Below are 121,896 nucleotides of genomic sequence, written 5' to 3' on the forward strand. Positions count from 1 at the left end.
GGCCAGGTGGCTTCAGCACGAGGTCATCCCTGGAGGCGTGCTTTCCACGTGGCAACCACAGTACACCCATGGGAAGCACAGGCACACGTCCTGTCCCTACTCCAGCATTCATCCATCGCAGCCTTCCCTGTATACACCCACTGCAGTCAGAGCAGAGACCTGGCAACTTGCTCTGCCTGGTGCGGGGGATCAGGAGAGAGGCCGTGGTGCCACCAGCGTGCGTGCCGTGGCCCTTGCACATGCAGGTGATGCAGGCGGCACATCTGGTTTCCACACAAGCAGGATCTGCTGGATCCACGCAGAGGACACAGATGCTGGTGTGCAGCTGGGCCAGGGCCAGCAGATAGCCTGGGTGCGCAGGAGGTGTTCTGGGAGAGGAAGGGATTCCCGGGAGAGGTGAGCAGGAGATGCCACAGCACTTGGGAGAGGGTATCCAACCACCCACCATCACCATGCCCTTACACAGCACTGCGTTCCTTTGCAAGGTGTTAATACTATTTCTGGCAAGTTGCACCAATACAGGTAACATCCAAAGGCTATTTCTTATGTATACAGTGCTGATCACTCCAGAGTATGTCACACATAACGGTGCCCAGTGTGCCAAACTCAGCATCGTTTCCATGACTGCAAACTCCTTACCTCCACGTGGAGAAGGCAACGGAGAGCCCAGCCCTTCAAACGGTATAAAAGCTGCACGGAAAGTTATGGTTTTTGATCACTGCTTTTTTTAACCATGGGGACTACTAAGAAAAAGAGGGTGTGTGTTAATGTTACTACTGCTTTCCGGAAAGTGGCAGGCAGAGGTATGTTATCTACCCACTAAACTCAGGATTGCTGCTGCGACCCAGCAGCAGGGATAACACCAATAAGCTTTGTGCCACCAAACAACGCGAAATCAGGGAGACAGTCCCATAGGGCAGGGAATGGACTAGATGGAGTGACAGACCTGTCACTGCTTGGTACCTTGCATACAGCTCCTGGCCCTTCAAGTGATAGTTTTCAACTCTGGCTTCCAAAATGTTGGCAGAGAATCTGGGTTTCCTAACAGCATTCTTAATTTTGGTCTTAGTTGTCCTCCGTGGACATGCTAGACACACACAACCCCCCCAGTGCCACCAGACCACGGGCTGAGAACTACAGCTCAGAGGCACCAGCGGGAGGATTTCACCAGCAACAAGCACTCAGGTGAGCAGGGAGGAGCAAGGTTGTTCCTCACTAAGACTTCCTTTCCCTTCCTCACCCTCTCAGCAGGATTAACCACACGTTAAGACTTTAATTTTTAGAGCCAGCTTCACAGTCCTGGGTATTGAGCTCTGGGGAACAAGGAGCAATCACACAGAGAAATTATCGGGAGAAAGGTCATCTTTTTTTTCTCAGACGACACTCGGAATTTGCCCTCACTCCCTGCTTATAAGCACTGACGTGGGTCACAGGACAGACCACTTTAGTGAGAGGTACCCTCTTATAGGTACCTTATAGGTGCTGCTGTTAAATTCCTACTCACAGCTGCCATAAGCAAGCAAAACTGACAGCAACTGAAGGTCTTCCAGTGCAGAGCTTCTACAAAGGCCAAAGGCTTTTGGTTAAGATGATCACATCATTTATTCTGAGAGCTCAGTTTTTAACATCAGTGCATTTATTATAATCCACCATATGGATTTGCCCTGGATTTAATACTTAGGGAAAAGTTTTTTAAGTTTGGAAAGAGAGCTTAGGAAATCCAGGACTTCGGCAACCAGACACGAGATGAGATGATTTGCAATCTGTGCAGGATGTATCTATTGCTCTCGGCCTGGCTTTCATTTCTGAAATGGGTATTAGCATGTGGAAAGGGCTCTGTATCACCTCCTTTCCTTTAAAGAGGAAACATTTCCGTTCCTGCTTTAAATTGTTCCTGCACATTCTTGGCTGTCACGTCAGCCCTGCCGTTGTCAAACTGGATTCAGGTGCGCAGCTGGAGTGACCCTGCAGGAGCCGGTGGCTTTGCCCCAGCTTTCCAGGAGTGTTAATGAAATCCAAAGCTGGGCCTTGGAGATTTTCCTTGCTCCAAGTAAGGGTAGAGGCAGCTAAGATGAAGTTATATCAGAGGGGGAGGATGCAATTTCCGAGGCAGAAGTTAATTCTAATAAGTAATTGTTATTTCCACCTCTCAATGATGCTTTGATCTTTCTGACTGTGCTCAGCACGGAGGAATAAGGCTTGGCATGGCTCCAGGCTCAGCAGGCGCCTGGAGGTTTTGCCTGGCGTAGCTCCTCACAGGAGAGCAGCTCTGACCTTGGGGAGAGCAGCAGGGGGTTTCTCCTGCCTCTCGCAGAGTCGGGAGTTCCCAGGGCATCAGGACCCCCACCGGAGCTGGGGTGGAAGAAGAGGAGCTTCTCTCCATGAGTGACAGGCTCTCCCAGCTCCAGGGGGGACCCAAAGGCAGGGTCCCACCAGAGGCAAGGTATCAAGGGCATCTTGCCCAGGGAGAGGCAATAACTCCTAAACCAGTCTGCTCCAGAGTGCCTGAGGATACCGAGAAGAGACACACACTCTCACTGAAACCTTCATCCCAAATGCAACCCGAATGACCCGACAATGTATTCGTTTTCTAGTTTTAAGATAAAGCAGCATCACACTCTGCTGCATGCAGCCCTCCCTGGAGCACTCAACCCCATTCCAGTGAATGCTGCCCCCGTTCGTACGGACGCCAGCCTCTCACAGAAGCCAGCTTGCAGAAGTTGCATTTTGCGAGGGATGTCGCAATGAAGCAAAACATGCCTCAAAGGAACTGACCCTCACTGTCTCAGACCTCTGGTCTGCAAACTGACCACAGATGGTTGCTTAACCCCTAGGACAAGAAGAAAAACTCCATTACGTGGATGCCATTTTCTGGAGGCAATTTGCGTTTTTAGGACACGCTCATGATGTTTGCTTAGCTTTGGACTTGCTGAGAATTTGTAATGGGATGCCAAAATACCCTGTTCGTATGCTGGCTGTTCATGCCACGAAACTCAGGATCACCAACGAAAAGCAGCAAAGCAGCAACCAAAACAAAATAATTGGTGTTTGGCCCACCATCTCCAAGCCTTTGTGCAACCCACTGCTCTTCATGAACATCCTCAAAACAAGGAGAGGATCCATCCATATCTCTGATGTTAGTGTGAAATGACATTCCATGAGTTACACAAAAATAGCCTAGTCCTACAGAGCTCAAATCAAAGTGAGATGCACTTTTCATCTATAATTAGTATTTTCATTAGTTTGCCAGCAAGACCCCGGCAACACTGGTTCCCATTGGAAAACTCCATATAAAATGCTAACAAACAGCCCACTAAAATTGTTATGTTTGCTGTTTTTCATCTCCAGCCTGGACACATCAGTGGTTGTATCAGCCTGCACTGAGGCAGCATGCTGTTGCAACATGAAAAGCATAAAAACAGCACCAAATGTTTCATTCAAAAGCAGTCATTTATACTATTCTCCTGGAGACAGGCGGCTATTTACTCATTATTTAAATAGGACCCAAACCCCGTAAGAGAAGCTGCAAGTAACAGTCTCCTTATGTCTCTACAAAGGAGGCTTCCCTCATTGCTGGCATTAAACCAGCTCTTCCTTGACAGCCACGCTATAATTACATCTAGGTCAGGAGGCATAAACTGACAAATTTTATTTGGAAACAATAATTGGGGAAAAAAGCAATATCCAGGCAGAGCTAATAATTTGGAATCCCTTTCTTGCCCTCCTGACAAGGCTTTTCATGGGTTCTTACTAGCAACTAGAACAGGAATTAACATAAAGTGCACACCCTGAAGAGTATGCGAGAGAAATCGTACTAAAAAATTAGGTATAACTAGAAAAATATGTAGTTCCCTTTTGCAGATCTCTGGGAGACGAGACACCAACGTGGTCATCCATTTTTGGCTGCACTTGGTGCTAACTTCTGAACTCTTACTACTTACATTGACTAAATTATTAAACTTTTAAAGCAGCCTGTTGGGAATTGCAGCGAGTACTGGTCACCATACCCTAGAACCACGAGTTACTTGCAGAAGGCAATTTTACTTCCATATTTTTGGAACTTCTGGTAGTTCAAGCAGACGCCTGACTGAATGAGGTCATCGGTGACTGAGCTGCAGCAGTGACATACATTTATAAAAGCAGTGCCAAGAGGCCAGCGAGGATCAAGAAAGATGATTATAATGGTATTACCGACCGTTTGGCTTGACTTTCTGTGTGAGGGCTGCCAGCCGGGCTTTCAGTGTACGGGCAATTTCTGATACTTATGCTTATGATACTTATACAAGACATAAATTTGGCCTAATGGGCACCAACAGACATGGAAACGAGACCTTCCAGGGAAGAGCTTCAGACCGCCAAGCTTCTCACTCAGCACCTACGCCGGCCATCTGAGCTCTGCACGTACCTGCTGCGGATCGAACGCTCCTCCGGGGTTTTCAGCGTGGGTACCTCTCCTTCAGCTGCGGAGACACAACGTGGGGAGAGTGGGTGGTGAAACCAGACGTGTAAAGCTGAGCAGTGTGACACCTCCTGTGTGACCCCATGGAAAAAAATGTATGCCCCAAATAAGCAGATGAGAAGATGGCGCCATCCTGAGTGTGCCACGGAAACCAAGCGCTTCACTTTGCTGCGGATGTCAAGCAACACGGTATAGGTACTCCCTGTGAGATGCAGAGATGGGTAGCAGCTGCTTGTCCATGCTGGCTCTTGGCCTGGAAACAGGTGAAGCACCATCACAACAGTGGGTCAGTCGGGATCAGACAATGAGGAGCAGAGGAGACTCTTCCTGCTTTCACAATCCCAAGGATCAGCCTCAGTTTGGGGAGAGGTTGTCACAGAATCACAGAATGGTAGGGGTTGGAAGAGACCTTCCAACCCCCCTGCCAAAGCAGGGTCACCTAGAGCAGGCTGGACAGGAACGCGTCCATGCAGGTTTTGAATATCTCCAGAGAAGGAGACTCCACCACCTCTCTGGGCAGCCTGTGCCAGTGCTCTGGGGATGGAATAACAGCAGAGAGGAGATGGGGCAGAGAGGAGAGGAGGTGAACTTGTCTAGGGACAGGGGAGAAGCCCTCAATGTATAAAATGTGGGAGGTCATGGAAAAGAAAGGAGAAAGTAGGAAAAGCCTGCACATGGGTGGTCCTGGGGAAGTCAGTCAGGGAGAAGGAGGGCTTAAGAGCACAAAACAAGTTTTATTCCTAGTAGAGTCGGACAGGGACAGGTACGTTCTTCTTTAATAGGTTTTAGGTTAAAAAAGGTATATCTAAGACACACTGAGCACATTGTCTCAGTTGACCAAACTGGCCTAATACTCCACCAAGAGTTTAACGTAATTCTAGCATTTGGTTTTGTCACCTACTTCTCCCCATGACAAATTCCTTGGTCTACTCAGCTCTCCTCCTCTGCGCGGGACAGGCAGAGCCCGTGGCACAGGCAGACACACGAGACCATGGCCACGAAGGGACACTGGAGTCTTTCCAAGGGGCTGTGCTGCATTTTCAGCTGCTGATGCTCTCTGGAAGAAATTGTCTATGAAATGGGATAAAGGTGTATATGTACATACCCTACTGCCCACATCGTCGGTATGTGGTGTCCTACAAAACCCTTCCCAGGGGAGAAGGACAGCACTTCAAACCATTCATGATCATTAAAAGAAAAGGTTCATTAATCACCTCTATGGTTGGGATTATGAAGCAATTAACCAGATAAAGTTATTTAAAACTGGTAAGCTGAACTTGGCATCCTTCTCCCATTTTTTATAGGGTTTCACATAGCTCTGTGTTTACAGCAAAGCTCTGATGGAGGCAAAACACCTAGATGCTCTTGAAGAAAGAAGGAAACTTCTCATGGTCACCAGTGTGAGGTCAGATCCTGGTACATTGCAGTCTCTTTCACACTTACCAATGTTCCTTTCAAAATACTGATACCACTGTGTTCCTAGAAAATATCAAAAGATCAACACAGAGATGCTGCAACAAACAGCACTTCTTGTTCCCACACAGTTCCTCCCCCCAGGGCTACAGATCATTTAATGGGAGAATTGGTTATTTCAAAATAAACTGTTCATTATGGTATTTTCATTGACAGTTCAGTGAAACCGTCAGCTCTTCTCTCTAATTGCTTTTGATCCACAAAAGAAGAACATGCACCCTTAAAAGAAAATTATTTTGACACAGCTGGAATGGCTTCCTCTTTAAAGAGACTGACATGTAAAAGAGCAAGCAACAAACAATGACGAGAAGAGAAAGAAAGGTGGGGGAAAAAATCTAACACATTTTCCCAAACAATCACTTGTTACTTCAGTATTTCTGCAGACAAATGCAATCACTGCAGAGGAAAACTTTCAGTGTCCTTCAGCGACCTCTGCCAGAAGAAGAACTTATTTGGATCGTCTCCTGCTGGCACTCAAGACAAAGCCAATTCTCAAGTATTTATAGGGGAGCAAGTTGTCAGCTTGTCTTGCATGAGTCAGGTTTCTCACTGGTGCCATTCAATCGAGCTACACAGATTAACTTGGATATACAATCCAGTGAAACCTGCCATGGAATACCCATAATTGAATTTAGGCTACAACCCTAGTCATAGCATAAGTAGCAGCCGTGTAATCCTAAACTCGAGAGGAAAGTGTGATCTGTCAGCACTCGGGTTTTAACAGGTTTCTGTAAAACACCTTGCATAAAAAGACCTTGGTCCCTAGTTGATAATTCGTTAAGCATTAGTACATTGCATGGAAAATCGGCTAATAACATGCTCCTTTAAAAATTAAATAGAAATTCGCGTCCATTTTCAGCCCAATTCTTTTTCCCACATCCTGAAATATGGAAGAAAGGAAAAAAAATCTTGAATTTCAGTTAGATTGTGGGATCAGAATAAAAGGAAGGCCTTGCACATGCAGAAATAGCACAGGAAAGCTCCCAAACACTGGAGAGCCACCAGCTCGCACCTCCATCGGACCCTGGGGTCGTTGGGGCTCTGTTCCCCTGCAGGCTCCCCCCTGCATGAGGTGGGATGGGGATGCGAGGCTGGATCTCCCCGCTCCTGCTCGGCTGCGGCATTCGCCTCCTGAACCTCATCACCCCTTCCCTTCTTCCGCCCCAGCATGGCAGACCCCACCGCTCCCGGCAGAGCTCTGCGGGACTCCTGTCTCAGCCACCAGCCCCCTCTTCCCTCCAGCTCAAGTCACCTTCAGGAAAAGCCCCTGCTGGAGAGCTGGAGGGAAATTTCTAAAAGGGTGTTGCTGGTGAGAGCCACCATTCGGTTCCTAGCCAGAAAAGTTAGATTTGATGTATGAGCTCAGGCAAAATAAAGCGGGAAGACCAATTGCCGCACACATCTGGTTCAGGTGACAGCATGCTCTCTGGGAAGGATGTGGCCGCGCACCGGGCGGGCTGCTCATCATTACGCTTCTTTCTTCTGACAGGGGCCTTGATTTCTGAACATTTAAGATTAGAATTGGTTTGGTCTGTTGTAAAAAAAAAAAAACTTTGTATAGAGCGTACATTATCGGCCACCCTTGGGATTTCAGCCGAATATGTGAACACTCAGCTTTTCCGGGAACCAAATAGCTCAGATTTACATACCTAATTATAGATTTAAAAGCTTAACTTCTAACATGCCAGTTTCAGAAATGCGGCCACCTCCTTCCTGGTTATACATAACAGCTGTGAAAAGATAAAAATGTCAGAGAATGTCCCTTTGCCTGAAGGAGCTTGTTTTGGCAGCCAAAACAACGTTTCCCGGGAGCGTATGGAGGATACCCGTCTTCAGCTGCGAGAGATGAACTGACCAGACGTGAGATGGGGAGGATGGGAAGGTACCTTGATTTGCCATGTCAAATCCAAGCATCAGGTGACATTCCAGTCCCATTTTAACCTGCTATTTCACATAGCTGATGCTCAGGCACACCAAAGCCTTTGAACTGCAGACTCCAAAATAGCAGAAGGAAAGCCGGAGCAGCCAACACCTCCCTGATGGCCTCCATCAGCTCCATCCAGTCATTTTCCCAATACATGTCCTCCTTCTGGAGAAATAGTGTGATTTGAAAATCACACTGGGCTTCATGCGACCACATTTTCCTCGTGGCCTTGAAGAAGACAAGATGAAGATCCAGGGGTTACGCCGTACCTTTGCAGCACTGCCTTTGCCCTGCAAATGATCAAGTGTAGGACCTGCAGGAGCCTGCAAAGCCCACATGCCGTAACTAATCCTACAGCAATAACAAACTTTTTTGCTTTCTGATGGTTTAATTTTTTCCCTCCCTGCTCTCTAACTCCCCTAGAAACCTCTCAGTCAGATTTCTTCTAATTTTGCCTTTTTTTCCTGTCTATCAGACATCAGTTATTTTTACTCCTGAGTTCCTAATGTAGCTTGAAATTCATGCAGCCTTTTCATTTATGTATCAGCCTCCTCAATGATGTATGCACAGTTTGAGGAGAGAAATAATTACAGGCTGCTGCGGAAGAGCACAACAGGCTGGTGTCATTATGTCCCAGGCAAATCCAGCTTTGTTTGGAATTCGCGGCATATGGGATTTTTTTTTTTAAAGATGTTTGATCTGAATGTCGTTTCTCTAGACAACATAATAATTTAAATCAGATCAGGATGCAGGCAGTTTTGTACTGTTCCTAAGTGATCCATGCAGCTTCAGAGACCACAGAAAAGAAGGGCTGAGAGGACACGTCCCTGTTGCCCACTGGACAGGGCAGTCCCTCTGCCAGGGATTTCTGAGCCCGAAGAAGGAATAGGAGTGCTTTGACTAATATTTTAATTAAAGTCTTATGGTTGAACATATTTAAAACAAAGAAATGAAGACACAAAGTTGAGGAGAAAAAAACCTATGTCCCCTTTGCAGTGACACCACTCTTGGACCTGTGATGTGTTATCAAACTGTGGATAACTCGCTTCTTGCCAAAAAAAGTTCTGTGGGAGAAGAGGTTCAGCTGTGACCCGGTGGGCCCAGCCATGGCTTCAGATTTCGTATGCTAAGGATTGCAAATTAGGAGAAAACTAAGGCAGGTCTGACCTGTGGCAGCTGCTAAACCACAATAAAAAGAGAAAAAAAGAGGGAAAAAAAAAGGATTAAAACTTTCCAGTGTCTTTCCAATGGCTTTTTGTGGGGTATCTTGCTGTGGTCCCTGAATATTTGGATAGAAAAAGAAGTGCTAATAAAACACTAATAAAACAAATAAGCTTTTTATTTTTTAAAGCTCACGTCACCTCATCAATTCCTCTGAAGGTGCTGTGGTTGAGATTAACTCTGGCTAGGAAATAGCTTTCCCACCCTATGAAACTTCAGAGTTGCTATAATCTCTGGGTATTTCCACCAAAAAAGAGAAGGTGGGTGGAAGCCCAGAGCAGGTACCAGCTGACAAGGCAGAAGAGCAAAAAAAGCCCCAAACTTCCAAAACACATAAAGTCTACTTTCCGTAGAGCCCCATCCAGAGATGCTGTGTATTGCTGCTTATTGCCTATGACTGCAAAGTTCAAAATGACTTCTTCTGGCAGTATCAAGAAGAATTAGCCACTGCTTATCAGCCACAGGAACACAGGCACCGTACCCCTACCCCACGGCATTGCCCGGGCAGATCAGTGGGGTGCCCCACGGCCCCTGGCACAAAGACCCTTTGTTTCTTGAGAAGTGAGTGTTGGATTTCATCCACATCTCAACATAGAATCTCTCTGCCGTGTTTTATTTCTTTCCACTTATAAGGCAGGACAAAAAAAGCCGCAGCGCGCTCACCCCAAGCTAGCTATCAAACAAATGCACAATTACGTATTCGAAGAGGAGATGTTGAACATTAAGATTATTCTGAGTTTAAAACCACCCTACTCTTTACTGAAACCAGTGTTCATAACAAAAAAAGCTGTATTTCAATGTGATATTTTCTAAAATGGTAATACTGTGATGGCCATATGATTACTGCAAAGGTTGTATAATTGGATGATTTAGGATATGCAGAGCTTTTGAAATACACTGGGTTTGTTCCTTTCAGTAAGATTACTAACACTTTCTTTTAAGTTGCTCATTTTACATTAATGCATTCATTTTACAAAATCCCCTCTTATGCTCGTACTAGAGGGAAATTCAGTTGGGTCAATTTGCTTTCTCTGTACTGTTTGTTATTGTTCATCCTTCCACCATGTCTCTGCATTCATCTCCTCTCTAAATGAAAAAAAATCTATTTTTTTTTTTTCTGTTATATTTCCGGGAGATCTTTTCCTGCTCTCATTAATTTTTATTGCCCAGTTCAGAGCACTCTCTGCTCTGCCAAACAACAGGCAAACAGAACAGGGAGCTGCTTTTCCGGTGAGGTGGGCAGCAAATTCCTCGAAAGGAAAAATAATAATCCCATGTGATTTTTTTTCCACTCTGTCCCTTACTCAATCTGGCACTTGGGTGGTTGTTTTTAAATCACTAAGTACATCGGCCAGAGGTTTTCTGCGATCTGTCAACAGTCGCATCTAGCTTTTTCCCTCCATCCCGCCTGCAAATTAATCCAGCGTCCCCTGGGGTAGATCCGTCGCTCAAATCACTCCTGTCAGCGGCTCATGAAGGTCTTGGCCAGCTCACCAGCACAAGCGCTGATCCCAGACCTCGTCACCTCGGCAGGGACACAGCTGCTCAGTGCCACGCTGGGCTGGGTCCTGTCCCCTGGTGAGGGCCAGGCCACCCCGAGGCACAAAGTGGCCGTGAATTTTGTCCAGCAGCAGGAGGCACGCTCGGGGCTTGCTTTTGCTCTCATTCATCGTTCAGGAGGGGCAGAAGTCGTTTTTGCCTCCACTGTGTGCTCTAACCCAAATGACTTGTGCTCCCCCTCACACACACCAAAATGTGAGACCGTTAGTTAAGTGTCTTCCCAATTTGCCTGCTCTAAGGAGAAATAGCAACTGCCAATGAATAATGAATTGTACATTTGCGTATTTTCTTTTTTTCTTTCCTAACTTAAATATTTGATGTCATTTGCAAACTATGGATTTAATTTTTTCTTCCATCCCTTTTCTAGGTAATTAATACGTAGAGCAAATAACTTTGTGGCTCACCTGCAGAAGGTGGAAGTGCTGGTCCGCTGAACAGTGCCAGTTTCAAAACCAATTATCTTCTTTCCCTCTTGATTAGGAGAAAAAGGTCACAAGAAAGTCTGTTTGCTTTGCTACTATCTACCTCCTTTATTTGAGCCAAGGTCTGTCCACAAGACATTCAAGGTGTCAGAGCTACTCTATCCGATGGAGACCGTTCCCTCCAGGCTCGTGGAAAGGCCACAGCCGTGTCCTGAGGAGCCCTTTCCCTTGGGAGAGCTGGGACGTGGTAACTGCAGAGGGATAGAGATTGGACTCGCTTCAAGCCTTGAAGCATCGACTTTGGGCAACACAGCCTCAGTGAGGCAAAGGAGCATCCTCATGGGGAAACAAATCCTCCCTGACTGCAAAACCTGATGGAAACAACACCCGGATCAATGTGGTTCCTACCAGAATAGCATTGAGGCAAAGCTCAACTAAACAACATACAGGCTGGGCCTCGAGTAACTACAGGAGAATAAGAAAAACTGTCTTCACTGGGATTTTTAGGTTACAGGAGCTATTTCAGTGCTTTTACAAAAGTGTAAGATACTCACACCCCACAAGACATAATTACCCTTCCTTGCAGGGCTTACAACTTGTTTTCTTCTCTCTTAAAAAGCTTCTTAAAGGATAATATCTGAGAGCAATTCATTTTCTACTTTATCTGCAGATAGCTTGAGTAAAGATAATTGTGTCTTACGGTGCTTGAGAGAATCCAGAAAGCAGTTCAATGTCAACTTTTCTGCTGAGGGGATCCAACCTTGCAGATTAAATACCTACAAGCATACTGGAGATGCATAATTCTTGGTAAACACCAAAGCTCGTCATATTGTAAGTGTAATTTTGATGATGACTACTTTGCCATTAATTCAAAACAACACCTGCCATTGTGTTTGAAGTAGGCAAAGTGCTGAACCGACAGCGCTGGAAGCTGAATTTCTTTATTCAGGGACACCTTACGGAGACACAAGTGCAGCATCAGCTCCTGCACACTCTCTCATCTCCGCATGTTCTTTGTCTATCTGGAAAGGCTGTGGCTTTCAGACCATGAAAAAATGCCTCCTTTGCTCTTTCCTGGTCTCACTGCCAAAATAAGGAGCAGCAGAGCATTCCTGCAATACCAGCTTTTGCAAGGGGTTCCCTTGGCTGGTGCTTGAATAATACGCAGAATAACGTCCCGCGTTAGCACCCCGCGTCCCATGATTGTAACAGCTATGGGTGAAACCTTACTCCTAACCCATCCATGGGAAAGTCCATTCATTGTCCTCTCATGCTCTGCCTCTCCCAGATCCTGCTGCTGGACATCCCCGAATCACCTGATATCCTCCTTACTGATATAATCCACTTCTTTATTTCTGTTTATAATGTATCAGACACCATATGCCCTTCATATTCTTGCCATAATACACCAATGAGTAGAAAACCTAGAAGTTAACTGTTAACTTGCCTGAAGAATAAAGACATGTCAAAAGACATGTTCCAAGAACCAGTAGGACAGAGCACCGGCTTCCACCGCATTTCCATCCACACCAAGTCAGCCCCGGATTTGCCAGGCTCCTGACTGCCGCTAATTTACTGCTTAATTACATCTCAGTGAGAACCAGTCTTTCCACAGAAAATGTTACTGATATCAGAGGGGGCCAGGGCTGGTGGGGGCACAGGGAGGGCAGCAGAAATCTGCGCTTTGAGTAAGACATTATTGGAGCAGATTTCTTTCCCCTCTTCTATTTTAAGTAATCAATCGTTATTTAATTAGAATTTAGCAATCACAATACATGTTTAGATACAACAATGGTAGATTAATAAAAGCCACTTGATTAAAAACACTTGAAGGCTGACAGCTTTGCAACTTATTTTTGGTTCATAATTCCTGTTCTCCAATATTGTTTGCAAAAATCAATTGGCACTTAATTAACCTTTTACCATTGTCCCATTCAATCAAAACCAAAAGAACTTTGGACATTCAATCCCATTTATTAACAACCCTGTTAAACAAAATAGCCAAAGCCCCAACTATATTTTCATAACGAAATTTCTAGATGACAGGTTCTGTCCCCAACTTCTTGTAAGATGAGAATGAGTCTGAAGAAGTCAGATTTATCCCAAGGGACAAAGGAGGGCAATGCTGTCTCAAGAAACTGCTCCAGGACAGCGTGAAGAGTGAAGCTGGTGATCTGTGCTGGCCTTCATGCGGCCACAATCTCACCAAAGGTGAACAATGCTCCCCCAGCTGCCACTGCAGAAAATTCGTTCCTGATGGGCTATCTTACTCTGTGCACCGAGGAGCAAAACCAAACTCCAGCTACCAGATTCCATCTTGAAAACTGAAAAAGAAACAGAAAGAAATCTGAAGTCCCACAGGAGAGCAGGAATAAGAAATCACAACCATGGCAAGGGTATGGCAGCTAAGACTGTCTTATTTCTTTAAGTTGCTTATTTAATAGCAAATTAAAACCATCACTGCAACACAAGCAGGCAAACGTGATGCCAGCTAAGGACAATGAAAGATGTGGCACCTCAAGCATAATCCCAGCACACAAGATCTGGCAGCCATCTGACCTCAGACTTACATTTGTCTGCTAAAGCAGCTGATGGACAATTTGAGGTGGTTGGAGAGGGGTCATGACTTGGCTGCCTGTCTGGAAACCACCTGCATGGCACAACTCACGCCTTTCCCTTTCATGAAGGCCGGGGCTGCAGTCCCACCAGGCATATCTGAAGATGAGGATGCACAGACCCTCTGTCTCCCCAGTCAGAAACTGCCCCTCAGCCACGCATGAAGGACACCAGGAGTACTGAGGACCACGTACCAAGAAATAAACCTAATAACAGATGTAGGTGGGACAACATCTTTTAAAAGCACGACAGGATTGAAAATCTTTCCCCACAAAATGCCAGCTGTCAGCTTCAGCCCGTTAGCAGCGCAACTGAAACCTGATTATAAATACATCATATTTTTGTAGCTTACAGAAAACTTGGAAGTGTTAGAGAATCCTCAGGCCACTTTCCCTAAAATGCAGCCTGCAAAGAATGTTCTTATTTTCCTTAACACACTGGAGACAGAGATAAAAGCTGTACTGGTACTCAGGCATCAGGCGTAAGGTCAAGGGAAAGGCTTGGGCAATGTGTTATTATAGAGCTTACGGGCATTTTTCACAGCAACATTGGCCAGTATCGGACATAAGAGACTTAGGTGTGGACCAGGGGTTACCCTGGAAGGCAGTTCCTATACCCATAAAACATGACGACAACCCATCATCAAGAATCCCTCACAGACGTTTATTAATTATTTTCTGACACATGAAGCCAAGAGGGAACAAAAGGGAAAGCGCTTCCCCAGTGGCAATTTATGGCCCCCTATCACCCCACGTAGGCACCTGCAGGCAGAGAGACAACTGCTTTGTGCTGCTGATAACCAGAACCTCCGAGCAATGAGTCTTCAGGGTTGCCATGAGTTAAAACGTAGCCCAGCTTCCCCAGCTTTCAGAGGTCCTGGAATTTGGGGTGTTCTTTCCTGGTGCCACTTTCTGCCTAGGAGAAAAATCAACACTTTCTTTCAGAGTGGTCCTGGCACCTCAGTCATGCCCAGAAATCCACTACAATCAGGAAGTTCTGGAACCCACTCCCGTCCATGATACTGCAGGATGGCAGCTTACAACAGGTGGGCTTGCATATATTTTCTAACCTTCTTTGGCTTCAGTTAATTAACAGGAAAATGAATCGTGCTAGTGATGCTGAGCATCGCATGGATGGTTTACACTCTTAGAGCCAGTGATATCTGGAGCAACACACGATGTGTATTTGGAGGCGCCGGGGCAAAGAGCTTTAAGCTTGGCATGTCACGCGGCATAAAAGTCCCCTGACACTTTCAGGCACCAGCAGCTTTTGACAGAGACCCAAGTCTTTGAATTTGGGGGTGTTCTGGTCCTGCTGTCTACAAGAAGATAAAATCAAATAGTAAATTGCTTCCTCTCTTGCCAGAACAACGTCCAAAGCATAGACAGGAGTCTATGCCTTGGAGGTGCAAAAGCCTGAGGTACAACCTTGGCTCTGTCTGATGGCCTGTCATAAAACACGCAGAGAGAAGAGCACGGCTAGGACCTCTGCTGAAGTGTACCGAATTAAGGTAATTAGCAGGACTAAAAGAGCAGCTGTAAATATGAAAATGAAAATTACTACTCTGATCTGCCACTTAACTGGCAGCTAATTCCAAGAGGGCGGTTCATCCACAAAGCTACTGAGCCCAAGGCCCTGGACACTACAGGTCAGCCGGTCAAAAAGTCATGCAACCAGCTTCAAGAGAAAAGAATTTTAAAAATGAAAGGTTGATTGGTTTTATTTTCTTTGTGGGTTTAGATAGTGGCATTTACCTTTAAAGGAAGAATTAAAAACTTCTTCTAAACTTTCCCTTTTGCCTATAAATTCAGTCACGGGCTAAGGAAAGGCTTTACAGGCAACTTAAGCCAGTGCAAGATGATGTTGTGGCTGAAAGGCACGAGCCGGTCCCTGGCTATGCGCTGCCACGGTGTCTCTTGGGTCAGGGCTGGAGATGCTGCTGCCACACGGTGTGTCAGATCCGCCCCGGGGTCTGACCAGGCCTTAACCTCGGCTTATTCATTTGCTGTGTTAGGTTTTGGTGAGCTCCTCAAGCTGAACTCAATGTATCGCACAGCGGCACGGTACTGCAGCTACTGACACCAGCACAGGGAGGAGATGGGAGTAGGAGGGTGGAAAGGGCAGAGCCAGCCCTCCCGGGGCAGCGCGCTCTTACACTCGTTTAACCACATTAAGGTAAATTCAGACAATATTGGAGAAGACGGTTATACTGAGACTTGGGATGAAAAGGAAAAGCCATACCACTAAACCAAGCAACCGACTCAATGTGACCCCATCGCTTTTGCAATGAAAACTCAACGTTACATGAGCTTGAAACACAAAAGAAATACCAGAGGAAGGTTCACTAAGGACAAGCACCACACAAGTGCATTTGGCTGAGAGTTAAACGCATTGGCTGCCAGCGACTTAACTGTGTGTCTGTGTATACATATTTTCATGCTTTTGTGTATAAAGCATGTGAGGATACCTGGAGGCAATATTTTAAGTGGAGGGCACAAGGCATGCTCAAAAGGCAGACCTGAAAATAGGATTTAATTTTATTTTTCAACTCATTTGATTATCTCAGCATCAGAGGCTGAGTTTGTGCTAGGTTTGGATTAATGGACGCAAGCCTTTGCTTCAGCGCAGTTCTGTATTTTAAGGACATATTAAAGAAGAACCATCATTAGCAAAGGTTTAGGTAGTATATTTGATCTAATTCTTTATTGAGCCAAAATATGCCTTAAATAACAGTGATTAAGATGTCATTTCCAAGTCTTGTTTTCTCTCACCTACAAAATGAGTATGAACACACATCTGTCTCTCTCTCAGAGAAGATACACCTTAATATTTCTCATGCTATTTTACCTTTTGGACAATGTCTATCTCACTATTTATATTATTATTTCTCATCTGATTAATCCATATTATTTCAGAGTTATCCTACTCTGCCCGGCCGTATGATTGGTGGTCTCCCTTTTCAAGAGTATACAGATGATTACAAGTTTATTTTCACAAAATATATGGAGTGGTTATCCCTGCTAAACACCAAAACAGTATTCAATCAGGAGAATTAAGCTTATGAAAGAGATGTTAAGCCAATGTCAAAGATCTTTTAGGAAGACAGAACTTCTACGCAATAACAACATGGTTGGATTAACTTTACAACAAAAGGAAATTAGACTGGATTTCTACAGAGTCAGTTTTGTTATTCTAGCTAACAATATGATTAACATTGAATGAATGGTAAAGGCCTCATTCATGCTTCACTTAGCCCAAATTAATGTGACTGATTGCCCAACCTTCCTCTGCTGGCAAAAATTCCCATGCCTCCTAGGCTCATTTATCCAGAGAGTCTTACTGTTAAGGAGGTTGACCCCAGGCAGAAGGTAACAGTAGCTGAAGCCTTTGAAGCTTTTACGCTTTATTGCCTTTTCCTCTGGACAATCAGCTCCAACTTCATGTTTAAGGGGGTAAAAGTCTACAGCCCCAGCTACTGTAGAAGATCCAGCTGGGATCCCCCAGGGGCACGCAGGTGTTTGACGTATGATTACAGTAACTTCAGGAATCATTCCTTCCTCAGGGTGGTTCATTTCTTTCTTAAATTATTCCCATGTTCCCCATTGCCAATTATCAGACCATCCTAGATGGAGGCCAGCATGAGGCTTGGGATTAGCTGCTCTCCCTCCTTGAGGAGCATCCTTGACTCCCCAGGGAGCCGTGAATTAAGCTGCTGATGAATAACCCCTTTCTGCCAAGCACCTGAGGAACCTGAGAAGACCATATGGGCTGTGAAAAAGACAATATGCACATCAAGTGCTGTTTGTGTTTGCTGTGAGAAAACAAGTCGGCGCAGACTGGCATCGGTGTCAGCATGATGAAGGCTGCAGAAAAAAATGAAAGCTGAAGATTTATCCTAAGAGGCAGGAAACCAGCCAGGAGCAGGTAACTCCCATCCCTCCTGCTACCCCTGCCCCATCGCACCAATAATGCTCTCTCACTGGAGAAACCCACTGCCAAAACTTAATCAACATGGAGAGCCTTGACTTTTCCTTCTCCTCATCCTCACCTAGGTACAATACAGATAAAAACTAGAGGCAGTGGAAACAGTCCACATGCACATGCAGAAGCAGGCAGACAGCTTTCGTGGTGCTCATGCCTAGGGTAGGCAGCTGTCTTTCCACAGAACCAAGACAAGCATCTTTCCCCCAATTACTGCAGCTGGTTGTGGTGCTACAGAAAAACCCTCTACCGTAGATTCTCCTCACTGGGAGCTCACATACTCCTTACATTACCCCTCAAAATTCTTCTGTGTTCAGCCGGAGCAGCCCTTCTTTCTTAAGTGCACAGGAGGCACCCACAAGGCTGAGTGCCCGTGTGGTTTCAAGATCTGGTAACACTTGGATCCATCTCTCAGCCCCCACCAAAAAAAATCTTCAGTTGCATTGCAGGAACCAGACTTACTGGCAAACCAAGTCCTGGCTTTATCCTTACACATTCATGGCTGACTCGAAGGGAAGCCACTAAGGATCTAGTTATGCTGCGCTGCCAAGGTGCTCGCCAGGGTATTGGCATTGACCAGTGGGGATCTTATCAACCACCCTTCAACTTCTGCCTCTTCATCCACCAGAAAAATGACCATACTTTCTTAAATGGCACTGATTCTCCAGCTGGACCAAGTGCAGATCAGCCTCAGGCTCCACTCCTACACGCACTTTGGGCTTATACGTTTAAAGGGAAGCCAGTGCATAAATACGGGGAAGACCAGCAATGCCATCTCAGGGACAAGGCAAAGCAGGCAGCTGACCCAAGCACAACCTGCAGGGCACGAAATGGGAGCAAACGCACTGAGTCAAACTAGCTGCAGCTTACCTGGCTTCTGCTATTGCCCATCAAGATACTGGGAGGGGAGCATTGTCAATAGCTCTTGGGAGCCAGAGGAAGCCAGGAAGAGGCGGAGGAGAAGGACTGAAGAAGGCTCTGATGGTCTGTGGGTGGGAGAGGAAGAGAGCAGGCTGCTCCAGTATCCAGAGTGAACACCAAACACAGCTAGGAAAATCCCAATATTGTTATGTTACTTCCATTTTTAAAGGCACACAAAGAAGTTGAATGCCCTACTTAGTACAAGGAGGTTTATCCAAGTTAGAGAACAGGATGTGGATTCTATCATTGGGAAAGCGAAGTCAGCACTTCTGCTTTCAGCAGACTTGCCTCAGAAGAGTGGCTGAAGGAAATGGTTCAGATTAGTCATTAGGCAAATTACTTCTAATACAATTCTTAACACTACAAGCTAGGTAAATCTTAACTGCGATGTTACTTTGGATGGACAAAATTCAAACCCAATCTCATAGTGAAGCTCAACATAAAACCAATTACTGCTGACTGTGAAACATATGCACAACTTGGAGGCCTTTGATCTTTCGGAATGGAGCGCAGAAGCTTTTCCTTGCAACATGCTCCATACTGAAACGATCCGGTATGGGGTCATGACTCTGAACCCTGGCACATGCTATAGACAATTTGACCCAGAATAAAGCTTTATTCTTTCACACTAGTCACTGGTTTGAGCACTGGAAACCACCATTTTGGTCTGTTTTCACAAACTCATGTCAGAAGCGTAAAAGGAATTAGCGAATGCCTTCTCAAAATCACATGCAGTCGTCACTACCAGTAGCTCCAGCAGGACAGTGTTTGAGTCTCCCAAAGGTCTTTCTGGCATCTGCAATGCACATGTCTGTGGCAACCAGAACCAAACCAAATCCCCCCTGAGCCCTCTAAGACAAACACGAGAAGAATGGGAAAGCATCCTAATATTCTTCTTGGCAAAACTCTACCGAAGCTTAATTTTTATTACCATGGTGTAGATTATGTCTCCAAAAGAAAGGAAAAGTAAGAGGTTTCTCCAAGGATATGCATGTGATTTTCATAGCAAAATAAGTCCTTGAGCCATGCAAAGGACAAAGCTGTGATAAAGCTAAAGTAGTATCATCACATTTTTCATCCCTACAAGCTCTAAACATTTCTTATCTACCAACGTTTATGTGCATTTTTAAATGTAAAAATAATTAATTCTTACAGAAATAAGCACTCATACATACATATAATATATGTTTGGCTCTTGGCTGGAACAGGAACAGGGGTTTGTACATCAAATTGTAAAGCCCTATAGCACAGAATATGGTTCCAGAATGAAAAAAAAAAAAAATAAATAAAAAAAAGGAAAAAAAATCCAACAAAACAACACGAAAAGAAACCCCCAAAAACCCAGAAGAAAACTCCATTCCAATAGACTGTATTGTCATAGTTTGTCCTTAGCTAAAAGTGAATCCATGATTAATTTTAAAGATTTGCCTCTGGGACAGATTTATGCAGTAGCCTGAGCAAGAGACAGGAAAGGTGATTGGATTTTGTCACTGGTTCTGTTTGGTTTTTTTCATGGTAGTTAATTCACCTATAAACTTAACTACTTGTACAAAAGGTTTTGTAGAGCTTAATGAATTTATGCTTTTGAACACTACCCTTTTGTACACAGAAAGGCATCCTGAAACTGCCAGTACTGCACATCATTGTTTTGATGGTGGTGACGGTGTTGAAAGCCAGTGAGACAGCTCTCCACCTTCGTGGAAAAGTATATAGCTTTTATGAGCATTTCTAGAAACAAAAAAATAACAGTAATACGGCACTCCAGTGCCAAAAGGGTGGATATATAAGACCAATGTATTTTCTTACTGAATAACAGTAAAGGATTTGGGTTTGGGGAGAACAAAGAAAGGACTCAACTCCCGGTAAGATAAACATGATGTCGAAATCCTGCACAGGATACGTAAGGGATTGATTTCACAAAAGGACAAATATCCGCAATCACTGATGTTGATAAAATACTACGCATACAAATACACATAAAACATCTGCACCCTGCATTATATACTATGCTTTTCAAAACCTAGCAGGTTTCCCTGCTCTGCCACACGCATACAATTTTCCAGGCAGGCTGTTAGGAGGACAGAAGCCATTTACCCAAGGTGACCCTGCCAGCAGACCCCTTGGGATGGATGAGAAGCAGGAGCTCTCTGGGGCCTCCTGCCCGGAGCCCTTTGATCTGAGCCGCGCATCCCCACTTGGCAGCGGGCAGGTACGGAGCGATGGCCCTGCGCCAGACACACTGTGCATCCGCGGCTCCTGGCAGGGAAAGCGTGTAATTCCTGCGGAGGAAAACCTCCTCTGGACGCCAGGGGAACAAAACGAAATGACTCCTGGCAGGACGCGGAGCAGGGATTTTCATGCACGGTGGACCTGGGTATGGGTTTGCAGAGTCAGGGACTGAATGGCTGACAAGGCAAACGCAACCGGGAGGAGGAGAAGGGACAGACGCTGAAAGATCTCCCCCCTTGGGAGCCAAACATACTGCTTTTGGCAAAAACATGATTAAGATTTAATTACTAGGTAAGAACAATCTTAGAATTTCCTAAGGAATATCTTGTGTTGTTCACGGCAGGAATAAAACACCAAATTTATTTTTGTCAGCACATATATAATCCAGGCTGAGGCAGAACTAACATTTAATTTAATATTACTTGTTGAGCAAATCTTTGTCTTATCCTGACAGGGATCAAATATCCACGAACACGCTCAGTTGTGGTATCACAAACCAATAGGATTTCTGGTAAAATAAACGTATGAAATAGGTTTTACAGAGCTCGTGTTGTAAACCAGACCAGGCAGCAAACTCGGAAGGGCTGCCAGTGCACCCAACTTTGCAGCTTCACTGTGAGATGGAGAGGGGCACACCGTGAATTCCCAGTGGGAACACTTGGCTGCCACAATCAGCCAGCCCTTCTCCCCACAGCCTCAATTTCTCCTCCAGGAATACCCTGCGTCCTGTGTTTTCCATTTTTTCACAGGGGACAGAACGGCAGACTAAGGCAAGTTTGCCAGCTGAACATCTGCTTGGACAACGTTACCCAACAATCACTGCACACTCAATAATCCCTGGGGTGTGATCACTGAACCTGGGTCAAGAGCTACCACCAGCTGACTTCAAGCTCAGCACTGCTTGAGTCTTCAGTTCCAAGCTGAATGACGAGTCAGACATCTGTTGTAACATCCTTGATTGATTTCCAAGCAGTGTGTAGCTGAACACATCAAACACGGTGGACTAGATGGCAGAAAGATAATCCCATCTTCCTGTAAACTCGTGAGTTTCTTCTCAACCTCCACTTTTCTACCACAAAACTAGAAATTATTGCCAGCTTACAGACAGCCAAAAGACTAGGGGAAACTTTCACTGCAGTCCAGTTAAAATATTATTATGAATATCATCCAGCCTGTTGTCGATGCTAGCATACTTTCTCAATGTATGGGGTGAAGGGTTGGGTTTTGATGCCTCTCTCTCTCTTATCGAGAGAAACTGAAGTCAGTATGAGAGCAGTACGCTCACCGCTTTGCTGAAAGCCAGTGCATGAAGGATCCAAAGAAACTAATACCTGGTTATGGGTGAGGAAATTGATTGCAGAGAATTTTCATTATTGAGTTAGGGAAGAGGGTGCTTGGGAACCCTGGAAGGGCCCCTGTGTCTAGGAAATGAGAGCTAGTCAAACTAACTCCTCTGAAAAATATGTTTTCTTCAGTCACAGCACAACAAGCTTTGGCAGCCTTCACGTTGGCAGCAAATGCCTCATGAAGTCTTACGCCTTTTTATTTTATTCTTCACAAGCAAGCCTCTAGTCCTTCCCTGCAGGCAAATTTTAAGGGCAAGCCAGCTGGTAGAGAGAATCAAGGGAAATAAAGCGTTCGCTGGAAGTTTGGGAATTGGGTGTTTCTTGTTGGTCTTAGGAGAGGACCATGAAGAAAGCTGTAGGCAGCAGCTTGAGATGTTCAGGGATCTCAGTTCTTTGTTAATGAGAACTCCCAGGCAGGACCCCACAGCACATCCTTGACAGAATAACAAATAAGTATTAAAAAGAAGGATATAAAAGTCTTCCTCCACCAAGCTGCTGTCCCCAGCTGATTGTAATGGCAGCTGGTTCAACCCAAAAACCTCCAACACTCTTGAAAGGCTGTCAAACTTCCAGCTGCGCTGTGTGTGCCTCCCAAACTCAGGGAAACCAGGACATGTCCAGTGGCTTGATATTTCAGTAGGACCTTTCCGTAGACTCTGTCGACTGTTGGTTGAAAAGAAATTTCCTAGCAAGTCTGTGACAAAATTCATTAAATTATAAAAAAAAAAAAAAAAAAAAAACACCAAAGACTGAGTGTTTTAATTCTCCTAAGACCTTAAAACCAGACTGCAATTATCATGGCAATCACATAAATGCAAAATTTTTACAAGATGCTGCACACAGATTTAAGCAGGAGGGAACCAAGAAACTGGAGAGACCTCATAGAACAAAGCCATAAATATTCCACCAGCTGATGCAAGTGAAGCTGCACAATTTTGGGTTGCTTAAGAGCAAAACCAGCTGCTACTGCTTCAGGCCTGAAAAAAGGCTTGTGGGTCCAAAACCATGTTTGTTAGATCAGTCAATACAGCTGGAAAACAGAGGTGATACCTGCTCCAGCCGCCAAGCCTCACCTTGCTCACGTTCGCAGTGACCATGCTCAACGCAGCTCGGAGAACCAGGCACCATACCCCTGCCGGGACTCCCGGGGGAACCACGGGTCCCAGGTAGTCCACATGCTCCGCAGCCCTGTGTCACAGATAGCCCATTCCAGAGCCAAAATAGCCGTGCCAGCCTGCGGGCAGCTCTAGACCAAAGTGCCGTAGCCATTTCTGAGGATCAGGCTCTCCCGGTGCGTGCTGGCACGCCGTTCCCCAGGCACACATCAAGATGCTCAGCAGCGGCCTGGAGAGCTCAAGCCCGCCATCTGCACCCTGTGCACATAAATGTGCCCTTTGCAGCTGTGCAACCCCTCTGGATGTTTCACTGACCTATATTCCCACGTGTACGCCTCGCAGAGCAGCACCGGTGCTGCGCAAGCGCCATTTCTTCCGCTCATCGCGGCAGCGTTCCACGGTGCCTGCCTATCACGTTGCACACTGCAAAAAAAAGGACCGTTTCCAGCACGTCCTCAAGCCTCAGACGAAAGCACAGATCTTCGGCTGAGTATTTCAGTATCACTCCGGCTCCGACACGCTCACCGAAAGGGTGGGAGCGAAGGAGCGGCGCAGCTTGGATCACCAGATGTACAACTGCGTCTGAACAGCAGCGGGCCAGTATGTCAGACACGGCAGGAGCTCATGAGAACAGGCCCATGTGCCAGAAATCTAGGGCACTCTGCCAATTAAATTATTAACCTCCAGGCATATTTAAACGCATTGAACATATTCAGCTTTTCCAGCTTTACTCCTTTTGCTACACTCAATAATACACACGTGTCACAGCGCGATCCATTTCTAAAGAACAAGGTGCTTTATGCGGCCAGGAAAACACGCCAGGGGAAGCTCTGTGGTATAGGAAACTCTGAAGTACAGCTCCCACTGGTTTTCAGCGGGAATTATGGCCTTCGGTCCCACAAATGCTTTTGAACACTTACTCCATCAACGCACATCTTTCGTTGTAACCTCCACATCGAGCAGTGCTGCCCTTTGGCACTGGGGAACGTCTGACTGCTCTTGCAGTGTAATGCAAACAGCTAAGTGAAGGAGAGAGAAAAAAACTTACTTCAAATCACAGAGCAGGCTCGGCTTATTAATCTGTTCCATATAAGAATATCAAAGAGAGGTTTACATAAGTTAATATATTTGATAGGGCATTTTGAGAGGATCAGGGAAGTAGAAACTACTTTTACACAGCCAGAACAAAGTTAAAAAGCAAAAAAAAAGCAAAACCAGGTGTTAAAAAGTCTCTAACTCTTAGGAGTTTCCCTTACTATGGTTTCTTGTGACCATCCTATTTTAATTTAATAGATGAACATCGTTTCACTAGTATGCTCTAGCACCATCTAGCTTGCACCTAAGGTAACTAAACTCCATTACTTTCTCCTCAAGCAGGCAAACTGTGATAGGAACCACCATTACCCTGCGGCAGATGTCAGAAGACATCTCCTGAGGAGTCAAGAGGGCTGTTCCTCTTTCCCCGACACTTGACACAAAAGCCAAGTGAGCTTTGGCAAGCTGTGAGGGCTCTCAAGTCACGCCTCTGCAGGACTCGTCAGCCATACTTGAGGAGACCTCGCTTACATTTTGGGGTGGGCTTCTAGCTGCCTTGCCCACTTCTCCCTGAAAAGCACCACGCAGATGAACCCCCACTCATACGGCTCTGACTTCCACTGCAGCACCCAGCAGCCAAGGAAGCCAAGCTTATGAGCCAAATTCTCTTTCTCCAGGTCAATAATGGAGACAGCCAAATGACAGCACCTTGGTCTCGGGGTGGCCACTGCCAAGCTCCAGGAACTAACTGCATCACCCACTTGCGATGGCTACTGTGCGTTTCTCGCACATGGAACAACGCCAGGCATCCTGTTTGAGGGGCTTAATTAGGTCCAGTGAAACAATTAAAGAAGAAAGAAAAAAAAAAAGCAAGGCCTCCAGGATGAAGCACAGCGCATGGTTCATTTGCAGCACATTGCACCAGCTCTGTTACACAAATGGCCACCTCCCTGCGCAGACAGGCAGCACGCTCCCTGCAAATGCAAGCATGGAAAGAGGAAAATGTTTGCTCCAGAGACATAAAAAAGGAGATGTCTGACCCCCATCTGGAGCCTGATCTGGACCAGAGCAGCTCAGCATGATGCAGCATTCAGTAGAGGCAAATTCACACTGTTCTTGCTCCGTACTGGCTATTTTCTTGCATTTGTTGCCAAAAACAGGGGCTTATCTATCGAAGAGAAAGGGGTAATATTCCAGGATATGTTGATTAAGGCATTTTAAAAACAAAATCTGACACGGCTACACTGAAGCAGAGCAAAGCACTGACCCTGTGTCCTGGGATTCTCCAGCGCCCGGGGAGGGAGCCCTGTTAGCGCTGTTAAAATAAATGCGGGACATGCGCTTTTCAGCACAATTTGGAAAGTAAAACCTTCCCAGAGGGGAGGCAGTAATTGAAGAGAGAACTGCACAGCAGCCTCTGGAGGCATTATCAAAATCCAGCTGGGCGTATATCTGGAGAAGAAAATTGACACACGTCTGAATAAAATCTATAGGAAGAGGAAGCAAAGACACGACACGCAGGTGCCAGGATTTTATAACTCCACAATCACCAGAAATGCTGTAAGTCCAAGATGAATCATAAGGGAAGCAACCTTGGCTCTCCCTTGCCATCCTGTGTAGAGTTTGTGCTCCCAGATACCCCACGCAACAGTGTCCACTTTTCCTCCTGCCCCAGAAGATGAGCCAGCGACTCCACACAGCCAAGGGAGAACTTCACTTCTTCTGAGATAAGCACGTTTTCGTACTAGCCTTTTTGGAGAAACATAAATTTAATCCCACCGTCAGCGAGATTTCACCCAACACGAAAGTGTCTGTCACATCATCGGCGTGATGCCTGCTGTTTTGAGAAACATTATCGGACTACAAACCTCCTCATGAGCCTAGGTGGGCTGGCTCTTTGCCACCTACCGAAAGTCAGGCACGCAGCAGAGTTTATGAAGAGGGCTTCGTAGACATCCATGAAACATCCATGAGACAGTAAAGGTAAGCTGTTGGCTTGGAGGCTGTTTTGCAATTTGGAAGATGCAGTTTCTGCTCCTTGCTCTGCCAGGGCCCTCTCGGGTAGCATCAGGTATAGTAGTCTCAGCCTCTGCTCCCCAGCTCGGCTTGACAATGTATCACCTTGTCCCCACTTCAAGGACACCTGAGCTGCCTGTCAGTCAAGCTGCCATTGATGTATTGCTATTCTAAGGTACACCACCACCAGGACTGGTTTGCTCTAGACATTATTCTCTTCAGGGCTGAGCTACCTTTATATTCTGGGTATTTACCACTTTACAACCGCTGTGAGCGAAAGCTTGCAATTGCCTCAAAAGCGTAAATAAGTACAACCTTTGTTGGCAAGTATAATGTCTTTCTGTTCAGCAAAGATTACGTTGCTTTCCTCTTTGCTGTGATGCATAGGAGAAGGTGCACAACCTGTTCGTTTCAGGTTTATGCTGTTCAGGCAAGAGGCTCAAATACAAAAACTCAATTCTTGATCTAACACTTAAGTTTAAAAGCATCACTTCAAGGTTCCACAAATGTCCTTGGCCTTCACAAGGCAATCAAGCCCAGCACATGACTTCTGGAAATTGCCCACACTGGCAAAACGTACAACCCAGTTTAGACACAGTTGAAATGAGTGGGCTCATAAGCAGCAGTGCCTGAGCAAAGCTCCACTGTTTTCCAAGGATTTTGCTAAAACCCTAAACATTAGATAATTTATTGATGGCAACGGCGCCTCTCACAAGTTGCTTGAACTACATTTGTGTCAAGGTTTAACCCCAGCCGGCAGCTAGGACCACGCAGCCGCTCACACAGTTCTCCTCCTTTCCCCCTGAAGGGGAGGGAGAAGACAGAGAAAAGGAGAGGAAAGGAAGGAGGAAAAAAATCCTCATGGGCTGAGATAAAGACAATTTAATAGAACAATAATAGAAAAGGAAAATAACAATAACAACACTGACACAAGTCACTCTCGCCACCCGGTGAACTGGTGAAGTTGGCACCTTCCTGAGCAGTAATTGAGAATTCCCACCCTCTGGCCAGCCCCCATTTATATATCGAGCGTGATGTCTGTGGTACAGGATATTCCATTGGCCATTCCATAGTCCTGTTTATGCTCCTTCTCAGCTTCTATGGGAAACTGAAAAAAAGTCCTCAAATGGTATAAACATCGTGTAGCAACAACTAAAACAATATGCATTATTGACATTCCTTTCACACCAAATCTGAAACAGAGCAATGTCTAGAAAGAAAATTAACTCTATCCCAGCTGAAACCAGGACTACTTGTAACCCAGGCCATCACCAAAATGCAGCCGGCAGCACCGAGGTAATGACACCACCAGTTCACCAGAGCTTTAGGACACCAGAACCAGGACATTACAGCTTTAGACTTTCTTTGCCTCCTCTGCTAGTGCAGTGGGAGCTCTCTTCCATACGGGAGGCAGAGGATGAGGCTTGCAGACCAACTGTGTGTAATGTCACTGGGGTAGGTCACATTGAGCTAGCACTCATGTTATCTCCCTCCTGAGCGAGAGCAGACAGGCCCTAAGGCCACAGTGTCTGCAACGCTGGCTCTGGCAGCCCTGGGAAACAGCCTCAGCTCTGCTGCCGCAAAAGACTTTGGCAAAAAGAAGCTGGGGCAGGCATTGATTCAGGGATCATTCCCATTTTTGCTATGCCGAAGATTTAGGGAGGAACTTGACTGGTTTGTTTTCCTGTCAGCAGCTTCATCACTAAATTAGCTGGCAAGTTATGATGCCAGAAGCACGATAATGTAGGGAGCCTGGTCAAAAGTAGGCATATCTAGACACCAAGCAAAACCTATCCTTCTGTCTCAGCTGCAGTATAGCTTTCCTTGTTTCTGGGAAAAGCTCTTAAGGCTTTCAGTCAGGAGCTTTCAACTTAATTTTGCAAACACGGTAAATCTCCAAGGCTTGAGTCTTTTCCATACAAGGCGACGGAAAACACAGGAACCAGGGTCAGCAGGGAGAGTGCCCTTCAGAGCCATTTAGAGACCCCCGGCTCAGCGCTACGCCAGGACAAACCATTTCTGAAACCGCATTTTTCCTGCCTGCAGGTTACGATACGCTCACAGAGGCAGTAATCTCAAGCCCGTCCTTCTTGATTCACTGTCCACACGACATGCCCACACCGGCGTTTTCCTGCACGGGGGGCCGGGTCCCTCCGAACGCTCCCAGCCCTGGGCATGGAGCTGCCGGTGCTGCACGGCCACAGCACGTGCACAGCGACAGACAGCCCGTCTACCGACGGCGTTTGGCAACGCAGAGTGGTTTCACAGAGGACGCTCCATCTGTCACTATGTTCTGCGGCAGAGTCTGACCTCGCTAGCACTAAGGAAGCCCCAGCAGATTAACATTTAATGATGCTTTCAGTTTCAGCCCTTGTAATTTTTCATCTTTCGGAGGGCAGACACAGAAGAGGAAGAGAGTCATATATTATGTACAGCATATGGGTCTTCTTCCTGCAAACATCTCCTTTAATATGCTTGACTTTGACAGGTTTGGATTTTTTTCTTCTTTCTGCATTGAAAAAATATATATATTTTACTCCAGAAACAGAACATCAGCTTCTTCTTGTATCCACAGACCGTTTCTGTTTTGATTTGTGTAACCATGATACCTAATTTAGTTTAAATAAGTAAACACGGGTATATGGTTCTTGGCAGCTGTCTGAACAGAAGCAAGGAAACTAAACCTCACCAAGACAGATGAATTGAATGAGATCCTTCAGGTCACTCTTTGTTGTCTTGAAAACTACATTTAACCACATAACTTAATGAAAAAAGAAATCCTTAAGGGACACTAAAGTGACCCAGAAACACAGAGTTTGCATTCTTTTTGTCAAGCAGTTCTGTTCATTTTTGTATTTTCTGCTTGTGAAGCATTCCACTTGTGCCCCGTGCTGAGGAGCGCATGTGGACAAAGCACCCAGAGGTCTGCTGTCCCCAAGGCCTCCTTCCTTGGTCCACGAGGAACCACCACCAGTGCTACGTGGAGCACCAGCTGAAGTCAGTAAAATCATCCACAAACACAAGAAGCCCATTGAAGAAACAACACTGCAGTATGAAACCTCTTGAAATACATATTTGGCAGCGTGGCTGAGCCTCTGATCATTTAGGTTAGTATTTGTAGGAAATAGTGAACTGGAAGAAGGATTTGCACGAGAAAGCACAGGGACAAAAGCGATGGCCCAAAAGGAGGGAGAAACACAAAAGCCAGCAGAGACATCCCAAGCTGCTGAATATTTCTGGAAGATAAGGGCACAAATTTTGAAGCTGGCATGACATTTACCAAGAGGCGAGTCAAAAGACTGAACCTTAGAGCAAGAAGATCACAAAGGAAAGTGATAAGACAAATGTCAAGAGGGTAATTTGAGCTGCTTTGGCCATGATGCTGTAGGGGGGAGCAAGGTGGGAACACCGGGGAAGAGCATCAACTGAATGCTGCTACCAGTCAGTTCTGCAGCTGGAGCCCAGCCACCATGTGCCCGAAACTAAAGAAAATGCCTGAGATGGCAAAAGTGCAGACGAAGTAAGAACTGTGCAGTCATGAGGAGAAAAACAAGGCAATTAACTTGTCCCAGCCAGTAGCCTTTTGGGGTTGTTTTGAGTAGTGCCCATGAACCTTCAGTAGCCAGCCAAGCAATACTGACCACCACCCTACCAGCAATGAGGTTACCACAGCAAGCTGCCGGTGCCAGTTTCTATATCTAAAGAAATCAGAGCTTCAAAAGCTATTATCAATGCCTGGAAATATGACAAAAGTAAATCGGGAAGAGGGGAAGTCAGAACTGACATTTTTGCAACCAAGACCCTCCAAAATGAGAAAAAGGAATTGCTTTTCGAAGATTAAAAATGCAAAATCATAAGGTTGAAGCAGACTGCAAACCAGCCTAGAAACTGAGAAACATGCCCTCAAGGAAGGGACACCCTACGAAGGCTTAAGACACCCGCAAGAAGATGGAGAAAGAACAGCTCCATTCACAAAAGACTAATTCCCAAATTGTCAGAGCTTGTGTTCAACGGTGCAAGTCAGAGCAGAGTTGGCTCATAGGAAGCTTCCAGCAAGAACCCTGGTGTCATGGGAAGCCGTGGTTTTAACGCTCCAAGTACTTCACATCTTTATGGCCTATCTCTGTCCTACTCTGCTGTAGGCTGGCTACCCCTGCAGTGGTGAGAGACACTCTGAGGTAAGGCACACCATTCCTTAGAGCGAGAGAAAAGCTTCTGGAAAACTTTGGGGCCCTGACTCTTCAACCTGCAAGTCTTAAAGCCCCTTGCTAGAGCTCAAACCAGATAGCAATGGCGTAGAATTTGAAAGGCAATTCATTTTGAATAGTAAAAATGGGTGTTTGTGGTTAAGCGCAACTATGGAAACACAAGAGTAAAGCCTAAGACCAAACTTCACTCCCTGTAGCAAAATTCTGCGGCATTAGCATGTATTATTTATTTATCATTTTGTGCTCTCTCTGCCCCAAATGTACACACTGACACAGTCCCCAACAGCAACATACAGGAGGAAAGGGAAGAGTGCAGCAAGGACCTGTAGGCAGATGTCTCTACCTGTGTACCTTTTTCACTGGGTACCATCCTTGAGAGTAAGATCTTGGCCAAAGTATAGGCAGTATAATTACAGAATATAACCACGTTAACCATCCCTAGATCCAAAGATACCCAAACCCCTCAGCAAGAATATCTGCAGTCTTAATTAACCTTGTGAGAAATCAGGAAAAGATAGATTATGCTTAGTTACTGCCTCATTTTGTTAATGAGAGATAATTGAAAAAACACATGCTAAAGTGATTGCCTAATCATCACATCAAATTAGTTTAAAAAAAAATCAAAGCATCGTGATCAAATAGTTATTTACAAAAAAAGCAACAACACGCAGAGCACATTACTTGTTTGGGGTGAATCTCATCCAGTCTGGACAAATGGCCCTTGTGCAAGGAGCTTTGCAGCACAAGGAAGATCAAGAATGTGCCCGAGTAGCCTTTGGATGGATTTGGGAAATGAGAGCATCTTTCCCACTGTTCCATCACCTTCCATTTGAGAACGCTTCCCATCCCTTCGCTGTGCATCCCGAGGAACCTCTGACTCCTGGATCAGTGCTCCCCCCTTGCAGCAACACCCTGACCCCATCCATTCTCCCTCACGGTAAAGGCAATGAGGTTCCACATGAAGAGCTTCCACGACTCTACACCTCCAAAAGGCAGGATTAGGCCTATTGACAACAAGAATCCTCTGTCACCCTCTATCCCCTAATAACATTCTCTTAATCTAGGTTTTCAGTGAGGAAATGTGTCAGTCAAACGCATAATGAATTATTTGTAAGTAATTTAATCCAAAGAGCTTTGTTCAAAACTCATGTAAGGCTCTGTGGATATAACAAAGCATTCAGGACACAATTTATTTTAGGAATCAGCAATATGCTTTAGGCAGAAATCTTGATTTGTAAATACTGCATTCTGGCCCAGCAGATTTCCTTCCTGATAGACCATGACCATTTCGTAATTCTAGGGCAGAACCATGAAGATTAATAAAAAGCAGAAAGAGGATTTTAATCAACACAGCCAGCTGGTCTGTGGTTTAGATTATGTTGTTGAAGGGAAAGTGTAACGTTAAGACTGAATGAAAAATGCAAAGCACTGATTACCCCGCAGAGTATCTCTAGCAGTTAAATTAACATTAAACTCAAATTTGCAAATCCTGTGCTTATATTACTGTGTGTAGGCAATTGCGATATATTTAACATCAACTAGAAATTAAAACATCCGCCTTTAAAATAATGAGTTTTGTTTTAAATCCTGTTCATAAAAGTCCCTTTCCTTTCTACCCATTAGTAAGAAGATGACCCATTTTAAATCTCATCCTTTAAAAGTATTGCAATGAGTTCCTTTTTTGGAGGGAGTACAGCAGGACACAGGGCGGCTGGAAAGCAACCGGTGAGGGAAGAGGAGAGGGAGCCTGCTCAAAGCCTGGGAGCAGGATGATGGAGGCTTTCCCAAGACAGGGGCATGGAGCCAAAGGATGGGAGCTGTGCTCTGCAGGGAAACAGCTCTGGGTGCCTGGGAGAAGGTGGCTCCTCCGGGAGACCGACCCGGAGAGGCAGGAGAGGCTGCAGTGTGGCTGCTGCTCCTGGCCGGCAGATGTAGGCTGCTGCCAGCTGCTGCGGGGTGGAGGGAGAAGGAGGCGGGGGACGAGGTGGCTGGACCCAGGCCAAGAAGCAACAAAAGGCTTGTGTGCCACGGCCACATCGCCCTGCCCCGCCGACCGCCCGGCCTGCAGAGCGCCATAGCAACCAGGGTTAAAATTGGGTCAGGATTGACAGTGTGAAACCTGTTATTTTGAATACAGGGCTTGGGCTCGGGCTGAAAATGTTCGTTCATGTGCTATTTTGACAGAAGACATGCTATTTGGGGAGCTGGAGGGGGGAGAGGTGACTGTATTTATGAGGATGTCAAGCTGCCCAAAGTGCTATGAGTGCATTAATTTTTCTTTTTTTAACCTGGACAAGACACACTAGGACCAACTAAAGGTCTTTAACGGGTCCAGACCTTGCTGCCACTCTGGTTGTGCTCGACAACCCCCATGTCCTGAGTCTCGCTGGGGAGAGCCGAGGCTGGGCCAGGCGGGTACCCAAGATCCCCAAAGCTCAGATGATAGCAGGAGGGGCAGCAAGTCGGTGGACAAAATATATGTAATCTAGGATGAGGACATGTTTATGCCTTGGCCTTTCCTTAGAAAATCCTATAATGACTTTCCATCAGTTGTGTTCAATGTTTTTAAGTGCACTACAATGTCATATATAAAAGCCATGTCTTCATATAAAGCAACATATAATACAAAAGTCTTAAAGCACTGCAACTAGTTTATAAATTACGATTAATTTTCCGGGTGTCTTGAAACTAGTTTCCAGACCTACAATGAACTGCTTTATTTTAAACATACTCTAGCATTCAGATCAAGAGAGAGTAAACCTGGTGTAAATCACATTTTCATTTCGCAGCTGGATTGTAATTTAAGAAGTGAATGACTCCTGAGTGAGCAACTTCTCACACCGTGGGCAGAATTTAACCCGCTAACAATTCTTAATGCAAGTATTTTTCTGATTCTAGAAAGCAAGGTATGATCCTAGAAAAACGTAGATAAGCAGGACTTGATCAAAAGCTCGCCTCCAGGTCTCCCTCCAGACCTGTGCTGTGCAGGGCTCCCAACTCAGCTTTGGGATTACTAGCTTCTCGCGGCTTTCAAGGGGACTCAGGTCCTCACTTCAAAAGCCGCTGTCACCACTAGATCAAACTTACTGAAAGCAAGGGTACGTAATTTGTGTTACAGTCAAGTAAAAATATGAATCACCATATAACGTTCTTGGTATGAACAGCATGGTTTGAAACCCAGATCAGATGGTACCACATCGCCCTGTTCTAGCTCTACCTTCCAGCTCTATCCTGCCATTTACAGCTGTGTGGATCACCCAGACTGGAAGTTTGCTTTGCCTCAGCTCCTGCTCAAGTTAGAGGGAAATACTCCAGTCATGGATGTCCGGAGGCCTCTACAATTCATCCACGTTGTGTTAAAAATGGGTAAGGGAATTTCCTGTTCCAGGTAGAATGTACTTAAAACATCAACAATTGGTTATTCAGTACCACAAAAATTGTTTCAAATTACATGGTAATGACCACTATTAAAAATTGTTGCAACTTTATCACCGATCACACAGAAATGGCAAAAAACCAACTGGGACACTCGAACTTTTTAGAACCATGTTTTTCATTTGAAAAACTCAGTTCATACTTCCTTTAGTTGTTCAGGATGGAAAATGCTGCCGGACATGCTTTCCCCATGGTATTCTTCTATGACAGTCCCAGTTCAATGTTGTACAAGGGAGAAGGACTGCACAAGGTAGAGAATGTCACCAGTCTAGTGGTGTAGAGATGAGTTTCACCTCCCCAAACACAGGAAAGTGAAGGCTCAGCAGATACGGGAGTGAGAATGATTCCTAGAGCTTCCATATTTCCATACCAAAATGGACCGAGATCTGGGCATGTACATCACCCACTATGCATCTAGTGGGGCTGTGTCATGGTTTAACCCCGGTAGGCAGCTAAATACCACACAGCCACTCACGCTCCCCCCAGTGGGATGGGGGAGAGAATCACAAGTGAGAAAACTCGTGGGTTGAGGTAAAGACAGTTTAACAGGTAAAGCAAAAACTGTGCATGCAAGCAAAACAAAACAAGGAATTCATTCACTGCTTCCCACCAGCTGGCAGGTATTCAGCCACCTCCAGGAAAGCAGGGCTCCCATCACACGTAACGGTTACTTGGGAAGACAAACACCGTAACTCCAAATGTGCCCCCCTTCCTCCCTCTTCCCCCAGCTTTTATTGGTGAGCACAACATCATATGGCCTGAGATATCCCTTTGGCCAGTTGGGGTCAGCTGTCCTGGCTGTGTCCCCTCCCAACTCCTTGCCCACCCCCAGCCTACTTGCTGGCAGAGCAATGTGAGGAGCAGAAAAGGCCTTGACCCTCTGTAAGCACCCTCAGCAGTAACCGAACCATCATTTTCAATCCAATCAATTCAATCAATTCAATCAACCGAACATTCTCAACACTGTTTTCAGCACAAACCCAAAACATATCCCCATACAAGCTACAATGAAGAAAATTAGCTCTCTCCCAGACAAAACCAGTACAGGCTGACACTCCTTGGGCTTGCCGTACATGCACTGTACAGCCAGCCAGCACATGCCTGGCAATTCAATGTATTCTGAAGACATTATCCAGGGCAAAGGAGAATTAATACATTTTCTGGGATTTACAAGTGACCAAGGACTTGGCTGACTCTCAGACAAAAGAGCCATAATGCACGTAACAGGCTGAATCATGCACTGGGTATTTGCTCTTGCACTTTTGGACCTGGTGTATGTGAAATTCCAGGCAAATAGCAAAGTTTTTCTTTTTTAACTAGACTAAACTTCTACATGTAAAAACAGGGCCTGCTCAGGATGTTCAGGGTTCTGTTACACTACTAGTATTTTCTCCTGGCCCCCTGATCCACTAGCTCATTCAGTGGTAATCCCAATATAAAATAATTAGTGTCACAAAGGGACAGAAGACATCCAATCCCCATTTAAAATCAAAACAGATCAAAACACTACTGTTAATATGTCATCTCATTTTAAAAATTCTTTCAGCTCACTGTCATTCACAGATTTTCTCAGGAACCTGAAGACCATTTATCACAGTTTTTTCAATGCCAAGTATTTAATTCTGCCGGTTCCTCCCTAGCTTTTGCCAAGGAGGATTTTTGTTACCTTGGACATGTTAGAACACAGCCTTCGTACAGCAACTTGTCACCTTAAATCTGAATAAAATCTTCAAGAGTACCTTACTAAAAATGTATGACAGGAGTAAAAAACTAGTTGAAAATTCTTGAATGGGCAAAGTAACGTGTAATAAGATCACCACAAGCTTTTTCACAAAGAAAAGAGTTGCTATCCCACAGGCATCTCACCCCAGACTTTAATCACAGGAAGTTTTTTGACGACAGGAAACACTGGGAGCTTATACTCTCCCACTGCAGTGCTCTGTCCTCAAACCAGGACAACTGGGAAGGGTATTTCAACCCAGATCACTGTGATGAAAACCAGGTCGGTCTAGAAACGTACAACTTCTGTTCAAAATGTACATGCATTATAATCTGTGACCGGGTGACACTTCTTAGGAATTACCCTCAAGTATGGACCATAAAAAAACTAAAGGCACAAACTTCTGGTGCTTTTGGATCCAGAGTTCTAAGTCCAGTTAGTCTCTGCGATATTACAGAACATGTGGTTTACACCATAAATACTTCCCAGAAAAAAAAAAAAAAGAAAAAAAAAAAGAAAAAACCAAAACCAAACCCTTATATGTTTACGGTCAAAGCAGTGAGTCATTTAAGGCAAAAAAACCCCATGGACATTGCAGTTAACCCCAAATGAAGCACATAAATCTAAAAAAACCCGTGAGAAGGTCATCCTTAAAGGAAATCCCGAAATAGTGACAAAAGAAATGCCAAATGAAGGCATAGAAACAAATTAAACTCTCGCATTGCATCGTCAGACAATAAATATACAATTAAGACACACTGGTGTTTACAAAGACTGTGGTCAGCTCTTTTTCAGAGATTAATTTTTCTTCCTAATGTTTCCCTTTCACTGCTAAATAAAGAATTTCATTCAGAGTAAGGTTTTCAAATGTAACTTTTACATTATAAATCTTTAAAAGCCTACAGTCTCTCCATTATATTTACTTTCTCTTCTCTACACAAAAGGAATGATTGTTCCAAACATACCCCACAACACTATTTATACTGTACTTGGTTATTACATCTGTTTTACTTCTGCCTGAGTAACTAATATGAAATTCCATTCAAATAGCTTTGCCTTAAAAATGTACTTTCTAAATCTAAACAGAAAGATTTCTTCCATGCAAGTGTGTATCCATACGCGTCTTAGAAAGCCGTACAGGTAAGTCATTATTCTTCTCAAATATTTCTATTCTTTCATCACATTAGCACAAATCACAAACACCAAGGAAAAAAATTACCTGAATTTAGGAGTAAATAGTTCATTCCTGCCATACAGTTAAAAAAAAAAGGTAGCTGAAACATATCTCATTCAAACAGCAGCAATGTCGTTAAATCACATAATTGTAACGGTAATGATGGTATTGCTTTCTGAAATGGAAATACTTACACAAACCACTGAATTGACCCGTTGTTCCCTAACTTAATAGCGCTTATTTTAGAGGGCATTTGCACAGTGCCACATTTCTCTCTCAAAGTTTTGTTTGGTTTTGGTTTTGTTAGCAAAAAAAATAGTTTTATATATAAATAAAGGGCAGCAGATCCTAAAAGAAGGTATATGCCTGTAGGACAGAAGCACGTCTCCTGACTGCAAATAACATTTTATCATCTTACCATCTTTTGAGGACTGGAGCGTATCCCAGCTCAGCAGAGCTCCTACCCACTTGTTCTTGTCTGCTATATGTACAATATCATATAACTTCACTATGATCAATGGGATTATTTATTTACACATCATATACTCCATTGCCTCATGTCCTTTTAGAAACAGTTCCTGGAAAGGCAGTTGTTGTCAAACACTTTATTTTTCTCCTTTTTTTTTTTAATTTAAAGCGAAACAAACAAGAAAGTGTCATACAACTCAGCAAGAGGTTTAAAAAAATACGCAGAGCCATTCACAAGTCTCTTTTTCATATCAAGAGCTTCATTGTCTTTTCCCCAAAGAACAGAATGATCAGCAACATTTTAGTTACACTGCCGATAAAAATAGAAGTAGTAATCAGTAAAAAAAATTCCAGCAAAATAAGGATCTGTTGAGCAGCCTGCAAAACCCTGCAGAAGAAAAATAAAGGAGATTCATATAGGAACTTCTCTCAGTTCGAATGCTATTTGTCTTTTGCTGTGCTGCCATTTGAAAAGGCTTACCGGTACAGCTACACGGAAATGGTATGCGCTGTCATACAATTTAGCTACAGGGAGAGGCCAAATATGCTGACGTCCCTAGACGATAAATGAGAGAGAGAGATCAGATAACCTTATTTCACATGAAATTGGAAAGAAGAATAGGCTCTGGAAACATTTCATTGACAAATGCAGTGCAAAGTGATTATGATAACAAGACTGTAGTCTTGTTATCATAATCAACAATAACAAGACTGATAGCTGTAGTCAGAGCATTTAAAGACAAAGTGCTGACTTTAAACCCTGCAAATGTGGGTTTGCTCTGAGCAGCTCTGCCCAGGAGCTGACAGACATCTGGCTCCCAGCGACACTCATCTGGCTCTGAATAACTGAACTCCCTCTCTAGTTTTCCAAGCAAAACCCACAATAAATAGGGATCGTTCCTGATGTGCCAGGTGGCCCGAGAGCTCCAACGTGTAATAGTAGCATGTGGCAATTCTTCTGATTTTGAAACAGCAACTTTAGTAGTCCTCAGAAGGCAGTGAAAGTTCATATCTAAAGATATGAGTAGCATCTTCACTCAGTATTTCAAAAACAGATACAGGCAAGATTTCATGCTATTTTTGATTGCAGTGTTGTGCCATGTAGAAATGAAACAATATATTTTGTGTCTGAAATGTGTATGCTACAGTAAACAAAATAAAAGTCAATCCTCACCTCTTTTTAACCTAATGATCCATGGTAACTTTTATTTCATCAGTTTCTAGTGTCTCAACTCCTTCATCTTTCCCTCCTCCCTTCACTTTCTGATACATTCCCTTTGTTGGAGATGATGTGTTCACATGATACAAGTTATGTGAGACTGCTGAGTCCAAATGATTGCTGTCCTGCCCTTTGGCAGGGAATAAGCCTCCCAGTACCTAGGAAAATTCTCTTGAAAAAAAACTCTTCAACTAGGCAGCATTTCTATTCTGAGTCACATCAAACCTGAATGCTCGCTGCTGCTGGAGGCTAGTTAGCTTTAGTCTTTTGATGTGGATTTCAGGTTGACACAGGAAATCTCTTTGACCAGTTTTGGCAGTAAGCTTCAAGGATATTTCTGCCTTGCGAAACTCTCTGGGTCTGACATTTCAATTCTGTTGGAATTACAGCAGACAGGTCAAAACTTGGACAATTTTGGCTTTCTAATGTCTTTGCAGCAGTTGCAGATAAGCCTGTAACTTTTTGCAATGACATTTGAAAAGTTGATCAGAAAGTCGGCTTACGGGTGGGGGTATCCCAAGTGCTCTAATTTGACAAACCACGAAAAAAGTAATTTAAAATCAATTAAGCACATATCATGTATGGCACCATAGATCAGAAATCTAAAGACAACTCTGAAATTAATTCCAACTTCAGGGAGGTTTCTCCTGCAATGTGTTCAGAAATTATGCTGTCCTTGATCTGTCTTTCCTACTGTTTTAACTGGAATAAACATTTCCAAGCAATGTGGAAAAATGAGGCCTTGAGAGAGTCTTACTTTTCCAGCTAATTTGGAGGGAGTTTAAGGCCTTCATCAATTTACTGGAGATGATCAAAAGTTTGCATGATCCGGTCTCTAAATATTTTTTTACTGGGAAAAGCAAATATGTTGTAACAGCTTTTATTCCCCTTGAGGCAATCCAGAGAATGATATGTAAACAACTCTTGCTTCTACAACAAAGAACTTTCCCTAGAGATTTACTGGGAAACTCCTGTTCAGCCAGAAATACAAGGGAATACTACCATTGTTTCCAGTGAATTCAAGACTTAAAAACTGGAATTCATTACCCGCAAGACAATAATGGAAACGGTAGGGTAGATGAGAGTTTTGAGGACTGTCTCCTAAGGCCCTGGGTGAGAAGTACTCCTACTTCTCAAGTATCTCTGGAGATTATATGTGTGTGTGTATATATATATATATATGTGGTGGTGAGTTAGGCTGAAATATATATGTCAGGTTCTAATGGACTATTTATTTTTTCCAAATACACTATTAACAAGGCCAAGGTGACTATCTGGCATGAGCTACCCTCCTTTTCACACTCTGGAGCTAAAGATCTTCATGGTCTCTCTTATCTCTTCATTCATTCCTTACAAACAGTGGTGTATAAGGCTATTCAGCAGAACTAGGTATTATAACAAGTTTTATCCACCTTCCGTATCTCCCTGTACTCTAGAATGCATCCACACAATGTTGCTTGAATCAAGAGCATCATTCAAGGGATCGTGACATCTTACTTCTGAGACTGATGCTTTTATGAAAAGCAGACAGAGCTAGTAGAAGCGAACACCATTCTGGAGAGCAAGGGGAGGTTAAAGCTAATCACAAATTATTTCAGCACTGTGTGGCTTCAACCGCCAAAACTATCAGAAAAATGAACACATTTTTTCCTACATAAAGCTCAATTTTATTTTCAGTTTTGCACAGAACCTTTAATGTGAGAGATGAAAATGGAGCCATGTGCTGGGCAGTATATAAAAATGATCCCCACAAGACAGAGTACTGCTGCATAAAACTTACCTGTGTGGTTTCTAGGAAATCCTTCCTACTGTTTTGGCTTGAAGAATAATAGGAGCAATAATTTCCAAATGTGACTTTGCAGAGAAATAAAATCAACGGTTCTGTGGTACTTCAAGAAACAGAGAAAAATAAGGATCTATCAGACTGCTTTTAAATACAAGAATCATATATATAAATACAAAATTCATACAAGGCAAAAAGATCCAAAGAATTGAATTGTGAAGAAATAAAGCAGAGGAGCTTACTTCACTGGTTGATATAAAGGAGATATACCTAAGCCACCAACCTCTAATCTTCTCCCATTCCCTCACATGGATGGAGGGTGTTTTGCATTTAGAAATCTGGGTGATCTTTGCAGTTGTTAAGATAAATCTAGAAATGTACACTAAACTTCCTCAAACCTCAAGCGTGCTCATACTAGAAGCTACTGTATATAACTTTTTATATAAATGAATGGTCATGACATGCTGGCCATGACATGATGGCTTACATCATGCATAGGTATAACATACCTGTGCCAGAGGATATGGAAGAAATCCATAATAAGACTTAAAACAGGGACCTAGATAAATAACTCCCTTTTGCTATTGTACACATGCAAATATATCATTAAAAAGAAGTAAAAATATCCCAGACTTTGTCTGGAAAAGCAGTGCTAAACAGAATTTCATTCATAATTGTTTAACAGCAAATACCCCATGGTCAGTTCTTCTCAAAACTATCCCTAGAGTTTCCAAGCATTTCCTAGCGTACCAGATAGCTTTTCTGAGAAGAGTATAAACAAACAAAAAGTCTTGGAGATCCAAAGGAACTCAGATATGGCAATGTCTAGCAGAAAAATGAAAGCAGAAGGTGGGAAAAACGTGACATCAATATTTACAGTTTATGCTGCGGGGAACAATGAAGCAACCCCAGCAAAATGTGCTTTCAAACCTTAAGATATTTAAGAAACATCAATTTTAAAGCATATAATTCATATATGGCAGTTTCTCTGTCCTACACAGCTGTCAGTAGTGTGTGTTGATTTTATTTGATTGTATTCAGCAGGCATAAAAGTTTTCCAAATTTTTGAAGTAGTTACAATGTCTTACAATATCTGGACACAGCAATAATCCAAATATGTTTGGGTTTTCTTAAGCGTTTTGGGTTTTGTTAAGTTTGCAGCTTTGTTTAGTAAAGTTTATAGCAAAGTCCTATCCTAAAATCCCCCTCCTGCCAAACCAAAAACCAATATCCAAAATAAACTCAGCAACGGTAAAACTCTGAATATGATGTATCAATCCCTACACAGGAGGGTTGCATTATTAGTTTATAATGACATTCACTTAAGACAAGTTTTCAGTGGCTGTAGAAAACAAGCAGGCATTTCAGGAGTACTATTATATTTCCTCTTATCTGAAAAAGGCGGATGTTTACAAGGATAATATTCAAGATCAAAAGATTGGACCTAAAGACCATAACTTCACAGAGCCCCTTCTTGGACAGACAGGGGTCATGAAGTGTCATCAAGCAGAGTGTTTGGCAGCTGTTCTGGCTATCGTTGGCCTTTCTCAGAGAAGAGCCCCAAAAGAAAGGACTTGTTATTTCTGGGAGAACGCAATTGAGCTAGACTTTTATTTGAGGAGAAAATACTTGCTGAGAGGAATAAGTTTGCTGTTTATTCCCACTCTGAGTCACAATTTTATGCATTACAAGATGTTCCTGCACAAAAATCCCCTTTCACAGTGCTTGGCACAACATGCCAAAAAAGATGTTCTGTGGAGTTATAGATATATGTACCTAATAATATTTCTCTATATCAAAAAAGCTCAAATCCCTAGTATACAGGCCACAACCCTGCTAATACATGCATACATGTCTGCTGAAAAGATTGTTAAAATGAACCTTAAGACTACTGGGTTTTAATATCTGCATTAATGGGCGAAATTGTTATTGGGCTGAGAACAGTATTGGGCCTATGCTACAGCAAAAGATCTACCCAAAGGTCGACATTAATAACTTAGTCGTGCATAGATTTGTCCCACTCCTCTGAATAGGGACAAATTAGTGTCACAATAGAAATCAGAACAGAAATAGAAATGAACCACTGTCTTCTTATGTATGTATTATCTCTAATTGTACTTACTTTATTTCCAGTGAGATTTCTACATCCATGGGTGTATATTTGTTAACAGGAATAACATAGCTGTAATTTCCAGACCTGAAAAAGATGGCATTAATGCACATAAGATTTTGAGATAGGTAGTATCTTCGTAAAAACATGGAAATTGCATTTAAATTTAAAAAGAAAAAATATGACAAGGTAGAAAAAACTCCTGCACGCTAGAAGAAACAACCATGAGAATGAACCAGCCAAGTAGCAATGTCACATTAACGGTATTCTATTCCACCACAATAAAGCATAATAAAACAATTTACCTACCTGCACTGTAGATTTTTACTACAATAGCGATTGTCAATCCTTTGCTGAGTTTCCAAAATCTGTATGGAACTGATTGTTGTATCAATCCCTAAAAACATTAAGAATAATGTTTTCTTCTTGATTATTTCAGAAATCTTAGATAAAAGCATAATAAAATTGTAGTTAATATAGTGGCATCTACTCCCTTGCTTGCCACTACAGGAGCTGCTACAGGTCTCAATTACCACTCAGTAAAAAGCCTTTGGCTGATTGCCTTCATTCTGCTGTTACAGGGGAGACAAGATTTTATTTTGGGCAGACATTGAAGGCTATTTTGATGGTAGTCCAAGTAGGATACAACATTTCAATGTTCATTTTGATGTACTAGAAAGCATGCTCATGCAAGTAACCATTAATTTGAAAAACATTATCTTTGCTGAGAGAGATAATTTGAAATGCAACAAAACTTGTATCTAATCCTACGTGCAGCAAAACTACCTAACTCTAATGAGTATAATTTCTTCATAAAATGTGGCCTTGAACTCGCAAGAACTTAGAGTTTTGCAATATTCTACATATACGAATACCAGGAAATATGAATGAAATATGCTCAGCTAACCAAAAATATATATGCATTTTGATCCTAAGTAAACCGTGGCAATAGGAACAACTAAAACCAGTGGTAGCAGGATACTATATCGCTATATTCTGAACACTTATATCTTGAACTTGGAGGAAGTTTAGAGCCTGAGGAATGGGAATATGGAATAAAAACTCACAAAAATTTGTATTTTAGAATTAGCATCTCTGTGCTATGCAGGTGTTCTCAAAGGTGGCCAGTTATAGTGAGATGAAGGGTATAGCCATGATGGCATGGCTCTTCCCCGAGGCAGATTAACCCTGCAGAGAGCTAGGCAGCAAGAACCAGTGTGCTAACACAGCAGCACAGCTTCTACTTTCACAGCTGGCCTAGCAATCACTGCACTGAACTGCATCCTGAAAAGTGTATTATTTCTTCTGAATACATTTACAGCATTGGAACAGTGCAGGTTCATAGTCAGGACCCTCTCAGACCCCTAAACCAGCCCATTTCAGTCTGAAACGTGGAAGGGCCTCAAACTGAAGGGGTTGAACAGGTTTAATCCCCCCAGGTGGACCTAGGCTCACACTGCCAAGGTTTGGGACAGGGCCAGGTGGGGAGGGAGTGTCTCAGCCATCAGCAGATAGCCAGACTACAGCTGTTACCTACAGCATCAAGCTGCTGATTTTCAGTCTTGCAATGTGGTGCAGAAAGCATAAGGACAGCCCGGTTCAGCAGGCCCAAGCCTGCTCTTCACATCGTACTGCGAACACTGGTTTTGTGTTTCTGTTCCTCTGTTCCACAGCAACAGCTCCCAGCATTGCAAAGAAACTTGATGAATATAGGCTGACCCGTGCTCTGATTATAAAATAGTTGTGTGGTAGTATATACCTAACTCTCAGCATGTAAATATCCACACGTGTGCTTAAGTGACATGCTTAATTGAGCATGTTCATCCCAAAGAACTAGCACAGAAGAACATTTCCCTCTGACAGAGCATCTCATTACAACACGTATCATAGTAATGCCACAGAGGCCCTTTTCTGAGGTGTGTAGCCATGCAAAAAAATCAGAAGGGGAATGATTTTTCCCAGATCATCCCACTGGAGCATACCCAGACAACAAGTAGAACCTGTGTTCTACTCCTCTCATTGCCCTGGGTAGCAACCTGCTTTAAGTGCATGCCGGTGTATAGATGCTTTATCATCCACATGTTGCCTGAGATTTAATTGAACATTTATAAAAAAAAACTAAACCTTAAAACAGAGCATCCACATAAACAGAAAAGACAAGGCGTAACCCTGGTCGTACTGAATGAATGCCAGAGCATACCATTACAGCATATGTAATGTTATACTCATCTTCACAGTAAAGAATCAATATTTTCAGCCCAGACTGGCTCTGACAGCAGTGCACAGTCACTAAAAGGGTGAGCCTGAAATCAAGCCAAATGTCCTACGTCAACGAACTTCATTTCATCTCCACTGATGGAGGCAGTGTCAGGATCCTAAGGCAGACATGGTCTCTCTCAGCAGCTGATGTTTTTAATCCACTAGGTCAAATGGGCCAAAGCCCAAACACTTCCTTTACACCGTACCATGCATTTCCTGCACACAAATACCACACTCACACACTTAAGCATTTTGCTGTATACGGGTTAGCACTGTTGAGTACCATACAAGATTTCAGCCCCTGTCAAGAGAAAAGTCAGTTATCATTTTATTGCACCTGAAGCCAAGTCAAAGAGCTCCCTAGAGAGGGCAGCCAGAACGTCTACATCTAATGAGGATGTAAGAATACATTGAAATGACCAGAAAACTATAGTGAATCACAGGTATTTAATAGATTCCTAAGTGCTAATTCTCTATAATGACCAGTTATAAATGAAATTTCTCTAAATCACAGCAGCAGAATTCCAAGCCTAAAGGTAGCTTTTCAAAGTTATACAATTATACATTTCAACAGTTTTTAAAAAAATATGAGACTTACAGTCATTTCCAAGATCAGGTCTTCTGTTAGGTTTTTTGATCAGATTTCTTTTGGGTAGCATGTCACTTCTGTTTCCTGTGGAAGGATCTATGTACAAATGTCCCCAGGTTAGCCTTGTACAGTTGTAACAGCAAAATATAAATACAACATCAGGAAATGTTTTGTTAATTATCTCTTTGATAAAGGCATACATAACCATGACAGAAACCTTTAAAATAAAGAATACCTCTATTCAGAAGATATACACAGTCAAAAGAAGTTCGTAGATAACAAGAAACAAGTTTCTGAAATTCTACAGAATATCTGAAACCCTTCAAAAAATAGTCTAATAGAAAAGACTTCATACCACACACAGAATATCACCAGTTGTTATAATAGAGAGCCAAAGTGAAAGTCAACATCCAGTCAGGCACTTCAGCACAAATCTGATGATAAAGCCACATCTTTCTTATTAGTGAGAAAATTAATAAATAGGCATCTGCCATGCAAACATAGGCCAGGGGAATAACTTAGCTTTTTGAATAGGAGATGTAAGACAGTGAGGACTGACCGAACTGAGACACAGTACTTCACAAAGAGAAGGCTGAGTCATAATTAAAGAAACTAATACACAGCTCTAACAACATGATCACCACGTTCACTGATGTCACCTCTGTAATTTCAAATATTGAAGTAGGTTGGGAAATATAAGCTTTAACTCTATTAATTTTCCCAGCATTTCTCTAGAAAAGTGAGCTTTAAAAGATCTTTTGAATAATGACCACATTGTACAACCTGGGGAAGGCAAAAGACCCTTCAAGCCCATGGGAAATGGTTTAAAGCTATTCCTGTGCTTTTACACTAATTGCCAGCCAAGAATCTGTCCAGAGACATGTTACCAATAAACTGGCACCGCAAAATATTGATCTTACCTAAACTAACATTGTTCATCAAATACCATTTCATCTGGGAAAAAAAGGAATCATGTATTTCTAGAATACCAAAATGCTCCATTCTCACATTTTTCAAAGGAAACATTCTGATTTCAAAATGACTGTTTAAAACAGAAGTCACTGCTTCACTGTATAAAAATTTATTTTACAAAAAGAAGGATCAAAATGCATAATTTCACTGAGACTGAAACAAGTAAGTTGGATTGACCTTACTGTTTTATTATTCACTCCAGATTTTTGTTTTCATTTCAGTATTGGGAGATATGAAAATTCAGACTTTCCTCATGCTAGTGGGTGACTGAGAGCATGGAACAACATTAACAACTGGAATCTGAGGACCCAGAATACAAAATCATCTCTGGGATTTCCATCATTTTTGTGTTTTGATATGAATCTGTGATACTGCTCCTAGTTATTCCTTGAATCCATTTTCTATTTACTTGTTCATCACTCAGATTTGCCAGTTCTGCCAACTTAGATGGTAACTGTTGCATTTAGTAGCCATCTGCTGTCACGTTTCATTACACTGTGATCTGCTGCCATGCACCTAGACAAATGGCTACTGAATACATACAATCAGTTATACATGTACAGTAGGTCTTGGGGCAGATGTAAAAAAGAGCTGTTCATTCTCTCATTCTTCCTTTTAATTTACAAAATAGTTGTCACATCTTCCTTTCACTTTTTTCTGTTTTCTCTTAATAGTCTAGATATGTTAGCAATGCATTGAAACTGCTGAAGGGTATTCACGCTCCTCAGTTCTGCGGAAATCAATAGGAGTTCGAAAGTCTAAATCCTTCAGTTCTTAAGCCAAATAAAGTGTGAGGAAAAAAGGCCACATTCAACTAGACTACATAAAGATGTGCTGAATTTTCATTTAATAAATTTTGTCTTGCTTATGAATGCTTTTATTCCTACCTGAACACTCCTAACAGCCTTCTCCTCAACAAATCTGAGATGCAAGGGATTAGGAGCTACAGTGGATGCACTAAGTAATAGCCTGCACCCATAGAATTCAGGTAGAGTACGGTGGAACAGTAAAAGGTCTGCCAAACATGAATTCCTAAATTAGCATTTAATTCAACTGCAATTTTAAATAGTTTTATCTTTTCACGAATCGGACTAATCAGCTGATTTTAAAATATCCACTGTTTATCTTGATTATTCCCCATATTTAACTCTTAGCTTTTTGTTCTGAAAAAATTTTCCTTTTCATTTATCTTGGCTACAGCTACATTAAGCAGCTTGTTGGTTTTCCTTCTGTTTGGATTTCATATTGACATTGTTACCTTCCATCTGGGGATACATTCAGCTTCATTAAACTTGTGCAGATCTGAAATCTTTCAGTAGCTTATGTACTGTGCTGATTTTTCACTCTTGGATCCACACTTAATGCTATTTGGAGCATAAGACCTTGAGAAGGTAATGCTTTGTGTTTATTCTTATCTTCTCTTTCCACCTAATATCAAAAGCAGTCAGCTGGGGATGGAAGGTTTTCATATTTCATTTTCATCTGTCTATAGCTCCCTCATTTGTAAATGAGATTAATGTCTTTTTAATTAATTAACACTCTTTCAGGCAGCAGAGCAATACAAATCACTTAGGTATGACCTCTTGAAAGCACTGTATTGAGCTGTATGTGCCACAGGGCTTACTGCACGCTAATCACAAGAATCACAAGGACCACTTCCATGCAGCTTGTCTGCAGACAACAGCACTTTGCAGTATAAAGAATGGCCAGTGGGTGAATCCCACTGAAACAGTTCATGTGATAAGAGTGTCACAGCAGTTGGCAATGCCTGCCCTGGTAGACATTTGTACTTCAGAGGCTGAACTGCATCCATCCCCAATTTCACCTCAACTTGTCAACTGTGTTGGTGCAAGAATTGTTCCCAAGGCCAAGAAAAGAAGAGTACGAAAGCTGGCCTTAGTAATACTAATACTTGCTTCTAGACACTGACAAAGTTAAGGTCTGGGAAAGAGGAAAACAAATTCCAACAACTTGTACATACCTTTATGTATAAAATCTTTCTTATAAATATTATAAAAGCTGTAAACAATACACCTATTCATATATTACACGCATAACATCTGGCAGACAATATCTGAAAGAGAATTCATTCCAGTAAAAGTAATTTATTTCATAGAACTCTGCCTTCAACTAACATTTCTCTACTCAAAAACCCAGCCTGAATGAGTGGAGTTTTAATTCTAAGCTTTCTGGCAATTAAACTTCTCTCTCTGCCCACAGAGAATATGTAATATCACCACACTGTGACACCATTGTGTGTTTTGGGTTTTTTTACATCTGTTAATTCACCCTCCACTACCCCCAGTCAACTCCTGGCCAACTGTAGCCAAAGGTTAATTAAAAGGATTAGTGACTTTCTGGTTCACGTGAAATCATTTACCATGAATGGCCAGGAAGAACAGCGACACCTGACAAAACATCTTAGGACCCAGAACTCATAAAAGTAAACAGGACAGATTTTTCAAAAACATAGTGATGGCAGTGACGATTAGTTATATCGGGGTTTTTTTAAATCCTCTGGACTGGGCTGTTTTGGTGGAAGGTAACTATCTTTAAAGATTCTTGCCTCTTTCCCTGCACTCTTCATATAGTGTTTGTTCAAATGGTAAATAATAGAAATTAATGCTTCAACTTACGTGTCTCCTTTGTATTGGTTTTCTCGTAACTTAGAGATTGGACTTTTTGTTGGTGAATTGGACAACAATAGACCCTGTCACAAGGCAAAATGCCACAGAAATTCACTTCAGGGATCCTACTGATGGGTTGCGTGCTCTGAGAAATTGTGCTTTCCCCCTGCAATGCTAAAGGAAAAAAAAAAAGACATAATTTTCACTAGTGCTCTGTGTCTATTGGCATTTTATAATAGCATAGAAATTGAAAGCCTGTTACGTGTATGCAGACCAGCAGAGATACAGTACCTGCTGTAGTGGTAGAGGGAGAGAGTATAACAGAACTTGAGGTACTGCTGATGAAGAAAAAGAAAAACAATTCATTAAGAAAAGGACATCAGAGCTGTGGACCAAAACAGACTGGTCCACAATCTATTACTAATTCCCATTCATTAACACTAATTCAACTACTTGCCTGTATATCGGATGTTTTTCAAAACGTCTGTCATGAACACTAAGTAAATAGAGGGTTGATATTGTCAAAGCACTGTAGAAAGAGAATTATTCTGTAGATTTACATCCAACTCTTATGTAACATAACGTGAATAATACCTTGACAGCACCTTGTCCAAATGTAGTAATGTTAAGAGTTAACTATCTAATCACTTCCCCTTTAGTGGAAAAAAAATTGACTAAATTTAATCCGTTTTAGGTCAGATACTCGTATACAGCTACATTCAACATAAAATATGGTCAGTTTTCCATTGTAAATAGAATCACAACACCAGTTCAAAGTACTCAATTCACAGAGACATTGTAAGGCACAGGATTTTGGACTGGAAATAGAAAATGGCAGTCTCAAAAGTCCAGAGCATACTTTCCTTTCCGCAAGTCCAATGTCACAAGTTAAACTTTCAGAGTCACAGGACTGCCTGCTACATTGGGAACAAGTCCAGCTTCATTTCACACAATAGAATCACTCTGTACATCAGAAATCATACTTAGGCACAGAATGATTGCATAAAACATGCAAAGTCTCATGAGTCCAGCTTTGGACCTGTAGCACAAGCCACCAAGATGCATTTAAGGTGCACCATACATTGTGACATGGACAGAGGTTAGTTGCATGTGCACCACAAAAGTATCTCACTTTTCTAAAACAATTTCAACTTTACAATATTACCAGGCACATTCACTGTAAATTTTAATACACTGTGTTCTTTTGAGTAAGAATGGTAAGAAGAAGAAAAAAAATTGCAATCTTCTTTCTGATGAGATAAGTAGAAAGGGGAAGGGAGAAACAAGTCAATTGGTTGATAATTAATTGTTACCATAGTGCCATAATAGCAACCAAAGCTATTATAGTCACCCGGAAAATCTTCACGGAGAAAGACTCTTTCCTCTTTGATAAACAAACCTAGAAAAAAAAAAATGTCTGGTTAATTTAAGTGGCACAAAACTAAGCTACTAGTAGTAGATTAAGAAATACTACACTAGTCTGACTTTAAATTAACCTTGTTTCTTTCAGAGGAACCATAAAAGTTATCCTTATACAGGGGTCAACATCTAAAGAGAAAAACTTAAGTAATGAACGGCTCCCTCAAACTGCAAGCGCACCACACACTGTTGATAGTCTGGGGACACAAACGCTACACAGGAAGAAAGCGTGGGTAAAAATAACAGCTCCTTCTCCTTTCTTCCTGCCATTTTTCGTACTCTTGAAGTATTTCAAAATCAAATTAAGAACTCAGTAAGCAGTTGCCAGAACTAAAAGATGAGCAGCTTTCACTATATGCTCAGACCATGTTAAACCAGAGCTGGTGTAAATACTGAAGGCAGGCGCTTTCCAAACAATCCCTGTGAAAAGGGGTCTCCTCTTTCTATTTCTATTCAGCAATAGCAATGACATCCTATCCAGGTCTTAACCACCTGAAAGACAGCATTATCCAGTACGAAACAGGAGATGCTAATTGCAAACCACAGTGAAAGACTCGTCCAAGGAGAAAGCTGAGGAAGAATTATCACTGTGCAGACTTCTAAGCCAAAATGAGCATTTCTGTGTAAGGCTGCACTGCACCATGTGAGCACAGCTACAGGCTCAACAGTCCTCTCCTGTTGAGGTCTCTTCCTTCATACCATCACACACTATGGATCTGTTCTCACACACAATATATAGGCAAGAAGTGCAAGTGGCTCATATATATTTTCTATCTCAGTACAGTCAGTTTTTAAGATTCTAGCATGACACTAAATAATTCCGGCTAAGGAATTTGATTTTATATTTAGAAACATGAAAGCTGTCACCAATGTTTCAACACTTACACAAATTCTCATAGTCATATTTCATATATTTAATTTCACTCACCTTGCTGGATGTTAGTGGGACTGATTTATTTGATGGCAAAAGACTAGTAGCTCGACTATACCTGCTGTAAGAGACAAAATCTCTTTAATACTCAAATGCTTCAGCAACTAATAAATGAAAAAGGGTCATCTTCAATAGAGTGTTAATGTCACTTGCCTTTGCAACTTTAATGTTTAAAAAGAGAAAGGCAAAAGTCTCATCAGATTCATTTTCAAGAACAAAGGCCTCCAGTTAACTCATTCAGGTGAATGCTATTAAATGCTACATTTGATTTCAAAGAAAACTTGGGGAAATGTTTTAGAAATGGGAAATGGTTTAGAAATAGGAAATGCCCATCACTTCCACCAAATCAATAATGAAGATTCTTTCTTGCAGAAGCAGCTCTGCAGATTTCTCTTAGCAGCAATTTACAAGCTCCAGGGCTGTAACTGGACGTAATCTACCCTTGCTTTATCCAGCTGAAGCAATTACAAAAATGACTGGCATTTAACAGCCATTTCAAACATTAATTTTGTCAGTGAGTTAAAAAATATGAGAAATTTGCATTTTTTGCACAACCTAAACGCTGGAAATGAGCTGAACTCCACTCTCAAGTAAAACTGGTTTTCACTTCTACCACAGAGACCCCTTTACCAATTTCTGTGACAACTATCAGAGAACATTCCAGACAGAGGTACCTGACTTTGCTCTCTTCACTGACTGTTGACTTTAAACTGCTCATCCGTTTCAGCCTGGCCAGTTTCCTATTCCACTGCTCCAATTCTTCTATTCTGACTTCAAGATTGTTGGTTAGTTTACAAAGTTGCTTTACAGCACCAACATTTTCCATGAAGATCTGATCCTAAGAAGTAAAACAATGACAGAAGTAGATACAGTATATTCATCACTCAGATGTAACAAGCCATAATGAGTACAGAATTCACCTATGTAAGGATACACTGACTATTTAAAATGCCAACACAAGTTATGTCACTGTAAATGAGATACACTTATGACTATGTAACCCTTTTGCTAGATTGTAAAAATTGTTTATGTTCAATTTGCAGTAAACTGAAAATGGGGACTTGCAGAGAAATTTGAAGAAGCCAAAGGGCTTTGTAGACCAAGAATTTAAACTACAGCTTACCTTCATACTGTGCTGAATTTTAAACCTTAACACCATCACAACAGGCATCTACTATTTGATTTGTAGTGCTGCATCCCTTAACAAAATGTACATCCAATCATCTACCTACAGGATTGACTAGCCTAGCTCAGACAAGCCAGAGGGGCTATTCGTCTTGTACATATAACATGAACCACACAGGAATCAGTGAGACAAGGAAAGATCCAAACCAGAAGTCAGGCTGTGATCGCATGATATTTTGTTCTCCCCTTCAACCTCTCCAGCCTCTTACAGGAGTCCTATAAGTTCCAACACCGTGATCAGCTCTGCAACTAACACAGTTCAGACATCCTCCATTTACTCCATCTGAATACTTTACCCAGGAAAAGCCCTCTATTCTTCTACCCCTGCTTATCATCTAGGTATCGATCTGCTGATGAAGACACCCTCAGTACAACCACCAGGTAGTATTTTATCCATTTCTGAGACAAAAATGGTTACTGATCCACTGCAGGAGCATGGTAACAGCATGCTTTCTTTGCTGTGTTTGAAAGAATGGCTTTCTCATACTAATGTACAACCAGAATGACTCCATTAAACCTTGGATGAAGCTTTTACTGCAGTTAGTGTTGCTAAGTGTTCCAGTCTAGTCAAGTCACGCAGAAGGGAGGCAAAAGCAGAGTTTTGCCTTTCACGTTGCAAATGCCACGCACACCTTTCTTTCAAAGGTGACTGCATTCCACAAAAACAGACAGTATTTTGTATAAACAGAACCAGAGCACAGTATTAGTGGTAAGCTGCAAACTTCTCCACTGCCAGAAGACCAACAGCTTGCTTAATTAAAAAGTGACTTTAAAATAACCTCCTGTGCCTAGAACTGTGAAATCATTTATACAACCACTTGTCCCCATACCAATGATATGTAGCAGCTGCCCTTTCCATTCTCTTCAAATCATGCATGGATCTCTTCTAGGTAACTTCAACTCACTGAAAAAATGGCGCATCTGGCAAAATGTAGGAATACTTTCTTTGAGAAAAAAGGACTGATTTTTACTGCCTCACTGATGACAAAGTACTGAGTACAGTGTGATTGAGAAGAGAGATTCTTGTCCCAAAATAGCAAATTTCCACACAATTGAGACATTTCTCGAAAAAGTAGCAGAGCCTAGTTCAAATGTGTAATGCAATCAATTAATTTTACAGAGCTTGACAGCTCCAAACAGGTAACTGACAAAGAGACACAACCAAATCAGCCAATATTCTGCTTATCTGTACCTAAACTTGGAATGTGAGATAACAAAGTTCAAGGCCTCATCACCTGCCTAACTGAAAGCAAAGATATGAAGCGCTGTCCATTTACTACTCTAGGTGCCAAGCTACTCTGGAGTTGGGAGCTCCAGAGATTTAGAGCAGATATTTCACCTGGGACATCAGATGTCCCAAGGATCTGAATTCAATATACATCTTAATCAGTTAGACATAGATGTATCCTGCCCCTGTCTCCCCAACGGTCACAGAATATCACTTCCCAACTGCCACAGGTGTTTGGAGGAAGAGGAGAAAGCACAAATTGCACTGCAGTAATTTACCTAACCATATTAAAACAACGTCAAAGTGTTTGTGAAGTGATCTCAGACCTAGCAAATTAGTCAAGAAAAAGCTAAGCAGTAAATACGCCATTGCTGTAACAAGTCATTCCTGCTTGGGCCACATCCACATCACCCTGCAGGTTGCAGCAGGCTTTCTCCATTTGTGAGGTCACATCCCTGGAGCACATCCTGGCACGCACTGACCAGAGACTGAAGCTACAGAGGAGAAAGGGAACATGATGGGTTCAAACAGCAGTGCTGAGACACTGTTACAGGCAGCATTTTGTGTGATATTTCAGCAAAGAGAGATACTTCCATCACATACATTTTGTAGCATTTTTTTTCACTAAATCAAACACTCAATTGTCCAACCTAAAAGTTTTGTCATGAAAAAACTGACTACCCCAGGGAAGTTTTGCAGGGGCTCAAAAATGCAAATGCAGCTGCCACACAATGTAACAGGAAGGGCCAAAGGGCAAAATGAACCCAACGTCACTATCTAACACCACTGCTCTTCTATGAGCATCTAGAAATCAGCTACAGGCTGGAACCTTGACCAAATACAGCAAATTTTCTACAAATCTCGTTTCCAATAGTATCTCTAGAAAGTGCTCTTTCCACAGCTTTATTCAATGTGTCTAATTCATGCTTCCTTTACATGGAATACAGCCTAGGAGATTTAACCTACAAATTTAACTTATTTGTAGCCTATCAAAATACAAGTGAAATGCAATATTTTTTACAGATCTTTTCTCCAACTTTGATGGTGTAAACTTGTGTTTTCTATAGAATAATGAAAGAATGCATGATTATAATGAACACAGGATCGTGTTCACGACATCATCCAGACAAGACAACGTTACCAATCTGCAAAACCTCCCTCTTCCAATTATCAGCTGTAAGCGGGAAAAAGCTGGGAAGTGGTCCTTGACCTGCAGTGAACCAGTGCACAACAGAAGGGCCGCTCTGCCCCTCTGCAGCTGGGGCCGAACACTGTCTGCAGTCACATGTGACTGGACTCTGTGACTGACAGTCCCTTGCAGTCCTATTTCTACAGGAAATGTAGGGGAAGAGAGCACAGGACAATAGACTAAGGCATTGTTTCCAACCTAGGAGCATAGTAATTACTTTGTATGCCATAAACATTTTATAGTATATGATTTTGAAGCTATAGTAAGGATTTCAGATGGCCAGAAAAACCTTCCCACAGAGCACAGAGAATTAGCATTTGTATTTGGTATGAAGTAGTTATTCCAGGATTAAAGTAAGGACGTTTTTATTTAACAAATAGAATGCCATCACTGTTTAATTAACTTCTGGAACACTTAATTAACTTAAACACTTAAATACAAAAGAATGTTTTGGAGTCCCACTTGTTGGACCAATGCTATGAAATCGCTATCCACCTTTATCCAGTAAAGTTAGGTTTTTTCCTTTTCTCTTTTATTGTATGTTTATTTATTATTATAACAAGATTTTAATGTAAATAGTTTTTGTCATTAAAAGATTCAGCCATTTACTAACACCTGGTGGTTCAGTTTTTCTCAATGATTTGCCAAACACTATTTCTGTAAATACATGTGGAGGCCTACAGCTTTGTATAAAGCCTAGTGTGTGTTTATAGCTCCATAGACGAAAGGAACAGTCTAAATACACACCTCCACTTTCTCTCCCAAGACCATACCTTGTCAACCATGAGGAAGTTTTCTATTTTTTCTCCATCATCACAAGAAACATCACCAACTTCTCTAACAGCTTGAGGTAAAAGCTCCTTCACTTCCTGGGCTATTATGCCTGTTCACAAGATAACATAAACTAAAGTCAGGAAACACAGTGTCATACTGTTGACCATGGTTGTGCGCTTTCAGTTGGCCATTCTTAAAGCTACAGGTAGGACCAAATATGATCTAGAATTTCTCTGTGGTTGGAAAATTCAGGATTTCTTTTTTTTTCCATTCCACAGAAAACAAACAGCAACCTCTAGAATTCCCATTTCTCTGCAATAAGAACTAAATTTTCTCTGATCACTTACTTCATTTTCATTAAACCTCTGGAAAAGTAACCTTCTATCTTTAAAAATTGAAACAGAAGTTGGAAAATTACCAGAAATACTTAATTTTGGCATTTTTATACCACAAGAGAAACACAAAAAAGTGTGCAATTGTAGTATCCTAAGAAATGAGGATGAAATAGCAGGGTGTTAAAAAGGCACTATGATACAAGGAACAATAGCAGAAGTTAATGAAAAATGGGAACAGAGCTGACTGAATACCTGTTTCATGGGTATTTTTTATTCCCATAACAGATGCAAATTCAGGCTTGTAGTCATACTCCACCAGCCTCATTTGGGTTATCCTTCTCAACTGCTCATTCGTATCGACCTAGTTGGACAAATACCAAGATTCATATGTTGAAACACTAAGAATGATCATGGCATCTAGGACTTCAGTGAGATAGCAAGAAGCCTGACATGGCCACTTGGCCGATCCTTGCATCAAAAAATATGGACAATCTTCCCATTCCCCATTAGCAAAGTGTTATTTGTATTTGTATTGCCAGCTCCCCTTCAGTCTGACAACTCCCATTTACACAGATATCCCCAGCTTCTATGGTCAGCCTCTTCCAAAGTCCATAGGCAGTGGCTCTTCGGAGCACAGCAGTACACGCGATTTCTTTAGGCAGCAGTTCAGCACACCCTAGATAAAGAAGCTGCTTCACATGCCAGAACAATGATCCACACATGTGCTGTGGTGCAAACATAAATGCCCTAAATACTCCACAGCCCTCACCTCCCGGATATTCTGTTTTGCTCGGCTGTCAGATGGGTGCATGACTCTGCCCATAACTTTTGCATTTCCGCAGACAACCAGTGCTTCGTCTGGTGCATCTGTGTTAATTCCTACTCGACCATGACAGACTATCGTCTCTGGAACATGTCCTCGCTGCCACAGTGCATCACTGTCATTCTCAAACTGCCCTGGGTTGGATGCCTGGAAGAAAAAAAATTATATTTAAAGATATAGTATAACATAGATGTACTATTGTTTATTCCATCAGGAATTCAGGGAAAACGAAATGTCAAATCTTTAATATTTAAATTGTATTCAAGAGCTTTTCTAACACACCAACAGAAAAAAAGAGCGGAGTCACTTCTAAGTAAGTGTGTCTACCCATACACATGGCTTTTTCCCTTCAATTCTACTTTATCATCACCTTAAGCTAAATTATCAATGTCCAAAGCTTTCCAAATTTTAACTTTGACATTATGCCATATAACCATTTATTTACCAGCAAATTTTAGCTGAGGCTGGAAATCACAAAAGAGCAAACAACGCAGAGATTAAACACATGTGTTCATAAAATCCTCCGTAATGTTTAAAATCAACTCATATTAGAAATTTCATGTCAAGGAAACAGGGTCTTTCAAAGAACACCAACAAAACAATGGAGTGTGTATAATTAGAAAAGGCATTTGAACTCAGTAATTAATATATTTTTTTTAACTTTGAATTCAGGCTTTAAAATTTGAGGCTGAACAAAAAGTATTATCACGATAAAAAGTTCGTACTCAATTAAAGAAGCCAGGCTTTCACAACGCTTTGCCATCTACAAGCCACGGTGCTGTGCACTTATCACTGTTTGCCACAATTAGAGCATGATCTGATATGCCTGATAACCACTACTCAGCTGGTAGTTTTGTTATGTTATGTTTGAGTGTCTAAAGGGCCAGAACATGAGTTGCTCTCTCTCACAGTGCATTTGCACAGCTTTGCCACTTCAAGGTAGCTAATGGCTGGCTGACTGTACCCTGCCACTGAAGCCCTGTCAGACATCTGGAAAATGACTATTTTTTTTCTTTCCAGCTTTCCTGTTGATGTTTTCACCACTTCAAATCACAGCCTCTTGATCCTTCTGCTTTTCTGCCTTCTTTTTTCTTTGTCTGGAATAGTGGCCAGGTTTGCAAAACCTCATTCCCTGGATTCTTATTAAAAACTGTCTTCATTAAAATTTCAAAGGAATCTAACTATAAAAATGGTAGAAAAATGTAAATTTCAGAATCTTACATAAAAATATATATCTTATAAGGTAACAGTAATCCCAAGGATGGGTCAAATGTGAAAATTCAACAGCTTTCCCAAAATAGTAAAGAGATATTTGTAACACTGCTACAGTGTTACAGAAGAGATACAGAAAGAGAAATTCAGACGAAAGCAGTATTGTGGAAAATAATGGGCAAAAAAGGAAAATAACTAAATATACAGGAGTGACACAAACACAAGCTTCAGTGTCCCGAAACAAAAGAACCCACAGCAACAGCCAGGATGATAAAACTTCTCAGCAGGGCAGAAAACTACTGAACTCCAAACATTGCTTTCAAAACCCTTTCGCAGCTCCACCCAGAAAGGAGCTCTTGGCTGTATTGCCCTCCAAAAACCCAACCGTAACTGCAGGAAGAGGGCTTATGGCACAAGAGGACACAAAGTTATGTGCCAGACAAAAAAGGAGCCAGAATTCAAATCATCTGAAAGCCCTCGTCTTCCTTTGGCAGCCCCTGTGCAACACCACACACACACTGGGGATTTGCACTTTTGCTCTCTCCAAACCCTAATCCTAAACCAGGCTGTAATCATAAGCCTAGGTAGATGATGTCCCACCAGAAAGGACCCAAGCAATGGCCTACAAAAATGATGCCAGGACTAAAAGCTTTTGACAGCCCTCACCTTTCTTTGGAAGCCCCTTTCCAGGCCCACTTAATAAGTTTAATACACTCAGGCTCTTGGCCTTATTCAACTCTAAAACAAAATGCTAAGCCTATTCCTAGCCATAAGCCAAGGCCTAGAAAGACTCCCTGCAGACAAGCAGCTCCTTGATTGGCCCACATGAAAAAGTTTGCTGGGCTGCAATCTTCCGGAGGCCCACACCATCCTTTAGGTGACACTCTGAAAACACGCTGGAAAGGAGCAGCTATGGGCCTTAATCTTCCTAGAGCTGCTTGACCTTCTTTCCTTGCAATTTTTTTCATTGTCATCCTCCTCTGAAAATGAAGCATCTAACCAATGAATGCATTTACCAAATTCCTGGCAAGTGTAGGAAATTGTTTCACCGCAAAGAAAAAGCAATCTGGAAAAATCAACCTATTTTGTACTGGAATTCAGGAGTTTTCTTTTTGAACTCTTCTATAGCTCTACTTTTAACATTTTAAAATCCTGATAACTAAAAGATAACAACATACTCATACAATATGCAACTGTAATTTTTTTCCTCAATATTTTTGATTCATTGGTAATTTTTATGCCCAAGAATCACACACCCCCCCCAGTCTCCTCTGTATACCTAAAGAGTTTTGTAAATACTTTTCACATGAAAGCAACATAAATTTCTGCTTACCCTCACAATGATCTTTTCAGAGATATTTGCAGCCAGTAGGTAGAATTGGTCTTGAGAAACAGCATACAGTCCAACTACCAGCATGAAGTATCTAATTTAAAATTGATTTAATCATGATAATAATTAAAGTAAGGTCTTCTCACAGAAAAAAATAAAATGCTTTAAATGCAACCACTATTACAATACATAAAAAGATAGCCAGAACATTTCTTAAAACATATTTATGTTACAATATGAAAGAAAAAATATTTCCTTCACTCTCAGGTAATACGCTCTTTCAAGCCCCACAATCACTAAAAATGAGTAAAGATTACAGTAATTTTGACAAGTTAAGCAATGAAGACTCAAAGATGAAGACCCTTCCTTTCCCAGAAGAAAATGATTATTTGGGTTTTTTGCCTGCCTGATTTCATCAGCCAACATTCTGTCTGTGATTTCCTGAAACAATCTCTAACCTTGAGGATGAGGTATTTTCTTTTATTCTGACATCATTCTGTGACTCTAGAAGAGAGGCCTTCAAGCAGATAACAAGTATCACAGAATTTGAAATTGAAAAAATCACAGGATTTGGTAAATTAAGATTTTTCACAAACATCAGCTCTATTGAAAAGCAGACCTTCTCTTTTCCGCTTCACACACACACAGGCGAACTAGCTACAGCAATACCTCTGGTCAGGATTAGGTTTCCCCTTTTTTCTCATATTATTTGCTGTTGTTTCACTGAAATGCAACCGTCCTAGTGTTACTTTAGTTGTCTGGTCCCCTGGCAGATCAACTCTAAAATACAAAAGGAAACAAGATCAGGGAAACAAGCATTTGGAGATATACCTGGCTCAAGACAGATTTCCTCAAACTCATGAAAACAGTTTTGAGAAAAACTGACAAATGAAAAAACAGAGGAACCCCAGTAAAAATCCAGTAACCCTGGTTTATAAAAACACATTAAAAACACAATGACTGTGTCAAGGAGATAAATAAACAGGATAAAGCACCAGCAGTGGGAAACTGTTCTTAGTAATAGGAGTCTTGTGTTTCTTGTTCTGTTTGTATACAGTCTTGAATGTAATAAAACCGTATGTGTTCCATATGATGGGTATTTGTTGCTTGCCAAGGGTAACTTTGCTTATTATTGGATCTGAATCTCCACATTAAAATAAGTAAATTTTACTGTTTGACCCTTTTTTCACCTGCACCTAATTTTTATCTTTGGAAGAATAAAATATAGACCTATGTCCCAAATACATAGTGGTTCTGCTCCTGTAAGTGATAATACAAATAAAGAGTTTGCATGGAGAAAACAACAACCCACTGACTGTGTTCTCATCTAGTATAAATGAAAACTACACCAACGTCACCCATGAAACAATTTGGTCCCAGAACCTGCAAAATGAAGACAAATGCCATGACAGAGGTAATCAAGTGAAAATCAAGCTCTTCTCCCTAGCTCAAACTTCATTTTCGCACATTATATATTGCAGCCTTTATCCCAGCACTGTCCTGTCAAACTTGACACTGTCTTATCCTTTCCTGTTTTAAGGCTTATTTAATTATTTATAGAGAACAGAACAGCTCCAACAGAAGACACTTATGTCAGAAGAACAAACATTGATTCTGCCAGTGAGTTAAGATGCAGAAGAATGGCAGAGAGTTCCAGGGGGACGCTGCACATGTTTCTAGCAGAGGCACTACCCCCTTAAAAGCACTGCAAATAGATCTCGTGCCCATGTAGAACAGGAACATTACTGACATTTCTTAAGATGGGAAATGCATCTGCCATACACTCTACACCATACAACAGTGACGCTAGCTGAATATAAATATTTTGTATAGGCATACTTAACACATTTGTAAAGCTGCTGAAAATTTTCCTTAATGAAGGGAGACCAGGTATATATTACTACTGTGATTCTATGTGGACACCCAGAATTGAATTTGGATAAAGATCGGGAGACTGGCTTACAGCTACTATAAGTTTCCAAGAAACAGCTACTTTACATTTCCAACCCATCAAGTACTGAAATAAAATTGAATAAATTTATGAAAATTCTTACTTAACAGGATGGAAAGTTTTTTTGCTTCGATCTGACTGAGACTGTTCAATAGCAATTGTTTGATTTGGAGCTTCCACCTACAAAGAAAAAAGAATTATCAAACATAACAAGAATATTACAAACACATAACATTTTCCACAGAAATCAATAGGCAAATTGTGTCCAAAACAGTAAAATTTCTCTCATTTATCATGGATCTGTATAGAAAGTAACATGGGAATTGACTCCTGATTAACAGACGCCTAACAGTGCTGCATTCCAGCTAGTTTGAAGCCCCAAATCGTTCTGTGGATGTAATTTGAAAGGGAAAAAAAAGGAAAAGTTATGCACTAATTTGCAAAAGAAAAATTGCTTTCTGAATCTAGTCTGTTATTGGCTCATTCTATCCCAAAGCATAAATGTAGCTATTTAACATGAGAACTGAACCTATGCAAGGTAGTTCCATAAATTATTGTAATGTACATTTCTGTACCTTTCTGGAATGGTACCAAGCATCACTTTGCTTCAGATGGGAACAGATGACAGTAATATTCACTAATTTCTTCTGCATTAGAATGCATTAAGCAAAACTGGTAGTAACTGCCTTGTAAAACAGCTACATGGATTTTTTTAAATCACTGAATTTTGGTAGCAAGTAAAAAAACCTGGTAATTTTTTTCAGAAAAATTAAAATTTTTTACTACTTCTGCTTATGGAAGCTTGTGGACCCATATTGGCTGGGAAGAATTTCATTCTTAAAATGAAAATGGAAAGCCTGGCAAGAAGAAATGGGGAAATTTCCCCATTCAGTTTACACATGAACTATTTGAGAAAAACACGTTTGATTCTTTTTCTCTGCTTTGTGGATTGTTTTTTTCAAGACCTCTTATTGACCAATGGGTAGACTGGCCACCTACACACCAGAATATGCCCCTGCACTGCCCACAGAGGGAACAAAATTTCAGCCAAAGAGAGGGAAGCTGGTGAAACCATGGCAAACAGGCAAACATGATGTCTTTCAGCATATAACAGCATAAGCATCCAGAAAACGTCACTTTTTTGCAAAAGAGTTCCACACATAAGTCACTAGTAACTTAAAAGAGTTCTCTTTTGTCAGTTCTTGGTCAAAACTGACTAAGAAAAGAGTTCATTTCAATTATTTACCTTATTCTATGGATAATCACATACCAACTAATTAAAAGTAACAATCACAAAGAGGAGAAATACTTGCCTTTATTCCAAAAGCTTTCAAGTAAAACTTTTCTATTGGTTTCCCCCCTAGCTGAGTTTTGACATATTTTGGGTGTCCAGTGATTCCAATATGGACTGTGATTTGGAAATGATTCTTCTTCTGGCACACAAATGCATCATCTGTTGTTGAAAAATTAAATCCTTTGTCTGTGACAATATGATATCCTACAGCAGGTCTACAAAAACAAGAAGAATAGGAACTTTAAGTACAGGCATGTTTGAGTGACATCTTGAGTTCCTATTTTTTATGTGGTCTGAAAATCCATCTGATTTTTACTAACAAAATGGGAACCAAAACACATCTTCACAATCACCAGTTCTAACAGTATTTTCTTCTTAGCCTCTTGGAAGTGTAAAAATTAAAATGCATAAACGTGTACCCCAATTTTAGTCTGACACAAGAATCCTCACTTACAAATCTAGTATAAAGGAACTCTGTTCACCTAAAAGCACAACCAAACCTTTTAGTGTATTCAAGCATTCATTATAACATTGCTACAAACAACAGAGCTGAATGAGTGCTGCAGACAACAATGTGCTAATGAGCCAGCAAGACTCCCCATTTTGTTCACGAATTCCCACACCAAGTGCTTCCACAGAAGCTGCTGGGACTCAAGTAAGGCTTTACTCAGGCTAAAAGAAAAGCTATCAATACTGACCCTCTGGCCAGATGACTATAAAACTCTCCTTTATAATGTCCATCCTACCTCAACCAAGGAAACCCTATTCTATTTATTGAAAGGGCTAATTTCTCACCCAAAGGGAAAGAGTATTCTGTCCTTACGATTCACAGCAAACAAGGAAAGGTATCAAAAGATCCTTCTAAAAGAGCCAGTGAATTCACCATCCCAACAATGTTTCCAGTCCCCTGATTTAAGAGATGGATAATTCTGAAATAATAGGACTACTCCACAAGGTTCTCTTATATGGGCATTGGCTTTTCTTGCTAATGAAAGTTTGATACTGATGATCTCGTCTGATGCTACTAAGAACCTCTCATTAACACAATTACTGAAGAATGGCTTTTCAGAACTCATCCGTTTGCACATTAACAGTTGTAAAAATCAAAATGTACAGACTTTACAAGAAATGTAAAGACTTTACAAGAAACGTACAGACTTTATTATCTTTTCATAAATTATGAACAAAAGGCCCCTTTCAAACAATCACTGATTATCAGGGACAGGGAATAAAGAGAAAACTACTTTGTAACTACTTCAAAACTACTAAGTCATATGTTAATTCATATTTTAAATTACAATGAAGTGTCTACCATCTCTTCAAACCACCATTATTAAAGAAGGAAAACTTTTTCAGTTTCTTTCTGCAACTGCTAACTCCTTCTATTTATGTAGGAAATATGTGTATTTCATAGTAAGGAAAGGAGTCATTTTTCAGACTTAGGTGTGAAGCAAGTTCATTAGCTGACATTCTTAAAGCAATTACAGAGTATTTGCTTACATGCAGGCAAGCAGAGTGAGAAGCAAAGTACAAATTTCCATTTCTCCAAGTTAAGTTGTTTGGAACAATGACTCCCAAAGAGGAATTTCGTGTTTCTCATTTTCTGAGTATGCCATTTACAGTAATTAAGAGCAAATACTATTTTGATCTGATGATAGCACAAGGAATGGTCAGTCTTACCAAGCAGTACAGTAAAACTTGAAACGACTTTTAGGGAGCAAGGGATATCCCTGTCACACAAGTATCTCTACTAGAAATACACTTCGAATTCCTCTGCCTATTCAGAATTTGAGTCTTCAGACAGCACCTCTGGAAGAGAGTCCCACCAATCACAATATTAATGGGGCAAGGGGCTAAGAAAGTGCCAAGCAGACACAATGCAGGCCATAATTAATGGTAGAGTAACCTTTTCTAACGAATCTACCTCAGTTAACAGCATTTTGTTGTGAAAATGAAATAATCAAAAGGTTTAAATAGTGAATCAATAAAATGGAGAATAAAAATTAACCCGAGAAATGCCCTTAAAGTGGGCACAGCAATTTTGAGGTACAGGACCAATCCATCCACACTGAGCAGTGATAAGACTCTTTTGAGGCTAACAATACAGGATCACTACTCAGAAAATCTGTGCACTGTGCCATAATTATAGTGCATCTTGGAACAAAGGCACTGCCATTGACCTCACTTAAAAGTAATACTGACTTCCTCTGCAAATAATATCTCAATCCGCTTCCACAGTAACGGCAGCAGTAACATGTATTTGGATGCTTTAATGCTCAGCATCACATTGTCTTTGTTGACACAAGCCACCAAGAAATGTGAGTCTGAAACTTCAGTTTTAAGTGCATGGGAACCAATAAGTAATTGGGTAGTGGCGGGAGAGCAATCTCCCACCATCAGCTCACAGCTCTCATGTACTCATTGACTGAAAGTGTAACAGGAGTTGGAAGCCACTTCCATATAGAGTGACAATTCATGTGACAAACAGCCGGAGGTTTCTTGGCCCAACCAGCTCCCAAGGAATGGAAAGGTGCGGACACTGAGCTGTCTACTCTCTTATCATGTCAATACCTTAGGAGAAGGGTTGTGTGGGACACAGTAAGATGTGTATTGCCCCTATCAGGCTGTGCACAAACAAGGAATGTCCAGCCACGACACCAATACACTCCAAACTCCCATGAGTGCTTTTAGCAGGTTGGGCTAGAGGAAAATTAAAATTTACTATGCTATTTAAGTTCTGTGGAGACAGTTACAAATTATTTGCACCAATCCTGGGGAATAAAACAGACACTGTAAAAGGGCTTTTGTTAAAAGGGATCATTCACTAAATACTAGAATGGAGAAAACCAGGAATGTAAAATGAACTTGGAATGACCTTTGCCAGACCATGTGGCAAAAAAATTATTTACAGTACTGATTTATACAGGAAAGTCTAAATCTTTGACTACCATATGTATCGTATATGTATTCTATAGTTGTTAACTTAGGTTATATGAGCCCAGAAGTAACACAGGTATCTTCTATTTCCATTCTTCTTCAATGTTATGCTCAGTAATTACTCACCCCAATGGTTCTTGACAAAAGAAACAAAAATTAACAGGTATTTTAAGTTAAACTAATTTTCCTTTTGCCCCTAAATCCCTGAAGGGAAATCAGAAAACCTGGCATGAATTTCAACCAGTGTTTAAAGTTCTGCTTATCTGATACATCTGCAGATTCATATTCCATCACGCCTGCTATACTTCCTTCTCCAGTCTTATTTTCAGTAAGAACAAGTGATGCCAAATGTATAATTTATTCCTACAAAACTACAATACCAGCCAAAGAAAAACCCAAGAAACCACTTTTTTCCAAGTGCAAACATCAGTGCTTACAGTTTTTCATAATTAGAGTTAAATAAGCTGTTCCACTGAGAAGTTTGATACGGTTGCCATGTTAGAGCTTGACAGCATTTTTCCAAAGCTGCATTCTGTCCATCACTGTCATATTCTTGCATTTCAGCTGCATAGTCCTTAACAGTTGCTGCAGAGAGATAGTGACAATTCAGTTATTACTTTTTTGATTAGCCAAAAACCCTGCATAAACATTTTTATAAATATATTTACATATATATACATACATATAAAGCACAAATCTATTGCATATATATTTAAATCCGACTGTCCTTCGCAGTTATTCCAAAAGATGCGTTATATTCCCTTGCCCCAGAAAATAAATTTTTCAGCTTTCCTGATCTGCAAAATATTATACAAGAAGCACTTCCTATTTTTATTCTCTCCAAAAGGATGGATAGTTTCCTTTGGGGGGACGAGGGCCGGGAGGGAAGCCATGCATTTTACTGTAAATCTGCAACACTGCAAGAAGCAATTTAGCAAAATAATTACATATGTTTCCCATTCTCTCTACTACAGATTTAAATTGAATATACTCCAACTCACTGCAACAGGTACTTTGTTCCAGAGCAGGAGGCATGGTTTTCAAATAGTAAGCACATTAATCACTACATCTGTTTGACTGGTTAATACTTTCTGAGATTTTATATATTTTATGAAAATAGAGGAGAATGTGATGAGACACACAGATATATGGACTACAGTAAGGTCAGGAGAAAATATGTCATTGAGCATATAAGCTAAGATCCACCCACGGCCAGAGACAGCACAGTAAGATACGGCCTACAGAATCATTTCAGGCCCAAGGTTCATGTGCAATTCCCCACTTCTGACATACAGCAGAGTGAAAATATAAGAAAAAACACACAGTAAAGAAATTCACACCTCATTTCTAAATGATCCCCATGCTATTTTAACCAATGGCTGCGTTCTTTCTCCAATAGCATGTGTCTGTGTGATTTTATTAACAGTGACTCCCAAGAAAAACATATTTCAAAGCTTTATGTATCAAAAACAGTAATAGCAATTTTAGATACAGAAGCATCTGCTCATCCTCTCTTTCCAGCAGTGGTAGACTTAGAGGACTAGTCACAATCAAGCAACATTGATCAAATAAAAGAAACCAAAGGAAAAGTAACCTACTAAATCCAGTTGCTACTCATTAAAAGTATTCTAAAAGATTGATTTAATGCTGAAAAATAACTTACTCGGAAGAAATAACATGCAGCTCTCAGATTTTCCACAAGCAGACAAGGGTGAAATTCCTCAGATAATGTTTGTTATAAACTGTTCATTCACAGAGAGCCTCACCCTTCATAGAAGCTGATACATTTCTGTACATGCCTGATAATCTTTTTTGTATCAATTGGTATAAACTTAGGATTTTTATCTTGATAAAACAATGAACCGAATTAATTTGGGGAAGGGGCGGGGAAGAACACACAGCTTTTACCAAGCTTGTGCATGCATACACTTTGTAGAAAAAACATGGATTTGAGATGATAAAGGGAAACTGCAATCTGATTGCTCATCTACCACATTAGTTCCCTGTTAAACTGACCCAAGATGGTTTCTTTGCCCAGCCAATTTAGCGCCAAGCAAAGCCAGCAGTGTACGGTATCATCTGTGTACTGCAGGCTCACACACTGAGAAGGGCAGAATATTTCGTCCAGAGAGTCCTCAGGAAACATGAACCTGTAACACTCCTCCTCTCTTCGTCAAATATAAATAGGGCCTGGTTTTCAAAAATGCTGAAAAGGTAAATTCCTCCAAACCTGGTAGTGGAGTACAGACTGTTAATGCCACTACCTTTTCAGAGCCAGCAGGAGCTGTGCTCTTAAAATATTTACTTGTCTATGGCATGAAACATTAAATTTGATCTTCGCACAGTTGCTTACCTTGTCTGGAGTCCTGAGACCGGACTGGAGAATCAGTGGCATCTCCCAGTAATTGTGAGAGCTTCCTTTTTTTGCCTGACACTGCAGAAACACTTCTTTAAAAACACACATTGCATTACTCATTTGTAAGTTTAAATACAGTTGTTACAGAATCACAAGAAGAGAACACCAAGGTATCTAATTCTAACTGTACTGTCATCCAAATTCTGATTTGCCGGGAGAGGAGACTGTTGTTGGCTTTTTAAAACTGAATTATGCAATTTTTCCTCCCAAAACATAAGTTAGTTTATTTTTTTATTTCCTATGAATAGAGAATAGATCTCTTTTCAAAAATTTACACAGTGCATAAGCGTCAGGGTTTTACTGTTTCCTGACATTTGCAGTAAAATCACAGCTTTATCTTGAGTAATTGTACTGCACCGAGCATGAGCTCATTTTCCTTCTTATACAGAAAACACCAGCAGCAGTTAAACTAATGCATTAATGAAGATATCTCAAGGGGAAACTGCTGGGTAACAGTTTTCCCCTTTCCCAGGAAGTGAGATTTCCAAAAATGCTCCTTTGTGTAAAGGGAAAAAAACCTTGTTCCAAAGTTCTGCTATTACAAAATATAAACGAGAATATCCTGACAGATAGTCACTCCTTCTGGATGGGGGAAAAACCAAGACAACTCCAGGTCTCAGTCAGGCCCAGTAGGTACTCAAACTAAGGTTTCTCCACGAGTAGAAGAAAAGCCTTCCCACCACATTAATTGTTATTCTTTTTCTAGGTTTGTTCCGAAGTTCCACATTTGGTAAAGAAGTATTTTGTATCTTAAGTTGCAATAACCAAAGTATTCCCTCAAAAAATAATGATTTTGACTAGCGGGGCACCTTCTACTGGAAAACAAAGAACACAAATAGCTGCAGTGAGAAACCCAGGCCCAGCTTCCTTCCCCCACATCACATGTAACACGTAATTGAGGTCTGTACAGGAGAGAGAGCATCTGCAAGCCCAGGACTAACGCTGATGAATTCACATTTCTCTCTGCATAACCAGGGAGGTACCCCTCTGGCACGCGTCAGTCAGTTATCATGGTATCAGGTATCATGGCTGGATGCTTGCACTAGCCAGTGTATTTTAAATAATTAAGCATCCACAACGTGCTAGTGGGTGAATATGGCAGATGGGATATGAATACCATTTCACTTGTTTACATAGACATGACTTCTTTTTTTCCTCTCATGCCACTTGTCAGAACACTTACAAGATACTTATGGACAAATCCCTACAATAGGTATTGCAAAACGCCTGAATATTTTTATAATCCAGTTATGAAGCACCTGTTGATCCCACCTTAGCCTTGTAATGTTTTAACGACTGAAATCCATTCCTATGTCCAATCTGAACGTCAATCAAGGTATTTAAAGAAACCTCAACCACAAGTGTCTCAAAAACGTCTAAACACTGCCATCCAGTGGAAAACCCTACACCCACGGGGATTTTACACCAGTCTTAAACCGTGTCTTCTACCAGCTCTACTTTTTTTTGTATCTGTCTCATCCTTTGCATAAAAGCTTTATCATTTACCCAGAAATCTGAGACGCATTTGGCTGAAAGTATGAATAATTAAAACCCAAACAGCTGGAGGATGCAGAATGATTCCAAGGAGTCATAGCATTGTCTGTCTTCAGACAGCAGCCTTGGGGGATGCCACAGGGAGGCCCACCAGCAGTGGGGTCAGAGTTAGTCTCCATGAACCTGCAGGGAAGCTTGCTGGGTGCCACAGCAGATGGGCACGGGAGTGGAAGCTGCAGCCCACTGGGCCACGTAGTGTCATACCATGTGGCTGCAAGAAGTAAACAGACAAGAAAGTAAGGAGAAAGAAGAGGCGCAAGAAACCTTCCTATGAGCTTGGGAGAGGCAGGATACATGTGACCTACTCTGGAGCTGTGGCGGAGAACACGGTTCCGATCCAGAGTCTGGTGGGGAGTCTGGCAACTGGCTTTGCCTAGGGATGAAAAAGAGAGATTTTAATTTCTACTGGGAGGAGACATGGAGGATGACCACAAGGCAACGCTGAAAGCAGCTGGAGGGGGACCACCAGGCTACTGACAAGGGCCTCCAGGAAGCATTAATCACCATGGCTGCCGCCCCTTCTCACAGGAGCAATGTCACTTACACTTCATCAGACCATCTCCTGTGGCCCTCTACCTCTCCCCCGCACAGGGAGGCCCCATCCCCACCAGCTCTTGCCCATGTCCTCCTCCATGACCCGCTGAGTTCAAGCCTCATTCCTTCCCATGAGCCATTCTTCAGTTACCTCCGGGCACACCAGCGACTCTGAGCACAGAGATCATGAGGGCTTTAAACCCATTCTCTATAGACTACGGGTTAAAGATCTGTAGCACCTTCATGCGCTGGCTGATTTCTTAAGACCTTAGTTTGGCCAAAGTGCTCTCGGCCCCTGTCAGACGGTAGCAGGCCCCATTTTAGCGCCTCGCTCGGCACCAGGAGGGGCAGCCCAAGCCCAGAGGGGGAGCAGTGGCTGCCGCACAGGGCGGGGGAAGTCCATCTGCCCAGTTTGAAACAAGACCTTTTACAAGCTGATCGAAACAATCCAGAAGCTTAATGTGGGGTTTCCACAGGTGGCAAGCTCCCTTCCCTCTTTCCGGTCCCACACAATCTTCCGGTTCCATTTGTAAGAACATAATGGGGGGACTGATAATTAGTATATTCTATGCCTAAATCATGAAAAAGCTGAAAATAGACAGTACTAACAAGTCCATCCCAAAAGCCTCCTAAAAGCTTCAAAAACAAACAAAACAAACAAAAAAACCTCTCATTCGTCACAGAAAACAAGCCATGCCATTCCATCGCGTTTTAACACAAACACCATTGCTGACTGATTATTTATACTGCTTGAATTTATCACTGCGGGGGGGGGGGGGGGGGGGCGGACCTCGATGCGCTGCTGAAACCTGAGCAAAGAATAACTCGTCACAGCGGGACGGGGAGGATCTGGGCAGCGGCGGCCGCTCGCTGCGCTGTGGGGCGCCGGCCGTTAGCCGCTCCCCGCCGCCATAACCCGCTCCCAGCCGCCCCTCGCCCGCCACAGCCCCAGCCAGCCAATCAGCGGCGGCCGCGGCGGCGCGCGCGGAGCGGCGGCTGGCCGGGCGAGCGGCCGCGGCGCTGAGGAGGCCATGGCCGGGGGGAACCGTGGCTGGGGGGTGCGCTCCGGCCCCAGCGGCCACCCTGGCGTGCGCCACGCCGGAACGGGGACCCCCGAGGGGATTGCGGGCTGGGAGCGACCCACGCCGGAGCCGAGGAAAACGAGTAAGGAGCGAGGAGCGGGAAGGAGAAGCCGTTACGCAGCGCACCGGCGGCAGTGGGAGGCACCGGGGGTGTGTGAGGGAGGGCGGTGACAAGGGGAGCGGGAAGGATGGAGAAGCGCTCGGTTTAAATTGAGCCTCGAAAAGGCAGGGGAAGGAGGGGTGGAGGAAGGGATGTTTCCCTAAGTGTTTGATTATTTATATTCTCTTTTTCTCAATGCACGAACCAGTGATCAAAAGGTTGTGTTAATTGGTAACGAATTAAAGTGAACATTTCTTGAGCCTAGGCTCTCTTGCCCACGGCAAAGGGTGCTCAGAAAGCATAGATCCATGCAGCGCCCCATGTAGTACCGTCGTCCAGCAGCCTCCATGTCACCTGCCATAAAGACACCTGCCGACAAAACACGACACCAGGCCAAGTTCAGGAAGAGCTGGGCTGCTTTCCCCTGCTACACAGAGCTACATAAGCAAGAGGCTCATCTCCCAGTTCACGTCCTATGCAGGGCCACCTCCACAAACGCTCAGGGTTGTTGGTAATCAGCACTGCACAGGGCAACACCCTTGTCACCCTGGTGAGGCAAGGTCCCTGCATGGCACAGCACCTTCAAACCCCAGGTGGGAGCATTACAGGGAGCAAGTGCAGAGGCATAGCGAGGGGAAGGCACTGACAGGCATTATGAGAGCCAGGGACTGGAGGCAGGACAGAGGAATCCTGGCTGGGAACCAAGAAATTCCACGTGATTCACAGCCACCTCTTTGCCAAACCCCGTAGCCAAGCAGGAAAGATTTATGTTTTAACACCCCTGCTTGGAGAGGATGTCGTGGAAAGCCAAACAACTTAAGTGTGGGCTGTGATTTTTAGTGTTCACTGGGTTTTGTCACTGAAACAGGTAAATCTCTGAAAACATGACCTCTCATTATTCCTTTCTAAAGAACTTCAGGCACACTACTGTGTACAAGAACATGTCAGCCCGTATTTTACTGTGCAGCATTCGCATGATTTTCAGGCAGCAAGTGAGTGTTCCCTTGTGTGCAGCTGACACTGAGCTTTGCTCTCAGCTTGACTCCCAACAGCTCACCCTGTTCACATACCTGAGGTTTGAGAGAAGGTTCTTGGTAATTTACTCTTTGGTACCTATGCTTGGTTATATTGTATTACATCTTCCTGTGATGCTTTGTTGTGCTTTTACACTTACAGTGTTTCTCCTGTCAGACAGTCTGTAAAAAATTACTCTCTTAGGGTGAGTTCCCACACTATGTAGCAAAACCACTTCATTCCTTCTGCATTGAAAATAGGAGCATCCTAAGTCAACAGCAGACCACTTCAGACCACATCCACAACCCTACATTTTGCATTAGCTTCAAATACATAGTTATTCTTAAAAAATAAATTTAAAAATTCCAAATTAGAATAATCCTTAGTGTCCTTCAAAACAAATTTTCTGATACTTTTAAATACTGTGTCTACTGCTCTAAACATTGTTTTCAACTTTTAATAGAGAGTTAGTAAACATTTGAATTATTATTTTTTTCTGTGGGTTACTTGATCCATAGCTACTGAATGCCAAATGTGCTGTGTAAAATTTAAAAAGATACATCCTTAGAAGTCCAAAACTTCCCTTCTACATACTTGGTTCATGTTCCTATTTTCAAAGGCTGCCTTGGGTACTCGATTTCTGCTTTAAGTTAGTCTTTCAGTAAAATGCACAGACAGAAGCTTTCTAGGAGAAAGAAAGTATTCGTGAAGTACAGAGATAGTAGGGATATTTCTGCAAGTTAGAACTTTACTGAAACTGGTATTGTGCTTTTTGAGGAAAAAATGTTCCGTAGTTGAAATGATTCTGTATTACAGACCTAGTATATCAATTAAATGCCTACGTGGGAAAGACATGGCGACCCTTGTTCTCCTTTCAGTGCTCAAGAGTAAGCTAGTACTGCAGGAAAAGACAAGGAGATCACATGGTGCTTTACATGTGGTGCAGTAGGACAATAAATGTAACGGCAATGGCCTGTCTGATGCAAGATGGTCTTTGATGGAGACTTCCAGATGCGCCCAAGACCTTGGTGGTAACAGCACCCTTTCCATTGCAGACTGCATTCAGTATTGCGTGTGCCGTTACGTTGATCTGCATTTTTTACATATATATATATATATATATGTATGTAAAGGTATATAGATGGAGGCTTTTAATATTTTTCTTCTTTGACATGTTTTGGCAAGTTCCTTTATGAGATTCTATTCTGTTTATGCACAAATAGTCTGCAGTACAGACAAATACTTCATAATTTTACTTTTAGAGATCTAACGATTCAGTAAATGTTCTTCTTAATCCCATAATTAATGAAGTATTACTGTAGTATCAGTGTAAAATCCCGTTGGGCCTCCAGATTGTTTTCTTGGCATGTGAATACTTAGTAGCACTGCAACTAAAATATCTAACATACCTAGGCTACATAGTAGCATATCTATACACATTTATATTTCTGCTATGTTTTGTGTATAAAAGCAAAAGAATAACATTTTAATGCTGCCATACAGGAGTTCAATAATCTGTTTAACCTGCATCACGTTTAGTCACTCTAAAAATAAAGGTTATGTATATTTTTATACAACCACCTCTTCATTCTTCTTTTCTTTTATAGCATGGGCAGAGAGACAATCAATTCATTATTCATGATTTAGAGGGGGTAGAAGCCTATTTAGCCCACTGTAAGTAAATACGTGTGCTGCTGAGTGTGTCCCGAATGAATCCCATGTTTAATTATTTTTAAAACATGCCCTCTTCCTCTGCTTCTTGGGAAGTGCAAGTGTCAGCCCATTAATAATATGACTGAACAATAGTCACCTGACAGTTGTCTAGATGAAAGATTTGGGTTTGAAGTCTTTGATAGATCTGTGCTGCATAACTTTCCACCCTTGACCATGACCCTTTGCATCTCTTAAAGTTAATCTCAGAAGAGATTAATGGACAGTTTATCTGTTCTGAATGAAGCATTAGGATGAAAACAGTAGCCCTGCTTCCCTCAAATTGGGAGATTTACATTATTCTCTCAATTTATTATACATTAAGTCTCACTTATATCACTTATTCTGTACATAAACACTAAACTCGCACTTACAGGAACGTTAAAATAACAGCTTTGCATTTAATGCCACAATCAGCGTAACAGTTGTGAATTATCCCAGACTTCATTATCATTCATTCTGTTGAACAAGACAACAACCATATTTCCATTACTGTCTTCAGTTCATTTTTCCAAGTCATCCTATACAGCTTCAAGTAAGTAACAATATCGAGAGTGCCACAGTTCTCTTGAAGCTCCAATTTCAGTTCTGACTGTTGCGTTCTGATTTTATCATGGCACTAATGAAAGCAATTCTAGAGATGTTGCTAAGGAGAGGAAGTACATGTTGCTGTAATACTTACAAAGTTCCAAACTCTACGTCACTACTGATGAATTCTTCCAACATACTTGTATCCACCATGGGATTCTCCAAGGCGCCATGGACATCTTGCCCTAAAATTAAAAACGTCAAAAAGACAGAATTTATGAGAGTGGAATTTGGAGGAGATCATCAGTACTTCAGATGAAGTAACACTGCCTGCTCTCCTGCGCAAAGGAAAACCAAATCCGTCCTGTTAGTCAGCCTGGGAGAAAGGACAATGGGAAATACAAAGTAAAAGGGGATGTGCAGGGGAAGACAAAGATGGTTTGACCATGGCAACCAGGCAAGCCCCAGCTCATGCATGGCATTAAGGCTTCACTGAATTGCTACAGCAAGGGGATGAAGGGCCCCAGTCTGCTACTGGAAGAAGGGGGTTTGATGGTAAGTTTGTACTCTCGTACATTTGGATCAAAACAGGTGATTGGGTCAAAGCTCAGCCATTGTCACACACAGATCCACTTTCTGCATTAGAGCTGCAAGTGGGTTTCTGAAACACACAGTTTAAAAATACACCATCCTGAGCTTAGAGAAAGCAAAAATAAAGCTTTAGAAATGTTCGGTGGCTTCCTTTTATTCTCCCCCAAAAAACCAGCCCACTAACATGTTAAACGTTTTAATGAATAGAAAGGTTCAGTACTTTGTCCTTTGTTGCTTGGTAACTAAAGGCTGTAAACAGATTTTATGATTATAATGTCTCCGGAATTCATGACAACTTTTGTAGAAAGTCAACCGGAACTCTACAAAAAAACACACGCGGAGAAGCACTCTGTAGGCTCCCCACCTCTCCAGTCAACCTTCCATAAACACGGGTGCGGCCAGTCAGAAAGCAAACAAGATAAGGACATGGAAGTTACTGCTCTCTCCAGCACATGGTTCTGTCCCACCGCTACACCAGATGAAATGGACTGGCCTACAAACCCGGAGCTGCCTGGCTCAGCCCCAAGCGGCTAACACCGACCTCTCCCCCTCAGCTCTGCAGTGGAGGGGGAGGATGCCAAAGGTCCATCGCTGTTGCTGAGCGCAGGAGCAGTAACTGCCAGTGGTGCTTTTACTGTCTTCTTGCTGTACCAGCATCAGATGTCTGCATGGCAAGGACTCATGCCATAAAATTTCTGTCTCTGTCTGACACGGTTCCTTCTTGACCCAATGTTTAGATGTTACTTAACCGCAAGCAGCAGCTAAAAATCCTTCCACCACCTTGCATGGGAATTCCCTCGTGTGTCTGTCTTAACACATAAATTCACATTGCTAATAAACATCAATTGCTTTGTGATCACAGATTAAGCTAGGCATCGTTTGCTTATCACAGACTTAATTTTGGCTGCCTTTCACTGCGAGATAGCAACTCGCAGGTGCGCTGCTTGCATCCTTGGATCCCAATATATTGGCGTCACATACAAATCTGTCCTCCGCACATCAGAGAAGGACAGATTCAATCAGTGCAGCGTACTTATTTGGCTCAGCAAAATTGTAACATGGAAAGTCTTGAGGTAGTGGTAACACGCTTTGCAAAACTAGCTGGAGAGTACCAAAGAGCCTGGCTTTCCTTTGCAGCCTTCATCAGACTAGTTGGATTCTCGTCTTTTTGTTCTTCATGTCTGAATTTAGGATATCCCCCCTTGAATGTCAAACACTTCTCCTTTTGCTAATGTAATGTAGTCCACAGGGAAATGATTCAACCACCTTCTCTTCCTTTTACCCGTCTGTTCCTCATGTTCAAAGGGCTTGGCCCTCATGCAGAATAATTTTGTTATTAACATGAGGCTAGAGGTCAGATGCGAAGTGTTTTTCCTGTACCACAAAACTAAGAATTCCTTATTCTGGCCAGAGACAAGGTCTTTCGAAGCACAGCTATGAATCAAACAAGGACAGGGCCTTTAATATGGGTGTCCCACAGTCCAGAGATCGGTTCTGTTGCTAAGTGGTGACAAGAGCAATATGTATCATCCCCTCTTAATCTCTCCACTTTGCATAAACAGTTAAATGGGGAGGAGGAGAAGGAAGGAATAAGTAATGCCAGTGCTGGGAGCGGAAGAAAGTACACCAGGAAGAAGATCGGCCACCACTAATGAAACCTTCTCAATGCAGGTTCACAGAGGGGCCAGTACATTTGGCCGCCCTGTAGAACTTGACTCTAAGAACTTTCTGTCTTCCTTTCTGATGTATTTTCCTAGCCTGTGGCATCACATGCTTGTATTGGCATCTGTTTCAGCAGCAGAGGAGCTGGTAGAATATGCAAATTCGTTTAAAATAGTGGCCTCCATTTCACAGGCACTCTATCACAGTAAGTACCTAATAGATACGGGCTTTAGGATGTTGAAGTACACCAATACTTGGTTGGGAGTTTGTTTAGTGTTCTTGTTGCTCTCTGGAAGTACGCAAGCCAGGCGCTGCCCTGGACATTCGGTGGCTGCAAGAGCAGAGAACTGTGTGTTCTCTGTGGTGGGATGAGCCCTGCCCAGAGGCCCCTGGGAACACAGAGCCTCCTGCGCAGGACTATGTGCCCAGCAAAGAGCTGCCAGAGGACACGCGGAGTCAGCAGCCTTTATCAGCTTGTGCTCGGGGATCTCTGTTCCCAGTCCACACTCCACACCGCAGTGTGCCCAGATATCTCCAGGAAGAGTCTGCACCAGGTGACACGTTCAAGTTGAGTGTCACTGCGCAGAGGACTGCCAGCTACCCAAGAAACTGGTGAAAGATGAAAGGCCAAGATGGTGACTGTGTTTCATACGCAGTTGTTTGCAGAACAGAGACTGCAGTCATAAACAGCATATGACTGTATTTTTCCCATTTCTCCATAAACTTGGTATTCTGTTGTTATCTCTCCTTCAATCTGAAGTCTAAAACCTCTCAGTTCTACCACCAGCTTCTGTTCCCCCATCCATTCTCGCCTAGCCTGTCCCCAGTCCCAACACCAGGCCCCCAAGGAGCGGTCTGAACTCCAGCCTCCTGATCTGGCAGTCGCTTGCTTCATCTCTCTCTCTTCGGCAGCCATCCCCCCTCCTTTCCTCCAGTCCGGAGGCTGTAGTCACCTGGCTCCTGAGCTTCACTTCATACTCCACTCTTCAGTAGCCAACAGTCTCAATCCCTGAATCACCCACCTCGATTAATTCTCCCAGCACCTCCATGTAGTGCCTTACATATGACCGCATTTAAATCAATTGCCTCCTTTTCAGTAGTATCTAAATGCAAAGGGAAGGATTGGGGACAGAGAACCAGAAACTCCTTGCAGTACGTTTTATATCTTTAATGGAACAGCTATTTCAGAGAAAGTCCCATGCAGTTGTGAATTTGGCTTGAACCACAGCCACCACTTTCCAAAGGAGTACCCAAATAACCAGGCTATTAGGGTGCTCTTTCATAGAATAGAATCATAGAATCATTTAGGTTGGAAAAGACCCTTGGGATCATCGAGTCCAACCATCATCTCCACTCTACAAAGTTCTCCCTTACACCATATCCCTTAACACCACATCTAAACGAGTCTTAAACACATCCAGGGATGGTGACTCCACCACCTCCCCGGGCAGCCTATTCCAGTGTCTGACCACTCTTTCTGTGAAGAATTTTTTCCTAATGTCCAGCCTAAACCTACCCTGCTGCAGCTTGCACCCATTCCCTCTTGTTCTATCACTAATTACCTGTGAGAAGAGACCAGCACCAACCTCTCTACAATGTCCTTTCACGTAGTTGTAGAGAGTGATGAGGTCTCCCCTCAGCCTCCTCTTCCTCAAACTAAACAGTCCCAGCTCCTTCCTTTCTGCAAACATAAATTCAGTCTGCGACCAATAAAATATTCTCTTAAGCTTTTTATATGGACTAAAAGTCAGTAATAAACTGATCGTTTCCTGACATTAAAACAGGATGCCAAGAGGTTCCCAGCCAAGTCCAGCTATTTGTAGCAAAATCTGTATTAAAACATCAGCTATTCCATACAGGGAACAATCCTTAAGTAACAGCTCGAGATGTAAAAAACCCACAGAGATCCTTAATAGCTGGTTGCTGAAAGGACAAATAACATTTGCTACAAACTCTTGCAACTTGAGGGAAATGTTTCTGCTTGAGAATTATTAACTGATTTTCATCTGAAGATAGTTTACCACTAAAACAGGCCTCAGCACTTTATGAGCTCCACTATATGGGCTCAGTGGAAAGTCCAGCTGAACCTCATGGACTTACAGGAAGTCTTACTTAGGGAGCTGATAGTTCATAAGCTTCTTTCATGTTAAAGGACTCCACGTACTGGTGACTGTTTGAACTGTTCAAGATAGTCTAGTTGATTTTGACTGGAACAGACCTGGACTCACCGGTAAAAGCTGCTGGGCCAGCAGAACTACGGAGGGGAACCTCAGGCACACGGCAGCAATAAACAGGAAAGGGTTAAGGACAAAACCTCTGCAGGTGGCAGAACTGCAGCCAGCCAGGACACACCACAGTCAACTGCAGGAAGAGCTGTAACATCCCAGGTGGTAAGGAGGGAGCTTCTGTCAAGGTAGATGGCTTTTTCCCAAAGTAACATCGTCCAGAGAAACAAATCTTATCCTGAATATTTTAAATTTCTCATTTCATCTTTTATTCCTGTTCCAATCTCTCATCCTTAAAATGGCATGAGACACCTTTGTGGTTTAAGTGTTTTGTGTTTAATAGCATGTCTGTTCTGTAGCTTAATTTATTTACCGAGAGCTCTTAACTATAATACCAGGAGCATGAATATACAGGGAGATGGTGATTCCACTAAGAACCTTCTTTAGAGCACAGAGAGCACCAAGACCAAACACACGCATTTCAGGCACCTCAGTGTTCCTTCCAACAACAACAAAAAACAGAAGACAGAGTTTATCAGTGTAACTAGGTTGGCCTGCATTCTGTTTCTCAACCCATTGATAACATCAGCAAGAACAGACAGCTCTGCTACACTTGGACAGGCACAGGAGCTAATCAGGAGCTCTGACCTTCTCCTGACAAACAGGAAGTTACTGATTTAAAAACCCAAGTATTTTTATTAAAAATTATTCATTTCAACTGAAATCATAGGAAAAACTGTTCGAAGATGAAATCTCTAGTGTGGGAGAAGTGAAACGAGACAGAGAAAGACAAGAACTTCCCAGACCAGCCACACAAGGAAAAGCCATTTACTCTTAAGAAAAAGCCAAGGTCAAATCCCAGTCAGAGTCATATGTAATCCAAGAGTCCTATTGACTACTGAAAGTAGTGATCAACAGGAAAACAAACATTATCTCCTTGTCCTTGAAAGAGTCCTCCTATTTCAGACTGTCCCCTCTCGATATTGTAAACACGACTTTAATGAGTGTCAAAAGAAATGTGCACTGTAAGGAACTAAAGCAATGGGGGAAATGGGACCTGTTTTGCCATTAATTTCAAATAAGCTTACAAAACAGATCTATAAGTGTGCTGAGTTGCCAGCTGGATGCATTTGGAAGCCAAACCTGAACCACTGACGAAGCAGAGAGACTTCCTCAGTGGCGGCATTCTCCACCCGATACTGCAGGACTCAGCTTTTTTTGTAGCCTTGAAAGACAATGTTCTAGCACTGCTATGACTAATCCTGGAGGCCACCAAGCAGTTTATTGCTCTTGCTGCACGAGGTGGCATTATAAAGGCAACCCACAAGCTGTAGTGCTAAGCTGGAGAGAGGCCGTCAGTTAAAGTTCGCCTTAACGTTCAACAGTGAGGCTAACCCCTGCTTGAAAATAACGCAAACCCTGCTTTTAAATCAGCTTGTTCCATTTTCCAACTTAGCTGTGGTTTAACAGCAAGAGGATACCAGCTACTGCGTGCTGAATGAATGATTAGCTCTTGTAGCCTTGACACTTAACTAATCTCAGCGTCCCGATAACTAAAGTCATCCATCTGACAGCATCCCTGCACGGCGTTAGCAGACCTTTGTCATACTGTAGCACAGAACCACACAACATTACTGAGGAAACCTCCCAAGATGTTTCTTTTTCCCGCAATTAAATGGAATTGACAGGGCTTCTCCTCCTTACACCGCCCCAGACAGATGTTCTATCAAACTACCTTCTAAAAAGAGTTAAATCAGTAATTCTAGAATTACAATCAGTAATTCTCAGTAAAGAGCACACACAGTTAAAATATCTGAGACACCTTCTACCATCAAAGTATCATTGTCACAAAAGCCAACAGAACCTAGCCCAAACTCCCTAGAGAGTCCTGTTTTCCAAGTCAGTTTCTAAAAAAAATTTCCTGGTATTTTATATAATTCATGTCCAACCCTATTTTGAGCATTTAACAGCTCTACAGTGCAGTACTTGAACAAATAGCTTGATAAAAACAAATATGTTTCTGAAAGCAAAGCCAAGTCCGTTTGTTAGCTTTTGATCCCCGTGACTGAAGGTGAACTTAAGAAATGTGGTATGAATTTGCTAAAACCTATGGACACATTTTCTGGCTAGCAGCCCTAGACTGGGGTTCACTGATTTAAATTTCTTGGCTCAAATACATTTTCTTTATCAATGCCAGAGAATCTTTACTTTCCTAGTTGGAAATTAAAACTCAAAAGTTTGAGTTGCCACCTCTCACTTTGGCCAACAGGCTGCCAGGAAAAAAAAAATTTAAATCACTTATTTAGCACAATGGAAATTAAATGCAGGGAAACAAAAATTGTCCACGTTATCCAAAACAGAAAAAGTAGTTTCCAAGTTACTCTGAGATCAGTATCACATGAGTACCTGCACAGGTAACAGAAGGAAAACAAATACAGAAAGAGAGGCTTGGAATTGAAAAGTTAACATATATAAAAAAAAGGCAAAGTGTAAATTGGAGGAAGGGAAAGAAAAGGTTTAGTAAAATAGTAAAAAAAACCCAAAACATAAGCCTTTGAACAGCCATTTTGAATCATGTTATGCCAGGGCCTGAGAAATGCAGTTTGATTATGGAATCTATTAGAAAGCAAATTTTGTGTTAAGAGAAAGGCAGGAGACTAATGGGACCTTACTTGAATGTAAAATGTCCTTGGGAAAAAGGCAGAAGGGCAGATCCCAGCCAAAAGACACAAAAAAAAAAAAAAATTAAAAAATCTGACTTCATCTTCTCAGAAGGATCCCAAGGATACTGCCACAATTACCATTTCACCAATTATAACGAGGCCATTTCAGAAGAATGATATTAGGGGAAAGAAAACCCTCTTTTAACCTGACATGTTATGACAGAGCAGGGAGGGAGCTCTCTAACCTCATGAAAACGGCTAAGATTTCAGAAGTGATAAATTGCAAGGAGACCTCAGCCACTTCCTGGTTTTTCTTCCTGACAACTACCACGGCAGCACTGCAGGCTCTGCTGGGTCCACCCTTCCCTCAGTCTTCTGGCCGAAGCACAAAGATAAAGGCACTTCTGGTATCAACTTACACAATAACTTTGTGTAAATAGGGTTTTGGGGCTCCTTCTTCTTCAACTAACTCCAAACAATTATTGTATTTTTGCTGCCACCAGGAATTATCAAGACTCTCTCTCAAATTCGATTCTTACCTTCAAAGAACTGCTGCAAGGCCTCATTTTCTCCCACCACATCCATGAAAAGCCAGCAGAAGTGTTTTGCTTTCCTACTGCTTGAAGAATCCCACTGAGAAAAACGCACTGTCTCTCTTCCAGGTGACTACGAACGTGCCAAGGAACACATCATGGTTTTGTCAGAGGTTTCAATGACTTTGTCCCAGCTGATTTCATTCCTCCATAACTAGAGCCAGGGCTCTACTTAAATTCTGCTACACGTAAAGGAGAATCTGACAAAGCTTTTGATGCAAGATGAAGGTGATGTGTGTTCTTCTGTTTACTGTGTCTAATGCTCTTGTTTTAAGGACCTTTGGTCCCAGTACTAACCATAAGTACACATGCGCAAAAAAAACGCAGCAATAAAAATTACATGTCTTGTCTCTGTACTTTCACACAGGTGATGTAATTAATGCTACTGATGAAAGCAATAGTAATCAAAAATGCAAGAGCATCAAAAATGCAACCATCACCGGTTTCACTGTATGTACTGTCCCATTTAAGCTCCTGAGCGTCAAGACTCTCCAAATGTCTAAAAAAAAAAAATTACATCTCACAACAGTTTGACTATAGGGAAGCAGAACTTCTACATTATTATTATTATTAACAAAACTAAATCAGAGATTAACCTGTTTATCTAAGGTAACATTGAAAAACACATGGAAAAGCTGAACATTGAACAAAGGTCTTTTAAGGCTAATAGCAAACGCAATTTCACTTTCTTTAAATTGATCTTTGTACACTGAAAATTGTCCCTGTTCTGTCACCCCTAGACAAAGAGCAGAAAAATATTCAGACATTTTGAGTATGTATCTGTTAAGAGGCATTTGGTTGTGAACAAAAGCTTCAGTGAAGTCAGTAAGTCTGGAACAAGGCTATTTTCTAAGTTCAGAAAGAACTCAGAAACATTCTTAGAAAAGAACATTCACCAGGCAAATAAGTGTTGCGTAATTTTTAGAAGTCCCAGACACTCAGAGTGACACAGGTTTCTCATGAGAGGCAGCTTATACTAAAAAATGTAAAAGAGACTTTCGGGGAAGGGACTTGAAGACAGAAGCAAACCCATCAGTATTTCCAAGACGTTGATGTGATTAAGCCAAAGTCATCACCACTGAAATACACCGGGTACATCTTTGTAGTACTTAGGATAAGAAAATACCTCAGTATAATAAACTTTAGATCCATTTATGGCTTGACACTCTCATGTATAAAAAGGACTCTTCTCTCTGCTTGAATGAGCAACACTTGTCAAGAATTATTAAGTCAGAATAGCAGCAGCTATCATTTAACTACTGTTAACTAATCTGGGAAACGGTTTGGTTTCATTGTGTAAACTAAAGATTAACAATCATTTAGGAAGCATTTAGGAGCTTAACATAATACCAACAAACACAGCTTGTTTTCTAAGAGTGAGAAAACCAGACTTCCTTAGCATTATTGAAAAAACAAGCAACCTTTTAACAACTGAAGGTAGAATTCTTCCAGGTTTCTACAGCAGGAACTAGTACCCAGTGATAGGAGATCGATAAAAATATTTCATCAGTACTAAAATAGCCCAGGCTGGACATACTCCATTACTACTAAAATATTTAGGTTCAGTTGTTTGTTTTAATCTTAACACTGAAATGCCCAGTCAAAACCAATGCTTGCAAGGTGTTTTCAGGCACACATAACATGCAAACAACACAAATATGGTATTGAATTTCACTGCTCATTCTAATTCTATTTACTTCTGTAAAAACTGAGAACACTCCAGTAAGACCGTGATGAACAGTGTTATTTTTGTTTGGCATCAAACAAAATAAATCTATATCCGCTGAGATGCTTCTCGTTAAAGAACCAACTATATAAACTCGCCTTTACTTCTACTGTTTGTCAGTTTACCTGACAATGCTTTAATCTTATCTGTAATTGCTACATGGCTGTGATGATCAAGACTAGTGTATTTCCAGAAGTGCTTTTGCACAGCAAGTCTACCACATACTCACAACTATGTTCCTTGTAACCCGATTAACTGCCTGCTTTCAGCTTGGACTACACCCAGGGAAAAAGGACCACTTCAACTTGTAGAGCAAAAGTAGCACTTGCACAGCAAAAACACCTTCCTTAAGAAGTCACGATCCTTTTTTGGGTTTCTCTTTGTAGCAAATCGTGTGTGTGAATAAACTGCTAACATTATATAGAAGTTATCATCAGCAGCTTAAAGACATCACACAATGGACATTTTCCAGTTTCAAGGACACCTGGGGGAAACTGATGTATAAAACACTGGGAACTGGAAATCCCCAAAAAGCAGGAGGGAGAGGGGGGGAATCATTTAAAGGAATGGAAAAACTCTAATAAAAGAAAGAAAGAGGGGAAGAGAAAGTTTTTAGCAGTCAGACAGAGGTAAGGACAGATTTCTAACTAAAGAGTAAACAAGGTAATTTTATTGTCCTTGATGTTTGAAAAGCACCCTACTTTAGAGAGAAGATATCCACCATATCCTTTCTTCACTATATATGTTTCTCTTCTTACATTGTTTTATAAAAGAAAAATACAGGAAAGTAATTCTTCAAAGAATTCCGAGATTTCTTAATTGTCTGTTAACTGTATTGGCATACATCCATGGAGAATACATACATGTATCTAAACACTACGATGAAGAAAGTGTCAGGCATTTATTCCCTCTTCATAAAATCATCTCAGTTTTACTTATCAGGGAGGTTCACATCATTCTGCACCACAAAGAACAGAAGGCAGACACTGCTTCAGACTAACACTTTAATCAGAAATTTTGTTTTTAAATGTAAATTACAATCACTAATACACCTGCAAGTGCTTACCACATTTGTTCAACTAAGTATTATACGTACGCATATACAGCATAGGTCAGTTTAAAACAATCACAGTACTTCTTAGTGCAATCTGCAAAAGGAGAAAGATCTTGGACCCACTTTGTGGAAATAAATATCAAGTGACAAAAAAAGATTTAGCGATTTTAGTTATGTATATTCAATGAAGTTCATGCACGCGCCAGAGTAAAAAGAATTAGAGCTCTTCCTTGTAATAGCCAAGTTTTGCTAGTGACATCTCTCTTCTCAGCTGCATAACTTCCCAGAACATCTGATCCACTAAAAAAAAAAAAAAAAGACAGAAATATCATTAAACACACTGAATTCATATTTTATTTCAACTGATGTATACAGGTTGCCTCACTGTACATCAGTTTAGGGGAACTTCAGAAGTAACAAACATCTTGTAAAACCAGAATTAATATGGGTGAGGTCTATTTGTGCTTGGTTGTGACAAAATTTGTTATTTATTTTAAAAATTCTCTATCATGGTCCTATAAAAAATTCCCAAAGTTTTAGATGATTTCTTTTTAAACTGGAGAACAAAAATACATCAGTACTTCTTGTCAGCTTCAATTAATTGCTGTTTCTCATTTTAATTGCCGTTTCTCATTTTAATTGCCCTGCCCCTTAACTCATTTTCTGTAAAATTAAAAGATTGCAAGAAGGAAAAAGTAGAACTTGATGGATAAGAATTGTTTCATCACAGAATCTGTAATTTTTCCATTTGTAATCTTTCTTCCTCCCTTTTTTCTACCAGTAACCTGCCAGCAACAATAAACTAGAGAGGAAAAAGATCTTCTTTAAATCTCATCTGTATCCGAGTGCATACCTTAAGCTTCTATACACCCAGCAACACGAATCAAAATTGAGTATATAATCATTCAAGACAAAAATGATCTCCATGCAGTCGTGATCATGATGTAGAATGACTATAAAGATTAACCCGAGCAACAAGCACAAAGTCTTCCCGACCACATTTCAAAAACTGCTTTTGTAAGTGACCTCTGTCTCAAAAATTATATGGTACATGAGCAGAAATACAAGCAATGCATTATGCAGACAATTATCATGAGTGTCTACATTCTTCTAAAGCTATTGTTAAAATATTTACATAAAGCTACAAATGCAAATTCGATGTTTTTAATGGTAAAGATGACAATTGAGCTGAAACACCAAACTCAAGTTTTTTCAAAGCTTCTTGTGAAGAATAAGTAATTCTGATAATGTTGAAAATATTTCATTATTTGATGGAAAAAATATTAACTTAATTTCTTTATCTTAATAGCAAAATAAACAGGTTTTAATTGAAACTATATAGGTCCTTTTGATCAAAGTAAAAGCCTTTTAACTATAAATCAAATTACAACTTAAGTAACACGTTTTCAAGATCTTCTGCAATGCTAGTACATCAGTAAAAATTACCACCATCTGAAGGTTTCATTAAATATAATTTAGTGTATGAAATAGGTGAATTTCTGGTGAATTCCATGAAAACAATTCTCTTTGACAAGGAAAGTTAACAGCATTATATTTTGTAAAGAACAGTCTTCTCTATCACCTCAGGAATACTTCAGGTTAGAAGCGGAAACAAGAGATTTAGGTGTAGCTAAAGTACTGAGCTCTTGAAATTGGGAAACATCAAGAGAGATCACTATAGGTAAGGTAGATCAAAGTGGGGCTAATTCTAGCCAAATTCTGGAGGAAGCCAATCCACACAGACTCAAAGACTGGAAAAATGAAAAGCACAGACATCCATAAACATCACAATGCTGTTTTACTCCAATTTTAGAAATGCAACTGAAAAAAAAATTAAATTTAAAAAGTGACAGCAGTTTTTTAAACTAATTATTGACATGGGGCTAGTGACACTTTTTCTGCTATCTGTGCTTCGCAAATCCAGGAGCCTAAGTGATATGGTCTGTTTCAAAAAAAACCTTGGAGCGAAGGCTGTTGGGCAATATTCTTTGACCTGGACAGGAAATACAATTACATCAATTGTGTACAGTTTAAATGCAATCAAATCATCATCATTTTCTTCTATAGTGATGAACAATTACAGTATGGTTTCTTGTTTATTTTTTTACAATGTAACCCAAAATATTGTCAACCTTGCCAGTTCTCCCTGAAAGAAAGGGAGACACAAGAAAGGCTGTTTGAATTCTCAATGCACGAAATGAGAAGACACACCGAAATACCAAGTGAAAGGAGAAAAAATAGCCCAGATCAAACCAAACTTAAGGTTTTTTTGGTCTAAAATACCTCAATATTCTGTTACAGAGTCTTTATTTTTAAATACTGTGTGGAAAAAACTGTGACTAACTTCCCTCATTACAGAATTTTTCATAACATTTCTTATTGAATAACATAAGGGGGTTTTAGATGGCCTAAAAATCATGGCTTTTTAATTTGCTGCTGCTGTTAAAAAAAAAACTTCACTGGAGAGTGGGATATCACCGAATTCTTGGAATGACAACAACGACTACCACCAGATAGCTTTCCTGTAATGTCAAGTCACTGCTGTTGTGCGCAGATACCAAGGTTTCAGGCGCATGCACTATGTAAACTTCTATTTATATATGCCAAATACAGTTTCTTACTCACCATCTTGCTGCTTCAACAGTCCTTGCTGGATGTATCGAATATATGTAAAGAAGTTACACACAGAAGTGATCTGAACCCATATAAAAATAATGGTGGTTAATCATTGTGTATAATGGTATGGAAAAATAACTAAATAACTACTACTCAAAATGAAATCACAGTAAATCTACTTACCCTGTAACGACAGAAAGGAGAAATGTAGTAATAACTGCTTGAATCTCCTAATTTGATTCTATGCTTGCATGACTTACTTTGTCCACTGAGAGCACATTTCCTACAAAATATAAAGTTTGCATGATTTAATAAACAAATCTGCCATTAATGTCTAAACACCTGCATGTGTTTAAGGTGTTAATGTAATTGCTTCATATTGGTACAGATACCCAAGTGTCTACCTTCATTTTACAAGTTGTAATTATTACATTATGTTGTCAACTATTTTAGTTCTACAAGGCCTAATTTTGCTTCAAGACCAGTGCACCATGATGCATTTCTGATTTTTAAAGCTTTCTTCAGCTCTGGTCACGTACTTCCATACTCACTAATTCAAGCTGGCTTGACAACTGTGGAACAGTGGGATTTCTTTAACTCTTCATATGTGAAATAAACACCGTTCAAATTATCAGTTGATGCCACCATTTAAACAAATTTTTTTTAAATTCTGCTTGATGTTGCATTTCATCATAAAAAAATATCAGCCCTGCAGAACAGCAGGCAATTCTCTGAAGCCTCTTTCAGATGCATTTTAAGAACAGCTTTGTATATATGCCCAAATTGAAATCGTATTTTATAGTAAGAGTATAAAATAATTTGAGACAAAAGAAAACAGGCTGTCTGGCAGTAATTCTTCCCATTACCATTATAAAAAGTGATAGTAAAATAATCAAGTTCACTACTTCTGTTGTATTGCAGTAGTCACCACAAACTCTTCCCAAAAAACAATTCCAGAAAAGGCAAAGAATTTTTAAAAATTTCCTCCAACATTCTTTAGAAAAAGAAGGTTTGAATATCTTGAAGAAACTGCTAATAATACAATCTTAATAAATGTAAATAAAATGGGAATTTAATTTATTTGTAATTTCTATACTGCAGCATCTCAGACGATCTGGGTTGTCATGGCATCCACTGTTTCATTGATTTTAAAAGCTGATGGCTCTTCTCCCTTCCACTTCTACCTCTTGAAATGAGGGCATCTAAGAACAAGCAGCCTTTCAAAAGTGAAACAAAAATTACTAGGCTTCTGAGGTTCTAAACAGTGGCTCAGAGACCCTTTTAAATAGCTTGCAGCTGGCCCACAGAACCACATAAGCCAGGAGAAAATTGAAGAGCGTATATGATTTTCCATAGCAATTTATGAGGACTGACAACAGTCCATTGATTCAAGAAATCCTACAGTAGCTGAAGCAAGCTGATTGCAATTTCAGTCAAGCTTTTGTGAGAAGACAGACAGCCTTTCAATGCTAGGAAAATAAAGCCCTTTTTTCCTTCTAGCTATAGAATTACCTTCTATATGTTATCTTCCATCACACCAGGTTAAATGCTGGCATGACAGTTACTACTAATGACTCGGTTCTGCGCTGTACAGCACACATGCAGCTTAGCACTTTGTTCCCCATGGGGACAATTATTCGAATCCTGTGGGGAAACCCAGCTGTCTTACGTTAAGGCAGCACTTACTACACAACATCACAGGCACCATTCAATAACTCCTGTATATCAAGAATCTTTCTTCACTATTACCACAGCTCTCTGCCTTCAGCTCCTTATTTTGCCGTTGGGCTATTACCCACTATTTTATGCCTCTGTTCCCCCATCACCCACGCCACTGTACAATAAAATAATTCCTTTAAAAACATTACTCTAGTTTCTGTTATTATTTATTTACAGTTTGTCTATATTTTGTTACCTACTTAAGAACATGGTTTCAGTAAAAATAGTGCTTTGCACTGTATAAAAATAAAAAATGTGAAACTGCTACTCTGATTCAGTGAAAACTGGAACACCTGTTTCCCATTCAGTGCCAGTAACCATATAGAAAGCAAAGCACATTTGCTGTCAAATTACCCTTAAATACTGCATATTCCTTACCTATTACTTATCTAAAAAGACTACCACAAGAGTTTTGTTGCACATGACAGAGGGGAAAAGGGAGAAAGGAGTACGCCCGTCCTTTTGATACACCTAAAGTAACTAAATTACAATTTGTGCATAGTCATCTCAAAACAATAATCTATACCTAGCCAACTATTTAAGGACTACATAAATTCTAGTTAAAAATTTACCTAACACTGGAGAAAACAGATTAAAAAAAACTCATTAAACTTCGGAATGATGCAACTGAGTCTCTTGTTTTTGAGTAAATATTTCATCATGTCAAGACATGGGGAAGTTGCTTGAACCACAATGATTTTAAATCAATTTGCCAATTGCTCTTTAATGACACATGACTTGTTTCAGTAGCTTCAGGCTGTCCAGATTTTCTACTGCGTTCATGGAACACAGCTCACAGTGGTGTGTCTTGGATTTGAAATCACCACCCCTTGAGTAGCTGCATTATTGGTGGTGGGCCCTTCTGATGATAGGGTTACAGCTCAAAGAGCATGTTTTCTGGAGACAGGAGTAAGCTAAAGAATATATAAATGTCTGAATTTTTTAGGCTTTTTAGAAAGAATCAAACACTAAGTAATAAAACACAATTTTCATTTTATACAGCTTCTTTAAAGAGGATGTAAAAAATTTTGAAATTTTAAAATGTATTTTCTCTTCCACTCAAAAATAGAGAAAAAAACAAAAAATAAAACCAATAGTGATGAAAAAGAAAAAAGATCTTAAGAGTCAGATGAAAGAAGATTTGCATCAAAATGTTATCAGAAAATTGAGCTCCAACAATACAAATATTACTGAGCGAATTGTCAACTTGTCCAAAAGTTATCCAACAGAAAAGTCAAGGCTTTCTCAAGATTCAGAAGGCTCCAGATTAACACTGACCTTGCTTGCTCAACCCTGACATACACTAAAGCACGCTACAAATGCCTGCCTTCTCCTCCACATCGATCATAGCCCCAGTGCCTCAGGCAAGTCCCTTCCACCTAACTTCAATGTCTATATCAGTACCTGACAAGTCTTCCTTCAGATACCTCTAGGACCACTCCAAAATTTCTAAAATAATCTTCCTGCTATTCAACCATACTTCCTGCTTTAAGTTCAAGCTCGCCTTCATTCCCACTTCATTACATTCCTCCTGCTCAAATTCAGCAGATTAAATCTATTCATCTCCTCTCAAATCCTTCAGCTACCTTTGTCAGTGTGCTATGTACATCCTAAATTTCTTAGGCCACAAATATTCTAGAGGTAGAGTATTCAGCCTGTGCTACTTCAATACCTATTTCTTTCATGACACTTCCAAGGTGACAGCCCCTACTTCAAAAGCATCTGTTTTAAGCATCACGATGGTCTTCAAGGAAGTGAACATTACTTTTGCGGTCAATGCATCATAAGTGAAGTAAACAGCTCTTTCAAAAAGGGAATTTGTCTTAAAGGTTTGTTCTATATTAGTCTTTTTTAAAGATTAATTTACTAGTTGCTTACTTGCCACGTAAAAATTTGTAACAGCAATTTTAAAGTCTTAGATTTTAGGAAATAAAGTTCAAGATGCACAAATTTGACTGAGGTGATCAGCTGATAGCCGTTTTCTCAATCCCAGAGTTATCTCAAATAAGTCAAGATTCCCCCTCTGTCTGTTAGCTTAACATACTTTGGTCCCCCACATTCAACTGCAGAAGCTTTCACAAATCGAACAGGTTGCAAGCCAACAGGTTCAATGCTCAGAGTGTTGTTTTCAACAGCTTCCAGAACAGCTGAGGCCAACTGCAAGAGAAATTTAGAAAGCAGTTAAAAACAGCTCTGCATTATCCATTGCCTCAAAGCAGTGACATATTTCTTCCTCTGTAAAGTTAGGAACACCGAAAAAACTCAACTTGCCAAACAGAAATTCAATTACAAACGAGATTTTGCTCTAATCGTGAGCAAGAGGCCCAATTTCCAGGCTCCTGTTCAAATTCTGCCCTCCAAATAACCCTGCCCTCCCTGAGGCAAGATAACTGCCTTTACAGCCAGGAATGTAGTCAAGCATGTTTAAAATGCTAACTGTATTTTCAGTCATCCCTCATAAGCCCAAACAGCATATACATTTGCACATGTAGTGTTCTTGTCAGAGACTGGATATGACAGAAACTTTATTTTAAAAAAATTGCTCTAATTTTATCATGTTCTAAGGAAACACAAAATGATGCAGCACGCCTCCTTATCTCACAGAAACCAAGTAAATATTATGTCACTGTTTTTCAGCTAAAGATAGCTTTAGAAAGGTGTCCAAACAAGCAAGACTGAACAATATACAGAAAAGTCAACATATATAGAAAAGCCAGCTGCAACTTTCAAACACTAGTCTAGTTAAAACATCATCTTCATGAAACGATGTGCAACTTTCCTCAGGCTATTTATGCTAATTCTTTATAAACACACAATCATAAGACAGTAGAAATGTTCTCATTTTGCTTGATTGGACCCAACACTTGCCCAAGACTACTGTTTAAATATGGACAAGGAATAGCCATTACTTGATTTAAAAGAAGATGCAATTTATGTTATTAGTGAAATAATTTTGTGACAAGGTTCCTTCCCACCGGGCAATAAAGCTATTTTTCTATCGTACTTTGAATATTTTAAAAACAGAATGTTACTATTAAAGTAGTTCATATGACATGCTCTTTCTCTGCCATCTCCCAAAAGCAAAACAAAACACTACACATATACACAAGAGGCTACTGAGAGTTAATGTAATACTTCAATCATCCTAATAACTGCATTCCCAATTATTCAAAAGCACAATACCTGTGTAGTTTATTGTTTGGTTTAACTGCACATTAGTTTATTGATATTCAAGTGAAAACAGAAGTTAGTGACAATACCCAGCATTTCCAAACAATAACTGATATAACTGACAAGGGCTAGAAGCCTCATTCTTTCCTTAAGAGGAAATACAAATCTACAGTAATTATGTCATCACTGAAGCAGAAAAAAACCAAAATCAAATTGCTGGGAAAGACAACAGGATGGCCTACTTACACATACTGCAGAAGCAATTTAATTCCCATAGTAATCAAGTAAACCTTTTAGTGGGAGAGGTTCCTATGATAGTGTACACCAACCATAATGAACTGGTACACCATTAACTAAAAGATCATGCATGCTTATGGCCGGCAAGTAACAGTTGATTAAAAGCATGGGAAAAGACCATAACACCACATGAAAACAACAGATAAGCATTATGAAGAAAACAGAGCATTTTCTATGTGAGGTGTTTCATTTTATTGTGAAAAAAAATATCAGTCTGAGGGCTTTAAAATTTGTTATTCTTATTTTAATAAAGATCTAAGAATATGGTCCCTTTTTCCCCAGAGACTGATACCACAACTACAGCCTGTAAATGCTGCTTAAAAACAGAAACAAAGCAAAGCAGCTGGAATCAGCGGAATCAGATCCACATTATTCCCAGGATGGGTAAAACTCTGGTCTTTCCTCTATGAGTGTGTGGGAATAGCACAAGGAAAAAAGTCTCATAATTTGTTTCATCTAAAACCATATTCCCTAACTGCCCCTGTTGAATCACATCAAATCCCTACGTCTAATTCTTGTAACTCAAACCTCTCCAAGAAAATGCTCAGACTGCTTGCAGCCTGCTCAGAGAGAAAACTGGTCCACAAAATTAATTATATTGGTCTCTACTGCCCCCTATATAAACAAGAGACAGTGACAAGACACAATTTCTACAGAACAGTATCTCTGAAGTATCAGGAAAAACATCACCATCCATTCCTACAAACATCAAATTCTGCCAAACAGGAGTAACATCTGAAAAAGTAGACCTAAAAAGACTGTATCTGGAATAGCATAATGGTGAAGAAAAAAAAAATTATCATTTCAATATTCCAGACTAAACTTCAGCACTTCACTGTAAGCTGTTACATTCTAATGAAAGAAAAAATGGTTAAACTTCTATGAAAGCATTTTTAATACAGTCTATTGGCTTCATGTAACATATTTGTTAGTGACCACATTTAGACTATTTCCATTACCTCACTTTTTGAGAAGGTTAAACATGGAAAAATATCTTCCCGATAAATTTTGTCCAAGAAAGGACATGTTCTGTCCATAGTAGGCTCGTCCTTCCAAGATCTGAATTCATTGTACAAAGACAGGTCAGCCTAGAACATAAAGATTCATGTATTTTAGTACTGCAATTATCACATTACTGTCTATCATTTGCAAATATCCACAGGTAAATAATGAGCACTAAAACTAAATGCTTTCCATTGCACTGTGAAAGAATGCTACTGTGCCCCAGGTATGAACACCTTCTTAAATCCGCTTTTCTAAGACTGTAAATATAAGCAAATCGAAACATATAATTTTCAAGACACAAATGTAACGCATTCACTGGTCACCACACCAGCAGGGACAAGCTAATTACTTCCCCCCCATTTCCTAGGCTTCCAGGATAGCTTTGAAAAATTTAACTGATTGTTCAGCAGAAAAAAGCCAAAAATTAATTTTCTTCTTGATGCATTTTCATTACAGCATTTTAGTCCATCTCCATTTCTGTGATTACAGAAAAGCAGACTAATCTAAAGAAAACCACTGCAATCCTAGACATCTTTATGTTCACCCTGCATCTGAATAGAACACACTGCTATCTGAACACTAAAAGAAAACTGACACTTAAACACTAAATATACTAACACGGGAAAGCAGGAATTCAAGACACAAATCAATTAAAACTATACTCTTATTCTTCATTTTTCATCTTTATGTCTAAACTCTATGCTACATCAGGAAGGCAAGGATATCACTGGGCATGATTTAGAATCACAGAATCATTTTAGTTGGAAGCGACCTTTAAGATCACCAAGTCCAACCGTTAACCTAACACTGCCAAATTACCACTAAACCATGTCCCTCACCACCACATCTACCTGTCTTTTAAGTACCTCCAGGGATGGCGACTCAACCACTTCCTTGGGCAGCCTCTTCCAATGCTTGACAACCTTTTCTGTGAAGAAATTTCTCCTAATATCCAATCTAAACCTCCCTAGCGCAACTTGAAGCCATTTCTTTTTGTCCTATCACCTGTTACTTGCGAGAAGAGACCAACCCCACCTCGCTACAACCTCCTTTCAGATAGTTGTAGAGAGCAATAAGGTCTCCCCTCAGCCTCCTTTCTCCAGGGTAAACAACCCCAGCTCCCTCAGCTGCTCCTGACAAAACTTGTGCTCTAGGCCCCTCACCAGCTTTGGTGCCCTTCTCTGGACACACTCCAGCACCTAATGTCCCTCCTGTAGTGAGGGGCCCAAAACTGAGCACCCCATGGTGCGGCCTCACCAGTGTTGAGCTACAATCACCTCCCTAATCCTGCCAGCCACACTATTTCTGATACAGGCTAGGATGCTATTGGATGCCTTGGCCACCTGGGCACACTGCTGGCTCATATTCAGCCGGCAGACGATCAACACCCCCAGGTCCTTTCCAGCCACTCTTCCCCAAGCCTATAGTGCTGCATGGGGTTGTTGTGACCCAAGTGCAGGACCCAGCACTTGGCCTTACTGAACCTCATACCACTGGCCTCGGTCCACCAATCCAGCCTGTCCAGATCCCTCTGTAAAGCCATCCTACCCTCAAGCAGATCAACACTCCCACCCAATTTGGTGTTGTCTGCAAACTTTCTGAGCATGCACTCGATCCCCTTGTCCAGATCACTGATAAAGACATTAAAGAGAACCAGCCCCAATACTGAGCCCTGGGGAACACCACTTATGACCAGCCACCAACTGGATTTAACTCCATCTACGACAACTCTTTGGGCCCAGCTACCCAGACAATTTTTAACCTAGCAAAGTGTACACCCATCCAAGACACGAGCAGCCAGTTTCTCCAGGAGAATGCTGTGGGAAATGGTGTCAAAAACTTTACTAAAGTTTAAGTAGACAACATCCACGGCCCTTCCCTCTTCCATTAAGCAGGTCATTTATGAGCCTGCTTCCCCACAGCTCTTCTAGTCAATGAGAAATACTAAAACAACCCATTAAATCACACTAGGAGTAAGCATGCTCTGTGTTAGGAAGAGATGGTTTTGTCTGCTTTGAAAACAGCTTGTCATTTCCACATCAAGATCAGTTTAGAAGTAGGAAGACACCTATCCAGTCTGGTGTTTGGAAGACTGGTTCTGGACCACTATTAAAAATCCACATTTGCTTTATGGGACCTGTCCCATGGGCTGGCTACCCACTAAGAGCTGGAGCACACTGACGTACTCACAGGGCACATCATCTGGTTTAGGGTTACTTGAGAAGGATCCTGTGCATGGGCACCAACACTGCTCCAAGACGTGAACCAAGCAGAGTGGGGATAAGTGCTTCCGACACATAGCCCTCATCCAACGTGAGAGACTAATGCCAGTCCCCAATGGGATATGCAACACCACCATCCTGGTCTTCTGATGCAACACCATCCTCAGACTGGTTTTGACATTCTGCTAACACACACATCAGCACCTTTCCCCTCCAACTGGTTGTTAAATCCCTTTCTTGTACTATCGCAGACCTATATTCCCAAAACCCAAACCTAAAGCTATAGGAAGGGATGTATGCTGCAAGCCATAAAATTTAAAATTTTGTAATATTAAAAACAAATGAAAGAGGGAAAACAACAGATGTTAAAAATTAAAATAATTTATTTTTATTCCTATTAAAAACAGCAGTACACTGCTTTGAACTAACCTCTTTCAGTGTTTTGTTCTTTCCCCATGCATTACCCCTCCCCTGAGCTCCCAGCACTTTGCCGTTTTTCTACATATATATTTTGGGGACTTCTTTTGTTATTTTTGTTGGGTTTTTTTCTTGAAAAAGAACCTACAAAAATTAGACTGGCAAACTTGTTTTCCATTAGAGCTACTTGCCTTACACTCAGGTACAATCAGGAACAACCATCTTAATTAAGCTAGTCTATAGATGTTGTGGTTGCTAAGCCACCAACCTCATTGTACAAATGAAATTCAATAGGTGTAACTTGCTCCCTAAAGGAACATTTCCCATACCCTAAAACTCATCTCAGGTCTGGCTTTAAAATGAATACAATTAAGGGATATCAGAAGAAAAAAAGCCATTTTCAATTTGTACTATATGCTTCTAAAAATCAAGATGCATTTCTTATTAACTCGGTTATTTTCTAGATTTAACTCGATTTCCCCCAAACCTGCAATTTATAAAGAAGCTGCCTTGAAAAAACTGCTCAGTGAATATAGCTTGAGCTCTTCCTTTCCAAACTACACTGTGTTACATGCGTATCTCCTCCCTGCCATTACCTGCATTTTCACTAGATCAAAGGTTTTATTACCTGCAATTAAAGGTACAGCCAATTGTAATAATAATTTCTAGTTACATTTTTAATGTTTTCATTTTACAGTAAAATATAACATCAGAGAAACATTTCAGCTCTTTGCTGATGCGTTTATCAGCATTTACACTGAATGGATGCTACCTGCCTGCCTACCAGGCAGCTATTCAGCTTGGCTAAATCTTGTCAATACCTAAATTAGTTAGATATGTCCACTTATCCTAGATAGGATACGTCCACATGCTAGGAAACATTTTTATGGGATGTTGGCACCTTTCTGGCTCCACTGCAATTTAGGGTAGACAGACAGCCATCTAACTGTCTACTTTCCACAAAGAAACTTTAGAGTTGACATGTATTATATCCAGCTTCATCCAACACCTCAAAATGCAAAGCACTGGGTGGTAGACTCTCCATAAGGGTCCAAAGCTATATTCCCCACACCACAACACCACTACGTACCCCTGAGCAAGAGGCTTCAAAAGCAGGGCTGAGAGTATAAGTCACTGAATATCAGAAGAATGACATACAAAGGGTAACCTAACACAGTGGCAAGAACATTTAGCAAGAAGGGGGCAGAACAAGGGTTTCAGACGGAGGTCTCAGAAATGCAAAAACATTCCCATTAGACCAACAATAAACAAAAGCAGCAAACAAACCCACAAAGCACTGGAGAGCAGAAGCAGTAGGGAAGACACGTCTCCCCTGCTTAAAAAGATGTCCTAACCACCATGCCAGAGGCAATCTTGCTTTCTTCACCCCATGCTGCACTCCATTAAGTACTCCTGCTCAGAAGAGAGAAAGAAATACTGAAATCACAGTGGGTGGAAAACCTGTGTGTTTCTTACCAATTCCCTGGGCTGTCACTGGAAGAAACCTGTTTTAAGCAGCCTTGATCAACACTGAAGTGTCTCCTTATGCAGCCGACAAAGGAGACTGAACTAAAGAAAAAGTGTCAGGCAGACTGGACCTTCTGCAGCATGTCCTTCACATTCACCACTTTCCACAAGAAATTGAGGCAAACCAGATTTCTCCCCTCTCTCACTCCTGCCTGAAGCTTAAAAATTTCATTGAGTCATGACCTCAGTGTGATGCTTACAAAGTAATTTGATTCCATCCCAGCTCTCCCCTTTTCTGAAGGGCAACAAGGATTCAATTTTAATGAGGAAAACATCCTGGATACCACTGAAAGTGGGCAGGCAGGATGTAAAGCTTGGGTTTTTTGGTGGTTTTTTTTTTTTTGAAGCCCGAGTATGAAACAGATCTGGAAAAAACCTTTATTTTCTAGATTTATAGTAAAGAAGAGTATAGTATAAACGCACTTAATGATGACTGGCAAAACAAAGTATGAAACTGGCCACTGTGAATCACATTAAAGATCCAGTTAGCCTGTTACCTGTCTGACAATGGCCAGCAGTCACAGAGCTGGCTGCAGAGCAGAGCAAAGACAATGACATGTCTTCATTTCACAGCCTCACAACTTCTAGCAATCTGTAGTTAAAGAAGCTTCCTAAGCTGAATGTCATATCTATCTTCTATATACCTTGACAGCCTTTTCTTTTACCACTTTGCATGACTACATTTTGAACACATTTATATTTTTAATCTTCCTACCTCGTGACAATGAGTTGTAAAGTTTCATTATGTACTGACTGAAAATGATTCTTTTAGCTTCGAGTTTTCCTATTACAAGAAATCTTTAATATTTGTTCACCATTTATCTTCGCCACATCAGCTGTGATTGTATAGATTTTTGTTCTACCTCAAGTCTCCCCCTCTCTCTCTCTCTCTACACAGAAATACTTCCATAGGTTTGACCATCTATGTCACACTTCCTCATATTTTCATTATGTCCTTTCAGAGATGAAAATATAGCTGCATGCATAGACACACACATTTACTACATGTTTACACAGCAGTATAATGCTTTTTCTTTTGCTATTTATTCCTTTCCTAACAACTTCTAAAACTCTGTGGGTCTCTGACCATCACTGAGCACTGAATCAGCATATTATTGCTAGCTAAAACACCAGAGTACAGACTGAACTTAAAACTAGCTGCCAAGCTTTGCCAGTCTTAAAAAGACAAGAATGTCTTTAGAAGACAAGAAAGTAATAAAAGGAAATTCACAGAATCACAGAATGGTAGGGGTTGGAAGGGACCTCTGGAGATCATCTAGTCCAAACCCCCTGCCACAGCAGGGTCACCTAGAGCAGGCTGCACAAGGACGCGACCAGGCGGGTTTTGAATGTGTCCAGAGTTGGAGACTCCACCACCTCTCCGGGCAGCCTGTGCCAGTGCTCTGCCACCCTCAAAGTAAAGAAGTTCCTCCTCATGTTTAGGTGGAACTTCCTATGCTCAAGTTTGTGCCCGTTACCTCTTGTCCTGTCCCCGGGCACCACTGAAAAGAGCCTGGCCCCACCCTCCTGACACCCACCCTTTAAGTATTTATCAGCATTGATAAGATCCCCTCCTCAGTCTTCTTTTTTCCAGGCTGAAAAGACCCAAGTCCTTCAGTATTTCTTCATAAGAGAGGTGTTCCAGTCCCCTAAGCATCTTGGTAGCTCTCTGCTGCACCCTCTCCAGCAGTTCCCTGTCCCTCTTGAACCGGGGAGCCCAGAACTGGACACAGTACTCCAGGTGCGGCCTCACCAGGGCAGAGTAGAGGGGGAGGATGACCTCCCTCGACCTGCTGGCCATATTCCTCTTGATACACCCCAGGATGCCATTGGCTTTTTTGGCCACAAGGGCACATTGCTGGCTCATGGTCTTCCTGTTGTCCACCTGGACTCCCAGGTGTCTTTCCACAGAGCTGCTCTCCAGCAGGTCAGCCCCCTCTACTGGTGCATGGGGTTATTCCTCTCCAGGTGCACAATTATCTACAAGTACGCTACTATTTTTTTTTTCCAGCACAATGTAGCTATTTCTAAGTCCACAACTGCCTGTCTGCTAGAGTTACATTTTTTCCTAGATACCTCTTTCTCATTTATAGATTTTGAATTTCATCTGCTGTTCTACTAACTACTCAGTATCATAAGATCCTTCTCAACTCTTCAGTCACTTTTTGCTACTACCCTTCCAAGGACTCAAGCACCAACTTGTCTCATTATTTCCCCATTTTCATTTACATGAGTAGATTTAAAAAAAAAAAAAAAGAGAAAAATCACAGGCCCCTCTCGTACTCTGTACTCTGGTACTAAATGACTGATTCTGTCTTTTCCCTGTCCTCTTTCACCTATTATTGATCTATAAAATGACTCTTCCTCTTTCCTATGACAGTTTATGAAACATTTATGAAAGTTTATGAACTTGCAGTGATGGACTTCATAAAAAGCCACTAGGACCTGTCAGTTATACTGTATTTTTCTTTTTTGAATTCACATCTTTAAATTATTAATTCCAATATTCTTATCTCATCTTCCCATAACGATTTAAAGGTAAACAAAACTTGGAAAAATCACCACCCACTGGTATGTAAGAAAAATTTTCTTTCATTAATGAAATATATCTCTAAAATAGTCAGTATTACATGAAGATTGAAAATATCCTAGATTTATTGTGAGTAAAAAAAAAAAACAACAAAGCCAGCTTATCAGCAAAAAGAAGACAATCTTGCACTGTTACCTCTTTACAGTCTTTTACAATTGGCTGCATCATAGTAAGGTCCTGATGACTGCCACCCATAGCACTGCTTGTACTCTTGTTTCTTGCATGGCCTTTCTTAAAAGGAGTTTTTCCAGTAGATTGAAACTCCTTAGTTGGAGATGTAGGTGAAGTAGACAGTACTAGTGTTTTCAATGCTGCTACTTCAGCCTGAAGGACATCAATCTGGAGGGGCGGGGAAATAAAGTCATTCACAAACAAAAATATCATCTTAGGCTGCAAATATTTTAAATCATTTAACAAAATTTCCAGTTATCTTTGTTCAATTCAAGGCTTCATCTTCCAACAGTACTAACACACAGACGCCTATGCAATTGCATACAGTAGTAACACTGGCTTCCTATTGCACCTTGCTAGCTATGATACAATGCTGAAACACCAGCTCTGTGTCCACAGGTGTTAGCTAAGAATACGTCAAGGCAACACAAAACAATTTAGTATCTATTTTACTAATGTATACAGGAAATGCTCTATTTACATCTTTATGATTCACACTTCAGATTTGTAACCATGTGAAAAGACAAAGTAAGCAAGTCAGAAAAAAACTCACCTTTCCCTGTGCTTCTTTTAACTGTTTTTCTGCTGCAGCTTGTTTGACATTAGCTTCTTTAACCATTTTGTGTGCTTCCTATAAAAAATGTTTAGCCAGTGTAAATGCTTCGCATAAATTTACAAGATCCCGTTAAAAAAAAAAAAACACAAACTAAGGACATACTTTTGCTTCATGGAGACTACTTGTGAATAGTAAGTTGTGCAACAGTCTGAAATTAAATAGTTACATACCAAAAAATACCTAAAAATCTATCATCTGGATTCATTACTGGCCCACCAAGTTTCTTCTGCTTGGTCCTGAGCCCAGATTCAGAAATTCAGCAACTCCACCCATGCCCTCTCCAGCAGGAACAATACCTGTCATGAACACCAGGCTACAGTCACGCTTCGGTGGCTGACAAGTCAAGCTCCTTGACCCCCCAAGAGAAAGACTCAACCAGTAGCAACAAAAGCAACATGGGCACAGCAGAACATTCAAAAGAACTTCTTTCTTCTAGCCAGAATAACCAGTTTTAGTCAACTGTAAATTTCTGCATGAAGGAACTGGTCAAACAACTATGAAGTCTAAATTCTTACCATCAATAAAACAGACAAAGCAACATCTTAAAAAATAATTTATAGATTAATAAACATTTCCTAAGTAGCACAGAAAAAGCACTAAAAAAAAAATCCAAGTAAAGAAACAAAGCTAAGCCTATAAGGAAGAAAGTGTAAAAGGACTGGGAATTTTTTAAGCATCCTTTTACCTCATACCTCTAAGCCGTTTGTCTGTATAATGTATTTGTTTAGGCTCTGATCCAGCAATTTGCGCCTGTGATCAAATTACTCTTCTTACTTCGTACTTACTGAAGGCAACAAAGATTGAAAGATCAGGGCCACGGACTAAATTACTTGGGATAGGATCCTTCTCATATCTGTAAAGCGCCTAGCACATATCTGGACGCTATATAAATAAAACAAAAAAGTTCATACGTCATCATACCAAAAGATCTGGCTCCCACTGGCATACAACAGAGCTGTATAATATGGATTTGTAAAATTCTCTTAAGTAAAAACAGACACATGCAGAATGGGAACATACACATTTATACAATGTGTACAAATACATTTAACATTGACCATGCAGTTTCTGCTTAGTGATGCACCTTTGAAAGCAAAGCATGTTACAGTGCAATTACAGCATAATAATATAATATATACACCCAGCTGTGCAAAATAAGTCTCAATCCTCCACTGGGATGCATTAAAATAAGCTTCAGTATATCCACTTACAGGGTCACTGAAATTAGTGGGATTCACAATAGAACGTGAATTCAAGGGCTGCACATCCCAGAGCAAAAATCAAGAAACCTCACCACTGTGTTTTGTTAGGGTCTCTTAGTGAAATCAAATCACATCAGAAAATTCAAGCGACATGCCCATGACAGTTGGGAGTTCTGAATAATTAAAACTCAATTATTACTAATACACTGTATTTCAAACATAGCTTTAACAAATTGATAGACAGATGTTCTAAGTTATGAAGCGTCATTAACATAAAATTTCACTGACAATTTTGATTTTATTCCTCTACAGTTAAATACCCACCCAACGTTTTCCTCCCCCCCAGCATACACAAGTATTTATCTTGAAGTGTACCTTTCCGGTCTCCCATTTATTCTCTACGCACAGGAACTGTTTAATGTTTTAAGTAACTTTGCCCTACCAGGACAACGTAATAAAACACGCCGCCAACCCACAGAGCAGTTTGTAATTTGATTTTTAAATGTCAGTATTTTCAAGGTTTTAATAGCACTTTTATACCAATACATCATCATAGGTTTAAATACTGTTTCTAAAACATACCTAATGATGTATCCTTATGCATATGCTGAAAACCAATACTTACAATTCAGTAAACATATAAATCATCTTCAGATTATGACATTTATTCTGACAGATATGGGTATCACAATTTAGCCTCTAGGCATTCCTATATATATTCCTATGACAAAATGAGAACTGATCCTTCTTCAAGTATGGATTTAAGATATTTTTTTCTGTGTAAGACAGGCTCACAATCTTTGCTGGCACTACCGCCTTTTTCTGGAATGAAAACGTCCCACTTAAAGTTCAGACTTCTCACTTGGTAACCAGGTTCCACCCTGGTGCATCACTCACTATTGTTTCTTTTCAAGTTTGTGGGAGTAGCATGCTGACGGACCCAAAATTCAAAAGCTGAAAACATGGCTAAGTTATGTACTTGCTACCTCCATTGATCTGGAACTACGTTATTTTTTTATTTTAGTCACCATGGCAACCTCAAATTTAGCTCTTATCTAGATAGTTTTATTGTCAGACAGAGAAGCTGTCTCAAAATAGTTATGCCAAAAAATAAGCCTAAGTAGCATTAAGCTTTCTGATATATTTTCCTTATTTTCTTTGCTTTGTGTCTAGGCAGACTGACAAGCTCAACAAGGTCTCTTTCATCTAAGTGAAAAGTTTACTGCTCGCTCTTAAGCCTCTACTTCAACGCACCCAGGTCTTCAGGACACAAATCCCTTTATAAGCTTATTGCAGAAAAATTCAGCATACAATATACTGATTCTACATAAAACATCTGGCTCAGCTTCCTTTAAGTATATCACATCGAAGACTCCAACAAACCTCAAACAGACTAGCTGTAAGTTCTTCCAATTCCTGTCCAAGTTGATCTCGCACTTTAGAAAGCCTTTCACATTCTTCATCTTTTAACTTCAGCTCCTATGGAAAATTGAAAGTTATTTATTCTGACTTAGAGTAGGAATTTGGCCTTTTAAAGCTAATACCACAGAGAGGGGTGAGGAAAAAAAAATAATAATCAGAGGAACATAAAACCTTTGCTAAACAAAGCCTTTCAAAATATTATTCTTAACACTAGAAGCAATTAAATTAATGCCACACATACATATAGCTATTCCTCCTGCTATACAGCAATATACCAGGCCAATCTAAAGTATCTCTAACCTACACATCAGCATTTCCAAAATACTCTGAAGAAAGAAAAGTTTTTTCCTGAAATTACAGAAGACTGAAGTCACTTAAAATACAGATCAAGTTAATTATTGGGACAGACAGAATACCAGTTCTGTTTACCCATTCCTTAACAGACATTAAAGAAAGTAATGCTTTAAAAAAATTTTTTTAAAAAAAAGCTTTGTCTCAAGACAAATCCCCAATTCTAAAAGAACCTTAAAACATATTTTACTATAAATACCGTCTCCTGCATATCTCCTTACGACTAATACAATTCCAAAATCATACTGTAATTATAACTTTGCTCTTGTTTATGCACATATATAAATCAAATCACAGCAACTTAATGAAATTCAAAATGTTATCTGTCTACACCACTAAAATTTTAATTAAGAAGTCCTGACCGAACCACTTTTACAGTAAGATTTTAACACAGATTGGGCAGCGTGTTTCACATGCCCAATCTCATCTGTATTGTCCCAAGTCTGAGGGAAAAGTGGGATAATTTGCAGAGAAGTACAAAAAGTTCGACATGGAATTTGAAAGAAGGGTTCTTCTCCCCTTTCCCAACCACTAAACCCTGGAATCTCTTGCAAGAAAGAGAAGGATAGTGAGAAAAATAAGGGAAAGAAAAGCAACTCTAACCTTTCAAGCATTTTTTTTTTGGGCCCCAACTCCCCTCCTATTCCCTTCTAGTTCCTCCTCTTCTTTTCCCCCTGCCAAGCTATCTATTACACTACCATCGCTCCTGAAATGCAGGACCCAAGTCTGTCACTGACTTGTTACAGACTCCAAATACAATCTAGCAATGATTTGGTTTGAAAAACTCCAGAAACTAGTAAAGAAAACAGCTGCCTTCAGAAAACTCTGGGAGGTCAGTCTTTTACGACTACAGAGACATAAAAAGGCCCAAATGGCAGTTTCCCTTGTGTTTCTGGGAGGTGGTTGGTATTTCTCCCAGAGTTTTCATGACTGACTAGTGGTGTACAAACACTACATGGGAAACTACACCTTGCCTTGTAGCATGCTGGTATTAGGTCTTGCCCTCAATTTCTGCAGTGAAACTGCCAATAGATTTTCTTCTAAGATGAAGGGTCCTCTTTGATTTCGGTCCTAAATTCAACAAGTGTTTAAGGACTGTTACAGACTCATTTAGTATAAAAGGCTTCTTTTATTTGGTTTTAATTTTAGATATTTTGATTGATATTTAGTCTAGTTTGTTTGCTATTTTGATTTTTTTGCTTTCCATATGCAAAATTTTAACCATTTTGAAAGGTACCACTTAAATGATCGGGTTTTTTTCCAAACATGGAATTTCTCAGAGAGTACTGAACTCTTACTCACTAGCTACTATTCTGCACAGTGACCTCTCTCAAAAAAAAAAAAAAAAGGGCAGGAAAATAGCAACAGATGGAGGGAAAAGAGAAGGAAAAAGGAATACAAAAAGTCAAAGAGAAAAAAATAACAGAAAAAAGAAAAGGTTAAAAAAAGAAAGGGGAAACAAAATTTTATTAATTAATTTGGTGTTGTTTTAAGTATTTTCCATATAAAGTATGGTTCTTAATGAGGAAATGAAAGATTCTGATGCAAAATGCTTAAAGCTCAAGTTTCATGTGTTCCTATATTGCAGAGAATACAAAATGCACGTCCTTTGGTTTACTTCACTGTTTTGTAAGGAAAATGCTACATACACATGAATATATATTAAAAGGAGGCTGTATTAATATTCAGGTCAAGAGTAATCAAACTCACAATGAAGACAGAGATATCCCAGGTTCACTTTTGGGATCCCACTACCAATACACTATTTTAAGTGAGATGGTTACAGCTTTGCCTGCAACTGGAAAGATTAGCAGGGTTTAGATTAAAATTTAGGCAGACAAGTAAAGCTACTTAATGGAAACAAAAAGGAGACAACGCCAGGCAGTCTACTACACATGGCTGCTTAGCTAGATTTGTCAAACACTGGGCAAGTTTCCATGACATGATTCAGAAGGAGCCTAATCTAACACATTATTTTGCTAAGCAAGTTTAATAGCTTGGCTATTTTAAGCAAGGCAAAAATAAAGAGTGCCCAAAGCAAAAAGCTTAGCAGTTATTAGAAACATTACTGCTGCCTGTATCTTAGAGGTATTATTGGAAGCTTCCCAGCCATACACAACCTGAAGGCAGAAAAGACAACTACATGTGGTAGACTAACCATCCATGCTGCAGTCCTTCCCACATTACTGTTCTGGAAAAGTAACTACAGGAAGATAAGCTATTATAAAGCACACACACGGTTACCTAAGTAGGCAATAAAAAAAATTTAACTTGCATGGTAACAAAACTTAAAGTTAAAAAAAATAAAATCCTATATCAAAGCATGACATTATTGCTTATTTCACTTTGATCTTCACAAACAAACTACAAGGTGGGTCTTTGGAAAGAACCAGTGAGATAAAGAATGCAAATTACTGCTTCAAAGGCCTTCATATTTTAAATTCTAGAAAGAAAATCTTCCTGCATCTAGTTCAGCAATTCAACCAAGTAAGAACTAGATGCGGAAGATAAAGCAAAGATTTTTCTACAGATATCATCTAAAATCATAACTGTGGGACACTGTCGAATCCTGAAGTTGTCAATGTATGCCTACAATACACTACAACAGCATCAGTCAGAGGTGTGGAAACTGAAAACTTTCATCACTCAATGACAGCAAAGAACTGCTAAAACACCTTCAGAGAACCAGCCCATCTTTAACAATCACAAGCCAGTGACCTTACAATTCAGCTCCAATTTGTTTCAGAAAAGCTTGAAAGCATACTCTTCAGTGGAGTTCTGGGATGGTGTATTATTCTGGAGCATCCTTGTTTTTATTATTCATTAACTTATAAGCAAATGACAACAGAAATTTAAGAACGCAGAATGTATTGTATAGTACTAATGGAACTCCTGGATAGTTATTGTGAATCTATTTATTCATTAATTCATGTAGAGTTTTAATTCGTCATGTTTTACTGTGGAAAAATAAAGATATAACCATCAGTGTTAGCCTGCACAGAAACACTGTAATAATGGCAACAGCCTCTGTTACATCGGATTCTTTGATGATACAAGCAGAACAATGGAAAAAATCTACATCAAATCCTGTACCAACACACAGGACCTGAAGACAGAGATCAAACTGTAACACTCAGTCTGTTTCTGAGATGAAGAATGCATACAGAAATTGAAGCCTTTGAAAGAAATATCTAGATCTGAGGATGAGGTTCTTAAACTATGTTGATGTTTACAATACCACATTCTATACTGTCACCTCTTTCACAAGAATCACTGTATCAGTGTGGAAAAACCTCTCAATTTCACTCTAGTAGGCAAATATCAGTAATTCAGATTTCTACTACAAAAAGTCAAACATGGTTTTACTTGTTACCAATAAACCTACAGATCTTACCCTAAGGACTGTGGGAAGCATGGAATTCATTCTCAAACAAAATACAGTATTTGCAATGAACATCTCTGGTAGACTGCTCTTTCCTCATCAGAGAGGAGCGCTAACTATCAGACCATTTCAACACTCCACGAGAAAACATATTAACACAAAAATCTAAGTTTCCCTCTGCAGTTATGGATGGCATCATTATACTGACAATCTGATTGATGAGGAAATAACTTTAGGGCCAAATCACACAAAAATTCAAAGAAAACATGAATATGAACTGACACAGCTCAGAAGCTACAAGTGAGCTACTCAAAATACATGCAATGTGCTGGTTAATTAAGATGAAAAGCAAACAAAAGGTATTCCTTTGCAAGGACTCCACTAAACTTGCACATCAAAAATACCATATATCAAAATACCATCACTATTCTCTCAGATGTTATCTACGTGTGGTTGATCTACCTTCAGTCACCACGGTGACACAGCTCAATCCAAACATGGCAGAAAAAATGTACATGCATAGAGACATGAGGACCTTATCAGTCCCAGGCATTGAATCACTAAGCCTTTTAACACCTTCTCCATTTTCCTGATGCTGCTTTAAAAGGGTAGCAAAACAAGAAGAAAGGTTCAGATCATCTAAAGCAAGGGCTCTTCAGTTCCACTTTACAGAATACAACCAGGAATTCAGTGAAAAAAAATAAGCAAAAATGACCTGAATGGTCTCAACGAAGAGTGAAAAATCTATGTCATTTTAATTAAATGGGCATTTTAAGGAGGCAAAAGTATGTCCAATCTTACATGCCCCATTAGTATAGAATGCTGCCCTGCTGTTACCTCTGACCAAACCTTTCTCCCCATCTTATGACACGATTTGGTGCTGCAATCAACTTAGATTGAAGTAGAAGGTATATTTCCCCTCATCACGAAACAGATTTTTGAAAGACTTTTTTTTTTCTCATTGCCAGCAATGCTGTTCCTTTTGAGAAGGGAATTTTGCAGTGTTAAGAAATACAAGGCATACAAAAAGGAAGAGGAAAAAAAAAAGACTAAATCTTTATTCTATTCCTGAATAATTTCTTCAAGAACCATACTTAAATGTCTTACAATTACATGTCACACATACATTCTCTAACACAAAAAAACGAGAGGATATTAAGAAAAAAGTTGCACTCCAAGCAGAGACATGAAAAAAATTACATAGCGGATCCCCAAGCTTCAAATTTCCCTTCTGGTTCCCTTTCTGATCCCAACTGCAACAAATTCAAATCAATCTTTAACATATATTACAATAGCACACAGTTTGGATAAGAAATTTGTAACAAATGAAAAATGCAAGATAGCAAATTTGTGTTTACTTTCTTCACTCCTGGAAGGTCTGTAGTCTGTAAGGTTTACAGGCTCAATGAGCTCACAAAATTCAAGTGCAAATTGTAATTCTTATTTTTTTTTTCACTGTTCCTAATAAACAGCACAGAGACTTACAGAGAATTTAAAACCATTATGCACAAAACAACCATCCATACACAGGCACTACGTATTAATTATATCCCTACAGATTTCTAAGCTGAGTACTCATAGACAAAGGTGAATATACTTGGAAATAAAAGTTTAAAGACTGCATGACACACTAAATATTGCAGAGTGGGCACAGCCCTACATGAACAGCCTTGACTTTTGGAAGAAAAGCAACCGGAGATGAATTATGGATAGAAAAAAACCTAGTCATACAAGGAGTGGAAGAAAGTAGGTATTACGGAAGGAATAGGGTTTGTTGTTGTATAGTCTGTAAAGATTCCTGCTATGACTCCCATGTTACTGAGCAATTCTGAAACAGCGCAAGTTTAGGAAAACAAGCAGACAAAATAAGTTATCCATCCAGTATAACACTGGTAAGAATCAACCTGATGGGTTGAGACTTAGCAAGAACTTTGACATCAACAGTCTCAAGTTAGTGTTGAATCACTTTTGTTAAAAAGACCCAAAGGGTCTGAAAATACATAACATGCAGTTAGTACGTCCTAGCAGCCTTAATATAATTTCTTTAAAAACCACTTTAAATTTTGGAGTGAAATAGGAAACATTTCAATCTTTAAGAGACAAAGTGGTATACACTGGAATAAGATTTTCAGATAATTCCAAGGTAACAGTAGCAGATCTGAGTTGTGGTTTTCAAGTACATTACCTGGACTTTGGTGTACTGTCAGGAACTGGAAGAGCTTTTCTGAAGTTTAAACTTTAATTTGTTCTTATTTTCTAAGGTTCCAAGTTTAACTGCTAGGATTACATATTCACATGCAAGGTCCTCAAACTTAGCTCAGGTTAATGTTTCCTTTCAGCGGTCAAATGCTAAGCAAATGAACACATTAGCAAAGGAAGCAACTACTCAGCAATAAAACAATCAACAGAAAAAGTGATGTCAGAATCCATATTTAAGATTCACATTAACAAGGGCAAATATACTATGATAGAAATGCTGACTACAATCACCAAGATGAGGTAACAAACAGAGGAAAACAAGTACAAACACAAGATAAGATGAGCTTAAATTTAAACAAGAATGGAATCGTAGAGGAGAGGAAAGGGCACAGATACAAACAGCACAAGAACTACTCAAAAGTTTAAGCACAGAGGGATGTTAAAATGATAAATAATGGCTTTGCATTTATATAGCACCATCCATCCAAACAAGACAAAGCGCTTTACAAATATTAATGAATTGAGCCACAGTGTCTTCAAAGGTATCTATATTCAATTTGAAGTGGGGTGTAACAGTACTCTAAAGAACACCAGTGACATCTTTATTGCTTCTTCCTATGCAGGCGTTCCCCTATTAAACATCACAAGTACCCCCGTTCTAAAGCACTTCTGTATTCCATGACACATGCTACACTTTTGTACTCTAAGAGAAAGAAGACTAAAGAGGTATATAATCAGCATCTATAAATACTTATACAGTAACAATGGAATGACAGAAAATTACTCTCATTCTCAAATGTCAGAATGAAGGAATGGTCTACATTTCAAAGAAAAAGCGTGTTTAACCAGATACTGCAGCAAAAAAATTCCATGGTGAAGTAGCAGCAACACTAAAGAAAAAAAAACACTATCGAGGTATAATTCTATGACATTAGCACTGTACACATTCAGAATAACTTTACATAAAATAATTACATCATAATATTTCTGTAAGAAATGAGCAGACTCGGCCTGTATCTTCTGGCCCATCTCTCATTCTGCAATATTAGAACCAGTCTGAAGAGAGAAAAAGCAGGAGGAGAAAAGACAACGAGCCTTACCCTCTGAGCTTTTGCAAGTTCTTCTTTCAATCTTTCATAGCCCTTTTCTCTTACTTCCAGTACAGATGGGCTCCGTAAGTGAGATAAACTGTCTGTACTCAACCCAAAAATATCTTCATTTCCTTCAGCAACATCTGCTACTGGAGCACCCTGCAAAAACTCTCTCTCTGCGTTATTGCTCTCCTTTCTGGAATTATTGTGATTGAATGACCCACCCTGGGGTCCAGAGGTAGAACAAAGTACTGCGTCGGTAACATTGATGCTGTAAAAAGAGTGATATTTTTTTTTATTTATATCATACATTAAGGAAATATTTTAGAAATGGCAGTAGTGGTGCTGAACGTACCACTATGGACACAATTTAATATTACAATATTTTAAGTAATATTAAAATTATATCTTCAGTAAAGCAAGCAGTTTATATGCCACAAACATCAGCAATTTAAATAGAAAGACACACAGAACTTACCTGACACCTGATGCTTCTCCACAATTCAGTTGTCTGGGAGATGAATAAACAGGTTGTGTGGGAAGGTCAGAAACGTTTAATGCATTGGGTTGGATTGGTGCAGAGGACACAACAGAAGGATGTGGTCGGTAGATAACGCTGGGTGAGGTAGTTTGTTCCTGAGTCCCTGGTTCATTTACTCCAAGAAGATCTGGTGTCGTAGGTGAAGCGAGGTTCACTTCATGAAAGCCTTCCAAGGGGTCACTGGCCATAATAAAAGCCTCATCATATGAAACCCTGAATCAAATAATCACATTATCAGAATGCAAACAGGAAATATTTAATTATATCTGTCAACTATTTGAATTAAAAAAACACCTAGAGAAATGTTCAGAGTAGTTCATGATATAATGGAAACTATTGTCTAATATTGCAAAAGTGTCAACTTAGACCACCAAAAATGGACTTTGGACTGTTGAGTCCAGAAGATCTAATAGCAGACTCCACATCTAAATGGGATGATGAAATTAGGAACATGGTATATATGATAAAACAAAGTCATCTTTAATATAGTCTAGTTTTGTATCAAAACACAAATGTATTACATTCATGAAAGGGAGACAGACCTGGGAACCAGTAAGAAAAAAAAATCCAACATTTTTTAAAACTTAAACCTTCCATTTTTAACGAAGCAAATAATCTAGAGACATAAATCAGTGAACCTTTAAATACATTACAGTCCATCCCAGTTTTGGTTAAATCACACATCTAATCTTGTAACAGCTCACTGAAATGCTAGAAGTAGCTGATAAAACTCCTCATGAATATGATGATGTGTATTTAATACATCTCATGATTAAGTGATGATGACCATTATGAATAAGTATCATACCAGAAATATAATAGAGGTAAAAGCGTACTATGAATTCGCAATTTAACTGACAGTATTTTTTAATTTTACTTTTTTTTTTAATTCCTTATGTTTTTCATAAGATCAACAGAAAACAAGTACTACACACGAATTTTACAAGCCCCAATAGAAAGCGCCTATTTTCCAGCAGTTTATCATCAGAGATCACAAAAATCTTTGCATGATTCAAAACTATAAATTGGAAGTAGTATAGAGAAGTTTGTGAAGGAATTACTTAGCAGTGATTATTCACTCCAAAAAACATTTTCCGTCTAACATAAAGATGGCTTCACAAAGGTACTTAACATGCAAAAAAAGCACTGTTGTATCTAAATGAAATAATACATTGCATTTTAGAGACATATCTGCTTGGGTCTTACAATGGAAAAGACAAGGCAGAGCGAAGATCTAGAAAGATGAGGGTCACAACCATGAAGAGGTGATGCCATCTACTTACATGTACATCTAGTTCATTAGCTACTTCATAAAACACATGGAAAACACCAAGAGTGGAATCCCCAAATTAGTATACACAGTAACATTTTAGTTACATCAATACTCTTTGGCCATCTTAAACTCAAAGAACGCTGTTCAAAACTGGTTTGTGTCTCAAGTATCATACTGAGTGTGTATACATCCATGTTAAACAAGTTGCTTTACCACATTATCAGGTACATATGGAAGAAATTCATTTGGTCAGATAGCAAGAATACATTATTAATTTTTCTCTGTTGCTGTTAATTGCTCCCACAAAAAACCAACCACCTCTAAGAAACTGCCCAGACTTAAGGGACAAAAAGGACTTTACATGAATAAAAATGGGCATTTGGGGATTTGTTTTTTTTTCTGTTTTATGCAGAAATTTGTTTTATTTTGAACTGTCAACAGCAGTTGCACAAACATGATTTACACAGAAAAACACTGTTACAGTTTGGAGCTTTTCTACCCTAATACAGAGGTGAACAACTTATTTTTGAGTTTAAGTAAGTTTGAAAAATATTCTCATTTGTTTTCCCTGTAGTTTTTCTTAATGATTATAAGCATTCTAATTACGTGTTCTACAGGACAATAAAGTCTGTTGAGTCAACAAATTAAAATGGAGGGACTGCCAGAGCTACAGGACATTTCTTCAAGGTTAAATTTCAAAAGTGTTTTCAGCTCTACTATTCAGCTCTACAGTGCAACTATTACACATCATTGTTTTACATTTAATAAGCTAAAATACTGCCATCTTGAAAAAAATAAAGTTGCAGAAACGGGCCTTTAAAGTTCATCACCCCAGCTGAAAAACATCCATCTCGCCGGTCTCAAAGTCAGGCTCACATCTACACAAATACATTCGCTTTCGTTGTTCCCACCACTCTCCTCTTCTTCGACTACCAAGCAAGCCATACTCAATATTAATATATTGGCAACACCACCAAGATGACTCTTCACACTCCCAATTCTTTGAATTCCAGTCTTCACAATTAACAGAAGATGCAGGCTTCTGAACAGGGATGTAGAAAGGCTGCCTGGATGCCTTGCCTTTTCTATGCCCACAACACCTAGGAAAGCGCACCAAAACCCACCCAACAGAAGCAAAGATTGAGAACATAGCTGAGAGCAAACTGGAAACATCTTCCCTTCTGCTGACTAGCTTCTGTTTCAAGTTTGAAAGACATATTCAAAGTTCCACTGAAAACTTGCAATCTGACTTGATGTTCAATAGTGGTACCATAGTATTTCGCATCACCAGTTCCACTTATTGTTTTCAGTTGCATACCCCACTGAATTAAAATTTTCTATGAAGTTTTTTTTTCCCCAAAACACATTTTTAGAATATACTATTTAGCCATTTCCAAGAAAAAAAGGCTCAGGAAGCACTTATTTTTCAGTTTTTAATGTATTTTACTATTTCTGTACGTATCTTAGGGCTATCTGTTCAGAGCAAATACTTTAAGTACATCAAGCAAGCAACAGGCTCAAAGACGCACCATTCCATATATTTATGATAATTTACACAAATTAAGCTACGTTATGAAGTGCAGAGTGTCACGCTGGCTCACGCAGAGAAAAATGATTAGAATCCTGCTTATTATCTTCAGAATGTTCAAATGCATTTCTAGCTCCCCCTCTGGACCAACGCATCAATCTACGATAAGCAAATTAGTATGTTTGGGAAAAAAAAAAATAAATCTATCCTACCTACATGCTCCTACTCCTATGAGAAATGTTCCACTTAACTCCCTTCCCACAGCTTTTCCACCTAATCAGCCTATAACCTGCGGTGTTTTTAATAGGAAAAAAAAAAGCAATAAAAAAGATTATGGAATTTTATTTACAAGTCTATCACTCTGCTTATACATTAAATATCTATCTCAGCCTAAACAGACAGGAGAGGTTTACAAGTAAATAAGTCCATGCATGTCTTCTCAGTTATCAAACAAAAAAGCTTTTTCTGATACAGTAAGTAAAAAAGTTATACAAGTTATTCCTGGAAGAGCTGAAAATAAATCCCTCAGCTAAACTTTTACCACAGCCTGTCAAATGGGCACTAGTAAGCACACCATCTGTGTAAAACACCTCCCATTCACAACTTTTTTTCTTTCCTAGCGTTACTTCTCACTTAGCAGTGAGCAGGCAGAAGCTGGGTACACCACCCATACAAGACAAAGAAGCCCGTATCAAATATCACAGTTTCAAGACTCACCAACACCATTAAGTTGTTACCAAGGCGTCAGCTGAAAACCAAACAGCCATGCAAAAAGCTAGGTGGTCCTAAAAATAAAAGCTCTCTTTTGGGAAAGATCTCTTCAAAGTAACAGTAAACAAAAGGAGAAAAAACCACATTAAATTTCAGTGTCATTAAAGATTACAGGCTTGGTTAGGGCTTTGTGGGGGGGGTTATATTATTGACTAAGGCAGCAATGAACAGCCTTGCTGTGAAGGAACATGAAGCACATGTAAGTGGAGAGCTTTACTAGGAGCCAAGCTGACAGTGCGTAAAAAACCACAGTGTTGACACAGCATTCTTTAGTAGTAATTCTGCTACTGTGAACAAAAGCTGATATTCTGACATTTCAGGGCAGCACATTTATTAAACAAAACTATGAATTTTCTTAATAGTTTTTCTATCACATTAATATACGGTGAAAGCTTGCAGTAGCATTGGTGCCTACCAAAGACGTGATTATTTATCTTAGTTGATAGTATGAAATTTGGATGACATACAAAATTCAAGTACTGTAATAAATCAGGATGAAACAAAGTAAATTAATTCCCTTACACTTTCATTTGGAAATAATGTAAGTTTGGTGGAAGCTGTCAAAATGTTGCAGCTTTTTATTACCTCTCCACTGACACACTTGCAATGCTGACTACTCACATAACTTCATGACAAAACAATGCTCAAATCTGTTATTTTATCTAATATAAAACAGTACAAAGAAATTGGTTTAACACTCAGTTTAACGCATTTCTATAGCTTCTAACAGGAATGAAGAATGAAGAACTGTGAACATTTTAAACAGCAGTCAAATCAAAATGCTTTATCTAATTTTCCTGTTATTACTCTAAGAGGGGTTCAGCTAGTTGTCTGAACCAAAGCAGTCAATAACTAAACATTAAAAAGCTCCTTGAAAAGCAGTAACTTACTGTGGTTTGTTTTCTTTTTCTTTTTAAAAAAAGTACTGTTGAAAACCACCTACTACAAACTCTGGAGTTCATCTTTCACAGACTGCTTTTACATACAAGACAGGTTGAAGATGACAACTTTGAACAATATCCTAATTGTTATAGTCCACTTAAAAGCAATGCCAGCACCAAACATTTAACGCCTTAAAAATATCTCATTTTTAGCTTTAATAGTAAAGGGCACCATCACACAGAACAGTTACCTGATCAAGTAAAAGAAATAAAAATAAAAAAAATCAAATAAGGAAAAAGAAGTTACTGTTTCTAAACATTTTGATGAAAAGTAAATGCTAGTTAGCATTTACCAAAAAAAGGTGCCTATTAGCTGTACTGTTTATCTTCACACAGCAGGCCTTTCAAAATATAATAAACTCTCAAGGATTTCATTTATTAGACTCCAACATCTGCTTCAGTTCATTTAGAAGGGGATAGAAAAGTGGATTTTTTTGTAGCAGCTCCTCAAAAGGCCTGGCATTAGCCTATCACCAGGTCTGCATTCCTCTCAGCGGGTTTAAAAAAAAAAAGTTTTGAAGTATTTGGCATTATACAGTCTGGAATGTAATATGTTTTAAGCTCTGAAGAACTTAGTAGGGAATTAAAGTAGTGAACTAATAAAAACCTTTTAAAGAAAAAGTTCAATTAGGTACTGCTAGTCCATACCTACACCTATCAAATGCAAGCAGACAGTTTAAAAAGTAAAACTGTTGTAAGGCATATTATGGACAGTAATTTAAAGTTCAAAACCAATGCAATTACGTCTATCCAGTATGAGATATTCATCAGATGTTGGCATGGGACAAAGAAGTTTGGTGGATTTATTTCTTTTCCTAAACTGCTTTACATTTAAGCTTAGTCACAGAATTCAAGCAAGTTTTAACACTGTCCTCGATGACAGTTCATCGCACAAACACAATTCAAGATTTGGCATGGAAATTCCCTCAAAGTTTGCAAAAAACAATTCCCAAACAATTCTCAGCTTTGCAATTTTGCAATTATGATAGAAATTTCTACTTCAGGAGCCCAAATACACAATTATATTTTTTTTGGAGACAGTAAGATATGAGAGAAAAGAAAGCATTGAACTACTCCAGTCTTTACATGTTCTACTTTTATTTGCAAGTGACCTTGCACTATGTATTTACCAACAGATAGTAAATTAGGTAAGATGGTAAATAGAACGTAAATTGTAAGTTAGGTAAATCTATACCATTTAAGAGCTAAAAAAACCATGCTTGGTTCAACACGAGAATATTTTTCTACTGCATTTCCACCAGTGTTGTCACGTGATGCTATGATGTGGGTGCTTTTCTATTCTTTACTCTCATGTTAGGCATCCAAAACACTATTTCACACTGTTTTAAAAGAAACATGTAGTCTATCTGATAGCAAGATTTTATAAAGTTAAAAGAATTTTTGTTTCCTGGAACTGATGATTTAAAAAAAAAATCTCTTTTGAAAATTTTATTATAGAGGTATCTTCAACTAGAAAAATACAGGTGCAGAGTAAGGGTCTCTGAGAAAGAAGCACCACACAAGACTCAACAACCTATGTTTATGAAGTGCTTGTGAAACTTATAAACAAACATGGTGTAGAGTCTGGTAGATAGTACACCTCTTACTAGAGAGAAAAATCAGTGCTTTGCAAGGTAGGATACTGCAAACTTTTATTGTAAACAAACATTCAAAGAATACTGTTTGGTTCACAAAGACTCTCTAAACCAAGTTCATTTAACTGCAAACATGATTCTCTTTGCAGGTGCTGCTGTTCTCAAGACAGAGCACTGTTCTGCCTTATCTTGGAAACAACTTCACAATCTCATCTCAGGTTTAAGCCTGATCACAGTGACTGTAACTGCAGTGTCATTCTTGCCATGACTTGGACCTAAAGACCCTCTCATTTTCAGTTAACACTGAAAATATTCAATTAGTAAATTTAAGTAAAAATGATCATAATTTTCATGATATATAAAGCTTTCTAAATATATCTGCAAAGGCATTTAAAGAAACATTTTCCTAATTCCTGAAAAAAAAAGGTTAGCATATTATTAAGTGTAATTAAAGTGTCTAATACAAGTTTTAGTCTAGTTACAGTAAGACCAGATTTTAAATGACATATTGGAAAGGGTTTTAAAAAAATAATCCAAAGTACGCATTTCTTTTCTGGGAAAATCCATAAACGTAAGTGTAACAGTGAGAGACCAGCTCATTTGGCATTTTACATGAATTTTAAATCAAGTCAATAAAAGCCATGAAGATAGCTGCAGTCTATAATCAAAAGGCTTATTGTGACTGTTTTCCTACACACAAAAAAATCCCCATTTAAATATAGTGTAACAGGATGGATATTTCAGTCGAGCTGTGAGGTGCACTCCCATTTGTTATTTATTAAAAGCATAATGAGAATCGTAAATTATTTATCCTTCTTTGCTCACTAGGTAACGTTAACCAAGCACAGCAGAAGAATGACTGCCAAGACACAAACACAGAAGGCCTGACTTTAACCCTCCCCAGAACTCATTAAACAAATCTATAATAAAAACAACAATAAAAATATTAAAGCAACAAGACCTCAGGTTTTGCCCTATATTTTACTGAGGAATACAAATATTTGAACAGATGGTAGCTGCCAATACATGCTTCTAGACTGAATAACCTTACATCTGCTTCAAAAGAGAAGCTGATAATTTCACTATTATGGCAAGTCTGTGGAAGATTAATTATTTTAGCTATCACTGTTTTTGAGACTTCCTAAGAAGACTTACAAGTGACCATGGCGAACAAATCAAGTAATATAAACCTTAGTACGCTATCTGCAAACAAAACAGACAACACTCTCGGACAAATGGATGAAAACACTGTTGCTTTTTGCCAGTATGACCAGCGTTGAGGGCATCATTAAGGATTTGGCTGTTCGGTATTTTCCTGCTTCCAGAGCCCTATGACTCCCAGGAAACTAATGGGGCATCAGCACCTAGGCAGCACAAATTTCTGCACAGTTCATCTCTTGCAATCAACTTCTAACCAGAATTTCCTTTCTGCGCCTTACTGTCTAACGTAACTGCATTATGAAATTAGGATTAACTGAAATCCCTGCTACTTAACTACTACAGTTTACAAGACTACTTACCGGCGACCAAGTATTAACCTCAATACTGCTCAAAGACTTTAGAGCAACCAGAAACGCTACAGGGGAGCGCAGCTCCACGGGTCCCACGACGCAAAACTCCCCCCCGCTCCCCAGGGCGCCCCCCGGCACCGCCTGGGCGGCGGGGGGCGAAACCCGTGAACACACCCAGCGGCCCTGCCCTCCCCTGCCGCCTCCCTCGGCGCTCTCACCCGCCGCCCCACAAGTTTGCGAGGGGAGGAGAAGATTTCAGCGCCAGCGTAGCTTCTTCTCGCAACTCCCCCCGCCCTCGCCCTTTTAGCCATTCCCGCCCGGACGCCCGTCCCTGCCGGCCCTACGACGCCTGGGAAGGGCCGCCCTGAGGGGAGGAGGGCTCCCCCGAGCCGCCGGCTCTTTGTCCGTCCTCTCCCGGGGCAGGTGCACCCGACGCTTTTCGGGCTCATCCCCCAGAACTACTTTTGCCTTCGACCGCCGCTGGGTTTGGCGCCGTCCCTGCCGCCGGCTGCTCCCCACCCCGCACACTCCGACGGAGCCAGCCGGGAGTCCCCGGGCCAGCGGCGCCTTCCCGCCGCAGGCGGCCACAGCGGCGCGGCACGGCCCGGCCGCCACCTACCCCCGCGATGCTCGGGGGATGAGATGAGGGGGACCAGGACCCCCACAGCCGCCCCGGCCACAGCAGGCGGGCGGCGGGTCCGGCGCAGGGAAGCCCGGCCACCGCACCCCGGCAAGGGGGGGAGCCCTCCCAGGCGGCGCCGGCTCCGCCCGTCCCGGGCACAAGCTCCTGGGAGCGCGGCCCCGGGCAGGTGCGGCCACGTTAGCCGGCCACCCCCCTCCTTCCCTCCGGCCAGCGGTGCCGGGGCCGCGCAGCCCCGCCGCCACATACCTGCCGAGCCCAGCGAGAGCGGCCGCCGCCGCACCGCGTCCCCTCAGCCAACCTGGGGGGGGGGCGGGGCGCCGGGCGGCCGCCGCGCATGCGCACCGCCCACGCACCGCCCGCAGGGGCGGGTAAGGGGGGCAGGTGTGCGCCACCCCCGCCGCCCCCTAGCGGGGGTCTGGGGAACCCACCCCCCCGGCGAACGGGAGGGGCGGCGGGGAGCCCGGGGCCAGGGGGGGAGTCACGGTGTAAGGCCGGCCCGAGTAGCCTTCTGTCAGCAGTGGCGCCCCAGCTGCGCCATTGTCCTTGAAGCAGCCACCCGTGGCCCAAAATACTTGGAATCTTAGAGTCATAGAATTGTCTAGGTTGGAAGAGACCTTTCAAATCATGCAGTCCAACCGTTGACCTAACCCACCACTAAACCGTGTGCCTCAGCACCACGTCTACCCGTCTTTTAAATACCTCCAGGGTCAGCGGTTCCACCACTTCACTGGGCAGCCTCTTCCAATGCTTGATAACCCTTTCTGTGAAGAAATTTTTCCTAATATCCAATCTAAACCTCCCCTGGTGCAACTTGAGGCCGTTTCCTCTTGTCCTATTGCCTGTTACCTGGGAGAAGAGACCAACCCCCACCTTGCTACACCCTCCTTTCAGGTAGCTGTAGAGAGCAATAAGGTCTCCCCTCAGCCTCCTTTTCTCCAGGCCAAACAACCCCAGCTCCCTCAGCTGCTCCTCATAAGGCTTGTTCTCTAGACCCCTCACCAGCTTCATTGCCCTTCTCTGGACCTGCTCCAGCACCTCAATGTCTGTCTTGTAGTGAGGGGCCCAAAACTGAACACCATATTGGAGGTGGGGCCTCACCAGTGCTGAGTACAGGGGGACGAGGTAAGGTCTCAGGAAGGCTTTTCCTTTGCACTGCTGGCAGTCAGTCAGTCACAATGTCAGCAGGCAACCAGGTTTTAGGGGCCAGAAGGTCTGTGAAGAAGAGGCCTGAGGCTGAAGGAAGGCAGACGCACTCCATGGCCAGGACAACGGGTCCGGGGCAGCCTCTGTCCCTCTGCTATGAGCAGAGCCAGGCCGGCCCATGGCAAACGCTCTGACCACAACATGCTGTTCGAGCCTTTCCTTCGGGCCTGGCTGGAAAGGTACCCGAGGCTCACGGCTGACATGGCACAGGGCACAGACACTGCCAGGTGCCACATTTCGTGAGAAGGGGAGGCTGCGGACACTCATGGCTTCAGGAGAGATCAGCCAACATTTCTGTGCCTCCACCCATCACCTGGCAGAGAGGGTTAAAACCTTGCTTCTGTTCAAGGGCACAGGAGGACGCAGCTATTAAAGTTTGAATGTTTTGCTACTGTGAAAAACACGAGGAAGTTAATAATTCTATATTTAATCATGTACAGTAACAAAGGCATAGGATTACACAATTAAAAATGAGAAAATGAGACTTACACCAGATCATTATCCAGTGATTTTCAACGCACAGGGCATGTACTACCCCAAATCAGGTGCTGAGCCTGCCAGATGTATGTAATAATTAAAGACTGAACTGTACTTTGTATGCACAAGACTTGTGAAATAAGGCCACATATAGAGCTAAAACAGGGCTTACCTGCTAAAAAGGCGTGTTTTTCCAGCTCTGCTAGTTTGTCCGATAAAGAGATACCACTACTACGTCTCATCTTGGCTTGCCTATGTCCTTAAGCCATCACTACAGCCATCCTGACAGAACCAGGGTAGTTCAGGCAATTTTCCAGCTTTTCAGAGCTTTACATGCAGCCTTTACTTTTTTCCTTTTGAAGTCCCAGTCTGTACTGTTCTGTTTTCTATGTCTGTAAAAGCAGTAGGCAAAATGTCGAAAGCTACTATAAACAAGACTCCATTTTACCACTGGTCCAGTTAGATTGCCAAAA

General features: G+C 40.9%; 2 protein-coding genes and 1 long non-coding RNA gene across 5 annotated transcripts; 1 reads left to right on the forward strand and 2 right to left on the reverse strand.

Moving 5' to 3' along the window:
- Positions 1-37,624: 37,624 nt before the first annotated feature.
- On the reverse strand, positions 37,625-82,169 carry MYRFL (myelin regulatory factor like). The gene is made up of 25 exons (XM_054182672.1): positions 82,109-82,169; positions 74,583-74,673; positions 69,766-69,833; positions 69,413-69,671; positions 67,844-67,935; positions 65,928-66,075; positions 62,573-62,768; positions 61,363-61,439; positions 59,978-60,088; positions 59,312-59,402; positions 56,713-56,913; positions 56,196-56,304; positions 55,608-55,717; positions 51,907-52,070; positions 51,230-51,293; positions 50,196-50,281; positions 49,340-49,411; positions 49,174-49,220; positions 48,892-49,056; positions 45,293-45,367; positions 42,745-42,832; positions 42,448-42,522; positions 40,323-40,431; positions 37,805-37,879; positions 37,625-37,711 (listed from the first exon to the last, which is right to left on the reverse strand). The coding sequence occupies exons 1-25, from the start codon at positions 82,152-82,154 to the stop codon at positions 37,625-37,627; spliced, it is 2,706 nt and encodes a 901-aa protein (XP_054038647.1). The 5' UTR covers positions 82,155-82,169.
- LOC128900993 (uncharacterized) lies at positions 71,029-82,206 on the forward strand. The gene is made up of 4 exons (XR_008463399.1): positions 71,029-71,158; positions 73,069-73,221; positions 73,798-73,864; positions 82,073-82,206. It is a non-coding gene; the product is annotated as an uncharacterized LOC128900993 (long non-coding RNA).
- A 2,669-nt stretch (positions 82,207-84,875) lies between these two features.
- Positions 84,876-120,058, reverse strand: RAB3IP (RAB3A interacting protein). Of its 3 annotated transcripts, none has more exons than XM_054182696.1 (11): positions 119,990-120,058; positions 111,419-111,694; positions 110,950-111,211; positions 103,879-103,974; positions 101,231-101,308; positions 100,642-100,845; positions 93,705-93,833; positions 91,322-91,434; positions 87,742-87,841; positions 87,568-87,637; positions 84,876-85,242 (listed from the first exon to the last, which is right to left on the reverse strand). In XM_054182696.1, the coding sequence occupies exons 2-11, from the start codon at positions 111,667-111,669 to the stop codon at positions 85,160-85,162; spliced, it is 1,386 nt and encodes a 461-aa protein (XP_054038671.1). In that variant the 5' UTR covers positions 111,670-111,694; positions 119,990-120,058; the 3' UTR covers positions 84,876-85,159. The 3 variants fall into 3 exon arrangements, with proteins under 3 accessions (XP_054038671.1, XP_054038657.1, XP_054038667.1); XM_054182682.1 differs by lacking the exon at positions 119,990-120,058 and adding an exon at positions 119,323-119,395; XM_054182692.1 differs by lacking the exons at positions 103,879-103,974; positions 119,990-120,058 and adding an exon at positions 119,323-119,396.
- Between the last annotated feature and the right edge of the window lie 1,838 nt (positions 120,059-121,896).

This window comes from Rissa tridactyla, chromosome 1 (genome assembly GCF_028500815.1).
Source record: "Rissa tridactyla isolate bRisTri1 chromosome 1, bRisTri1.patW.cur.20221130, whole genome shotgun sequence".
In the NCBI taxonomy this organism is placed as follows: domain Eukaryota; kingdom Metazoa; phylum Chordata; class Aves; order Charadriiformes; family Laridae; genus Rissa; species Rissa tridactyla.

Coding starts and splice junctions, on each gene's coding strand:
- MYRFL (XM_054182672.1), bottom strand. CDS start 82,154: ATGGATGTGGTGGGAGAAAATGAGGCCTTGCAGCAGTTCTTTGAAG. Junction 69,672..69,765: donor TTCTCCGCCACAGCTCCAGA/GTAGGTCACATG, acceptor TACTTCTTGCAG/CCACATGGTATGACACTACG. Junction 66,076..67,843: donor GTCTCAGGACTCCAGACAAG/GTAAGCAACTGT, acceptor ATCTCTCTGCAG/CAACTGTTAAGGACTATGCA.
- RAB3IP (XM_054182696.1), bottom strand. CDS start 111,669: ATGGCCAGTGACCCCTTGGAAGGCTTTCATGAAGTGAACCTCGCTTCA. Junction 100,846..101,230: donor TAAAAGAAGCACAGGGAAAG/GTGAGTTTTTTT, acceptor CCGCCCCTCCAG/ATTGATGTCCTTCAGGCTGA. Junction 87,638..87,741: donor CTCCTTTCTGTCGTTACAGG/GTAAGTAGATTT, acceptor ATATGGGTTCAG/ATCACTTCTGTGTGTAACTT.